We start from the raw sequence: 130,398 nt of genomic DNA, 5'->3' as shown, positions 1-130,398 counted from the left end.
TCTGGGGCCCCAGAAAATGTCTTGAGATCTGAAAAACATGTATTGGCTCTGAACTGTGAGCTCCAATTACAAATTCAAAATCAAGAAATGTCAGATGGTTAAGCTTTCCTTCCAATAGTGCATACACACAAACACACAACTTACACATGTGCTGCTCTCTGAATCTTTGCAAACTGAACACCCCATGCAACCAACACCCAGATCAAGAACGAAACGTTACCAGCACCCAGAAGTCCCCCTCAGGGCCCCACTTGCCGAGGTTCACCACTATCTGGACTTGTAACACCGTAGAGTCATTTTGCCTGTTTGGCGCTCTGTATGAATGGAGTCAGGCTGTCGCTTGCTGTGTCCGGCTTCCCTAGCTCATGGGCATCGGGTTCATCCATTACTATCGTATGTCACCTTCACGGCTGTGAACTTGGGAGTCCAACGCAGGACAACGCTGCAACGCAAAATACGGTCTGACAGCACCATCATGGTTATATCTAGGATTTCTGAGCGTCTGGAAATAATGTATGGATTAGCCATCTCCCTTCCCCCAAAGTTCCCACATGGGGCGTGATCACTGGTAAATTAAAACTAACAGCAAAGAAGTTTCACTTGATGTGGGTGTGGGTGCATCTAATGTGTTGGCATGACAAAGGGCTCCAACGGTCCTGCATTGGCCATCCCTGGCCAAGAGAGTGACAGGCCCCTTTCTGGCCCCTCAGGCTACTAACCTATGAACAAGGGAGGGCCCTGGGGGCCAGGAGCAGAGGGAAGGACAAAACTGGAGGGCCACCGGGAGCAACTGGAAGCTTAGATGGTGCCAAGGGAAGGGTCCCAGGGTCCTCGAGAAAGACTCTCCCAGACCCCCATGGGCAGGCTACGGACAGCTCTCTGTCCCTGAGCCTTGAAGTCATTTCCTCCTGTCCCTTTGCAGATGGCCTGGCCTACGGCCCGGATCCCCCTGGTAGTCCCAGCTACTCTAGAGACAAAGCAGTCTTTGTGCTTCACTTCTCAAAACGCAGGTCATTCTGTGGCCCAACAGGCTCAGAGAAAGGACGAACAGAAGTTGTTAATAACAATAGTCTTTTTACTTAAGGGGCCAAAAAATCACCCCATTAACCTTTCAAAGATTTAAGGTATTCATTTTCTGTTTTGAGCTTTGCCTCATTCTAGTGAGACAAGCAGAGCTCTGAGTATTACATTCTAATGTGTAGATTAAGAGAGAAATTGTCTTACCCAGACTCACGTTGTTAAGTGCGTGGCAGAACCACAAGCATCCTCTGTCCCAGCCCAGGCATGTACTCTGATCGACTCCCGGGAGCCTTCCCAGCTGTTGGGGGCTTAGGACGGGATAAGACCCCGATACAAAGGTAGGACTGTGCACATTTCAGCCCAGTGGTCCAGAAGCTCACGCCACCTTGAGGCACGCTAAGACTGCTTGTCATATGAGCGTGGGTTGCTATGCAGACGTGCTGATGAGTAGAAATTTCTGGTTTGTGGCATATCAGGTACCAGAAACCACGGTGACGATCATCTAGCCTGGGGCCACTGGTTTGGTGGGTCAGCATATGGGGCCAATGAACCCCAAAATGCCCCCCGTGATCCCAGCAGGCCTGCGCTACCCTAACTGGTCATCCTTCAGACACCCGTCTCTGTGTCAGCAGAGTACAAATGTCACCAAGTAGTATGTCTGCCCTCGCCTCAAAGGCGATGAACCCCACAGACGGCAGATCAGCAGACACATTCCATATAAGAAACGGCTGCCTGCTCCCAATGTTCCAGGCCCATCAGTCAACCATTAAGAAGTTTCATGACTGGTAGATTAAAAAACATTTCCATATTAATCAAGGTTCAAATCTCTGGGCTGTAATCCTACCCCCTCTACACAAAGCCGTTAAAATCCTGCTCTCTACGCCTCACTCAGAAAGGAGGCTTCCACCAGCTCCCCAAGGCCGAATGCGGCCCTGGTGGGTCATTCTGGATCCTCCCAAGCTCACATTCCTGCATTCTAGGGCCCAGAGTTTTCCTGGAGGACAGCTGGGCTATGGGGCACAGGTGTAGACCTAGAGAGGAGTAACCTCGTATTAATTATGTCATTACGTTTCGTCTTCATAGCGATGCCACAAAGCAGGTTTGACCATTCCCATTTCACAGATAATGAAACTTGGGTTCAGGAAGGCCTAGTTATTTATTCAGGGTCACACAGCTAGTAAGTGATGGACTCAGAATTTGAACCAAGTCTGAGGCTGTGACCGCTATTCTCCCGCGTTCGCTAACTGTATTTAGACAGCAGCGGCCAGCAGTTAGGCTGACTTCTTGGTTGCCCTCTCAGGACCGTCCTTTGACTGTAGTGCCTGCTCTGAGCCTCCGTAACCTGGGTCAGAGACTAGAGCAAGCACCTGTGCCCTGGACACACACTGCTCATTTTTTCTTTTTTTAATTCGAGAAACACCTGGGTAAAAAAATTCTTGTCCTCCAAAAAGGCTCTTGAGACAAAACTACGAGTCAAACCCCACCCCCGCCCCCTGCGAGCTCACTGGCTCCTCCAAGCTGGTAAAAAGCCATTTTGCAGGGGCGCCTGGGTGGCTCAGTGGGTTAAGCCGCTGCCTTCGGCTCAGGTCATGATCTCAGGGTCCTGGGATCGAGTCCCGCATCGGGCTCTTTGCTCAGCAGGGAGCCTGCTTCCCTCTCTCTCTCTCTGCCTGCCTCTCTGCCTACTTGTGATCTCTCTCTGTCAAATAAATAAATAAAATCTTAAAAAAAAAAAAAAAAAAAGCCATTTTGCAGACAAGTGGCCAGTTCTGACTCTGAAAGAAGATCTTCTTGTCTAAAGTCGCCATCTGTTTTTCCTTTGCCAGCCCAGAGCCGGCCCTCCTGGGACCCCAGGCCTGCCTGAGTTTGGGGCCCCCTTGGGGTAGAGCCTTTACTCTTGGTCTCAACAAACCAGAGCTCCTGGATGGCTGGACAGTTCAGTAGAAGGGGAGATGTAGCCCCCCGAGCCAGGGACTGGAAGGCGGGCTGGCAGGGAGCGGGACTCAGGGGACACCCCAGCGTCACTATCCGGCAGCCGGGACCCACCCTTTGGAACTGGCCCTTATCAGAGTCTCAGACTGTCAGAGTTGGGAGGGACCTCAGGATTCCCCTTGTTGGGTGATTTTTGCACAGTTTTCAGCCACAGAACTCTTTTGGTGAATTACATCCGACATGGAAGCCTGAAACCCCCAACAGGTAAGATCAAAGCAGCCTTTTTGAAGGCGCTCCAACTGCCCACTTCCGTTTCCCAGGAGGGGGATCCTCAGAACCCCAGGCTCCAAGGAGCTGTTGGAAAATCTCTGGTCTAGTCCAGCCCCCTGGTTTTGCAGGTGAGGAAATGGAGACCTAGGCAGGGTCACACAGAAGTTCTGGTAGCAGAGCCAGGTCTAGAGCTCGGGCCTTTCTCCTACACTGCCCTCGCCTCCCCCACTGGACCACACGTACCTTCTGGTGCTCCCCCCGACCCCTCAGTGCTCTGCTGGAACATAGCCTGACACCCACCCTGGGTAACTATAGCAGCCCATCGTCTCCTCCTGCACTAGACTGTGAGCTCCTCGAGGGCAGTGATCCCCAGCACAGAGAAGAGGCTAGACAGAGCACACACACACACACACACACACACACACACACACACACAGCCACGTGCTGATCGGAGCATCTGTGACAGCACCTGGCACCACGTGGGCACAGAGCAGAGTCTTCAGTGTTTTTGCCACTATACGACTAAGGAGGAACTTTCTTCTAGTTGCAGCATTGGTGAACAGGACACAGCAGGGGACAAATTGGTGCCAAGTGTCCCACATATTAAAGAGGGTCTAGAATAATTGGAGCCAGACACCAGACATCTTTGAGGAAAGATGTGAGAGCTTTTAAACCATAAGACAAGGGGCACCTAGGTGGCTCTGTTGATTAAACATCTGCCTTTGGCTCAGGTTATGGTCCCAGAGTCTTGGTGTCTTTTTTCTCTCATCACTTTAAAGATGCTGTTCCAAGGCACCTGGGTGGCTTAGTCCATTAAGTGGCTGCCTTCGGCTCAGGGCATGATCCCAGGGTCCTGGGATGGAGCCCCACATCGGGCTCCCTGCTCAGCAGAGAGCCTGCTTCTCCCTCTCCCTCTGCCTGCCATTCTGCCTACTTATGCTCTATCTCTCTGTGTCAAATAAATAAATAAAATCTTTTAAAAATAAAAAAATAAAGATGCTGTTCCACTATCTTCCAGCCTCCATTATGTCTGCTGAGAATCCAGCAGTCACACATATTACTGTTCCTTGTATATATCAGATCATTTTCCTCGGTCTTGCTTTCCAGAGTTTCTCTTATCTTTGTGGCTTTTGGTGATTTGACAATAATGTGCCTAAGGATGATTTTCTTTGCATATATCCTGCTTGGGGTGTGCTAAGCCTACTGAATCTATACATTACCTCTTTCACCTTCTTTAGGGAAATTGGGGCCATTATTTCTTCAGTTATTTTTATGTTTCCGTTTTCTCTGTCCCCTCAGAGAGGACAATTACCTGCATATTAGTAGGCCTTTATATATTTTCCCACAGATCATTGTCTGTTTATTTCTATTCTCTGTTCTTCAGATTAGTTCATTTTTAGTGACATGTCTTCAAGTCCACTGACAATGTTTTCCATCATTGTAAATGTGCTGTTGAGTTCATCCAGTGAGTTTTTATTTTACATACTACATTTTTCAGTCTTAGAATTTCTATTTGGTGCTATTTCATACTCTATATTTCTTTGATAATATTTTCTACTAATTTTCTATTTATTCATTATTTACAAGTATTTTTCCTTTATATCTTTGAGCAAAGTTATAATCTTTACTTTAAAATCTTTGATAGAAAAAGATTAAATAAATTAATTCCACAATAAAAAGATAATGCAGTATCAGAGTGGGGTAACAAATAAAAAACAAAATAAAATAAAATCGCTGTCTGCTGGGGTACCCAGGTGTCTCAGTCAGTTGAGCATCCAACCTTGATTTTGGCTCAGGTTGTGATCTTGGGATCATGGGACTGGGCCCCATATCAGGCTCCACATTCAGTGAGGAATCTGCTTGGCATTCTTTCTCTCTCTCTCCCTCCCCCCAAAATAAAAAAACAAATAAATCTTTTTTAAAAATTAAAAAATTAAATCTTTATCCACTTTCATGATCAGTCTACATTTGTTATCTTCTCTTTCAAGTACTGGTTACAGTTTCTCATTTCTTATTCTGTTAGTAAATTTGGGTTGCATCCTGGACTTTATGAATGATTGTATACCTTCTAGATTATGTTATATTCCTTTGAAGAGTATTAATTTTTTTTAACAGGAAATTAACTGAGTGGACTCAAATTCCCTTTGTGGTGAGCAGCAGCTAAAATCTCTGTTCAGTTCATTTAGTTTTGTTGGGCTGTTTGGATTCTTTTCCACACATACATAATTCAAAGGTCACCTAGAGGTTTGAGCAGAGTTTACATCCAGAATTTGTGGAACTCTCTCTGTGACTCTCCTTTCAATTTTTCCCACCTCTGCTTTCCAACTGCCTCAAACTCTTGGCCCTCATTCTTCAATCCAGTAAGACCATGAGTTTCTACTCAAGCTTCTGACAGCCTGAATGGAGCCAATTGCAGCTGACCATTGGGAGGAAAACTATAAAAATAGAAAACTTACTCAATGCATTGTTATTCTTCTCAGTGTCAACTCCCCTGCATTTTCTGACTGCTTTTTGGCCATGCTTTAATACCCTCATGTAGTTGTTACTTTTCATATTTTGTGCGGTTTTAAGCCATTACCTGCAAGAAAGATGATTTGATAGGCTCTACTCTACCATCACTGCAAATGGAACCTTCTGATCATCAAATTTAGTGATATGAAAGCCACTGGTGCCTTGATAAGAGCAATTTTGGTTACATGGTAAGAGCAGAAACTTGACTAGAGTGGATGCATGAGAAAATGGGGGAAATGAAATTACAGATAGTAAATATTTACAGTTTCATGAGTAGTTTTGTTGTAAAGGGAGAGAGAAACGAAGTCATTTCTGGAGGTGGATGTGGTGTCAAGAGAGGCCATTTTGTGAAATAAAAGCCTGTCTTCTATGTTGATGAGAATAATCCAGCAGAGAAGGAAAATTTGATGATACAGAAAAAGAGGGAAGAATTGCCGGCACGATGTTCTTGAACTGATGAGAGAAGATAGGACCCTTACAATGGCCTTGGATAGATTATGGACAGTTTGTCTACACTTGCAGGGGCAGGTGGATGGGTAGATGTGGTGGAGCAGCGCTGTTGGAGTTCCCTTTGTTTCATTTCCATGTTCTCAGTGAGCTAGGAAGCCCAATTATTATCTGAGAGTGAGGATAGAGGAGGATGTATTAGATACTTGGGAGATGGGGAGGAGGCATGAAATAGTTTTCTAGGAAAGTAGAAGAGCTAAGGAACTAACAAAATATAGTAGGAATGCCGGGTAGTGCTAAGAACCCTCTTGAGGTCAATGTCATAAATTTAAAAAGAGTCAACATAGGCCTGGATTTTCTACACCCACATTTTGCTACCACACAGGTGCTAGTGTAGAACAGGTGAAGAGTATTTAACCAGAGATTTTTCCAAGAAAGTATAATGAGGCAAAAGAGGAGTAAGAGAGTTAAGGCTGCATGCAAAGGAGTGACTAGAGATGGCCCGAGAACTTTAACCTGGGCAAGTAAGGAGAGAACATGAGGGCTTTGAAAGCTGATTAAAATTAAGGCAGTAGAATGAATGGATTATAGGGTCTGAAGAATTATGGGAGTCAGAGGACTTGAGGAGTGAGCTGAAAGGTAGGAAGTGCCACTCACAGAACGTATTACTTGAAGTGGAAAAGATGCTAAGTGTCATCATTGGTAACAATAAGACGAAATGACCGTGGGAGTGCATAGCTAAGACAGGACAGAGGAAGAGTCACCGGTGGACAGGAGATCAAGAAACCAAGAGGCCAGGATATTGGAAAGATCATACTCCTGGACATTGAAATCACCAAGAATTTAAACAGAACTCATATTGAGAAAGTAATGGTGGACTGGAACTAAAGTCCTCAGGGGAGTGAGGGGAATGGCCTGGGGGTCTCTAGGTGACTGCACCAGTGGGTAGTAGCTGCACAGGTTGGAAGTGTTTAACGAAACTGAAGTCAAGGTCCAAGGCAGCCCCAGACTTTCTTTTCTCCTGGATTCCACCTATAGTAGTTTCTAGTCAATGCACAAGTATCTTCTGGTGATAAAGATGAGCTCTTCCCCAATTTCTCTAAGAGAACAACTTAGAGCCACTAAGAACAAACCACTGTTTGAGATTACAGTGAGAAGGGATCCACACTTCACTGCTGGTGGTTCTGAGCCCTGTGGGTCTAAGTGCCCGACTGGTGGGCACGCTAACTCCCAGCAAGGCCACGGGCAGGGGCCGGTGCAGGGAGCCCAGCAAACACACTTCATTGTCAGCCTACCTGTTTATCTTGAGAAGAGAGCTGCGGAGTTTGGCAGAGGGGTGTGGGGTGCATCAGGCGAGAGAGAGGGAGGCAGAGGAGAGGGTCTGGGGCTTTGCTAGAAAGCCAGGACATTGCATCTGCCTCTGCTGCACATTCAGAGGAAATGAGGCACCAAGAGGGGAGAGCCCAGATAGCAAACCTCAGGCCTCTCATGGCTACCCTGAGAGCTTCTTCCCAACTTCCCGGCACCTCCCTAGGCCTTAGCTCCACCAAGCTTAAAACCAGCCTGAGCCACACATATTTTGGGGTGTTTGCTTTTGAGAAACAAGACAAAGGCTAATGAAATCACCACCTACCCACTTGTCTGAGCAAGAAACGCTAGCCTCATCTTTAATACTTCCTTTCCCATCTGGGCACCACGTGATGGCGCTGAGATGTCACCTCCTCTCCATACCCACCACTGCTGTCCTAAACTGGGCCCCCTACAAGCCTGGTCTTGACCATTTCAAGACACCCGCACCTCCAATCAGCCCCTCCATTTCTTGCTCCCTTCGCCGACCTCCCAGCCACCAGAGTGTGCCGCCACGAGCCCAATCACTAAAAGCAATGCTGACGAAATCCTTCCTCTGCGTAAAAACATCTGCCCGCTCCCAATTTTCTGCAACTAGAATTCTTAGCCTGTTACCCCAGGCTTTCCCTGGCTGGCCCCCATCCACCCTGTCTGTCTCTGGCTCCTTCCCATCCACTTACTCTCTCCACTCCACCCGTGCAAGGCATCTCCCCAAACATGACATGCCTGTTTAATCCCACTGTCTTTGTGTGTGTCTCCTGCCCAGTGCGCCCTCCGCCTAGCTCTGCCCGTCAAAACCCTGTTTATCCTTTGAGGCCCAACTCACATGTCCTTCCCTCTGTGGGGCCTGCGTGTTTGCACCTGCGCGGAGGCCCCGATCAGGTCTTGACTTGCACACGGTTCTATTTTCGCCCTCTGTGGAACGCGGAGTTCCTTTGTGGGCAGCAACAGTGACTTACTCATTTTTATGTCCTTACTCAATACCCAGCCCGGTGTCCAGCAGACAGCATGGGCTCTGGCCTGCATGGACGCGGAATCGAAGCGGATTCTGGGTTCATCTCGTGTTGCACGGATCTTAAAAGCCTCCCAGGCCTTCCTCCCCACTATCTGATTTCAAAGGTCCACACTGACAGCCTCCCAGTTGGCCGAGCACACTCTGAGCCCCTCCAGGGAAAGTCCCCTCAAAGCTGTCCTGGCTGTTAGAGGTGTCCCTCCCATGGCTTCCCCTCGCTGGCCCTTGGCTTCCCTCCCTGGGGCCTCCAGACAGTTCCCTCAATATCTGAGCACTGCCATCCTGTGCCTCTGCGTGGTCTCATACCCAAGCTACGCCTTCTCAGGCTCTTCAGATTTTGCTTATCAGGCACGGGTTAGCTTCCCTTCACTGTCTCGGTTGCCCTCCTGAATACATCTCATGTTGGCATCCTCCCTGTTAAGTACTGGGGCTATGAATGGGGTCTGGGACACTGGATGTGGCCTGAGTGGTACCAGGACCGGTGGAATGGGACCTCTCTAATTTGAGGCTCACATGTCTAGCTACCCAGTCATCCAGCCCTGAAATCCCTGGGTTCCTGGCCTCTCTGAGCAACCGTCCCTTGGAAACTCCCGCAGAGGTCTTTCTTGACTGCAGCAGGCCCAAGCCTGTGGTGGATCCTGTTCTGGGTTTCCTCAGGGAGCTGGGACTCGTAAGGAGCCAGGAAACTGGGCATGTGTTTGCTGGTATTTAGAAATGGGCTTCTCCAGTGTGGACGGATCTAGCTTTGGAATAAATTTATTCTCAGGTAATTTAGTTCCAGCTGGGGAAGCGATCAGAAGCCACAAAATGTAGTGTCTCAGTATAATCGTCAGGAAATCCCAGCTCTGCCACAGAGCCACTGGATGGCCTTGGGAAAGCCTCCTCGCCCATTTCCTCTCCACTAAAATGGGGTGTCTAGGGTCCCATACACTCCTGCCTCTCTGAGCTGATACCTGATGATTCTCAAAGCATCAGGGCTCTCCAAGACTCCTTTCTCCAGGCTCTCTGATTCCCCCAAGGTCTCCACGAACTCCAGACTGTAGCCCCAGCCTGCACCAGCTCCATAGCAGGGGCTGGGGAACCCACACTCCGGCATTGCTGTACAGATCCCCACACCGGCCCCGCCTCGGCCTCCTCAGCCGCACTGTGCCGGTGGCAAGAGGCCGGAGGCCGAAGAAGCTGGTGAGTCAGGCTGTCAGAACCGGCCCTGCCAGTTCCACGTTCCATCTAACCACGGTGTCAGCAGAAGCCCAGGCCAGGTTTGGGCTAGAATCCTCTTCCAGCCGCTGCCACACATTCTCCAGGTGGGCAAGGCATAGAGCTTTCCTGCAGAAGCCCAGGCCAGCTGCTGGATTTGCGAAAGCTCTTCCCTCCCTCCCTCTCCCTCAGGAGGGAGTCACACCTTCTTTTATAATGGCCATCAGGCCCATGGGAACAGCATTTTCCCTGCTGACGGGGACAGCATGCCAACTCCAGACGAGGCTGGTGGATTGGGGGGACACCAGCATTTGAGACTCGGAACAAAAGCTGCTGAGAACAACGGGCCCCATAGACTCTGGGCTAAGTGACACTGCCTACACCCACTCGGCCCGGCTGGACCCCCCTCCAAGACCCTCCCCTCAGCCACCAGACTCAGTTTCTCACCTCAGAAAATGGAGGCAAGGGACCCCTTAGCACCAGAGAGCCTCACATCAAGATTTCAGTGTTTGTGTATCTGTGTGCGTGTGTGTGTGTGTATGTGTGTGTGTGTGCAAGTGTGCGTGTAGAAGGGAATTAGGCTAGCATTTCCCAAAGTTATTACCACAGGACATTCATAGATGTCAAGTGACAGAAGAAGTCTACGTTTTAGACTCTGGGCTAAATGAAGTTAAACAGTTTTGTTTTACTCATATTTCCCAGAAGCTTTAAGGTGCTGATGTGTGTCCTGGCAGAGAGAGGACAGGAGAAAGAGAGAGGAAGTGGGGGTGACCAGAAGTCCTTTCTGAACTTGTTTCATGGAGGAACACTTCTTGGCAGAATAGCTGTGTTCCAGAGAGCCGGTCTGGGGCACACTCAGACTGGCTAAGCTTACTCTCCAAGGGAGATTCTGGAATCCCGGGCAGAGATCCTTCTGGAACAGTAAATGGCCAACCAGATGAGACCTTTCCTCCAGCTGACCAAGGGTCGGGGGTGATTCTGGTGTGTCTGGCCTTCAGCCAGCTGGGGGTGGGGGTTGCTGGTGGGAAGGCCATTCGAAAAACAGGTGCAGGGATGGAAGGGCAGAGCAGGGACCATATCGTCATTTACAGGATGAAATTCTCTCTTCTGTCTCCAGCTGGCCTGATACCAGCTAACCCAGAGTCCCAGAGTCTCCATCTTCTCAGGGGTTGGAAGAACAAGGGTAACCTAACTCCGTAACTCTCCAACTGTACTGCACCTGCGGATCGCTGGGGGCCTTGTTACAACGCAGATTCTGAGATGAGGCGTTTCTGGGAGCCCCCAGGGGGACGCTGTTGCTACCAGGCGTCCGTCCACGGACCACATGTTGAGTAGATAGATAGATAGTAGTAGATAGATAGATAGTAGATAGATAGATAGTAGATAGATAGATCGCAGCCAGAGTAGGAAGGCTTTCTGGAAGGGAAGACCTACAAAAGAGGGGAGACTTGAGGGAAGAGTTACCAGAAAGCTGGGCTGGGGCTGCAGAATACTGAGAAAATGGGGAGAGACAGAAGCTGAGACAGGATGGTGGGGGAAAGGAAGCCCAGGTAGTCTGGGGCTCAGATTTTAAAGTTAGGTATGGGCCAAGAGGCATAGACGAGGGCTAGAAGATGGACAGCAAAGGTTGAGCAGCTAGCAAATTCCACCCAAACCCACCCCTGCAGCCACACAAGTGAGGTTGACAATAATTCTGGGGCAGGGCCTAGGGACCTGAGTGATAATCCCTCAGAAGGAGACTGTGGCCACGTGAGCTCCATGTGTCCCCACTCTATGGAAGAGATCTCTGATGTTCTGGCAGGAGATGGGAATGTCATCAGCATCTTCCCCAGGCTTCCCGTCACTGGTGGCTGCGGGCGAGGCGAGATGGGCTGACTCACCAGCCAGGCCTATCTTCCCATGACCAGCGTGGCCCAGGCTCCGCTCAGGGAAGAAGAGGGCGGGAAGGAGGGGCTGGCCAAGGCCTGCCCAAAGGCTCCGAGCATGGAAGGGACAGGGGACCTAAACTGGGGGAATCAGAGAGGACGGAGAAGGGGGAGTAGACACCGCAGGGAGGGAAAAGGACAAAGGAGACACACTGGGGGGAGGGAAGCCTTTCGATCTCCACGACATCCCAGAGATAACAGCAAACACCCATAGGCTTGTGCCACGTGCTAGGCACCGTTCTGAGCAACTTATATTTATAGAAGCTCGTTTCATCCTCCAAAACCCAACAAGGCAGTTGCTCATATCATCCCCACCTTACAGATTAAACAAAACCGAGACCGTGGCTTGGCCAAGGTCATGCAGTGAATACACGGTAGAATGGGGATGGAATCCAGGCAGTTTGGTGACCTTAAGCACTTTCTAGAAGACAACAGATTCTGGGGCACATAAGACTTCTCTTCCACTCTGCACCACAGTCCGCCCCACCGTCTGGCCAACTGGGAGGCAGAATGGCTTGTTGGTGACGGGACACCAGTGCCAGTCCATCAGGTGTGGCAAGGCCTCCTGATCTCTTGGGAACAAACTCCTTTCCAACTGGTGTTTCCCCTGCAGCCCCCCCCCCAACCCCGGTCATTCATTCAGAGCATTGCAGCCCTGGCCTCTTCATCTCCACGAGCTGAAATTTCTGCGAATGTTCAGAATGTCCATTTCTTTAGTGTCAAATATCTGTGTCAGAGAGACACTGCCCCAGAGCCCCCAAATCACTCTGTTCACCTTTCCAAGCAGAAAGATTATCTCTGTCCGTTTTAGAACACCGCATATACGTGACCTGTCCAGTGTCAAGCCTTGACTCCTTGGGGATACACGACCATTCCTTCCTTCATTCAGCAGCTACAGAGCGCCCCAGATTCCAGGCACCTTCCCGGTGCTGGGGATTCAGCAGTGAACAAAAAATTCCGGGTCTTCTGGAGCTCATAGTCAAGAGACCAAAAACAAGATTGGGGGAAGGGACCAGAGGAAGGGGATGGAAGGGAGCGCGCAGCAATGTTTGCCTTATGGCCAGGGGTGGACAGCACCTACAGCGGAGGCTGAGTAAAGACCTAGATGGGGGAGGCTTGATTACGAACTCTCATTGTTCTCTCCATAACTGCTACCACCTGGGCTCTGGTGGGTTCCAGTAAAGGTTCCAAACCTCGACAGCCACTTTTGATTCTTTGAACAGCCCCACTGTAGTTACTAAGGCTTCAACCTTATCGGCTTCAAATCCCAACTTCCCATTTGATTCACAGCTTCCCATCCCCCACTGGCTGGCAGGGACTAGAGTTGGGGGAGCGAGGCTGGGCTGAGTTCTCTCACACGCCCCTTTGCCACACGGACCCCTCTCAGGCTGGGAAGGCGCGAGGGAAAGTGAAGGCACCTGCTCCTCCTTGGTTCCCATGGGCGTCCCACTGTCGCCCTGTGTGGAGGCTCCCGCTCTTCTGTCTTGCGGTCTGTTAACTCAGAGGGGCCCAGACGGGGCTCAAAGGCCCCTCTGGGAGGTCTCTCCCAAGCCGCACCCATCAGGTTTGCCACTTCCCACATTCCAGAGTATGTGCTCCATAAATACGTGTTACTTTTTCGGAAGGACTGAACCAGTGAATGAACGAACCCTCAACAATGGACACGTTAGTCATCCAGTAGACTCCATGCTAACACTGATTCACATGAGTGAGGTAAACATCCGAAGTTTTTAAGATCAATTTTTCTTTTTCTGGGTTCCATTGTCTTGTTTTGACTTGCAGCGCTTTGACAACTATCAAAGACAATACAACCATAAGGCAACTGTTTCACCGTATTTTTCCTCTCCGTCAATATTTGACAATCAAATAACCAAATCCTATACAAGATCTGCTGAATGAGAATGATTTTCTCCTACATTCTTTCAGCTGGTATGGAGGGGCTCTGGGACCTCGGGATGAACAAGCCAGGAGCCCGGCTCCCGCCCTGTCTAGACCTGGAGAGCAATGAGGAAATCAACAATGCAGCTGCGCGGGGAGGGCGGGTGGGGAGTGGCAGGGGGGACATCACCCCGTGTTCATTAGCAAGTCATTTTATCTGAGCAAGAAACAGCCCTAAGATCAGTAAGATTGCACTCTCATCCCGGGCTGCCCCCGGGAGTGATCAAAAGTCTGCCATAGGCCGATTGGAGCATTCTCCCACACGAGTTTCCTTATAAGGATCAATGCACACATACTTCACATTACATTGTCACAAATTACTCAAATATTTGTTAGCTAAAATACAGAAGTAATTTAAACTATGCTTTTCCTTGTTTCTATCAGATACCCAGTTTTATTCGGTGGAAGGTATACCATGCAAATAAAAAAATCATAAGCAGAACAATCAGGATCCTGCCCTGTATGACCTTGGGTGAGTCACTTAACTGCTTTGAGCCCCAGCATCCTCACCTGTAACGTGGAGCTCTCGAGGTCCTTACTGTAACTGGAGAGTGCACGTAAACTGTGCTGCACCTTGCCTGGCACACAGTAGGTGCTGATAGGTAGAGGCTAATATCATTTATTAACATGATCATGAAGCCGGCTTATAAATTATGTCCAGTCTCTCCCAGTGAGGTCCACTGCTCACCACCACCCCTGGGCCCCAGAATGCTGAGAGATGTGGGGCCAGAGGGATCTCTGTGTCAAGTTCAGAAGGAAGACTCGGTGTGTCCATGACCCCCAAGCAGCGATGAAGCGACCTCCCCCTCCTTCATCCTCACGGACCTGCACTCCAGGAGGTTGGCTTCTTTGGGGAATTGGCAAAGTAGGGGTGGGTAGGGATGAGGGAGGGGTAAGGCAGCTCCATGCTAAACAAGTCTCCCTGACCCACCTTCCGCAAGCCCAGCACAATCTGAGCCCCGGAGCCAGCCTGGGAATCTCACCACCTCTCCCGGCCCGCCCTCCTCTTTCCTGAAGAGCAACCCCAGCCCCACCGCCTCCCGCAGATGTGCGTTGCCCAGGCCTGACTTTACCGGGGAAACTGCTTCGGGTATACTGAAGGTGTGGCTGGTGTGGCCCAGGGAGGGCCAGGGGGCAGGGCGACTCCCCCGGTGGGGGGCGGGGGAGAGGGGGCTTTGCACAAGGTGGAAACGTTTTTCTCCTGAGTCTTCAGCTGAGAGCTGTTGAAATTCCTGTAGCTGTCGGGGTGGGGGCTGAGAACCGGGATGAGCAGGTGGGTGGGGCTGAAGCGGCCTCCAGGCAGGGAGGGCGGGGCGGGGCAGCCCGACCTGGTTTCTGTGAATCACAAGCCCCGGGTGAATGGGCCTCAGTGTGGGGTTCTCAAGGCAGCAATGGGGGCATTGTCCGAGGAGGCCAGGGGGTTTCAGGAGGAGGCCCCCTGACTTCTTGCAGAAACTGCCCCTGGAGCCCTGCCCTGAGAGGTGGGGAAAGGTTGGGTAGGTGGAGAGGGAGCGAGGACATTCTAGTGTTAAGAGAGAGCATTGCGGAGGAAAGCATGGGCTATCTGGGAGGGTCACAAAACCACCAGCTCCATCTGGCTGAGCAGTAGGACTGCAGGTAGACTAAGGGGGGAGAGGATGTCCCTGGATCAGGCCCACCACGCCAACAGCAGCAGCCAGACCAGCCCACTGCTTTTGTTTATAGGCCAAACCTCTATCCACCCTGGGTTCCCTCTCTTTGCAGGATTGAGGGGTGACCCATTGGCAAAGTAATGACAGGTGCTTCCATGATCCACTCGTCCCCCTAAGTGCCCATGGACAGAGGCATGGGCTGTCATCAACCCCCAGAAGGAGGAGGCTCGCTGACTGTGCTCTTCCAACTCTGGACCAAGTCCCCTCTCATGCTGGACGTGCCCCTCTCCTCCCATCAGGCCCCGGGGCTTCCTGTGGGGCAGAACAGCTAGCCTTGCCAGCTGAAGGGCACAGGGCAGACAGGCTGCGGGGAGGGGCTGCTGTCTCCCTGGGCTGAGGGCTGATGGCAGGGGTGGGGGTGGTGCAGGGGCAGAGAATGCTGAGCCTGGGCCCACCTCCGGCGGCCCACAGGTGGCTCTGGGAGATCTGAGGTCTTCCTCAATCCACAAGATTCATGTCCTGGCCCTGAAGCCATAAGGCTGGGTTCAAATCCCAGCTTCACCACTTACTAACTGAATGGCCCTTGACATGTTGCTCAAACCGTCAAACCTCAGTGTCCTCCTAAGACCATGGGGTCAAGACCTGAGGGCCATGGCAGTGGCGGGGGTGGGGAGGGGAGGGGAGGGAGTTGGCCAAAGTGAATATGTGTCCAGTAGCCAACAGTAGCGCAGGAGCCAGGGTGAGAAACACAGGAGGGGATGTTCCGTAGGAGAAAGGGTGGGTTACCACCCCAGCCAGCAGCATCGTCACCCAATTCCCACTCAGTCTTTCTCCTGGTAGGGCCGACGGGCAGGCAGGACTTTCCGAGGAGAAGCCAAGTCCAGAATGGCGATGACCCACAGCCGTCCTGTGGGGACACGGACACCAGCATGGTCTGCCCTGCACTTCTGGCCAACCCCTGCCCCCCAGCCTGCGCTGACCCGAGAGCCTGGCCCTGAGGCTTGAGCCCAGCACAGAGGAGGGCCAGGCCCCCACGCCAGGGTGGGTGCTGCCCCACCCTTTCCAGAAACCCAGAAACCGGGCTGCAGTGTCAGGGGTGGAGCTCCAGCTGGGAGTGAGTTCTGCACACCTCTGTCCAGCCAGTGGCACAGACCTGGGACAGCCACGTGTCACGGCCACTGGGAGGGACCGTCAGCAGCAGCAGGCTCCTGCCACCTGCCACCCCGGGCTCCCAGTGGTCTGGTCAGGGAGAAGGCCTGACCCTGAAACACAGAAGGAAGAGAGGTTTCCAGGGGTCCAGGAAACCCCACAGACAAGGAGTAGCCAGCTTGGACCCAGCATGCCTGACTCGGCTTCCCCAAACCTTGAGCCCTTGAAAGGGGCTGGTGACAAGTTAACACTAAAATGGGTGTATCAATGGCTAAGGTGCGCTCCCCACTTACCATGCACCAAGCACCCCTCCAGTTACCAGACACACTGTCTCATCAGCCTTCCTGACAATCCTTGTTTTTCACGTAAGGGAACTCGGGCACAGAGAAGGGAGGTAACTCACCCCAGGTTGCAGAGCTGGGAAGGGGTGGGGCGGGAATTTGACAAAAGAAAGTGAGACTCTAGCTTCAGAGCCTGGAGTCTCCCGCTGGAAGAGCTGGATGCCAAGGCAGGCAGCCCCTGGAGAATCCATCACCCTCTCCCGGCTTTTCCTCCTCAAAAGTGGGCTTATCGGGGCGCCTGGGTGGCTCAGTGGGTTAAGCTTCTGCCTTCGGCTCAGGTCATGATCTCAGGGCCGTGGGATCGAGCCCTGCATTGGGCTCTCTGCTCAGCAGGGAGCCTGCTTCCCCCTCTCTCTCTGCCTGCCTCTCTGCCTGTCAAATAAATAAATAAAATCTTAAAAAAAAAAAAAAAAAAAGTGGGCTTATCATGGGAATGCATTCATGACCCGAGCTTGTTTGGAGAGAAAATCTGATGATGGGAGGATGGCGGGGGCCATGGGGACCTTCATCTCTCTGACCCAGGGCCGAGCAGAAGTTGGAGGTCATTTCCCTGAGCGTATACCTGGGGTGCCCAGAGACCTGCCCGGTGAGAGGTACACCTAGAGCAGAGGGAGGCGGGAACCTTGTGGAGACGATGGTGCCTGGGCGATCACAGGGAATGATGTAGGGGGGACTCAGGCTGTCTGGTGGCACAGTTGCCCCGATGCAGCCTCAGCCAGCTCCTGGTCAGGAGGCCCAGGACTACTCACTCCCTGAGTGTTTGGTTCGGGTCCCACTGCATGGTGAGCACCGGAGTGACAGAGTTGTGACTGAACCAGCAGGGATACGTGCACGCCTCTCGGCACCTTGCCACTCGCTCCTGAACCCATCACAGTGTGCTTCTGTGCACGTATCCGTGGTGCCTCCGTTCCCTAGGAACGTCATGGGGAAAGCACAGCCCAATGAGGCCCAGAGCCCATGCCCTTGCCTGTTGGATTTGGAAGGGCCCCTGCCTTGGGCTGATGACCCAGGTGTGCCCCTATACCCTGACCCTCACCTGCTCTCTCCTCGGCGAGTAGGACAGGACAGGACCACCTGCCCAATCTCTTCACTTAGGGACAAATGCCCCAGGCCCCGTGCAGACCAGGGATCTGCGGGACTCCCATCTGGATACAACACCCAGGTCACCCTGCTGTGCTCTTGTTCAGGGGATAGGGACCTCACCTGGGTGCCACTGAGTCAGAGCGGAAAAAGCCCTGTGTGGGGACACGGTCCAGGGCACTCATAGGGTCTTCCCTAAACACCAGGCGACTCCAGGAGAAAAGATACATGGGACCTGGCCTCAAGGAGTCTCAGAGTAAGACAGTAAGGCTGCCTTCATGTCTCCCTCAGAACACAGCAATGGAAGAAGAGACCACACCTACCAGGGCAGAGGGATGACCACGAGGAGACCCTGGTGGGAAAGGAGGCGCGGGAAGTGGGACCCAGGACTGCACCCTCAGTCCCTGCTGCGGCTCTGAGGAGAGGCTTCAACAGGAGGTGGAGCCCCCCTGGGGATTTGGCGGTTGGAAATTGTGGAGTTTCAGTTCTGGATTCCATGCCCCTGTCTCTGGGAGCGGGGAGGATGGGGCTGCGGAGACAAGGAGCTCCACCTCCCACCTCCTGCCTCGTGGTCACTTCCAGAGGCCCTCCTGGTTCCCCAGCCGAAGCCCTTGGATTCTGTGGTAACCGGGGCTCCGCAAACACACCAGGCCACCCCTTACTTCTAGGGCTTTCTATGTGCTATTCCCTCTTCCCATCCCTGACCCCTGTCTTTGGCTTTCTTCTTCTCAGACTCTGAAACTTGATGTAGAAACCCTTTCCTCCAGAAAGCCCTCCTGTTTTGTCTGCCTCTTGTCTGTGCCTCCCCAGCACCTTTTGCCCTGCCAACTGTGACATGGGGCTAGAATTTTCTGTTGGCTGCCTCTCTCCCATGAGCTGTGATCTCCACAAGGGCGGGGATGTGCTTATTAAATCACAGCATCCCCTCCGCCTGACACAGTGCCTAGCACTACTTGGTGCCCAGGAGACATTTACTGGATGTATGGATGGATGGACAGATGGACTGATGGACAGACGGACGGATGGATGGAGGGATGGATGGAGGGATGGGTGGATGGATGGATGGACGGATAAGAAATGAGGCCAAGACCCCAGGCTAAGCCTGTCCTCATCGCCCAGGGACCATACCCCTTTCATCTCTGTATCCTGGCCTTTTGTCACAGTGTCTGGCACGTGGCACAGGATAAGTGGGTCTCTATTGTCTCTTGAGAGTCAGAGGGGCGATGCCTGCAGGTCCGGACAGAGGGAACACAGTGTCGTATTAGATGCCGAACTGTGGTCACAGTTAAAGTGGGTGCAGGGTGCCCAGAGCAAGGAGAAATGAGTCACTCTGCATGGAAGAGTACGGGAAGCTTCCCAGGGACAGTGGGGCTCCCGTGGGCGGGTGACGAGTGGGGAACTGAGGGAAGCCTTCCAGGCAGAGGGGGCAGCTGGAGCAGAAGCATGGGGGCGCCCATCCGGGGGGTTCCTCCAGGGGGCTGTTGAGTTAGGAGCTTTCCCCTCCCACATCGTTTCCCTTCTGCCGACTGGGCTCAGGGTCGCCATGCTGTCTTCTTCCGCTCAGGACCCTGAGGTCCCTCGCCTGCACTCAAGCCCTAGAGGACATGCAAATGGCGGGACCAGCCCAGGCCTCTCGGCAGCTCATCTCTGCCGGAAAAGCTACCTGATGAAACTGGCCCTCTCTCCTTCCTCAAGGGCTCCCTGCCCCTCAGACGCGTGTTTCCTAGGCCCTGGCCAGGAAGAGAAAGAAAACAAGCCCATCCAAAAAGGCCTCCATTGTTCCCAAGGAGTGACTCACACAGAAACAGGAACGCTTGTCCCCACACTCAGCGCTTCCCCCCAGTGGGCCTCGCAGTGACTCACAGCAGCTCCTTCTCCTCTTGTGAGGCCTGAGCCCTGACGAAGCCTGTGCTTCCTCCAGGGCCAGCCGCCCTCTCCCCTCTGGAAGCAGGTGGGAGGGGGCTCCTTCGGGTCCAGCAGTTACCAGGGACCTGTGACCCTGAGGGTCGGCTCTTGGCCCTGACTCCCTGTGAGACGGGCTCTCACCTCAGTTTCCCTCCCTCTGAGGGGAGCTGACAGACAAGGCCTGCGATGTGCGTTGGCTTTTATTATTGGCGTGCGTGGGCATGTGGGGGCACAGGCACCAAGAGCGGCAGCTCCCAGCCGGGCCAGCTCCTGGCTTCCAGACCCCAGTCTGCCTCCAGTGCCCAGGAGGGCCCCAGAAGCTGGGGACGAGCAGGGCGGGGACATAGCAAGGATCTCTGGTGAAGGGGACTGCTGCCCCTACTTCCAGCGCCCAGTGACTTTGGCCTTCCCCCGGGTCTTGGAGCTGCAAAAGAAGCAGGGCCCAGTCAGAAGCGGGACCAGGGCAGTGGGTCTCCACAGGGAGGAGGCAGAGGGGGGAAGGCTGAGGGTTCAGAGGGGCAGCCTGGAGCTGCCTACACATGCAGAGTGGGGCAGCAGCCTCAGGCTGGAGGGAGTCCCTGGGGCCCTGCACTCCATTCCCCACTGAACAGTGGCCACAGGGGAGCCCAAGGAGGAAGCAGCCTGTGCCCTGAAAGGGAGGGGAAGGAGTGGGAGCCAGAGCCCTCAGAAGCGGAGTGGGATGCCTGGGAAGACAGGGAAAGAGGAAAGGGCTCGGGGATGGAAGGACCTAGAAACTTACACTTTCTGGTTATCATTGATCCTGTTTCGGAGAACATTGATCTGTAAGCGGGAAAGATAGAGTAACTTCGGAGCTCATTGACTCAGGTCTCAGGTGGCTGGGGCTGATGGGGAAGCCGGCTTAGCACAGTTGTGGAGGAGGAAGGAGGAGGGGGAGAAGGAGGGAGGAGGAGGAGGAAGGAGGGAAAGAGGAGATGGGGAGGGGGGAGAGGAGAGGACGCAGAGGAGGCCGAGCAGCAATGCTGTGAGGGTCAGAATGGTTAGAGACCTGGAGGGGCCCTGGTCCCACACGCGGGAGCCGAGGAGAGGTTTCCTGACCACCCCACTGGCCGGTCACTGTGGGGTCCCAGAGCCTCGGAGGGCTCCGGACAAGGGTGGCATGAAGAAGTCTTCTGAGAATCTGGTGCAAGGCTGGGCCTCGGGAAGTCCTCCGAACAAGCCCCAGCCTAGCCTGAGACAGCGCCCCCTGCCCCAGGCACTCCTGCCCAGGGGCTCAAGAGGGGCAGCACCCCCATGTGCCCACCCACAGTTCACAGCCCTGTACTTCGGCCAGATCGAAGCCCGGCAGGCCAGCTGCAGTTAAATGGGGAACCAGAGGGAGAGAGGAAGGCCCGGGCCTGGAGAGGCTACAATGGCAGCTAATACCTACTGAGCACTTAGTGGGGCTGCCGGCCGACCCTTTCTGTTCCGTTATGAGCACTCTCCCAAACGGTGTAACTTCATACATGGAAAATGCTCGAACAGTGCTTGGAACATGTTATTACTGCTACTATTACTATTATTACTTCTGGAACTCTCGCAACAGCTCTGTGAAACAGGGCCTGCTGGCATCCTTGTCGTTTAGATGGGAAACGGAAACAAGAGAAAGTAAGTGACACAGGGTCACAAAGCCGGTAAGGGGCAGAGCTAGCTACAGAACCCAGGCAGCGTGGCTCCAAAGTCCACGCTTGCTGTCAGCGCACAAAATGGCCTCTCTGTAGGCACGGGGGCCTGAGCGGTGCTCCGAGGAGGGGCCCGTTGCACAGGGGATGCAGGAAAGCAGGCCCCATGAGGGAAGCTCGAGGCAGAAGGCCCCTGCGGGGAAGTGTGTGGGACCTGGGCTGGCTGAGCCGATCTGTGCCTGCTGTCTGGGCACCTGAGACCCCTCGAGACTGGGAGTCTGAGGCTCAGCCGGCTGTGCCCACACCAGAGCCTCTGGGTACATAGGGAGAGAAGGGGCCACATCTCTGGTGAGGCCTCCTCTCCCCCGGGAGGCCTCGCTCTGCCCATCCTGCTCCTCCCATCTGGCTCTGTGCACCTGAGCTGCTGCCTCAAGGCCTTCAGGGACAGAAGGGAGGGAGAACCCTCCCAGAGCTGGAACCCCAGAAATAAGTCTTTGCCAGTGAACCAACCATTAAACCTCTCCAGCAAGCTATGGGCACAGAGCACTGTCGGGAACAAGACACCTTGGCAGGGGTGTGTGTTGGGCTAGGTGATGGGTGACTGGGACAGAGGAAAGGGGCCTGACTGGCAGCAGTAGCGTGGGACCCCGATCAAACCAGGAGGAGCATGGGATGGGGGAGGGGAGCAGGGAGCATGAGATGGGGGGAGGGGAGCAGTAAGTAGGCTCACTTCATATTTCTGCTGCTTGAACTTCTCCTGCAGGTCGAACTTCTCTGCCTCCAGGTTGTAGATGCTCTGCCACAGCTCCTTGGCCTTCTCCCTGCAGGGGCCAGAGGGGAAGATGGGGGAGAGAAGGGAGAGGGATCAATAAGGAAGGGCTGTCATCTACCTTTATCCAAAATCTGACCCAGCCCCCAGAGGCCCCAGCCCTCCTTCCCACCTCCAGGCCTGCTAAGGAGACCCCAGCCCACCTGGCTCAGCATGGGACCCAGATAGCAGTGCCCAGTGCTTAGGAACAGATACAGGGGCTGCTAGGGCAGAGTTGGGGGGGTGGGGAAGGAGAGGGAAAAGCCCTTCTAACACTGTAAAGCACAGTCCAATCCCCCTTCCCACCACTTGGGTGCGGGTGGGTAAGGAGAAGCTCAGAGGGGTGAGGTGCCAGCTCAGTTCTCTTTCCCTAGTCCCTGGAGGCAAAGCACAGAGATGGCACGACCAGCTCCCGCCCAGTTCTACTGGCACGGGAAAGTCGGGGCGGACCGGTGGGGGGGGGGGGGGTGGAAATGTGGTGTGGCAGCGCCCTCTGGTGGTGGATGGTGAGACTGTGCCCTCTGCTCCACCGGCCCTCCCCGCGCAGGTGTATGCAGTGCCCAGAGCTCCCCAGCCCCCACCTCAGCTGATCTTCATTCAGGTGGTCGATGGCCAGCACCTTCCTCCTCTCGGCCAGAATCTTCTTCTTCTTCTCCCGCTCCGTCTGTCTCTTCCCACTTTTCCGCTCCGTCTGGAGAGGGTGACAAGCGGGGGGAGGGGGTGTTGGCTGGAGAACACCCACCCCCTCTTCTCCCCTAACCCTCCGGAAACCCAACAGGGAGTAAGACAAGGACTGCAGAAGGACCAGGTCCTTATCCTCTTCTTCCTGAGACACCCACGCCATCAACGGCCTGGATTTCCAGGCAGGACCCAGGAGGACCATTTCAGTCCTTTATTCCTTTGGTCTCCAAATTCTTCCATCTCTCTGCCCACCCCCTCCTCCCACTACCCCATCCTCCACACTCCTCCCCTCCAGCCAGGCACCCTGCTCTCCCCGGGAGCCCCCAAAACCATGAGGAGGAGGAGGGTTCGAGGTTTTACCCACCTGGGCCTGCAGAGCCAGGACACCATGAGAGAAAGACCCAGAGAGAAAGAACGAGACCCGGGACAGAGACACAGACAGAGAGCAGAGCACGGGGCCGGAGGCAAAGGCAGAGAGACAGGAGAAGGAGAAGGTGATTGAGACGCTCATTGTAGGCAACTTTGTTTATTAGGACAGGAGTCTGGGGGTGAGGCACGGACTGTTTTGAGAGCAGGCCCATGCCAAAAGTCTGGCTGGTATGGTCACTGTGGGGCAGAGGCAGGCAGCCTGGTCTGGTTCTGAGTGGGGGGCTTTGGAAATCTATGAAAATGTTCTGATCTCTCCACTGCACAGAGAAAATCAATTGTGTATTTCCTCTCCTCCCCTGAGAATGGAGAACCTTGCAGGATCGGGGCCCAAAAATTAGGAGCTGAGGGAGTCCGCAGGAGTAAACCATCTCCCAGCTGCCTACCATGTGAGCAGGCAGAGCAGACAACAGAAAACCCACTTCACAGATGCGCTGAGGCTCTGAGGTTGCCCGAAGCCACACAGCTCTAAGTGGCAGATCGGGGTCTCCCACCAGAGCTCTGAGGCTCAAGGCCCATCCATCTTGGGGGTCCCTGGGCACCGCTGACAAGGGGTGGGGGGCTCTGTCCGCAGGCCCCTCCTGGAGAAAGCCACAGTGAGGCAGAGAGCTGGCTCAGGGGGCGGGCAGGAGGAGGCCTCGGTCTCTCACACACAGTTGGGAATTTCTCCTCCCCATACCCCAGGACCCCCTGAAGCCGGCCACTGCTCCCTGACCTACCTTCTGGATGTAGCCCCCAAAGTGCATCATGTTGGACAAAGCCTTCTTCTTCCGGGCCTCATCCTCGGCCTTCCTCCTGTTCTCCTCCTCCTCTCGCCGGGCTCTCTCTTCCTGTTTCCAGGGGGCAGGAAGACAGCACATCAGAGGTGGGAGCACAAACCCCTGACATTGGGGTGAAGTCTGGGGTCTTTCTGGGTCACTGGAGCGGAGCTTTCTCTCCACCAGGCAAGAAGGCCCCTGAGGGGACCCCTCAGGGCAGGGCCTGGCCCACTGTGAAGACTTTAATCGATGAACAAGGGAAGAATGATTCCCACGCGGATCCTGTCACCCCCTCAGGCAGGGAGCCCCTTGAGGAGGCCTGCTGCCCTGGAAGGCCCTCGAGCAGCAGCACGAGAAGAGGGCCATGGGACCCTCTGTTCCCAGAGAGGGGAGAGTGGAGGGCCTACTTGTCTTATCATGAAAATTGTAACTTTCGACCCCTTCCACCCATTTTGCTCACCCCTAAGCCCTACCTCTGGCAACCACCAGTCTGTTCTCTGCATCTATGAGCTTGGTGTTTTGTTTTTGGTTGTGCTTCATTTTAGATTCCACATATAAGTGAAATCATACGGTATTTGTCCTTCACTGTCTGACTTATTTCACTTAGCATAATACCCTCCAGGTCCAGCCATGTTCTCACAAGTGGCAAGATTTCCTCCTCTTTTTTAATGGCGTGAATAATAATATTTCACTGTGTGTGCAGGTGTGTGTGTGTCTGTGTGTGTGTGTACATTTTCTTTATCCATTCCTCCATCAATGGACACCCGGCTTGCGGCCATGTCTTTGCTACTGTAAATAAGGCTACACTGAATGGGGCCCAGATACCCTTCTGAATTTGTGGTTTCATCTTCGGGTAAGTACCCAGACGTGGGACTGCTGGATGGAGGGTCTTACTATATAAAATAGGAAGTTCAGGAGGACCCAGACATCTGTTTTGTTTGCTGTGTATCATCAGAATCCCAACAGTGCGCAGCGCTCGCCAGGGGCTCGTGGACTGAATCAGTGTGTATAGAGAGAGAAGGGCCTGGGGGCCTGGAAGGAGCTGGAAGCACGGGGGTTCTGTGGGCCTCGGACTAGGGGTCACTCACAGCCAAGCGAGTCTGACGCTCCTTCTCCCGCTCATTCCGGATGCGCTGCTGCTCGGCCCGCTCAGCCCGCCGCTTCTCCTGTGGGGAGAGAGGCCAAGCCTGCCCAGTGCGTGCACAGGGAGGGGGGGGTGCTCCTAGGCACCGGGACCAACCAGGGAGAGCGGTGACAAGGGAACCCACAGGGGCTGTTCCCCTCCGAGTCTCAGCTGCCCCCAAAAGCTGCCGCTCTTAACCAGCTCCGTGCACGAGGACAGAGACAGCCCCTGGACAGGTGGCCCGGCTCAGAAGGCGGCCCTGGCTAAATAAAGACAGGCCACGGCGGGCCTGTGCAGAGGACCGACACTGAACGTCACTCATCACGGGGTTGTCCTCAAAGATTTGACAAATGTCAGGCGGGCTTCTCCCATCTCCCCTGAGTGCTAGGTCCCTGGCCCCTTGCCGGCCCTGGCCCCGGCAGCTGCTCGGTGCTCACCGACAGATGGCCAAATCCCCGGCGGCCAGCCAGAGCCATGCAGCCATGTGCCAACACGGCGGCAAGTGTGGTGGAGAGAGAAGCAAAGGAATCACAACAACCTCCCCTCTCCCCAGCAGAGGCCCCGTCATCCTCCCCGCATCAGCAGGGAGAGCTGAGTCCCCTGGGAGGGACGCAGGGGCAGAAGTAGGACAACAGCCCTCTGACTGGTCATCCCACAACCAGAGCCCCGAGGCCCAGAGACAATCAGCAGCTCCAGCCGCCAAGACCCATCCAGTCTGGTGGGGAGGGAGGGCAGGGACCTGAGACACCCCGGTGCAGGGCCTCCGGAGTGGCTCCTGGCCACAGGGGTCCTGAGGGAGAGCCAGGGTCAGGCGCCCCCGGGAAGGCTGCCTGGAGGAGGTGGGGCCTCACACAGAGGGTGGAGGATGGAGTGCGTGGCCTCCAGGGGCCTTCCCACAGGAGACTGGACACCCACGATCCTGTCTTTGAGTGAGATGAGCTCCTCCTCCTCCTTCTTCCTGTTCTCAAAGTGAGCCTCGATCAGCGTCTGCAGCTCGTTCAGGTCCTTCTCCATGCGCTTCCGGTGGATGTCCTGCAAACGCACGATGGGCTCAGGTGCTGCGGCACCCACGGGTCCAGGGGGATGTGGCCGGGCAGGTGGTACCCTCCGCAAAGCAGAAGGGACGGGCAGGCTGGGGGCCTGAACCCAGGATAGCGCCCAGCCAGGCCTGTGCCAAACACCGCCCCACCTGCCATGTCACCCCACCCTGCTCCCCCAAGTCTCCTCAGGGCCCCTGCAACCCCTGCCAGCCCGGGCCCACTCTCCCCGCAGGCACACTCACATCAAAGTCTACTCTCTCCCCATCGGGGATCTTGGGCGGCACCAAGTTGGGCATAAAAGGCCTGTTGGAAAGAAGAGGAGGGACTCCGTGACTGTCATCCGGGGGGACCACAGGTGCCCCGGGCAGGCAGGACCCCGTCCATCCTGCGGAAGCACGGCCGCAACAGTGAAAGCACACACCCCCCCCAACCACCGGAGGACAGCAGCCTCTTTCACACGCGCCCTCTCTCTTCATGCTCCCCATACACCTGCGACATAGGGACCACCCATTTCATTTAAGACACCTGCAGCTCAGAGAGGTAATGACGTGCTCCAAATCACACAGCACGTGCAGCTGACCCCACAGAATCTCCCACGAGCCCTCGAGTCCTGTGGTTTCGTTCCCACCCCCATGCATGCTTGTGGTGTGACACCAGAGCCAGTGGGCTCTGTCCTCAGTTTCCCCATTTGCCCTCAGGTCTGGGTGGGTCTGAAATGAGATACTGCCGTGTTCATTCAGGTGCCTGGAAAGGGAAAGGTGCTGGACAAATGAGCAGAGCTGGGATTGTCTCCAGGGCTGGTTTCTGGAGGCCCCGAGGAAACGGGGAGAAGCCCGACAGTGTGGGCGGAGACGCCATCTACCAACAGGTTGAGCATCGCGGAAAGGGAAACCCTCGCTGGCCCCCCCACCTGGCGCCCCGCAATCTCCCCCCGCCCCGCCCTGCCCTACCCAACACCCACAGCTTGCAGGTGCTTTCACTTGTGTGGCACCAAGCTGCCCTGCCCCACCCCTCTGCGACACCGTGAAGCCACCTAGGCTGACACAGTGTCCTTGCTTGACTCCCCCAGATTTTCTTCCCTCTTCCCTCCAGTCCCAATTCAGCTACAGAGGAAGGTGTTCCACCTGGGACATGGAATAGGAGAGGACATCTGTCCAGGGCCACAACTGGTCCACCTTTTCCCCCTAGATGAACACAGTGGTGTCCATGACGGTGTATGCAATTGGTAATGAAGTCTGAGGCCTCCGCTCTCCCTCAGGCCAACACTCATGCAGTACAAAACCTATACAACCATACATGGTGGCCTATGCCTGCCGCAGGCCCCGACCCATGCCCACTGTGCCGTACGGCACTCCTGTCCTGCCCTAATCATCCACCAGGGCTTCACCACAGGTGTGTCCTACTCACCTGGGCTTTGGTTTGGACTCCTCCACTGGGCCATCTGGAGAGGAGAGAAGCACATAGCCATAGGTCAGGAGGCCCCAGATGTGGCCCCACCTCTGCCCCTGATGAGCTGGGCACCCATGGGCCTCCATCTCCCTATCTGCACAGTACATTCCTTCCAACCCCGGAGGAGCACAAAGAATTAAAGCGGCAGGGCCACAGACCCCACACTTCCTCTCCCAGAGGAGCTCCCAGGGGCAACATCTCAGGGCACAGCTGGGCCTAATGGGAAGCACACACTCCCAGAGTGAAACTTCCAAGCCTTTTCTCATTTACAGGTTCTAGGCAAGGCAGATTTTCTTCCTAGTGAGGCGGGGTCCCATGGCACTGTCCCATGGGATCCTGGCTGCACCGTCCCCTCCCAGGTCTCTGCCTCATTGGTTGCTCCCTGGATTCCCTGGCCTCCAGGGGGATGCTGATGGGCATGATGCCAAGACCCAGCTGGTTGCCCCTCCCCCCCGAGATGTGACTAGGACCACTGCACCCTTGCCAAAGCCTGCCATGTGACAATGACCCCTGCAACGACCCAGCACATGGACCATCTATGTCTTGCTATTTCATCCTATACACACCACACCTTACAAGTGATTTGTCTGAGTTCCAGGCACCTTGTATGTGTCAGTGACTTCTGAGGGCCCTGCCCAGATTGAGGACTGGACATTGGTCCCCTCTCCCACAGGGCACCACCCCGGCAACTTCTCTGGAATGAGGGGGCCGAGGTTTGGAGCCCTACACCAAAACCCGCACGGCCACCAACTTCTGTCCTCTCCTCCCCTGAGTTCCTCTTCACCCACCTCCCTGGAAGGAGCCCTGTGGGCAGTCTTCAGCGGTCTGCTTGTAGGGGTTCCCTTGATGCCCCAATACCTGTCTCCTGATGTCCAACAGTCCTTACCCTCGGCTTCTTTAGCCTCCTCTTCTTGTCCATCTCCTAAACAGAACACGAGACATCAGTAAGATCCCTGTTCCAGGCTCAGGGCCCCCTGCCAAGAGTCTTCCCCTCACATAGGTCCTAACCAGAGCACACCCTGCCAGATCGTGCGGTCGCACACATGCCCCTGGGCCCAAGGCTCTGCCTGACACGAAAGGAGCACACAGTCAAGGTCATTGACCAGACCATTGGCGGCTGAATCCCAGCCCAGGCAGGACATTCTCCTGCACAGGCTGGAACGTGGGTTCCAGGTGGATTTCCTAGAGCCATAGAACTGCTTCTGGGGGCTCCTGCCATGCCCCAAAGCAGCAGGACAAAGCCCCTTGCACCCTCATCCCAGACAGACTCTTACCTTCCGCATTGGTCTCCTCCGTCTCAGCCTCACCTTCAGCCCCTTCTGCTTCCCCCTCTTCCACTGCCACCTCTTCCTGCTCTGCAGAAGCGAGTCAGACACAGTGAACACCCGGCCCCTACTTCTGCTAGCAGGCAGACCAGATCAGAGAAGTCTGGGGATGGAGGTCAGCAACATCCAGGATTCAGATGAATAGGGGGGTCACCGATATGAATAACAAGGGGCTGCTGAGTTCTGGGTTTAAACCGGAAGTTGGCAAACTATGGCCAAAGGGCCAAATCTGGCCCCCAGACTATTTCTGTAAATAAAGTTTTATTGGAACACAGCCACATCCATTCATGTGTGTACTGTCTATGCCTGCCTTTGCCTTACTACAGCAGAGTTCAGTAGTGGCAACAGATAGATACTATGTGGCCCACAAAGCCTAGAGTATTTACTATCTGCTCCTTTGCAGAAAATGTTTGCTGACCCTGGTCAACCATGACAGAAGGGCATGACTGGGCTTATGAAGAGTCCTTTTGTTCTACTCTTGCCTCTCCTGGAGTCTGAGAATTGGAAGTGGGTATTTCTGAGCATGGAGACCTGTTCTCTACCTGAAAGCCGGCGGGAGGGCTAGAAATCTGGGGTAGCTGCATGTTAGGGTGCAGAGGAGCTGCGGGTAGCAGAGAAGGGCTTGCAGGCCTGGCGAGGCTCATTGCTGGGGTGGGAAGGTCTGGCGGCTGTTTCTGCCTGACTTAGGCCTTTCCCCAGCAGCCCCCCTGGCAATGTGACTCCACTCCACTCCCCAGCCTCCCGCCTCGCCAGAATGTTCCACCCAGGGATCTGACACCCCAGGATGTACCCTGCTTAAGGTGTGGTGCTGGGAAAGCTCCTGTCCTGGACTCAGGAATTCTAGGGACGCTTCATCTGTTTCTAAAAGAAACCGAAACAGCAAGACGATGGGTGGGAGGACTGTGGGTGTAGGTACCCTCTGTGTAGACAGCTGAGCTGTCCAGAGAGTCGGTAGGATTTTTCTATTTTCATCCCTTTGCTTGGCAGGATATGGACCCCACCCAAGTCAGGCACTTGGAGTGGACAGATAAGACAGGATGACGCCCGGCAGGCGGCTCTGCCTGTAGGAGGTGCTTGGGAACGCTCCCTGACCGATGGCGGACATGGGGTGACCTCCTGGCAGAGGGAGGAGAAAAAGCCTCAGGGCGGGAGAGAGAGAGGCCTCCAGGAAAGAAACACCAGCCACCACTCACTCCGCCTGATGCTCTCTCTGTCCTCTTTTTCCTAGGTCTGGGCCTGGGGATGCCTCTTCTTTGATCCCCACAGGCTCCTTACCTCAAAGAAGATCGTTCCAGAAGGGGTGAGAGTAGAAGGCTGACCAGCAAGTGCATGGCCAGTTTTGGGGTCCTCTTCAGGACATCTTGTTAGCCCCTGCCCCACCCCCATCTAATGTTTCAGTTCTCTGGAGAATGCCCCTCGCCCTCAGTCAGCGGTCAGGCAACATGCTCGCCGAGGCGCTCCCAGCCTCCCTGGACCACCCAGCGCATCTTGAGACATCACTGTGAGAAAGCACTTACCGAACTTCAGCCCAAGTCTGTCTCCCTTGCCCTAGCCCTCTCCCCGTTGGCCAGGAACAAGTCCAGCCCCACCCCCCAACACCCCACAGCAGTGCACATTTGAAGGCTGACGTCATGTCCTTTCTGCTCTAGCTATTTCCAGTTCCCCCAGCTGCTCTCGGATAACTTTGTCCCCAGGCCCCTCACGCCAGGGCCACCCCGCCTGGGTGCTGTCCAGCTCAGAGGGAGAGCCCAGTATATGCAGGGGGAGCAGAGAAAGGCCACTCATTCCGGACATTAGTCCCCCTCTGTGGCCACATTCAGAGCAGGCTGGGGGACAAGCCAGCCTGGGTCCTTCCCACCATCCAGCCCAGGAGAAAGGTCAGGAACAAGGGAAAGAAGCCGTGGTCTGGCCCCTCTGAGGCTGGGAGGAAGTGACTGACCCACTCCACACCTGTCCCTCCCCACACCCCCCACCCCCGCCTACTCTGCCGCAGAGCAGGGGCTGGCTCAGGACAGCAGGGAGCAGAAAGCACAGGAAAGTAAAAGCTGTACTACCGTCTTCGTCCTCTCTCCAGTCCTCTTCTTCTGGGGGTCAGGGAGTGGCCGCAGCAAAGGGGAGAAGCAAGACAGGTTAGTGTGGGAGCAGGACGGGGACAGGACAGTGCACGGTTTTGAGTGTGGGCTTGGGAATTAAGCTCCTGTTCCAATTCCTGATTCACCACCTCCAGCAACCTGGGCAATTCATTCCTCGGCAGCTTCCCAGGCATCTTGTCAGTGAAATGGAAATAACCATCCTCACCTCTCCGTCAATGTTAGGATACAATGACCCGCCGTGCACGCTGCCCCTGGCAGCTACCTGGCCCGTGGGGGTCATTCAGTAAGTGGTAACTGGCCATTTCCTGCTCTGCCTCTAGCCACGAAGACAGAGGCCCCGAAGAGTAGAGTGGGATAACTCCCAGCCATCAAGCTTCTCCCACAGTTCCTACCCTGAGTGAGGCTCTCAGGTACCTCCCAGAACATCTCCAGTGTCCAGGGGTCACAGTTCTGAAAGCCCCACCGGAGAGCCTGGCACAGCGCAGACTCGCCTGGTCTGGGTGAAGGAAGGAGCCCGGCTGAGGAAGGCACGGCACCTACCACCAAGGGAACAGACCGGCACGAGGTCTGCAAATCCCTGCCCGAAGGAAGAACTCAGAGCCGTTGGTACTCTGCGTCTCAACTTAGTGGCCGCGCATTTTGACCTTGCTCCTTCTTGGTCATTTTCAGCCAGGGACTTAGCTATGTGGGAGGCAGGTGGGGTCCAATCAGTGCAAGCAAGGCGGGTGCTACATGGAGCTCAGGCCACCATCACAGCAGAGAACTATTTTGTTAATTCACAGCCAAAGCCTACTGTGTGTAGCAGGCAGATTAGTCCCAGATCCCGAGGTCTGTATCTCAAACACCACCCTTGACAATTCACGAGCTGGCAAGTCCTCAAAAACAGAGGAAAAGCCACCGTACCGAGAGCGTATACAGGGAACACAGCAAAAAGTGGATTTTTGGTTCAAAAAGCATTGCGGATAGATTCTGACGTATCTGGTGTCCCTTGAAAACCAAGTGACTCCCGTGTCCCCTCTCAGTTTCCCCCACGAGTTTCTCTGGGGTCTACTCTTTGGCCAGGCACCCTGGAACAGCCTTAAATGTGCAAGAGGGTCCTCGTTGTCCCTAAAAGGCACAGGGAAGGAGGAAGACAAGCTACCGAGGCTCCTGGCTCTCTCCCTAAACCTTCGGGAAGCCCCGTATCCTGATGTCCACACATCGCCTGCTGAGTGATACTGGTGAGAATTTGCTGAGCCTGTTACGGGACAAGATGCAACCCGCCTGGGGCGCTGAAGCCTGAGGGGACCGAGGGCTATTCTGGGCCACTTGGGGGGCTGGGTGGGGACTGGAGTGAGGTCTCTTAGTCACTTCCATGTGTCACGCGCTCAGGAAGAGAGAGCGGTTAGGGTGTTCCTCCACAGGGATATGAGGCGGAAAGCTGAGGCAAGAACTGTGAGAACAAATCAGAGTAGGGTCTAGGGTCAAAACAGACTTTTGACAGATAATGATGTCGTCGTGTTTATCTAAATTGTTACAGAGGGGCTCCTGGGTGGCACAGTCGGTTAAGCGTCCAACTCTAGGTTTTGGCTCGGGTCATGGTCTCAGGGTCGTGATCGCAGGGATCAAGCCCAGCATCGGGTTCTGCGCTCAGTGGGATTTGGGGAATCCACTTGTCCTTCCTCTTCTACCTCTCCCCCTCCCCACTTGTGCGCTCTCTCTCTCTCAAATAAATAAAGAAAATCTTTTTAAAAATGTTTTGGATAACTGAACGCTTCTATAATCTCATTTGGAAAACTATTAAGTTGAATGTTTTTAGGGGTGATAATGGTGTCACAGTTATGTTTTTCTTAAAATAGCACTTATCCTTTAGAGATACCTAGTGAACTACTTAAGCATGAAATGATATGACATCTGAGGACGATTTGGGATGTCAGCTGTAAAACAACTGAGGGGAGAGGAAACCTAGATGCAAAGAGATTGGCTGTAGTTGATTGTTGAAGCCAGATGCTGGGGGCTTGGGGAAGGGGGTGTGTGTGTGCATAATTCTGTTTTTGCTACTTGTACATGCATTTTAAACTTTCCATGGGAAAAAATTAGAGAAAAAAAATCAAAAATAATTCATTGGAAAAAGGGTGATTCTGTGTGAACAAAAGAATGGACAGTCGAGACAGGTGTATACCTTTTGCTTAAGACCTGAGCAACCGAGGCTAGGACTGATTCCCAGTTAGGAGCCATGGACCTTGGCTCAGCTGGGAGTGAGGGGCAGTGACAGGATACTGGATTCCCCGGGACCTCTCTTTTCGGGCCCTCCCTCTGCCCGAGCTCCGTACCTTCCACAGCTGCTTCTGCTCAGGAGAGGAGACCACGGCGGCAAGAGAGGAGACAAGAGGGGGGTCAGTTTCCAGCCAGTCTGCCCTTCATCCAAATGAGTTCATAGGCATGTGCTTACCTTCCTGCTCCCTGCCGTGCAGAAGGAGACTGTCAGTAGCACACTACACGCATACACACACACACACACACACACACACACACACACACACACTGGTCTTTCCCTAAAGACCATTCTTTACTTCCCTCATTGCCTCATGGAGCTCAGCCCACCTACAAAGGCACCCCCCAATGGTGCTCACTCCCCAGTGAGCGTCACCCTCCAGACATCACTGTTAGCTTGGCTGCCAGTGTCCCACCCCCAGGGTGTCCCCAGGCAGGGCGGTGGACAGGGCAGTTCAGGAGGAGAATGGTTCCAAGACGAAATGCTAACCGTGGGCTCAGATTTGGGTTTTATGGGGCATGATCAACTCTGTGGCTTCGGGACAGTCACTGAACATCTCTGGCTCCGTTTTCAGGAGACACAGCTTCTAAGCTCCTCTGCCTCCAAGTCTCCTAGCCAGCTAGAACCCCAGCTGACCCTGGGAGCTGAGCCTCTTCATTTGCAAAAGTCTCCCAGCCTGTGGCCAACCCAGGATCCGCAGCCCAGAGGCACAGGTCAGAGCCCCAGAGCGGGCACAGCGGCTCCCCTCTCCATCCCAGCGGGCTCCTGGGCCAGGTGTGAGGGGCGGGGCTGGGAGGGGCCAGCGCCCCAGGCAGGAAACTCCAGATACTCACTGCTCGTACTCTTCCGCCACCTCTTCCGTGTCAGACATGGTCTCTGCTCTCCCTCCAGAAAGAGAAAAATGTCAATATGGGCAGAAGGGGAAGCCTGTCCTCCTCAGCCCCAGGCTGCCACCCCAAGAGGTCTTCGGGGTGGGGGGTGGTGCGAAACTAGCCCGCCCCTCATCAGCCCTGTGACCTGCAGTGAGGAAGTGAGGAGCCTGCTTCCTCCTCTCTCTGCGAGGTGGGGGGCGGGTCATAACCTCAAGGGCAACCAGCCCATGTCCATTTCACTCCTTGCCCCTCAACAGGCAAACCACTTGGAATGTCCCTGTTCTGGTGCAAATTGTAACTCTCAAAACAATGTTTCTAAAGTGTCTCAACCTTTCTAGCCCGCAACCTTTCCATGCGTTCAGGACAGCAAAGTTGGGTAACCCCACTCATGGGGTCTGCTCATCAGGGCACAAAGTTCCTCCAGGAGGCTGGTTAAACGGACTGTGGCACATTTCTAGTGTGGACCACGTCTCGGCCATGAAAAGAAATAACCCAGTGACATGCAGGACGCCTCGGGAGAATCTCCAGGGAATTACTCTCCTGGAGGAGGAAAAGGCCAAATCACACGATTTCATTTATGTAACATTCTTGCAAGGGCAAAATTATAGAAATGGAGAATAGACTGGTGCTTGTCAGAGGGTTGCATGTGGGGTAGAAGGGGAGGGGAGGTGGGCATGGTGATAAAAGGCACACAGGAGGGATGCCTGGCTGGCTTAGTCAATGGAGTGGGAAACTCTTGATCTTGGGATGGTGAGTTGAAGCCCCACCTTGGGTGTAGAGAATACTTAAAAACTTTTAAAAAGGCACACGGGATTTTTGCGGTTTTAGAACAGTCTGGGGTCTTGAGTGTGCTGATAAACACATGAACCTACACAAGTTATGCCATATAGAATTTCACACATGGGGGCACCTGGGGGGCTCAGTGTGTTAAAGCCTCTGCCTTCGGCTCAGGTCATGATCCCAGGATCTTGGGATAGAGCCCCGCATCGGGCTCTCTGCTCAGCGGGTCGCCTGTTTCCTCCTCTCTCTCTGCCTGCCTCTCTGCCTGCTTGTGATCTCTGTATGTCAAAAAAATAAATAAAATCTCAAAAAAAAAAAAAAAGAAATAATTTCACACATGCCTGGTGCAAGCAGAGCTGGGGAAGTCTGTGTAAGGTTATGGTGTGGCCATGTCCATATCCTCATCGTGATCTGTACCACAGATGTGTATGTGTACCACTGTGGGGGACTGGGCAAAGTGTACAACGGACCTGTAGCATTTCTTAGGATTGCCCATTAAATTATTGCTAATCAGTACAAATTCCAATTAAAGAATGTTTGCCCAGGAAACTCATTTTGAGATGCTCTCTTAGCTGGGATAGGAAAGGACAATTCAAACCCTCTTCCATCAGCTTGCTGAGTGTGTTTAAGCAAGTCTTTAACCCCTCTGAACCATGGAGAGAGGGCACACACACCCTGGCTACGGATCCTTATGAGGAGTGAGTGGGCACTGGGAAAATTGGAAGGCACTAGGCGATGTCAGGTTTTACTATATTTCCTTGCAATTACAGGGAGAGGCCGCAGGGAGAGGTGAGAAAACCTGCTTGTGAATCCTGGCTCCATCTCACAGTTGTCGGTGACCTTGGAAAGGTCACTTCACCTCCCTCCCCCTCGGTTCCCTCTTCTGTGAAATGTCTCTTCCTGGGGCGGCCGTGAGGCTCAGAGCTAACGCAGTACCTGGCCCAGAGAAGACCTCCGAGTAACACCTGTTCTAACCCAACCCTCCTGGGCCCATAGCAGCGCACAACCCGTGGAAAGGTGACCGGCGCCGCCCCCCTCCAGCGGGGCAGTACGAAAGCCATTGATCTGCCTGAGTGAGGAAAGGGAGAAGGTGATGTGACGGCAGGATCACGGCGAGGCCGGAGGAGCATCAGAACCACAGATGGCGGCCACTTCCGTGAGGCTTCTCGTGCGCCCCTGCCTGCTGTCCCACCAGCATCCAGCACGGCAGCCACCAACTTCTGACTCAAGCCACAGGGGACAGGGGCACAGAGAGAGCACGACTCGACACCCTCTCCACCTCTCCCTGCCCATCCTCCTGGAGAGGTGCCCCAGGCACCCACCTGAGGACATCTAGTGACAGTCCCTGCTCTGGTTGGGTGGGGCAGCCGCTTTCAGGCTGAGGGACTCTGAAGGAGCCTCTGCTCACGGCTGCCCCCTGGGGTGGAGAACTCCCCCGACCCGGGGCCCACGGCAGCCTTGTGCCGGGTGCTCATCTGAACCCGCTCCAGAGATGTCGGGTCCTGCTGGGTTCAGGGTGAGCCCGGCTATGGCCAGGCAGGCCCCTCCCCTGTTCCCTTTGCTGGAGTAGGGTGGGGGCCGTAAAGGAGAGTCTACATAGAACTTTGGACAGAAACTCTGAGCCAGGGTTTGGCTCCCCTGGGATGGGGGGGTGGGTGAGAAGAAATGGCAGGCGCATATGGGGTCTTGCTGGGGGATAGAGCCTCCCTGTGCTGAAGAAAGCCCCAAACCCCAGAGCATTTCCAAATGGGTCTTCAGATGAGAGTGGCCAAAGAGAAGAGCCCCCTGAAACCCCAGATAGGCACTGCCCCAAGCCCCAGGGCGGTAGCCAGGACTAGCCGCCTGGGAGGACTCTGTCACCTCAGGGAGGACAGAGAAGTCTCTCAGGGGAGCTGTGCATGCCCGCGTGGGGCACGTGGCTTCTAGCTTTCTCTCCTCTCCTGCCCTGCCCTCCCACCAGCTCAGAGCCACCGGCTCAGGGGCTCAGAGGAAGAAAGAGCAGCTTAGAGCCCTCTCCCCGCTCCCAGGAACGCCATCCAACTCCTAAAAATAGTGAGGATGGAGAGCCGGGAAGGGCTTGAATTCACCCAAGAGGACACAGCCAAGTCAACTGCCCAAAGGCAAGACAGATGAAGGGGCAGGGGACCGGCTGAGAGGCTGCGGCTCTGGAATGAGACCCAGTCAGGACCTGGCAGGGCGAGGAATGAGAATGCCCAAGGCCGCTGTGTCCTCACACCCAGCCCCTCACCTGCTGCCACAGATGGCTTTCTAGCCAAATTCCCTCACAGCCCAGAGATCAGGGTCACCTTCCTTGGGGAGTAAGTAAAAAACAATACAAGGCAGAAGGAACCCTGGCCATAGGGTCAAAAGATCTGGATGTGGGGGTGCCTGCCGGGCTCAGTCCGTAGACCAGGAAACGCTTGATCTCAGGGTCATGAATTCAAGTCCCGCATTAGGCTTAGAGATTACTTAAAAAAAAAAAAAAAAAGATCTGGGTTTAAAACCGGTTTTGGGGGGCACCTGGGTGGCTCAGTGGGTTGGGCCGCTGCCTTCGGCTCGGGTCGTGATCTCAGGATCCTGGGATGGAGTCCCGCATTGGGCTCTCTGCTCAGCGGGGAGCCTGCTTCCCTCTCTCCCTCTCTCTCTGCCTGCCTCTCTGTCTACTGTGATCTCTCTCTGTCAAATAAATAAATAAAATCTTTAAAAAAAAAAATAAATAAATAAATAAATAAATAAAACCAGTTTTTGCTGTGTGACCTTAGCTAAGTCATTTAATCTCTTTAGGCTTCGAAGAGCTTATCTATAAAGTAGATGAGCTTCAAGTTTTCGTCTTGCAGAAACAGTCTCTGAGTCTCTGAGGAATGTAGGCCCTATCCCTCAGCCCTTGTCCCCAACATCCAGCTGGACTCCTCCCAAGCCTGCAGCTGTCAGCCCACCAGGAGAGCTAGGGGACAGGGTTGAGGGGGGCCAGTGGGTAACCCGAGCCTCTCAGATTCCTCTTCAGCACAGAGAGGAGGACCTGCCCTGTGAGACTCGGGTCAGAGGAAGAATTCTGGAGGTCAGGTGCCTTCCCAAATGCACGGGGCCTGGAATGTGCTTTGAAATTCCTTACACTCCAGGCAATTGCTCCCCCAGATACTTGCTAGGCCTGCCCAGGAGAAGCCGAAAACCAAGGGAATAAGACCTCCTCTTGCCACTCCCAGACACAGAGCAAGGTCTGTCCCTCCAGGGCATGTCGGGATGGGGTGGGGCAAGGGGTCACACTCCAGAGACCTTGGGGACAGGGGGGCAGCTGGACTCTAGCACCTGGAGCTGGGCTATACAGCCCGTGAAAGGACCTTGTGGTGGGGTCTCTCCACCATCAGCCCCCCAGATGCTGCTTGGCCGTGCTTTCTCTCTGGGGAGGCTGTGGTGCCGACACAGGAAGCCAGATGAACGTCTCCTGTCTGCTTACAGTGCTGCTCCAGCGGTCCCTACCTGCCTATCTGCACCTGTGCTCTTTCTCAGTGCCTCCAGGATTGTCGCTGACTTGCTGGAGATGAGAATTTGGCCACCAGGACCCTTGTGACTGATAGGACCGCAGTCTTGCTCTGCTCTGAGTCCAGAAGGACCTGCCTGGAAAGGTTCAGGGGGCCCTGGGCCTGGAGGTGAGGGGTGGGGCCGAGCGATCTGGGGGAGACCCCGTTGGTTAGAGCTTCATTGTCTTTAGAGCAGGCAGTGGCCTGGTGATTATCTTGTCCATTCTACGGATGAGGAAACTGAGGCCCAGGGAGGAAAAGTTACTCCCCAAGACTCCCCAGCTACAATATCTTTAGTGGCAGAGCTGGGATTCAGATCCAAGGCTCTAACTTCTAACTGAGGGTTGCTGCTGTCCTACTGTGCTAGTCTTGGAGTCCGATCCCTGCAACACCTCCTCTAAAGTGTGGCCTCTTCTCGAAGGGAACGTGGACCAGTAGCAACTCTGACATCCACGCAGTGCGGACGCGGGCAGACTCTGCACAAAGGTGCCAAGCAAGACACTGCCCCTCTCCTCTCTGCACCCCCATCTCCAGCCGTGCCCGAGTCTTACCTCACACCAGCAGCTGCCCACCGATCCCAAGGTGTCTGCTCAGCCTCAGCAGGGACTGGGTGAGGACAGGGGATGGAGAGGGCTTTAAGCAGGCCTGTGGGCTGGAGCCTCGGAAGCCAAGCCCCGAGGTGGGAGGGATGTGTGGCAGGAGACGAGGCGGGGGCGCGGGGGGTGTTGGCTGCTATTTTAGCAGGTGCCAGGGACAGGGCTAAGGGAACAGGCACCCCACGCCATATAAGCCCATGTGGTTGTCCAGCTGCTCAGATAAGCTATTTAAAACCAGCACAGATACGCAGGGAACAGAGGAGGGAGCAGCCATGTAACATAAACCAGCTGTCCCTCTTAAGAATCCTGATAGAGCAGATGCCAGAGGCCCAGGCCTGGGATGACAGGCTGGGAGTGGGGTTGGGGGGCAGATGGCAACGTCCAAGACGCTGCGTGAGTCTCTGGGCCAGGGGTATCAGGGGCAGAGGGAAGGGCTTATCTGCAGCTACACTGAAAAGGATGCTGTGGGGGAAGCCAGTTCCCAGGCTACTGGCTGCTTCTACAGGGCTGAGTGGCCTTGCAGGCAGGCTCGGCAGGCCTCAGTGAGGCCATCTGCAAAGTGGGTCTTCTCCCTGCCCCCTAAAGCTGTGTGACAAGCCCGCTTCCCTGGGAAGGGACTAAAACTGCTCTGGGGGGTCAGATACAAGGTAGAACTTCTAGTCTGGAATGATGGTTCTCCTCGGGCAGGGAGCTGGGTTGTTTGAAGGGACCACGAGGACCGCCAAAGTTCATCCCCCTAGAGCTTGAAGATGAAGGAATACGGGAGCATGATCTGCTAAACCTACTAGATTGCAAGATCCGTAGGCCAGGACCCAGGAGTTTTGTGGCTGGCTTGCATGTCTGTGTCCACAGCCCCTAGCACAGTGCCCAGGACATCCTGGGGTCGATACAGGATGGAAATGGAGGGGGAAAGCAGTCCGAGCTGACTCTCCCCCTCAATGCCTGAGTCTTCAAGGCCCCTCCCCTACCTCTGGAGAAGCAACACCCCTCCTTGGGGCCAGGCCCCCACTTCCCATGTGCCCCTGAGCTCCAAACCCCACCAGCCCTTTTAGATCTTGCCCATCAGTGATGCCCACGCTTGTCTGTTTCTCCGTGGGTGAGGAAAGCCAGTCTCCCCCTCTCCTAGCCTCCTCCCCTCCGCCTGATCATAGGCCTCCCAGTTCTGGACTCTCTCCTCGGTCCTGCTGCCTTGGGAGCTATTCCGTTGCCCCCGCCGCCACCATTCTCTAGAGAATGTGGGATTTCCGCTTGCGGCTCCCTGGCTCGGCTGTCACGCTCTTGCCCCATCAACTCCGCTGAAACTGTCCCCTCCGTGGTCCCCAACGGCCTCAGAGCCCAATGGCCTGATTCCCCACCTCCAGGATTATTCCTGCCACGTGGCCCTCCAGGCTGCCAACAGCTCTACGACAGGGTGAGCTGAGGCCGTGTGCCCGCTCGTCAGCATCCTGGGGGAGCGGGACTGCAGGCCAGCAGAGAGGAGCCAGAGAAGGGCAGGTGGAGGCAGCAGATTGACAAGAGGAACAGGGAACAACCAGGCTGCCCCAGAGAAAAAGGAAGAAAAGCACGATGGTCCCGCTCTCCTCTCTAGCCCACCAGGATCCCAGCCTTGCTTTGTGTCCTGGTCTGGAATCTCCTGGAATTCAGGACTTGCTTATCTTGGACCTTCCTGTCCCTTGAGCCACTATCAGTGGGTTACTGTTCCTCGTAAACCCAACAATCTTTTCAAGAGGACATGATTTGTTTGTACAGATGCCTGGGAGAGGTACCTGGGCACCTGAATCACCAAAGGCCCCCGGAAAAAAATCCAGTAGGTTCTTGGCACTCGTGGACCATGTGAGGCTTTTACTAAGTGTTCTAAAGCAGGGATTTAATTCAGAGAAGCTGGGGGCAGGAAGACGGGGAGAAAGGCCACTTTCCAGCAGCTACACCTTGACACAGCAGGGCTGCTCCCAGGCTGTCGTGGGTGCCCGGTCCTTGCAAACAGATAGAGAGCTCTCTTCTCGAGCTAGTGGTAGAAGGGAAGAGGAAACAGAGAGATGGTGCTTACCTGGAATTATACTGGAAGGAGCATAAACTGAACACTGCTTGCAGCTTCAAGGACCCACAAGAGAGTACATCCTGTGTGGGCCCCAAGGACACTAGGGCAGGAGAGCAGACCAGGCAGAACCATGGGTATATGGGTAGGGGGACCTGCTGTGTCTCCAGAGGACGCTCAGTGTCACCCCCCACCAAAAGTCCTCCCCTGCTCACTTAGCCACCCTGAAATCAGCGTGCTGCACTTCTGTCCTCACACCTGTCACCCACTGAAATCATCTTGGGCACATAGTTGTCTCCTTGTTGGGTGTCTGTCCCCCTGCCAGGAATGAGGTCAAGGCCTCTTTGGTGGGGCGGGGCGGGGGGTGGGGCATGAATGCAAAGGACAGGGAGTCATGGGGTTATGTCTCCCAACACTCTGCCCTGCAGCCTGTCCTTAATGGTCATCCCAGGGATGCTGTACATGCATGAAGGATTTCAACACCCCAAGAAAGCAGAAAGCAGCCACCAGGACCCCTCAGACTCCCAGGCCCAAGCCAGCCCCCCTCAGTCCCCCCCGGGTTTCTGGGAGCCTCTCCCAAGAAAGGTCTATGTGAGGACAGTTCTACCAGCAGAACAAATTCACCTGCCAGGTAACTTGCCAAAGTTTAGAACATGCACATCCCAAAATCCCAGGTCCTTGTTTGAATCCTGAGCTCCCAGCAGGTCCTTTGAGTTTCTGGGTAATGCTCATCACACCCCTCCCCCTGCCCCTGGTTTTGTCCTCAAATTCTGGAGGTAGAACTCTTGCAAGAGCTCTAGCCTTTGGGGGAATTAGTGGGGTACAGGGCGGGGCCTCCAAGTCCTACTCTCCCTAGCTCAGTGCAGGCACAGGACCAGCCACAGGAGACCCACCAGCTGTAGACGGGCCAGCCTGGGGTTCCCGGGAGGTCTGTAGGGATGGGGCCCTGAGGGCCTTCTGTCCCCTGGACCAAAGGACCCAAGACTGGAGCCCTCACTCACACAGAGGCTGGGACAAGGCTGGTAATCCCTGGCTGGCTATGTCAGTGCCCACAAGCTTGGGGAACTAAAGCCCGGTGATGCCCTGAAGGGTGGTGTTCTGAGAAACCCTGGGGTTTTCCAGGTATGGCCTGGGGACAGCAGACAAAGTGGAAGAGGGCAGGGTTCTGCACCTCTTCCCTGCTCCCCGGCTGGTTCTGCGTAAAACCCGAGCAGTTAGGAAGAGTTCTAATCAAGTTCAAATGGGGAAAATCTACAGATTTAGATATATAGATATGTGTGTGTGTAGTATGGAGTACATATGTGTAGATATCTGTAGAGACTACATAAATATCTGTAATATATATACACATGTGTATATATACATGTGTACACACACATACATACATACATTTTTTTAAATTACAGCCTTAAGGGGGTTGATGGGGAACCACACTGACTGAGCTTGGTCTGTCCTAGATTCTCAGAAAGCTCAGCATTTCCCAAGCTCACAGGGGCCACGACATCGGGGGAGGGGCGGACGGGCTGTTGGGAGACCCTGCTGGGAAAGCGTGGCGGCAAGCGTGGCACTGTACGTGGCAGTTCCGCCCCCCAGCCCCCCACCAAGTCACTATGCTGGATAGGGTGTCAGCCCACATCAGTGTGAGGACAAGAGGGGGCTGCAGGGAGAATGACAAGTGACCCCACACACACACATACAATCTAGTCACAACAGTCCCCCTCACATCCTGTAGACGAACCCACTCAAAAGTAAATCCTCCAGGCAGGAATCCATTTTTAAGGTCTTATTGGTCACACCTGAGTGAAGGCGTTTATCAGCTCTTTCCTGAGAACAGCTTTTCCAGAGAGGGGTAAAGGGGTGCACAAAAGGGCACCGAGTTCCTGGCCGGAGCAGCAGGCCAAGGAAGTGAGAGGCAGACAAGGCGGGGAGACGGGGCACACGGGAGACACAGGGCAGCTCCCGGACAGTCTCAGCAAGCTGGAGGCAGGCCCCGGGGACTGAGGTGCTCAGCTCCAGGCCTCAGTGAGGGAGAGACATCATAGGCATGTGGAGGCACCTGCTAGAAGCAGATCGCAGAGTTCCCGGGAGACAGCACCGCCCTGCCCCTGCAAGGGAGCAGGGCCTGGAAGCCACCTCCGGACAGGACATGGAGGCCACAGGGTGCCGACACTGGGTCCCAGGACCCGCTGTGCCTGCCATGGGACGAGAAGGGGGGAGGGCACACCCACCCCCAGAAGCTAGACTAGGAAGGAGTTGGCTTGAGTCTCCCCAACACTCCTGGCCCCAGGTCCAGAGGCAGAGAGGGAGCAGGGGCAATGAGAGACAGGGGTGCTGCTGGCGGCAGGGCCTGGCCTGAGGGAGGGCCCCCGAGATGCAGACTTGTAGGTGTGTCCTGGCCCGGCTCATCACACCTGTGGGGCAGAAGTCTGTCAGAAAAGGCGAGGAGGCTCCTAGGGCTGGGGGGAAAAGGGGGTCTCTGGACAGGAAGGCATCCCTTGGCCCAAGGCCCACACCCATACTGGTCAGAAGTCCCAAACCTGCTTGTTGAAGGGGGTGGGGCTTTGCAGAGCTGCGGGAAAGAGACCCCAGCTCAGGGGTTCAACCCGTAATCTCGAAGCTGGGTCAAACCAGCCTGACAGCAGAACTTGGACATTCTGGGTACCAGGACTATGCAGCTGGAGGGGTGGCAGTGGGGGACAGAGTCTCCCCAGGGCCAGGCCCTCTCTGCCCCTCACCTCGACATCCAGGGAGGAGTCTCCTTTCTTTCCCCACTGGGTCCTCTTGGTGGCCACCGACTCTTTCTGTGGATCCTGGTTGGGGACATCATGGGGGGAGGGGGGTGGAATAAGGCTGAATACAGAGGGGGTTAGGATCCCCGGGCCCCTCCCCTTCCTGACCCGGAAGACCCCAGACCCACCCCTCCTCTCTCCCGCCTCCTGGTGACAGGCTTAGCTCTCCCCACTCCACATGGTCTCCCTTCCTGGAACATCTCCATTTCCCTCAGGGCTGCCCCTTCTCTGACCCAGGTAATTCGAACACAAAAGGCCCACAGCCCAAGATCTCAGGGAGGGACAATGTACCTGCGGGTCCTGATCTCCAGACTCTTGGGTCCTGCTGATCCACAGGTTGAGCCTGGATGTCACAACCCCTGAGAGCCTCAAGTTTTCCTGAAAAGAAAGGCCTGCATCTCAGGGCCTGCGGCCGCCAGCAACAACAGAGCATTTTCCGACACCCCGGCACAAGGACACCGTTCTGCCTCACTCCCACATCCACTCAGGAGGGCCGCATATACCCGGGAAGGCCCCCACCCGCCGCCACCACCACAGGGACTGCTGTGCGCCGCTAAGGAGACGGGCTCCTGAATGACAACTCGAGTCAACAGCGGGTTCTGCCAAAACACACATGGATACATGGAGCTTTCTAGTATGGCCAGGGTCTGGTTCTGCATCCGGAGACCTCAGGCCTAATCAGCCTAAAGACACCTGGCTGGGCCCGAGCCCCTCACCTTCCGGCTGGAGGCTGGTTCTGCTCGGCTCTGGCCTACCAGCTCCTTCTCAAAGAGATGGCGCTTGCTGGCTACACCCATGGGAGCCACAAAGAACTCAGTGCGGGACGAGCCGGGACACTTGACTGATTCCGATCTCTGGAAACAGAGAACACAGACGGCTGACCCACGAAGGGGAAGCGTCCAGACCCCCACCCAGCAGGCTGGTCAGGTCCGGAGGCCCCTCCCCAAGAGCCCTGCCCACCTGGATCGCTGTGTGGTATCGCTCCAGCTTCTCCCCTAACTTGACTGTGCCAGCCGGGAGCCTCATGCTGGCGCTGCAGGACGGGAGGGCAGGACAGATCAGACGAGTGACACTTCTGCCCTCAGCCTGCCCGCAGCCCGAGCAGTGCCCACCCACCCTCTGGACAAAGGGAAGACGGCCTCCCTCACTGAATGAGACTCCAGTGACTTGGCTGAGGCGGAAATCTACTACAAAAGTCCAGGGACTTTCCTCACCTCCCTAGAAACAGCCCACTCAGCAGGATGCCCCCAGGATCAGGAGTTATCGGCCATTCCTCCCCTATCCTGTCACGTCCACCTCACACATGTCTCCTGGATCTACCTCCCCACCTTCCCCACCACTGCGATCACCTTCCCCCCACTCCCTCCGTCTGCCACCCCAAGCTCTCCCCCTCCTGCCACCAGACAATCCCCCCCACCCCTCCCCCTCCTGCCACCAGACCATCCCCCCATCCCTCCCCCTCCTGCCACCAGACCATCCCCCCCCAAACAAAGCCCACCCTGTCCCTCCAGCTCCAACCTCTTGGGCCACAGGGCAGGGACCAAACTCCCTGGCACAGCATACATGGCTCCCATGGTCTGGTCCCTGCCTCCCCTTCTGACACCAGCGTTCCCCCACCCCCGCCCCGCTCTAACCCCTTTCTCCACGGGCATCTGTGCCAGGTGACCAGATACCTCAGGCTTTTCCCCTCTGGGCCTTTACTTGTGCCAGGCCCTCTGTTTCGAGTCCCACTCGAAAGTCAACTGCTCTGGGACGTGTCCTCTGCCTCCCGCAGGCTGGGCTGCTGCAGCCACTCCGGGACCACGTTCCTGTCCCTGCACTACCCTGCTGGGGGCTCTTGCATGTTTACTGGTCCGATGTGAGCTGCTGTGTCTCATTTGTCTGTGGACCCCCTTGCCGCCACCGTCACCCCAGGCCTCACCCGGGACAGCCAGCCTCCGCAAATGTGTACAGGCAGGACACAGCACAAGTGCGTGTAATTCCTAATACATAAGGACAACTGCTTCTCAGACCCTGTTTCCATTTCTTTTCTTCCAAACACAGTCCTTAAACGACTTGCATCAAAATAATGGGGCATAGGGAAGCTCAGGGAACATGTGGATTCCCAGCTACCCCCTCCCCCAACATAAGGCCTGCTAAAGCAGGGGCTTCTCCTTCCCTGCACTCTTCATAGTCCCCCTCCTCCAAGGCCCTCCTCCCCCTCACCACCCCAACTTCCTCTACCTTCAGAGCCCCACCCAAGCCTGCCTCCTCCAAGAAGCTCTCCCTGATCCCTTCCCTCCCCGTTCCATCTCTTTGGGCCTCCGTCACTTGTGTCAGTCTAAGGTCCTTGCAGGATCTGGAGCCCTGGCCGAGGACGGCACCTTCCCCTCAGATACCCCGTGGCCCCTGCCTGGGAAGACAGGCAGCAGGCGCTCAGCACACACAGGCTGAATGTGACCAGATCAGACAAATCCAGAGCCACCAGGCCCCTGACCTGCGGGTTAAGGTTGTTTCTGAGTTGTCTTTCCTGGGGCTCATCTGAAAGAAAAAGGAAAGGCTCTGATGAGTGAGAATCCCAAGGAGGCCAGGGCCCTCCAGAAGGGAAGGGCTCAGCTCTCCAAATACTTCCTCCTCCTCCTCCTCCAACCCCCAACTAAACCTCCATTAAAGGCCTTCCTCTTGTCTGGGAGACACCTGCCCCCACCCACCAGACTGGGTCAGAAGCCCCTCCTGTGCCCCACCCCACCACCACCTCAACCATCTGTTTTCCCACCTGCCTCCCCACTGCCCATGAGCCCTGCCAGGCGGGGACCAGCCCTGATCAACACCAGGCCTCCAGCTTCCTCCCCAGGGCCTGGCACACATTGGGGCACCCGGTGAACCAAGGAACCGAGAGTAAATACCAGAAGGTGAGATGAGAGTCCCCAGTTTGTACGACTTGTAGTACGGGAGCACAGGCAGAGCAGGGAGCTCTAGGAGAGCCGGACTGTTCTCAGCCCCTACCCTACGCCAGCCTCCTGGGTGAGACCAGGAGCTGATGAAGGTGGGCTTGGGGGCCCCTGCCACTGAACCCACCTGGTGCCCTCTTACTGCAGCTCTGGCCTTGCCCACTAGGTGGGGCTGCTCAGTCTCATCCACACCTGACCCCTGGGTCATGAACCTGCTCTCCTTCAGTTAATCCAAGTCATCGGCTCTTGGCCACCCATGAGAATCCAAAACCCCCTCTATCCAAAGGATCCACTCGGTATCTAACCTAAGCCCTGGATAATAAATGCTGATTTCCCTGGCTTGCCCTCCAGTGGACTGGAAACAAAGGCGCCCTGGGCTCTCACCCGAAAGGAGATGGTCCTGGGGCTGGAGCGTTTGAGGGAGCTGCTGTAGGTGGCCTGGGTGGGTGAGAGTGTGTCCGACTCTTCCTCATTGCTGGGGATTTTCACCTGGATGGAGTGGGGGGAGTGTCACACAGGAGGTCTGGGTAGCCCAAAGCCCAAGCCGCCACGGGAACCCTGTGTGGCCCGGCCCGGCCCAGGAGCTGCTGGAGGAAGCTGCCTCCCGCCCCCTCCGCCTCTGCCGTGGGGCTGGTGAATACAGTTCTGTGGGGCCAGGCCGCCAGACAGAGCTTTCCAGCAGAACTTCTGGAAGGACCTGAGGCTTCCCAAAAGGCTGCGGGGGTCCTGAAATCCAGGCCCTGGATGAGGACGGGGTGCAGGGTGGCAGGTGGTCCCTGTCACACAGCTGATGCCCTTTTCAGCTGCCAGCCGCCTGCCCTGCGTTAGTGTCTACTCTGACAGTGACCAGAAGCAGGCAGGGAGAAAGAAAATGGCCCAAGCCGGCCTCATGGTGAGAGGACAGGAAACAGCAAGGGAGCCAGAGACCACCTGGGGCAGGACGAGAGGGGCACGTGCAGGGCTGGGAGGGGCAGGGGCACTGCCAACCTGCAACGTGATGGGCGGGAGGCGGGAAGTCGCAGCCGGAGGGTCCGGCGCCCCCTGCTCCCTCAGTTTGGCCGAGGATGGGGAGGTCTTCTCGGGGAGGGCCTTTCCACTCTGCCCCGCGGTGGAGGTGTGCTGGCTTTCCCCAGAGGCCAGCTGCTCCCCTGCCTGAGGCTTCCTTGGGGCGGCCGCCCTCTTTGGGGCCAGCTTTGTCTCGGTGGCCAGGGTCTTCTCTGACACCAGAGACTTCTCGAAGAGCGATGCTTTCTCAGAAACTGTTCTCCTTTCCGAGTCTGATGTCTTCCCTGGGGCTGGCGGCTTCTCCGACACACTTGTTTTTTCTAGAATTGACTTCTTCTCTGAGAAGGCTCTTTTCTCTGACACAGATGTTTTCTCAGGGCCCAAGGCCTTCCCTGAGATGGAGCCTTCCTCCGAGACCAGTCTCTTTCCAAGTACTAATGTCTTCCCTGGAGCGGGGGGCTTCTCTGAGACCGCGGGCTTCTCTGAGGCCTCCTTCTTCCCACCTTCGGACTCTTGGGCCGCCGAGCTCTCTTCCTCCCTGGCCCAGGGGCCGCGCCGCTCCCGGCTCAGTCTCCGCGGAGGCGGCTCCACCTCCTTCTTCGGCACGAGAGGCTGTTGCTTGGCCTGCCCTGGGCCAGAGCCGTCCCTTCCCTCCTCTGTCTCCGGTGGGCTGGGGGCCCGCGCAGCCTCCACCGCCTGCCGCCTCTGCCTCCGCTCCTGCCGGGTCCTGAGGAGGGCCTGGACGTCCTCATCCTCATCTTTGGAGACCGAGGTTCGTGGCTTGGGCGCCTCTGCTTCCTCCACACTCGGCAGTCTAGGCCAGAAGATGGGAGACGCGGTAGGAGGTAAGAATCAGAGGATATCAGAGGTGGGAGAGACCCTGGGGTGACCTGACCCAATGGAGAAGCTTCCAGGGCTGCCAGAGAGGGGGTGAGGAAAGAGAGCCCTGGCCTCCCCTGCCCCCCAACTATCCCTTAAGTAAGGATGACTTTCACCTGCTTTACATATGGAGTTTCCAGGAAGTCCTCTGAACAAAGCACACCATGCTTTCAAAAACAGTTGATAAACCTCTATGAGGTCCAACTATTCTGTATTCAGACCCAATCAACAAACACTGAACAACTACTTTATAGGTGTGAGGCCCCATGCTGGGCCTTGGAGCTCAAAGGGAATACAAGCGGTCTTCGCCCCTTAGGGCTCAGATCAAGACCAGAGACTGGTCAAAGGTCACCCAGATAATGAGCGGTGGAACTGGGGAGTAGAACCCGGAGCTTCCGACAGGCCATCCTGCACTCCTGGTAGTCATGCGGCAGGCATGGCTCTGGCGCAGCCCGGGGCGCCACCCGGTTGTCCCTTCCCTCGGGGACCCAAGGAAACAAGAGCAACATGAGGAGACCGTCCAAAAGGTATCCAGCCCTTGGCCTCCAGCCAACAGAGATCCTTTTCCTCCCTCACCTTCCTGCCCTCCATGTAGTTTGGGGCAAAGTTAATTCACTGGGCCTCAGCTTCCCAATCTGTAAGCCAGGCTTGTTGGGCGGAATGAGACTCCTTCCCTGTGAGTGCCCACCACCGCCCCGGCACACAGCCCTACAATCCAGACGGTGAGAGTTGCCCCCATGTCCCTCCCCTCAGGAGTGAATCATGGAGGGTCAGGGGGACAAGGAGGCAGCGTGGGTGGTGGAAAGGATTAAGCCACAGAGCCTGAGAGAGCCAGAGGAAAAGCTGACCCCGCCACTCCCTGGGTAAGCCATCTCAGCAAGTGGCCTATGTATCTAACATGTCTTTGTGGCATTTCTGTGGCTGTACAGTCGTTAATGAGGCCTCTGGCTCAGAGACACTGGAAGAACTGATTCTGTCCAGCAAAGCGTCAGGGACGGTATGAACCCACAGAAGGGGTTCTGCTTCCGAGGAGGCCGGAGGCTGGGCTGGTGCACGGAGCACAGTCCGGGGAGGGAGAGGACCTGGGAGCTTATCTTCAGACCCTAGGTCACACCCGCCAGGCAGGCCAAACCTGCCATACGTGGTCTGTCGGGGGCAGCTACGTCCATCCTGGCCCCCTGGGACAGGGAATTGGCACCTCGCGACCCCCCTGACCCGAGCACCTCTGGGCAGATGGCGGGTCTCCATTCTGGGCGGGCTTGGGAGCATCGTCGTCTGTGGTAGAGCTCAGGTTCCGGTGTCGCCGCCGGCGCTCGCGCTCCTGCTCCTCCTCATCCTCGAGGGTCCACTGCCTGGCCAGGCTGCGGGGCAGGGAGGGGGGGACAATCAGTGCAGCCCAGGCCAGACCCCTGGACCCCTGGACCCCCAGATCCCCAGTTCCGTGCCAGACCCCTGCGGCGCTGGGGGAAGACAGCAAACACCCACTCGGCCTGGGCTGTGTGTGGGGGCTCTGGGGCACTGGAACCGCCGGCACGTGCTCTAAGAGACACAAGCATCCCCAAGACCTGATACGAAGAACAGACTCTGAAATACCTCATTTATAATCCTGCATATTGATCACACGTTAAAATGATAATGTTTGGGATATACTGGGGAAACGAGATATGTTATTAAAACTGATCACCTGTTTCTTTTTACTTTCTTAGTATGTCGTCTATAGAAAAATTGACAATTTTAGATGCGCCTGGGTGGCTCGGTCTGGTTAAGTGTCTGCTTTCGGCTCAGGTCACGATCCCACAGTCCTGGGATGGGTGCTCCACATCAGGCTCCCTGCTTAGTAGGGACCCTGCTTCTCCTTCTGCCTCTGCAGCTCCCATTTGTGCTATCCTTCTTGCAAATAAATAAAATCTTTTTTTTAAAAATGGACTATTTTAAATGTGGTTCACATCTGTGGTTCACATTACATGTGTATTAAATTTCAGCTAACGGTACTGAAAGGATTTGGATTGGACCAGGGTTTCTCATCCCGAGCATCACTAACATCTCAGCCAACTCCGTGTGTGGGGGCTGTGCTGGATTATGGGGGTTGAACAGCACCCCGACCTCTATCCACTCAATGTCTCAGCACCAGCCCCCCAAGTTGTGACAACCAAAAATGTCCTTTCATTTTGCCATGTCCCTCAGGTGGGGAGCGGGGGCGGCGGGCATCAAAACCACTGCTGATGACAACCACTGGGTTAGACCTGACTCTAGAATCCAGAGTGGGAACGCAGGGCCTCCCTCTCGGGGGGTGGCTACCAACATGAGATGATAGGCATAGTTCTGTCTGAAGGAGACGGACACGCTTGACAAGTTCCTTTTTCTCTTTGGATCCTTAGATAACATCCATCAATGGACAATCACAGGAAAACCTGAGTTTCCCAGCAACCCATGGTTTCTCAGCTGTTCAGAGGGGAAGCCCCACAAACAAGACCAGTTACGCCTAGAAAAGATTCCAGTATCAGCCTCCCTTCTCAGGAGCTCTTTGAGTCTCTCTCACGTCCTAGAACCAGCTTTCACTTGTCAGGGAGCAGGGGGGTACTCTGTACACTCTACTTTGGGTTCCTGTCCCCCCCTCAACTGTCACTCTGCATTCACAGGACCAGTCAGGCACTCTCACAACCAGTCACCCGCTTGCCTATCTCCTTCCTCGCTTGCTACCTATCCACCCAGCCACCTGTCTATCCAAACACCCGTCAACTCAGTCACCCCTCATTTCCCTGTCTAATCATCTTTTTTTTTTTTTTTTAAGATTTACTTATTTGAGAGAGACTACTTATTTGAGGAGGGGGAAGGACAAAGAGGGAGGGAGAGGGCCAAGCGGACTCTATACTGAGCAGGGAGCCCAACTCGGGGCTCAATCCCAGGACCCTGAGATCGTGACCTGAGCTGAAACCAAGAGTCAGACGTTCAACCGACTGAGCCACCCAGGCGCTCCCCACCAATCATCTTTAGCTACCTGCCCTACCATCCTCCCACCCGCCTTGCTGCCAGCCCACCCCATCCTTCCATCCCAACCAAAGACCAAATACATCATTGCTGAGCAACAGCAATGAACCAGCAAGTCAGGAAGGGGGCAGGGGGGGCAGTTCACAGAACAAGGCTGAGTCCCTGCCCTAAAGATACCTCCATCTACCAAGAAACAAAAGCATGTCCCCCAATAAGTCCCCCAACCAAAGCACAGACATTGCTCTGCAGGAGAGGGAATGATTACTATAAACCAAAATTATCCAGAAAAGTCTCACAGACGAGACTGACCCTGGGCTGGATCCTGGTGGGTGAGCAGGATTTCAATGGAGGTGACAGGAGGCTGGGGAGGAACTGGCAGGCCCGGTGGGAGGGAGGGCCTGGCCAAGCCGGAGGACAGAGGCGGGAGATCTGTTGGGCAGGAGGACGTGCTTCACGCAGCACCCCAGGACATAGTCTGGGCTGGGAGTAGCACAACGGGAGTCAGCAGAGCAAGCCGAGCAAGCCCTCTCCGGAGCTTTCCTGGGACTCTCCCAGGACTACCTCGGGCCCTAGAGAAAGGCAGTGTCTGGAAAAGGCCCCTTCCCTCCCAGAGTTGCTGTTTAAGGCCTTCCCTCTGCCACTGTCAGGTGTCAAACCTGCTCTCCCAGCCTGTCCTGTGGCCCAACCCCAGTCCTCCTGTGCCTCTCCCCCTCCTGCGGGGTATCGCCTGCAACCAAGCCTCAAGTTAAGGAACAGACATGTTTCTGAAAAAAAATCATCATGCAAACCCATGGATTCCACAAACAGGAGCGCATATGAAATGCATCTCTGGAGCCTCCAAGGAAAGGTTCTCCAGGCAGCCTCTCATAAGGCAGCCTACTCCCCCTGCCCTTGTGGACATCCCTGGCTTTCCTCTTCGAAGTTTTCCTTCTGTAAATGTAGAGGATACACCACACAATGGCTCCAATCTGTTTTTCTAAGCCCAACATCACATTGATCCAACATTCACCGAACAAGTATTTTTTTGAGCACTGACTACGTGCCAGACATAGTCCCAGGGATGGGGGCGCAGCAGAGGAGGCCGGCAGGCTCTTCCCCCAACCTCCCTCCCCAGGAGCCCTGAGTGCAGCAGTGGGAGGGGTGTGGTCAGTGAGCCAGGAAATGAGCGCATGAACCAAACAATGTCAGGAAGTGACACGAGGACAACAGAACCAGGTAAGGGGTAACGTGAGAGAAGGTGACGGGGAGGGGAGGCCTCTCAGAGCTCTGAGGAGCTGGATCTGGTGGCAGGGTGTCCCGGGAGGAGGGCACAGCACGTATAAAGCACTGGATGTGACAGCTGGGTGTTCAGGGCAAGGAGAAGCTGGAGCCCCAGTGACGCCCACAGGGAGCTTAGACAGTGAGGAGAGGCCAGAGGAAAAGGGCCTCATGGACCAGGGAAAGGATCTGGGTTTTATTCAAGTGTGCCAGAGAGCCACTGGATAGCTTTACATGGAGAAGTGACATGATAGAATTTGTTACTATTAGGGGCGCCTGGGTGGCTCAGTGGGTTGGAGCCTCTGCCTTCCGCTCAGGTCATGATCCCAGGGTCCTGGGATCTAGCCCCCCATCGGGCTCTCTGCTCAGCGGGGAGCCTGCTTCCCTTCCTCTCTCTCTGCCTGCCTCTCTGCCTACCTGTGATCTCTGTCTGTCAAATAAATAAATAAAATCTTTAAAAAAAAAAAAAGAATTTGTTACTATTATTATTTAATCTCTCTGGCCACTGATGGAAGAAGAATTGAGGGTGGCAGGGGGAGAGAGGATACAGGGGTCCCTGTCAGGAGGCTCCTGTCATGGCCCAGGTGAGAGCTTTGCTGGCCTGAACTATGGTCATGACACAGAGAAGGAAATAGGGATGGACTGGGGACACAGCTTGAAGATAGAGCCAAGGGGACTTGCAGATGGGCTGGATGTGGATGAAGGCAGAGACTAAGAGAAGGAAGAAGGAAAACTCCTAGATTTTTGGCCTGAGCAATTCCTGGTGCTGTTAGTGAAATGGGAAAGATGGTGGGGAGGGGGAGGCAGTTTGGGGAGATGTCAGCTGTCAGTGGGGGTGGGGGGAGGAAAAGTTCCCTTTCTGGCTGTTCAGGGGGAGAGAGGACATAGGTGTAAAGGAGACCAAGGCCCTGAGCCAGGGAGACCGGAGGAAAGCCAGGGCAGAGTGTGACCCTGGAGGGAGGAACGAGGTCCCGTCCAAGACCACTTGGGTGAGGGGGGTGGGGGAGAGACCAGCACTGAGTGGTGAGCACAGAGGTGCTGGCCCCCAGAGAGCAGCTCGAGGGCTGGGGCCACAGCCAGTCTGGACTAGCAAAGGGAGAATGGTGGAAGGAGGAACTGGTGAGGACCAACAGGTCTTTGGAGGAAGAAAAGCAAATGAAACAGGACAGTAGCTACAGTGCAATGTGGACTCAAGGAATGGTTTTTTTAATTGAGGTATAACTTATATACAATAGACACACATCAAGTTTTGTTTTCTTTTTAAAGACGGGCAAATGGGGGCGCCTGGGTGGCTCAGTGGGTTAAGCCATTGCCTTCGGCTCAGGTCATGATCTTAGGGTCCTGGGATGGCATCCCAAATCGGGCTCTCTGCTCAGCAAGGGAGCCTGCTTCCTCCTCTCTCTCTGCCTGCCTCTCTGCCTACCTGTGATCTCTATCCATCAAATAAATAAATAAAATCTTTAAAAAATAAAGAAATAAAAAATGAAGACGGGCAGATCAAGGAGAGTGGAGAGGGTATGAGACATCTGAAAACGAAGTGTGAAGATGTGGTCCTGCAGGGAGAGAGACCACAGGAGAGGGCGTCTCTCATCTCCAGCACCCACCATGGCATCTCGAACGCAAGTGCCAGCGACTGTGGAAGGAACCAGTGTGACTGTCAACTTTCAGACGTGAGGGCTCTCCTCCTCCCGGGGGAATCGCGAAACCTCTGTCTTGACGAGGACAAGCATGAAGGGGGGACAAATCCTGAGCTCCCCCAGAGACAATGTGCCCATCTGTTCCAAGCCAGGCTCTGACATGTGCCCCCTCCTCGGCTACGCTGGCTCATGAGAGATCATCAGTTCGTGTGGGTGAATGAGGGAGTGAATCAATGACCCATCTTCAAATACACAGAGCTCACAGGGCTCATGTGAAGGCCCATGAGAATCATGTTTAAACTCTGTGGCCAGGGTCGCCTGGGTGACTCAGTCCGTTAAGCCTCTGCCTTTGGCTCAGGTCGTGATCTCAGGTTCCCGGGAATGAGTCCCGCATTGGGCTCCTTGCTTAGTGGGGAGTCTGCTTCTCCCTCTGCCTCTGCCGCTCCCCCTGCTTGTGCTCTCTCTCTCTAATAAATAAATGAAATCTTTAAATTAATTAATTACTTCTGTGGTCAAGGCTAATGGGGCTCTGACCGGAGCCCTTCTCCATCACACTTGGAAATAAACACCAGCTTCAGCTGGCTTCCATCTGAGGCCGCGTTTTCAGCTCTCCTTCTCTGGACTTACTCTCACCCTCTATGTCCAGTTTGGGACCAGCTCTTGCCCTCTTGAGTTGAGGGATCCATCCACTGCGGAAAGGGCCCCCACAAAGCCAGAAGCTCCTCTCTCCCGACCACACCCAGTTGGGCTGGGCTGGAGCCTCCAGGATTCCTCGGTCCTGAGCAACCCCATTCCCACACACACTCCTCTCAGCCCCAGGGGGAAGCAGCTTATTTGTTTATCTCCAGGGCAGCCATATATGGAGAGTGATCTGCCAGAGCCTGGTCTCCTCGGAAATGACTCACTACCCCCCCACTCACTCCCCAGGCCAGCCTAGCCCTAAGAGGTCTTCAGGGCTGGAACTGCAGGAGGTGGGACCCAGGTGTCCCTGCAGGCCCACCAGCTTTATGCCAGGACCGCACAGTTCACTCCCCAGCTCTTCCAGAATCATGGGGCTGCCTTCAACCCCTAGCAGAACATGAATCACTCACCTCCACCACCTTGACCACCACCACACCCGGGGGGAGAGGGGGGGCGGGAGAAAGGTTACTGCCAATAACTCTTGCTTATAAGATGAGGAAATGGACAGAACTGGGATCGGGGGGCAAGGGTCAGTCTCCAGGAGGGACCTCAGCAGGTGCAGCTGTTGCAACCCCAATAATAAATATATGATAGGGGCGCCTGGGTGGCTCAGTGGGTTAAAGCCTCTGCCTTCAGCTCAGGTCATGATCCCAGGGTCCTGGGACCGAGCCCCGCATCAGGCTCTCTGCTCGGCAGGGAGTCTGCTTCCTTCTCTCTCTCTGCCTGCCTCTCTGCCTACTTGTGATCTCTGTCTGTCAAATAAATAGATAAAATCTTAAAAATAAATAAATAAATAAATAAATAAATATATGATAAGTAAGGGCGTTAGAACAGTGCTTAACATTCAGTAGCACACAAGTATTTGTTGAATATGGTAAATAATATTAAGTCAATAAATAAAGGAATCAAGAAGTGACAGTACTAACACCTAAGTGCTTACTATAATGCTAGGCCCCGTTCTAAGTACTTTATAAATAACACGGACATTAAACCTCACAACGACCCCGTGAGGTAAGGTGGTGTTACCCCCATTTCACTAATGAGGAAATGGAAGGTCATTGGGGTGAACAACTTTCCCAAGATAGCACAACTAATCAAAAGCAAAAAGTGAGATTCCATCCCAGGTCAGCTTCTCAAAAGCCTGTACCCTTAACCACAATACCAGATGCCAGCAAAGAGGTCCAAGGAGGGCTGCCCCTAAGCCAGAGTGAGGCCCCACCTTTGCCACAGCCCATCAGTGTATGTTCAGAGGAAGGCGCAGAGGAGCCTGGGGGGGCCTCTGACCGCGTGGGATTCGCCAGCCCAGGGCAAGCCAGAGCTCACGGTGCAGCCTGAGAGAGCAGAGGTTTGGGGAAGCCTGTGGCCAACACACTGACCAGAACCAGGCCCAGAATGGAACCTGGGTCCCACCACCTGGGAGTCCCAGCTGAGGCCATAGCCCTAGGCAGCCACCCCACCACTCCCTCCTTCTTGACAATCCCTTCCTCCACCTCCTGGCCTTCATCTGGGGACAACATCCCTCTCTTTGCCTCCACGTTAGGCCACTATCCTCCCCAGTACTGCACTCACACCGCTGCCATCAGCGGCTGAACAGAGAGAAGTGAGATCTAAGGGAGAACCTCCCTGCGGGAGACCTCAAACCAAGCTCTGAAAAACAGATCAAGGCTCAGCTGCTCTGGTTAAAGTAGGGGAAGGGTGGGAAGGTGGCCCCAGAAACATCAGTGGAACCCTGGGCCTCAAGGAGCAGGACTGGCAACTCTTTGAAGTAAAGAGCAGACAGGAGCTTGACAGGCTGTATGACCCTGGGCCAGTCTTCAACTCCTCCAGAAAACAGGTCTCATGCTGCCTTCTGCACAAGGAAGGGTCACCATGCAGAGTCACTAAAGTCCCTTTCAGCCCTAATGGGCTAGGGAGAGGTGTCCGGGGAGGACGGAGAGCCAAGCTGGGAGGTGGGAGGGCTGCTCCAGGCCCAGGCCGGGAAATGATTAACCACTGGCTGCTCAGTCCCCGGCACCCTCAGACCCACCCCTCACCCCCTGCAGACAGGCCCAGCCCAGCCTCACCCGTCACCGGGCCAGCCCAGCGAGGAAAGGACAAGGCCACTGAGCAAGGCACCCTGCCAGCCAGCTCACCACCGCCCCCATCCCAGGGCTGGAGCCTCTGTATGTCTACAATATGCCAAGGATGGGTGGCAGGCTGGCCCTCCGCTCCCACCTGGACCCTGCCTGGAGCCACACCGGTCACACCCTCATCACAGTCCTCCCCAGCCTGGGAGACTCGGTTGACAGTGACTCACAGCCCTTTCCCTCCTGCCCGCCGAGGCTTGTTGTTCAGCCGGGGAACCGAGCGGGAGCGGCCCCCTGCTCCAGGTGCCTCCTCAGAAGGACTGTTGGCAGCAGCTGTGTCTGCCCACGGGGCTCTGCGAGGGCTGGGGCCGGCAGGGAGGGCAGGCCAGGGGCTCCAGTGGAAGGACTGGTTCCCCAGGGTGTGCCTGGCACTTACCCTGGACATCCCGTGGGAACGCAGCCCCACCCCAGCAGCCCCATGTCCATCTGAGCAGTGGACAAGCTAAGACCAGACCCTGCTCCCATTTTTAAAGCTCCTGTGCTCCAGCCGCCCACCCACCACACACACACCCTCTACGTATCCAGGCACGCTCTCAGACACAAAACCACACACATCCCACCAGCCGGGGAGCTCCTGCCGAAGGAGTGTGTGGTTTGCATTTTTCACCCAATACACTATACCGAGGTCTTCAATAAACATTCACACCAAACATACTCAGACTTCTACGGCCCAAATTCAGCAACATAAGCATCTACCCACACAGACGTCTCCACACCACATGGGCCATAAACATGCTCGCCCACACGTACACCTGCACGCACCCATGCAGGCACACGTCCGCAGGCACAGATATACCCACAGCTAGGAGCAAAGACACTCCCACATTAACCCCCATGCACACTGACCCACGTGCAGAGTCCAAGGTCTGGACCCCCAAACCCCACCCTCAGCACAGACCTTCCCTGGGGTGTGTCCAACCTCTGGGGCAGCCTAGGTTCCTTCTCCCAGGGCACTGAGTTCTTTCCATTCTCGGGGCTCATCTTATCCCCTTTCTAGAGCCCCTGCCCCCGCACATGGGGGGTTACTAGGCAACTGTGCTTCAGAGCAATGGGAGGTCCTGAGAGTCTGAGGAGGTGGACCCCCCAGCCCTGGGAAGGACGAGCCTGAGACACTAGAAAAGCTCTAGAGCCCCTCTGGAGGGAGGGGAAGAAGATCCCAGAACACTGGAGAATGCCTGATAGCCACAATCATGGGGAAGGCCTGGGGAAGATGCTGGTCTGCCCCTGCAGAGAGAATCCAGCTCAGAGCTACTACACAGGCCTCAGTTTCTTCAAGGGCAAGATGGGTATAGATGGCAGGGACAGTGGGGGATGAGATGAAGACGCTGGTGTGAACACTTCCAAGGGGAGGTGCAGGGTATCTCCAAGAGGAGTCACCAGGGGTCACGGGCCACAGTGAGGGGTGCTGTCTCCAGGACAACCCCCCAACATCCCAATCTTCTCTAACCCTGACAGGATGTCCAGTGGACAGGGATAAGATACCCAGTGTCCTGACCCTCTGACAGACCAGCCAACAAAAACCAAAAAAAAAAAAAAAAAAAAAAAAAAAGGACTGAAGGACAGAGGGGGGGACAGCAATTATCTTGAGGTCACCGAGTCCAGACACCACCCCAAAATGCCACACTCAAAATCTGAGCCTCATGAGTGGGAAAAGGATCTGTTGCCCAGTGGTCTCCATTCACTGATCCCCTTTCTTCTGATCCTCCAAAGAGAGTGCTGTCCCCACCCCTCCCCACCCCTCGGCCCCAAGAGGGGCTGCGGGACACCTCCCCAGAGGCTGGCTCTCCTAGTCCCTACCAGAGAAAGTGGCAGCGGGTGGGGGTGGGGGGAAGGCTTGACGGTAACTCTTGAACACCTTCCTAGTCCCCTCAAATGTCCCCGCCACCCTACAGGGGGTCAGGTGGGGGGGGTCTCCAGGCGGGGGCCCAGCCTCCCCCAAGCACCCTGTGTGTGGCCTCAGTTCCGGAGGGGAGGAAAGGAAACCGTGGGGGAGCGAGAACGCCCCCCTCCCTGGGCCCTGCCACCTAAGAGTTCCCCAGTTTGGCCCTAGTGGCTGCCCCCCAACCCCGCACGCACCCCCGCCCCGGCGTCCGGACTTGAGGAGCCGCAGGAGCAGCAGGACCCAGGCTCGGAGCCCGGCTCCGGGAGCGGAAGGGGGCCGACGCCGCGGCGGCAGAGAGGAGCCGGGAGCGGCTGCCGGGCGGGCCGCGGCGCTCACCTGGACAGCGCGGACCAGTCCTTCCTGCCGCCAGCCATGCCGCCGCCGCCGAGCCCGCGGCCGCCGTGTGCGCGTGCAGGGCCGGGCGGCCGCCGCCTCACCTGCGAGCCCCTCCCCCGCCGCCCGGCCCAGGTAAGGTCACATGGCCGCTTATCTCAGCCCGCCCGGCCCGCCGCGCTCGCACCCGCCGCCCCGAGCGGCCTCCGGGCTGTGGGCGGCCCGCGCCCAGCCGCATTGATCTCCGCCCCGGCCGGCCCCACCGCGAGCCCGCGAGCGCCGGCTAGCTGTCGGGCAGGCCCCCGGACGGACCGACGGACTCCCGGGCCCGCGCGGGGTCGATCGGCCGCCGGCGGCGAGGGCGGGGGACTTCCTGCTCAGAACCAGTTGGACCAGCTCGGCGCTGGGCCGCCTCCTCTTGCCGGGGGCCGGCCGGAGTGCCGGGAGGGGGGCGGCGGGCGGGGACCCGACGATCGGGGTCGGGCCGAGCTCGCCGCGGGTAAAGCGACTTAGCAAGGAGCAATCCAAGAGCGGAATCCGAGTGGGAGAGTGGGAGCAGGTACCGTCATCTGGGGTCCCGGGCGTCGAGCGCCTCCCGGCCTGCAGCCCCCAGCCCGGCCCCCCGCCCCTAAGAGGCCCCAGGAGAGGAGCCGGGCAGTGCTTTCTCTGTGCCGCAGACAAAACTACAAAACGCGCCGCCGTGCAAAGCCAGCCTCTCCCCAGATGAGAGCCTTAGATGAAGGTCAGCAAACACTTGAATGCCCATAGTTCTGAAAACGCAGCGATGTGGAAGGCACTGTCCTGGCTCTGCTGACACTGGTCTTTGGGCAGGCGCCGCGGGCTGTGTAACCAGGCAGAGGAAGCTCAGCTTTTTCCCCTGGGAGGAATGAGCACGGATAACCGGGACTGAATTCCTAAGGCCTCTCAGGCAACACCAGCACCACCTGGCTCCCTTCACGCGTGCAGCTGGGCTGGTGGGGGCCAGGGGCTTTCTACCCAGGAACCAGTCTCAGATGGGCTGAGAGACGGCCAGTCACTGAGTGCAGAGAATCTTATCTCCCCTGATGGACCAGAACTGCGAGGTCAGCAGCAGCAGGTCCTGCTCTGACAGGGATGAGATGCGGCCCCAGGCACCAGGAGGAGGAGAAGGAGGGAGACAGAACCGCCCGCACTCTGGCCTTGCTCCCCAACCTGGCCTCCCTTTGGCACTGATGCAGGACTTGTGGTCTCCAGGGTGCCCTCCAGCTCCCAGAGCTCACGGGGATGAGCAAGCGCCCTGCTGAGCCGAAGCCTGGAAACACAGACACACAGCGAAGGGCTCTCCTTCCCCAAAAGGCCCCCTCCTCCAGGGAGCCTTTCTTCTTGGCCTAGGCGGTGAGAAGTGAGGTTTAAGGAATGAGGGCTGGACTGGGAGCCTGAAGATGTGGCTTTGAGTTCGGATTCTGCCAGTTAGGTGCCATATGACTTGGGACAAATCACTTTTGTTTCCTCATCTGTGTAGTGGAAATAATGATACTTTGCTTCCTTCCAGACTGTGGGAATCAAATGAGTCAATCATTGAGTGTTAGCGGCACTGGGGTGAGCAGTGTTAAGGTTGACAAGGGCCCCAGAAAGTTTTTTGTTTTGTTTCATTTTGTTTTAAGATTTTATTTATTCATTTGACAGAGAGAGAGAGAGAGAGAGCACAACACAGGGGAAAAGTAGGCAGAGGGAGAGGGAGCCTGCTGTCTCCCTGGGGACCTAGGGAATGCTCTTTCCAAGGTTTGTCGGTAGAGGCACCTCAACTTAGGAAGAAAAATACTCCTACTAGTCATGTGATGCCTGGTCCTTCTAGGGACACTTCCTGAAGCCAGGGGACAGTCAGGTAGCTCTAAGTCCAATATCCGGCAGCCTCTCTATGGATATAAAAACCCAAAGACATGGAAGGTTGGTATGTGAATGATTCTAGAAGTAAGGAAAAGTAAATTAAGTGCATATTAAAGCCCCCAAAGTTCTTTGAGGACAGGCATTACAGATTTACTAGACTTTTTCCATGTGCCAGGTGCTGTGCTTGGTGCTGTCGATGCAGCAATTTCCTGGGGCTTTGTAGCAAAGTGCCACAAATTAGTGGTTTAAAACAACAGAAATGTATTTTTTTTTCACAGTTCTGGAAGCTAGAAGTTCAAGTTCAAGCTATGGGCAGAGACACGCTGCCTCCACAGGCTCTAGGGGAGAACGGAATCGTTCCTTGCTTCTTCCTAGCTTCTGGTGGTTACTGGCAATTCCGAGTTCCCTGGCTTACAGTTGTGCTATTCCAATCTCCGCCTCTGCTGTCACAATGACTTCTCCCTGTGTCTCCATGTCTGCATCCAAATTCCCCTCTTTTGAGAAAAACATCAGTCATTACATGTGGCCCACCGAATGCAGTCAGATAGACATACCTCATTTTAACCTGATTACATCTGCAAAGACCCTAGTTGCCGGTAAGGTCAGACTCTTCGGTACCAGGGGTTAGGATTAAACGTATCTTTGGGGGAACCAGAGTTCTACCCACGACAATCAGCCAAGTGGCTTTGACTTCAGGGACACAAAAATGGTAAGGCCTCGGCTCCTGACCTCCAGACCTTCCCACTCTAGCAATGGAGACACACACCCAAGCCTCATTCCAGACAGACTGATAAAAATTGAAATTATGTCACCAGGAGGGATTAACCCTAATGGAGGGATTGGGAAGTCTTAAAGAGGTAGGAACCTCGGGGTTGGGCTTTGGAGGTTAAGTGGAATTCAGCCACCAGAAACGGCAGCCAAGCACCCGGCTTCTGGACAGGGCATCAACCAAGACAGAGGGGCAACAGTGGGAGGTGTTTGTGGAGGAAGAGAAGACTCGTGTGCCTGAGGCGTGGAGCGCCTTCCGAGGCTGAAGGGAAAGCCCGAGGCTGAAGGGAAAGACGGAGGACAGATAGAAAGGACCCTGTGTTTGGCTCAGGTATTACCTTTTCGCTGTAGCATATGCGGAACTTGAACAAAAAGGGAGGGTTAATGGCCTTTGAATGGGAAACGTCATAGACTGGACAGACAGCTCTGGAGGCGGCATGACTAGAGGGCAGATTGGAAGTGGGAGGCCATGCTGTGTGTGGGGGCAGGGGGGCGGTAATTTTGTATGGTCCACAAAAGAAACGAAGGGGGCTTGAGCAAGGGCAGCCAGGAAAGGGGAGAAGAGAGGTGTTGGCAAGAGCTTTGGGAAGTTGAATTGTCAGGACTGATTCAACAGATTGTGGGCAGCGAAGGAAGACAGAGCCCTGCGACTCCCATCTCCCTAGGCTGAGGGGCTGGGTGAAGGCAAGTGCCCTTCCTTGATGAGACAGGGCAGCAGGAGGAGGAGGCGATTTGGGGAGGAAGGTGACTTTAAAGCACTAGGGATTCTTCAGCCTCAGCGTGACTGACATTTTGGACATGATCATTCCTTGTTGTGAGGACTGTCTGTGCATGGTGAGATGGTCAGCTGCGTCCCTGACCTCTACTCGTTAGAATGTAAGGTCCATGAAGAAAGCCAGGAGGAGCTGTCCAACAGACGGTGGGATGTGGGGGTATGGGTGCTCAGAAGACAGCTTTGCCTGTTTTCCAGAGCACCCAGTGGGGAAATGCAGAGTGGGTAGGAGGAGGGAGGGATTCCCGAGGACAGGCGGGGGGTCGTGTTAATGTTCCAGATATCTGTGCCCCTGGGCTGACTCCCTGTGTGTCTTGTGAGTGTCTTGAGAGCAAATGCCTTACTCTACGCCTAGTAGAGTAGGTGCTCAATAAAGGTTTGGAGAATCGCACTAACTTGCTTTGGGAAGAACAGGAAAACCCAGATCGGCCAAAGACCCTGCTGAGTATAACACTGGGAGCAGAGCCGGGGAGAAGCTGAGATGGGGAAGGGGGTTCTAAGCATCCCTTGGCCTCCTAGATATGGCAAAAACAGGATATGGATCAACAGCAACTACCACCGTTGTTGGAAGGGGTGCACGAGGAACAATCTGGCAAAGGGGAAGATATGGTCCCTGATGTCCTAGCAATTGTGCTCCTGGGGAAAGAAGCTCTTGACCAGAGCAGAAAAGAGGCTCATGAATGTTCCAAGCAGCACTCTTTACGGTGGCAAAATTCTGGAAACCACCTCCATGTCTGTTAATCGGAAAATGGGTGAATAAGCGATGGTATTTTTGTCACGACACAGCAACAGGGGTGACTTTCACCACCTTCACCTGGAAGGGGAAAAAGCAGGAAGCATGCTTTTATGTCAGGCTTACCCCCAAAATGCAAAAGTAGACAATGTCTTGTTTAGGAGTTCATAAATGCAGAGCAGCGCTAGAAAGAGAACCGAGAGCATAGTAAACGCAGACCTGAGGACTCCTGACCTCTGCGGAGAGGAAGGGCCTGCGAAAGCATTTACAACACCCTCATTCTTAACATGAGTGCTCGGCATAAGGATGTTCATTTTATTGCTCTTCAACTGTACACGCATTAAAAACCACAAGCGTGTGCTGGTTGCTTCCTCCAAGGACAATCCGTGGAGATAGGGGCTGATCACATGGGGAATTCCCTGGTCAAGGGCAAGGGTTGTCACGACTTCCCAGCCAGCAGTGGGGGAAGGGGGCGTGTCTCTCCTCCCAGAACTGACCTCGGGCTCTGGAATCCACCCCTCACCCCTATCTACACAGCTCATAGGTCAGCTTCTCCTTCTCCAAAGAGGTCAGAGTGGGGACCCTGGCCCCAGAGTAGCAGGTTTGTAAATCACACCCTGACATTTCCGTTTTATTCCCATTCCTGTATACCCACCGAGCAACTGAGCCATCCCGGATGGCTCTTGGCGAAGGCAGAAAACAAATAAATGAAGTAATCCCACTCATATCCTAAAATACCCAGGGCAGTGGTTCCCAGGCTTTGGTTTTCACCAACTAATATTTTTTAAATACGAATACCCAAATGGTGTTGATACCATTTAATTTTTGCAAAGTAAGAACTTTAAAAAACAATGACTCCCTCCCCTGGAGCCAGATGTGTGCTGAGTCCGGCCAGCGGTGGGCCACATGCTCAGGTCACCAGAACTCTGCCTCTGGCTGAGATATCAAAGCTCAGCCCACATCCAGTTTTATCAGGCGACTGGGGGTCCAGGGACCTATGTTTTCCTCCCAGTTATGTCTGTGACCTTGAACAAGTCACTTGCCCTCCCTGGGCCTGCAGACATTGACCATAGTTTTCCTGTGCCAGGGCCCTGGGATTATAGAGACTCACGCTGCTCTGCCTCAGGGAACCCACAGACCAGCTTAGGAGTTTGTCTTGGGAATCCAAGGAGCCCCTTGTTCCTCAGCTCCAGCAAAGGAGCCTCAGCTGGCAAGCTTTGGGGATTTCTGAGGAGAGAGCCCCATGCGGTCAGGAGAGGAGACTGCACGGGTCCCAGCAACCTGTCCCAGTTTTCAGTAGCTTGATCACCCAGCTGGAACGAAACTGCCCCCCCACCCTGGCTGCCCTGCCCAGATCCCTGCGGGGAGTCTGACTCACTTCGTGGGGGGCCTCTGGGGCTAATGTTTAACTCTGCTCCCTCCCTTCGCAGGCCCTTTAGCCCTGGCAGCCCTGGACACTGGGCCTGTCCTGATCGCCCTGCTGGGGGTGGGCTCCAGACAGACAGGGGCCCAGCCTCCTACCTCCCCCCTCATGGAGACAAGGACCTCGTGGGAAGGGAGAGGCAGCAGCGGGCGTCCTGAGGGCTCTGGAACAGGCAGGGGGTAGCAGGTGGCATTCAGCCCTGGGCATTCCTACCAAGGAGGGAGGAAGTCCATCTCCTGCCCACCACAGGCATCCCAGGAAACCCGCCATCCCTCCACCACCCCTACTTCTGGCCCTGGTGTTGGAGGAAGACCTCGCCTTTGCTCAGCAGGGTGCCATTTGCATCTCCTTTGAATGTTTTCCCTTTCGGTGGGGATATTGGAATTCCTCAGCTGCATGAGCAGGGCTCCTGACCCCCAGCTGTGTCCCTTCAGGAAAGGGGCTGGTTGGGCTCTCTGTGGCAGGTCTGGCTCCAGGAAAGGACAACCCCAGAGGCAGGCTGACCTAGGCTCCCGCTGCTAGCGAGCAGCTATCAAACCCTACAACTCGGGGTGAACTAATTCATGTCTCCCAGCCTCCAGGTGCTCTTTCGGCAATCCAAGATAAGAGTATCTCCTTCTTGGAGTACGTGGGGGGCTCAGTCGGTTGAATGGCTGACTCTTGTTTTCAGCTCAGGTCATGCATGATCTCAGGGTCGTGGGATCGAGCCGCCCCCCCCACCCCCCAACTGGGCTCTGCCGTGATCTGGGAAGTCGGCCTGGGGATTCTCTCTCTTTCTCCCTCTCCCTCTGCCCCTACCCTGCGTGTGCTCTCTCTCTCTCTCTCTCAAATAAATAAATCTTTTTTTAAAAAAGAGTATCTACTTCTGGGGCGCCTGGGTGGCTCAGTGGGTTAAAGCCTCTGCCTTCGGCTCGGGTCATGGTCTCGGGATCCTGGGATCGAGCCCCGCATCGGGCTCTCTGCTCGGCGGGGAGCCTGCTTCCTCCTCTGTCTCTGCCTGCCTCTGCCTACTTGTGATCTCTCTGTGTGTCAAGTAAATAAATAAAAAAATCTTTAAAAAAAAAAAAAAGAGTATCTACTTCTTAACATTTTGTGAGAATATAATGCTGTAATTCTGATAAAGCATTGAGCATCATTTTTATTATTACTAAAATAGTGACTAAGCGTATGGACTCTGACTGCCTGGGTTGAATCCTGGCCCCTCTGTCCACTGGCTGTGTGACCACAGGAGGGAAGGCGGTGACCTCCCTGTGCTTCTCTCTCTGAGGGGCGTTGTGCGGGTGAAATGTGAGGGTGTGAAGGGTGGCACCCGGCGTATACTCGGCGGGCTGCCAGTGGGAGCTGTTTTCGGTGGGAGGCCCAGCTCCAGGCTCAGCTGCCCCTGTATCCGGTCCGGTCTTGGGCCTCCACATGAAAAGAAGTAGAATCATGGCTCTCCAGATTCCGTGCCTCCCACCCAGGCCCTGTTCACAGCTATGACTCCACGAGCAGCCCCCTCCCAAACGTCGCTCTCCCCCACGAAGCAGCCCTGTGACGGAGCCCGCCTCCTCCCTCACCCAGGCCGCTCCCGGGGTCTTCGCTCTCAGGAGGCATTTGGCCCCTTTGCCCTTGCTCTGCAGGGGATGGATTAGGTCTAGCCCTGCCGGGAGACAGGAAGGATGAGATGACGACCTCCAGGAAGCCTCCATGTAGGTCCGTGGCCCTTTCCCAGAGGGCCCTTGCCTTGGGTGTGTTGAGTTGGCCCCACGGGCCCTGTGCACCCAGATGTTTGCTTTGAGTCAGGCCTGGGGCTGGTCTCCGGCCTTTGTAGGCAGGGTGGAGATCCCAGCCTGCCAGGGCCCCAGGTTAATAGTCGACTGGCAGAACTGAGGTTTAACTGAGATTTGGCTTTGGATATTGGGGCCAGGCTCTCTCAAAGGGCTGAGCAGAGGCAGAGCAAGGAGACCATGCTTTGGACACAGGCCAGCAAGGAGGAGCTCTGGGAGGCAGGGAAGGGTGGGTTTCCGTGGCTGCCTGTGGGCATGGAGCCCAACCCCATCCTCTGGGGCTCGGACTGGCCCCATCAGGTTTTCCAGCTTCACGCGCGCCTGTGTGTGTATGAGAGAGATTGGGTGTGTTTGTGCTGAAGGGTTTCTGTGTATGGTTGGAGTCGTGCTCTTTGCACACATCTGCCTTTCTGCCTACTGAGCTGTTTGTAGAAAAAGCCTGGGCAGAGTGCTGCCTCCGCTCATCCACCCCAAGCTGCTGGTCCCTCAAGGGGCTGGCAGGCTGGGGCAGCCCCGGGATCTAGACCCTGCCCCAGGGGGTAGTTGGCACTGCACTTTGTACTCAGCTTCTGGTATTTATGGCGAATAATACACTGGGAGCAGAGGACAGAACAGGGAGTTACAGGGCTGGAGGAAGGGGGACTCCTCAGACAGCTCAGCCTCTCCTGGGACCAGTGCTGGGGTGGTTAAAAAGTCCAAGGGCCCCGGTTTTATAGGCTTAGTTCAGGAGTCGCCAGGACACTGCCCTGAAAAACCAGGCTCGGCTTTTCCCGGAACTTTGGTCTCTGCTCCATAGGAGCTGCTCTCCTCGGTGTGTGGGACGGCAGGGAGAGAGGCTGCCGCTTCCCCCCATCCCACCCCAGCAGGCTCGCACCCCTCGCCCTCTGGGTCCAGACATCAATGGAATGGAGGAAGAACATGACCTAGAGGACAGATCACTGGCCAGCCCACCTCGAGGGCAGTGGATCTAGAGGATATGACCTGGAGGATATGACCAGTCCAGGAGCCTGAAGAGAAAATGAGTGGGAGGAGGGGGCGTGAGGGTGGATAGAGCAGGGGTCCCAAGGACTAGAGAGCCCCCCGGGGCTGCGATGGGGAAAGGAGCCACCTAGTGGCCAGACGTGGAACTGCAAAGGTGTCCCTGCGGGTGAGCCCCGGGGTGCGGAGCAACCCCTGCCCCGGTGCCTGTAGGACCCGAGGAGGGGTTCAAAGCACCCTGACCTCTCAGTCCAGAATAGTCAGGAACACCCAGCAGCTACCAGGGAGAGGTGACCCAGGTTTGCAGAGAAAGGGAACTGTGAAATCAAGCAAGACGAGGGGTTCTGAATGGAGAGGCCCATCTTGACGGCTGACGTCATTAGGAGGGGCTGGGGCTGGGGCTGCGGCCGAGGATAGGGTTTGGGTAATCTGAGCAACCTGGATGGTTGAGGGGGTGCTGTGTGATGTCACTGGGGCTGAGCAGAATGGGTCCCAGAGGGACCTTAGCAGACAGCTGCCAATTCCTTAGACCTCCGTTCAGGACCCCTCCGTTCAGGACCCCGAGCTCCTGCCTGGAACCGCCCTCATCCATCCCTCCAGACTCCCTGTCATCTCTTTCTTCTGAGCACTCACAGCCAGAGCTACAGAAATGACCAGGACCCTGCTTTTTAATGGAGAAGCTGTGATGCCTGGGGGCACTCTACAGGTCAGGGAAGCAGTGCAGGGCTGCGGTAGGGGGACAGAGGGGAAGGTGCTGCCACACCTCTTCCTCCCCAGTTCAGCTAGCTGGGGTCTCTACCCTGCGAGGGGGAGGTCTTCAGACACGGCTGTGTGTCCTTTCGGGTGTCTGTTTAATCCCAGTTCCAGAGGAGGGCACTCAGGCTGGAGGGGAGAGGTGGCAGCAGGATGGGAGGCTCCAGAAATGCAGGGTGGGAGGCAGAGGGGAGCCAGGCTGGAGGGAGGAGCAGGAAGCGGAAGCCCAGAGCACAGAGCAGCAAGCCGGCCTGTAGGGAAAAAGAGGCAGAAGCCATCTTACAGATTCCCCCGTGCGACGTGCAGTTCTGGGACTTCTCACCCCTAGCACCCTCCCCCCACCCCCGCCCAGGCTGGACCATCATCCAGAAGGGCTCATATAAAGCCTCAGCTTCTCAGCCCAGGCCCCAGGCTAAGCTCCCCATCCCTTTTGGAAGCTCCCCTCTCCCTCAGCTGGTTAATTCCCACTTCTGTGCTCTCCTGGCACCTTGGCCTTGAAACAGGCCCTTCTCCTGTACCTGCTAACCTTGCCCATCTCCTCCTCAGAGAGCTCAGGGCTCTGGAAGGCCTCCTGTGCCAGGGCAAGGCAGCAGGCCTCAGCTCTCCGTGGGGCTTTTATGCAGCCTAACATTGCTGCTTTCTCTAGCAAGTTCCTCAGGGGTGGCAGGGGGTGGTCTTGTCTCCTCTGAATGGAACCCTCCAAAACCAGGGACTCTGAGGTTGCGGTACTTTGCCAGGAGGTATTTTTAAAAGCTTAGACTCTGAGAAAGTCAGAGCTGGAAGGCCCTCAGGGATCATCCAACCCAGTGGCTCTCAAGGTCTTGGGGAGAATCACCCACAGGGCTGGCCCCACCCCCAGAGTTGCTGATTCAGCGGCTCAGGGGTGGAGCCGGAACCTTGCTGGTGGTACCAGTACGCCCGGACTGAGAACTTCATTCAGAGAACACTGATCTGATAAAACCTCCAGCTTTAGAGATGAGGGGAGCAAAAACAACCCCAAAGAAGAAATGATCTGCTCAAGGTCTCGGGGGGCTGGAGCCAGGACTGAGTCAACCCAAGCTGACCCCCATCAACGCACCACACTGGGCCCAACCCAACGGCCATTGTCCTGGACCCCTATTGTCTCTTAGAGACTGGTGGGCCCCAGAAAAAGGGAACTGGTCTCTAGGTACCTCTACTGTGAGGTTGGAGATTTGGCGGCATCAAACATCTTCTTCCGGCCTTCCATCCCGGACATGGCCTCCACGTTCTTCCTCCAGTCGCCCACCTCCACAGGCCGCTCCTATGGGGGGCCACACACACATGTCAGAGACCAAGCAGGCCAGAGGGCAGCTGGCAGCAGCACCAGAGAAACTAGGTGAGGGAAAGTCAGCCTCTTTGACAAGAGGAAATCCCAACACCCCTGCCCCACAGGTGAGACCCAAGGACACATTTGGGGTAGATACGGGACAAGCTGAGGCTTCACTGGAAGAAGGAAGCTGTGTCAACTGAGAGTTCTGGATGGTCGCAATGGGATGCCGGGGTCAGTTCCCACCCGGTAAACCACACCTCAGCCTTGCCTCCAGACCCACGCCAACCTCCTGGTCTGGTGCTCAAGGCAAGCTCAAGGCCACTTCTTCTAAGAAACCTACCTCCTCCTAAACTGGCTCATTTTCCATTTTACCAGCATACAACCTGCCATCTCCTCTCTCTATGAAGCTCCTTGGGCCAGAGACCATGTCTTTCATCCATGTTCCTTCTAGAGCCCATCCGTTCTGAGTACATATAGCGAGTTCAATCAGCTCTGAGTGATTTGTTGCTGAATGAGTGATTGAACTCAGTTCTCCAATGTCTGTGCTCATGTGTTCTATGACCACAATGACCTAATGACCTGCTGTCTTTTTTCCCCAGTAGTGACAGAGGGCACTATCTCCCTGGTCACCCTAATTGCACATTCTCTTCACACTGGGTGCTGTTTCTACTTTCTTACTCGGTCTGGCTTCCTCTGGGTCCCAGTTTCCTCCTCAGATTGAGAGCAGCCTGAGGGAAGGGAGCAAGTCTTCTTTCTCCCAAAGAGAATCACAAGACTTCATCGCTCCAAGAGGGTTCTAGAATATTCTATCTGGCTGCCTGGCCTCCAACAGAAGCTCCTGCCTGAGCCTATGTGACAGAGTGACAGGTGATAGGACGTGGGCGAAAGGTTCTTAGAAGAAGGGTCCTCACCTTCTCTGTGTCTTCCTTCTTCACTGACTTCAGGTTGGCCCGTAGATCCATAGACACCTTGTGCTTGGAGCCCAGTAGGGCCCGGAGCATGGCGTCAGCAGAGACCCGGACCCGACGCAGTGGTGGACGCTTGAATTTTCCACGGAGATCCAGCACCTTCAGCTTTAGATCCTTAATCTGCAGGTGAGAAGGAGCAAGGGTCCAATAGCGAGGGAGCAGCCCCAGAGCACCCTTCCAGAGGGTCTCAGACTTCTAGGGCTCCAGCCAAAGCTACACCCCACATTCTCCAGCTTCCAGGCCAGACCCTCCGGGACGCTCAGACCCACCCATCCCTTTTGGAATAGCCACAGGTGTTTGTTGATAAATGAATGAGTAAATGGACAGATAAAGCCCATTAGCCATCTCTGTCATGGTAACAGGAATAGGGAATAGATGAGGCAGCCCCACCAAACTCGGTACAAGTCTGGCTTGGAATGCTCTTCGCAGTGTGGGGCTGCTTCCTCCTATCCCTGTGGCCCCATTCCTGCTTCTAACTAGTCCCTCCCCGTGAGCCTTCAAAGCAGCTCATTGAGAGCACAGCCTTGACCCAGTCAGGTGGATAAACCCCCAAGTCCTAGACCCCTAGGGGGAGTTCCCAGGGTGCTATCTCTGGAGGGAATTCTGGGGAGATTAGTGATGCCACAAATCATCATTCCTGCTGGGGAGAAAAGGGAAGAGAGTGGTCTCTGATCCCCCCCCATCCCCTCCCCCCTGCTTGAACAAGCACCCAGGAGCAGCCCACTAGAGCAGCAGGAGCTCTGCCCTCCCATGTTCTGCCCCACCACGTGGGAGGAGAGTCTGCACGGAGCTCCTGCTCCCACACCCCACGCCGAGGGAGCGCTGAGCACCGCAGTGGTGGGGGGGGGGGGCAGCGACCAGCCCTGGTCCCACAACGACCACTGTGTGACCCAGACCAAAGTTCTCAGCCTCTCTGAACCTCAGCATCCTCCTTTGTAAGGTGCAGATAATAGCACCTGCTTCATCCAGAAGTGCATAGGGAGGATCAAAGGATGCAGTGCACATGAGAGCCATCCACAAAGGGAAGAGGTTATTAACCAGCATGTGATTGTTGGCGTGGGTGAGCAAAGAGGGTAGCTCCTTTTAGACCAAAGAGCCTGTGTGGCAGGTGGGGAGGAAGTCTGTGCTTTTCATCTGTGTCATTATCCTCTCCCTGCCCATCTCCAGCCCAATGGGTCTGGACTGGAGGGACCAGAGCTTCCCAAGTGGTGACTTGCCAAACCTTGCAGAAGGAGGGGGACCTAGTCCGCAGCTCCAGCATCAGTGCCCATGCCCTGCCCCCACCACACAGCCAGCCTGGGCTAGCCATGCCCCTCCCCTCCTGCAAGCTCACCTCCCTGGTGTTGTGGAGACATTTAGCCTCAATGTCGTATCTCTCCTCATCCACCACCTCCACCTTGGCGTGCAGGTCCCGGCACAGGTCCTGGGGGAAGCAAGGTTCATCGCACCGGAACAGAAAAAAGGGGAGAGGAGTCATTTGGACCCCAGCCTCCCTTTCTGCCTCCTTGCCCGGTGCCTTTGCAGTACCCGCATTCTGGAAAGGAGCTGATACACCCCTTCCCTCTGAGCTTCATGGCTGCTAAGAGCTCCCTGTGTAAACCCTTTGTTTTCCTTTCTGAATGTCATTGTTTTCTCTAAAAAGTTTTCTTACGACAAAAACAATATAAGTAGGGGCACCTGGGTGGCTCAGAGGGTTAAAGCCTCTGCCTTCGGCTCAGATCATGATCTCAGGGTCTTGGGATCGAGCCCTCTCTGCTCAGCTGGGAGCCTGCTTCCTCCTCTCTGCCTGCCTCTCCGCCTACTTGTGATCTCTGTCTGTCGAATAAATAAATAAAATCTTAAAAAAAATAAGCAAATTGTAGAAAATGTGAAAACTAGGTATTAAATAAAAAGAATAAACTATAAATAACAAGTGATGCCACCGGGGGGAGGTGACCCTTGGTGACATTTTGGTGTATTTCCTTCCAGTCTCCTTTCTCTGCAGTCGCTGGCATTTAAACAGTTATCTGTGTTTTTCAAACATTAAAAACCTATTTGTAGGGGAAGGACGGCCATGTCCCGAGGCTCCCTCCCTGCACTTGTGAAATGGAATCTAACTAAAGAAAGGAAGGAAGGAAGAAGGAAGGATGAAGGAAGGAGGGAAGGAAGGAAAGAAAGAAAGAAAGAAAGAAAGAAAGAAAGAAAGAAAGAAAGAAAGAAAGAAAAAAAGAAAAGGGATCAGCACCACCCCCCAGAGGTCTGTGCGAGGACAGACCATGAAAGGGAAGAGCCCCTTGGGAAGGAACAGAGACTGGAGCCCCAGTGTTAGTGCAGGCTCCGGCCACCCGGGCCCAGAACTCAGCCCCGAGGACTCACCTGCAGGGCACTGAGGGACAGGCCGCGGGTCTGCAGCGTGGGGATGCGCTCAGCCAGGTAGCGGGCCTTCTCCGCCTCCCGCTCCTCGTGCTCCTGCTCCCAGCACTCCTTGGCCTTGGCCAGCATCAGGCTCTGCACAGGACAGAGCCTGCTGAACCACGGGCCCAGGGCCCTCGTGCTCCCACCCAGCATCAGGACTCGAGGGGAAGGAGGACCCCAGGCTGGTACCGGCTTGGCCCCTGGCACTACAAGCACCGTGTCCTCTCGTACTGGTCAGGGCCCAGAGCAGGCAGCTCCAGGAGCATGTGGATGAGATGGTCCCGAGGCCTGCAGGTGTGTGTGTGCGGCCCACAGGTGGGCCAGGTGAGAAGGAGCCCTGGGCCACCACACACAGTGTCTCTAGGCCTCTGGCACTGTTTTCCTCAGTCTTCCCCGTACCCACTTCTGGGCTGTTTCGGCCCACAGAGCTCCAAAGAGAAAAACTCTGGCCAAAATAAAGCAGGCCCTCTGGTCGCCACCAGTGGATGAACGCCCGCAAACTGGTCACTGCCTTCCCTCAGGAACCCCGGGCAGAAGCCAGGTCTCCCTAGTTTCAAGTGTCCACTCTGCGACCACCTGGCTCCAGGCAATGGCCGGCCTCCCTCCTCAGCCTTCTCCCTTTGGCCTCCTTCCTCTTCCCCGTCCCCTGACCCTCCACATCCCCGAAGAGTCTCCACCACACCCCCTCTGCCTCCCACTGGCTCTCCCCCCAGAGCCAGCACAAAGCCTCACCTTCAGCAAGAGCTTGCGTGAGGCCGTGATCTTGGACTTTCTCTGATGGTGAGAAGGAGAGAGACAGGTGGTGAGGTAGAGGCTGCAGACGGGAAATCTGGTCTAGGCCAGCGTGCGTGTCCTCCAGATTCACCACCATTATACCCAGAATCCTCGCCCCTAAAACGTGCCCCATCTTCATGATTTAACCCCTCAAATTCGAGGAATGCTGTCGTCAATGACCGCGACCTTGACCTTGACCTAGAGGCTGAAGCCCTCACTTTCAATCCTGGTTCTAGTGCTGGTGGGAATCCTGTGTGGGTCACGTGACCTCTGTGGCCACCTCCTTCCTCATCTGTAAATAAGGACGCCGAGACTCACCTTCCTCAGTCCACAGAATTATTACAGACAGAATGACATCATGGGTGCGCGAGTCCTTTGAAAGGCATGAAACAGACGCACCCGCTTAGCGCTCTGCACGGTAATATCCCAGTACCTCGATGATCTGTCATGTCCGGAAACAAGCTGTGGATTTCACACATCAGGAAGTGTGTCTTGTTAGACACCACAGCTTTTTTTTTTTAATGTCAACACCATCCGTCTTCATCTTTCTCAGGTATAAAAACATTGTTTTCTCTTCTCACTAAAAATACTTGATATATTCTTGCCCACTGTGTATGCTCTAACAAGTGTTATCTTGTGGCCTCGTCCCCGAGCCCCCCCAGGGGAGGGGCTGGTAAGGAGCGCTGCTCAACTCCTAACTAATGAGGCTGTGAGGCCTCCTGAGCGCTTGTAGCTCCTCCCGACAATGGGCTGTCAATTCTGGCCGCTGCCAGAGAGCAGCGGTCTACTGGAACCGTGCTGTGCGCCAGGAGGGTATAGGGAGCAGGCTCTAAGGGAGAACATGGGGGAAGATGAATGGGCTTCATAGTTCATGCATGGGATGTGGGACTTCCACTCCCACTGTTCAGAAGGGTTTGTTTGTCCTTTCCTCTCCTAAAGCGGGGTTTGGGCTACGTTTCAGGTTAGGGCGCTTGTGGGAGAAGTGGCCTGTTGCCGTGGTCATTACCACACACAGTTTCCACCCTGTTGTGCACCCACGGCAAATGTCCATTGCAGTGTTGTTTCCCCACCTCTTGGTGAGCTGATAGGCCACCTCGTTAGACCATCGATCAATGGCGACTCACTTTAATAGGAGCCTCAGCAAAACTGAGAAATTCATATGGCTATTGAGAAACGGTGAAATGGATTCTCTCTGAGAATCTCTGTGCCAAACGTCCCTTCTGTCAGGGCTGCTGATTCCTACCCTTGTCAGATCAGAGTCCACAGCCCGATCCCTCCAGTTCCTGACCTTGCACGGGACACAGGCTGTGTTCTCAGCAGCCTGGATAAATCAGGACTGTTTCAGGGTCAGAGTTATCTGAGACCTAAGGGACGTGTAAGGACACCTCTTTGCTCCTCTCTCGATGTTTGGTCATTGGGCAGGGGTAGAATAACCCAGTGTTGATCCCTTGTTACTGGACTGACTATGCCAAAAGCAGGATGGTCCCTGGGGCTAAACAAGCGGGCGAGAATGGTGAGATACCCCAGATCTCACTTACCTCGCTTCAGGCATCCATCACAGGAAGGACAGGAGGAAAGAGCAAAAGACAGAGTGTGAATAATGCATAAGACATAAGCAACAGCAGAACGACGTGGACGAGCATGGGCAGCGGCGGTGTGGTGACAAGCACACACCAGGAGGACAGCGGGCATCAGGCAGGGAGACCGGCTCAAGGGTTCCAGCAGAACAAAATACAACTCCGGTGGCCCTCTGGACTACTAGGTTCTTGCTGGGAGGTGTTAGCCATTGTAAGTTGGGGTGGAGTGATGGAGGTTCAGGGAAGCCTCAACACAGGGTTCCAGCATGGGAAAGCTTCTGTCCCTGGCCTTGTGGGCAAATTCCCAAAGCTCTGTTCATCTGTTGGGCCAAAACATGACCTGGCACTTGCATTTTATCAGGCCTGTGCAGAGACAAACTCTGTAAGAGGCCACAGAGGTCTTCCCCAGGCAACCTGGAGCACAGGTTCTGCTCAAAGGCTACGAGGACACGTGGTGACACAGGGGACCTAGTACTCAGGACTGTTCCTATGTGAGAACCTGATCTCCTGGGGAGCGGCTTTGGGGTTTGAACAGATGGCGCCTCCCCTATGGGGCTGAAATCTGCAGCACAGGGGGTGCAGAGGGGGTGGGGCTACTTACACTTCAGGCATGGTGGTGGTCGGGGGGCAGCACCTGGGGGCACAAAGCAAGCAAGTTGTAACTCCTGCCTCCCAACCCAGCTGGGCCCTGGCACCGTGTCAGGTGCCCAGCCCAGGAGAGCCAGACAACAGGAAGAAGAAATCAGACAGAATGGATTCCAACAGGTCCAGAATGAGAAAAATATTTGTCCATTGATTCTTCTTTTCATTCATTCACTCATTCATCCATTCACTTATTCATTCCCTCATTCGCTTACAAGACAGAGAGAAATCTTAGAAATGCAAAGAAGCACTCTAAGAACCGTAAGTGGCTCTGTTGGACAGGTAGGTAGGGCGGGCGTCTGCGAACTACAGACCCCAGGCCAAACCTGGCCCCTGGCCTTGTGTTGCGTAAAGAGTGTAAAATAAGGAATATGCAATAGAACATACAAAACCTAAAATATTTACTATCAAGCCCTTTCCTGCTTGCCAGTTGGAAAAGTCTGCCAGCCCTCGTAGGGAACAGAATAGAATCCATAGAAGTCTGTTTGAAATGTGAGGTCTGGGGCCCTTCACAACATGCTGAGTTTAGAGTCTGTCCAGTGGACGAGGGCAGTCCCTGAAGTTCTGTGAGCGGGGAGAATCCGAAAGAGGGAGAGCACAGAGCAAAGAGGGAACATAGGTAACTGCCACTTGGGCCAGCTCCAGGGGGCGCTCTTCCCGCGCTGGGCCTTGTCCTTGCGCCGGGGCGGGCGCAGCTCGCGGGCACAGTGTGATTGACAGCCCAGGGGTGGGGCGGAGAGGGGGTCCTGCGCTGCACCGAGGGGCTTAAACCAGCAGGCAGGGCAAATCCTGCGGTCTACTCTCATCTTTATCCGACTCTCTCCAGGCCAGTTTTCCTCTCTGCAAAAATCGGGGTGAGATAAATTGTCGTCCACTGAAAAAAGCTCTTAAACCCTTTGTTCAAACCAAATTCTACTTGGAAGCAAAACAAATTCGAGCAATGCGAGCCAATGCCACAGGCTGAAAGGGGTACCTAGGAGCCCCGCGGCCTTCGTGAGGACCCCGGTCGGCGGAGCACAGTTCGAAGCCCCCTGACTGGGTTGTCCTGGGGCTCCCTTCACTCCTGATAGTTGGGGGACCCAGGCCAAGAAGGGGGTCCTTGAGGTGGCGCAGGGGGACACTCCAAAGCCAGACCCGACCCACCATCTTGCCTGGGCCTGGACAAAGAGCATTCCAGTAGAGGGTGGGGTTGTGCGAAAGATCAGGGGAAAGAGGAGGACAACTCTGGCGGGAGCAGGTGTACGAGGCAGGACGGGCATCCCCAGCTGGGTTGCGAGGTGAAGGATGGGGGAGACCGGTGTGCATGCGTGGGGAGGCGGGGGCAGGGCGTGCAGGATCAGGAGTTAGAATTTGGCCCAGGAACCTGGTTTGGTATGGGAGGTGGGGGGCGGGAGGGCAGAATTTCAAGGATGTTTGTAAAGTGGCTATCAGTCATTTCATTGCAGAACCACCTCTCTCCTCTCCCTGTGTGCCTGTGAAGCCTCCTCCCCCAGCCCATGAATGGGGTTCAGCCACCTGTCCTGAGTCTCCCACAACTGTCAGAAAGCCGTCTGGGTCTCCCACCTCTGCCTCTGCCGCCTGGGGAGGGTGAGGCCTGGGGTGGAGAAGGGGGAAAGGGAGTGTGACCCCAGAGTCTCAGCTGTCACCCGGGGGCACAGAAGGAGAGGTAGGATCCAACCCATAAATTCCCCAGATATTTGGCTGAAATTAGATTTTATCACCAGCTGTTTATTCTGAGGGCTCCACTCCTCTGAAGACAAGCAAGTAAGTCCAAAAAGAAACATGAGCTGGTGAAGAAACACCTCCAGGTCCGTCTGTCCATCATCACCGCCCTGCCGTAATGCCAGTCCCCACGGGGCAGCAGGTTTCAGCTGAGTGGGGATGTGCCTCCCCCTTGGTGGGCATTTGGCCATGATCACACCTCCCTCAGAGAGCCCACTGTCAGCAGCATGGGGCCCTCCTGGCCCGGGCCAGCCTCGGTCTCCTGCCAAGCTCCATGGCCTGCCCCCCAGCTTGCCCCCTGACAAATGCCAGGCCCTGGGGTCCCCAGCCTGTGCTTTGATACCCACCAGATGGGACCCCTTGACAGGTCCTGTGGAAGACAAGCAGAAACCTGATAAGAAGTCAGGATGCAGATAACAGCGAATGTGAGGTTGGAGGGCTAGCATTCCATCTCCCCCACAAGTAGCAAGCGAGGAGATAATTAGAAAATCCACCGCTGGAGGGAGGGAGTGAAGGATGGCCAGGGATTGACTCAGAGCTGGGCTTTCCCTTCCCTGAGGCCCCGTGGGGTGGACTGGGAATATCAACTAGCCTAGCGGATTGAGGCTGAGCGTATGAACGTCTGTGTGCATAAGGATAAGTGTGTAAGTGAGTGTGTGTGTGTGTGTGTGTGTATGTGTGTAGGGATAGGAGCCAATCTTTTTCACACCTGATAATCGGGGACACAAATTTCTGGTTAGGCTCATGTTCTTCCCTTTGCTCCCCACCCCCTGACCTTGGACCCCAGTTCAAGGGCATCCCAGTCCTCTGATCATTAGCAGGCATTATATTCCCACACCCACCACACCCTCCATCTTGAGCTCTTAGCAGGAAAGCCTAACCTCAGAGCCACTGTGGGGTCGACAGTCCCCCAAATCCAGTGGCTGTTACTGTCTGTCGCCCCATCCCACCCCCAGCCTTGGCTCCCAGTGTAGAAGGTGCCCTCTGTTTTGCCTTCACAAACTCTCGTGCCCCAACCCCAAGTGCTGTCACCTTTGGCCTTCCCTCTAGAGGGCCCCACCAACTACTTTCTACTCCTCGGAGCCAGGAGCAGTGGACAGTGGGGTTGGCAGTCTGCCCGCAGCGGCTCTTGCCCTGCTATATAGGTGGGTGGGCAAGGGGAGCCAAACACGTCCCTCAGACACAAAGAACAAAGAGGCAAGATGGTTTCCTCAGTCTGCAGGGGCTGGAGGCTGGTCTTCGAGGCTCCCCCGAGTCCCACACATCAGAGCCCCTTCTTTGCCTTCTGCTGTAGGCATTGCCCACCTTCATTGCTCATCAGGCTCTTCCTAAACTTCCAAATGCAGCCCTGCTGCCCCTCCCCGCCGATTCCCAATGCCACCCCCTTCCTCTGGGCACCCTCTCCCTCCAGGACCTGCTGGGAAGCCTGGGGTATAACACAATCCACCAGGCTCTACCCGGGGGGCCCCTTGAGCAACCTTGTGGGCAATTCTGCACCTGGCTCTTAGCCTGAAAATGGGCAGTGGAGATTTTTACCTCCAGTTACAGTTTTGCAGGAGAGAGGTCATTCCACAGGATAAAGGACTGTGGGAGCATCTCAGGACCAGTCCACCAGCAAACCCAAATGTATAGGCCATGGCATAGGTCTTCCTTCTCCAAGCCCTGTGTCTTCTCTAACTCAAGCCCCAGTTTCTCTCTCTGGGCTCGATCTAGATCCGCAGTTCTGGGCTGCAACCGCTTACCTTGTTCAGGCTCTGGGAGCTGGGCTGACCTGTGTCTCGCCGTGGACCGCAGACTGTGAGGGGCAGACAGAGAGGAGGCTATGAAAACTATGGGCCACAGCAACTGGCCAGTAAAAATAGAACAGAGCCGCTGCCCCTCCTCCCACCCCCTCCCACCACACCGCCCCCCCTCACAGAGCAGACACACGCTGCAGCACACACCACAGACCCGCCCTGATGACACGTGTGTCCAAGATCAGGGTATACACAGATCCTGTGCACACAGAGGCCACGACTGAGTCCAACCAGCACCCACCTAGGGGGACGCCAACTGAAGAGGGGAGAGAATGAGCAGCCAGACCAGAGGAGGCGCTGAGCAGCGACGGCGGGACCAGGGCATAGCCCGGGGCTCTGGTGGGGGGCACCAGGAGGCTTGGGGGGCCCAACAGGGGCTGGGGAAGGATTAACTGTCTCACTGACCTACATCTCTCACATGAAATGTGGAAATCAGATCCCTGAGCCCATACTGCAAAAGCCTACAAGAGCTAAAGACTAGATCTGGGGGTTCTCGTGTGGCTCTGGTCCATGGGTCCTAAGAGTTTGCTTGGGCTTGGGAGTGACATCAACAGCACGGCAGGCGGACTCCAGCGAAGGTTCCTGGGGCTGAGCCGAGGGGGCGGTCGCAGCAGCACCCACCTTTATGTACATGGAGTTCTGAGAATCTGTGGACGCTCTGCACCCCCCTCCAAGTGAGCTTCCGGTTATCTAGGTTTCCCGGGTTCCAAACGGCACCCCACATCCCATGCCTGGGACCCAGTAAGACTAACTCACCTTCTCCCCTGCCCTGCCCTCGGTCTCCAGCCAGAATCCAGGGGGCTGGTGCCATGGAGGCCGCACCTGTTTACTGGGTATTTTTAGGACAGTTGATGAACACATAATACCCACCCTATAGTCAGAGAAAGACAATGCCTGCTATGTTAATCCTGTGACTATTATCGTCGGTCATCTCCTGGGCCAGGCTCCCAGGCTGGGACAGGACAAGCAGGATACTGACCCCCTCTTGGAGGCCAGCCAGAGGGCTCCCAGTCAGCAGGAGGTTAGGGAGCTGGTTGGAAAGAGAGCTGGTGGACAGGGGTGTCCTAAGGAGACACACCCACAGTGGCTACGGAGGGGCAAAAGGCCCCGTCCTCCAGCTACTGCCATTCTGGTGCCCAACAGAGGCCGCTCCAATTCAGTTCTGCTCAGGTCAACTTGGGAACGCCCCCATGCTGGAAGGCTACCAGGGAGAAGGGACAGGGTCTGGGAAGTTGTAGGGCTTAGAGGCATTAGGATTCTGGGTGCAGGGCCTGGGATGGACAGTAAGGACAAACAACCACCAAGGAGCAGTGGGAGGTCAGAGAAGGGTGTGAAGGCTGGGGTGAGTCTGCTGGAGTTTAGCCCATTGGCTTAACATGTTAATAATTTATACAAGAACTTTCTTAGAAGAAGTTAAGATGCACCAAAAGAATGAATTATCTGGATAATTCTGAGTTTTGGAAGGGAAGCACAAAGAAAACATTGACAAATGGAAGAACAAATGAGGGTCAGCAGGGACCACAATGAATCACGGCCTCTGAGGGCCTTGGGGTGTCAGCCATGCTCAGTCCCTAATGGGACAGAGTGGGGCCGGGATGCCTCATCCCAGGCCCCATCGACACCATCCCTCCACACGGTGTGGTCCAGCGCTCCACTCTCACTTCCACTCCGACCTATCAGCTTCTTACCTGCTGCCTGTTCACAAGTGGTCTTCAAAAGTGGGACTGTCACCCCCTGTGGTCCTTGAACCTGCCCCAGTCTTCCTTCACCTGTGGACCACTCTGGAGGCAGAGGCCTCTGGGGTCTGCCTCAAGGCTGACAATCTCTGGTGGGAAGATGCCCAGGACCCAGCTGAGGGGGCCACCGCTGGATGGCATTGGCCCTGGGCCCCACTCTCTGCCCTGGCCAAGTGTGCTTCTGCAGACTTTCTCCTGCCTTCCTCGCTCACTGTCACCCTCCTTAAAAGCCACCCCCAGCTCAGTGCTTATCTGCCCAGTTCCCATTCTCCCTGTGGAACAGGAGCAGCGGTCCTGGGAACTCTGAGGCTGTGTCTCACACAGACACCCACCTGGCCAGGGGAGACCCTCCCCAGACACAGAGCCAGAAATAGTCCTCAGGCCCCGTAAGACCCCCAGGCAGTACTCCCTCTGGTGGGCTGAATGAAGGCAGCCCAATGTGGCCCATGTCCTAATGAACAAAATGTGAACATGTTACCTTCTAGGGCAAAAAGTAATTTGCAGATCTGATGAAATGAAAGAGCTTGAGTTGGAGAATTATCCTGGGTTATCCATGTGGGCCCAGTCTAATCACATGGGTCCTTATCAGACTGAGGCGTTAGGATCAGGGTCGGTAGTAAGACACCTGATGAAGGAAGAAAGATCAAAAAAGAGAGAAGATGCTGTTATATTGCTGGCTTGGAAGACAGAGGATGTGACCTTGAGCCAAGGAATGTGGGCAGCCTCTAAAACCTGGAAAAGTCAAGGAAATAGATTCTCCCATCAGAGCCTCAGGACGGAAGCAGGCCTGCCGACACCTTGGCTATTAGACCAGGGAGATTGATTTTGGACTTCTGCCCTCCAGACCTACAAGATAGCAAACTTGCATTCTTTCAAATCACTAGGGTTGTGAAATTTTGTTTTACCCACAGTGAGACCTTAACATACTCTGTAATGCCTTGGACATTCACAACTCCAGGACTTTAGGGTGCGGGCTGTGCTCAGGAGGCCAGGCAAAAAAATGGCAGGCCTGGGGGCACTCAGATCCAGTGTCCCCTGGGCCCAACAGCCCAGAGCAGACCCTCACGCATCCCTGGACAGAATCCAGCCCACCAGGGCCTGGCCATCCTGGAAGTCAGCTCTGAACTTGTCCAGAGGATCCCAGGATGTCAGAGCAGGAAGACTGCCCAGGGCAGTCACTATCCCCTGGAGGAAAGAGTGGCCCAGAGAGAAGGGGCCACACAGTGAGTGGGCCAGGTCTCCTAAAGGCCAGCCCGGCGTTCTGTCCCCTTGGCTACACCCCAGTTGTCTCCCTATCATCCCTCCTTGAACTCTCCTATAATCCTGGCCCTGCCTTTCACCCTCACAGGTGCCCTCCAGGCCCCACCGCCAATGGGCTTCTGCGGCCGGGCCTGCTCTGAGATCCACATGAGCTAAATAACCCCCACAGCTGCACCTGGCCGCCCCAGCCCTAACCTACTAGAACCTTCGTCCTCCGGCTCTCTATTCTCTCATGCGAGGTTGCGCTCACTCTCTTGTGATCCCTTCTGTGAACAATTTTGTGTGAAATGCTCAGACTGATCTCGTTCACACACCTCAACAGCCTTCATCTCCAACCCTGCCCTGTACGGAGCCGGTGAATGGAGCTTTGGCCCTCCCACCCACCCCCCCCCCCCTTAGCCTGATCCTGCTGCAGGCCTTCTGGACCCTAACACAATGTAGGGTCACCATGACCGACCCAGCAGCGGTGTCCTCTCTGAAACTCGGCTTCCTCATTCGGACAATGGCTTCAGGCTGCACAGTGGCCCAAGGGCGAGCCTGGCTTCCTTGGGGATGCCCCCCTCCCTGGGGCAAAGCTGATGGCCTTCCCTTAGCTTCTTTTGAAGTTCAGGGAGAGTCTGAGGCAGCCATGACCTGGGCCCAGGTGGTCTGTGCCCTCTCAGCTCTCCCAAGACTTCCCCGCTCGTTGGAAAACAGATGCAACAATTGCTGGAGAAGGAATGAGAACCAGGACTCGCCGGATCTAGGGAGAAAAGGGCCAACCCAGGAAGAGGGAGCAATTTGGGGTAGATGAGGGGAGGGGAGAAAACCCGGAGGGGTTCCCAGCCTCTGGTCCCACAGCTCCCAATGTCCCAGAGCTGGGGAGGCCACAGGGCAAGGAAGGAAGTGTCTGGCCAGAGGAGCTAAGCCTTGTAAGGCTGTAAACTATAGGCCCCATCCCCTTAGTGGTGACACCTGTCAGCCTGACTGCCCGCGACTGCCCGGGCATTGTCTGGGAAGCCAAGGAGCCCAGATTAGCAAGTGACAAGGCTCAGCCTGCCTTCCAGGCAGCCCTGCCCCCACACACTCCAGCCATCACCTCAGCGGCCCCCAGTCCCCTCCCGCCTTCTCCATCCACCCCGTCTTAAGCCCATCAGTTGATCCAGGGCCAGGTTTCCCCGCAGCTGTGTTTTGAGAGGAGGCAGGGCTGTGGGCCGAGGAGACCAGGGCAGAAGGAACAAGGAACTAAAAGCTTTCCGATTCACCCTTCAATTTTCTGCCACAACCTAGACTCGCCATTAAAGCCCATGGCATTGGAGACATGGCCCGAGCCAGGGAATGGGCACACAACTCACTAGTAATACTCCCTAGTGTAACCTCAGCAATTTAATCCTTCCCAGCCTCTACTTCACCTTCTGTAAAATGGGTCGATAACGGTGCTTACCTCAGACGGTTGCCGTGAGGCCCACGTGAGGTGATGTGTCTGGCGGGCTTTGCAAGTGTCTGGCACAAAGAGAATGCCTGACGAACGATAGCTCTGAGGAGATTCTCACTGAAGCCTCAAGGTAACACGCCGAGACAGGTACTATCATCAACCCATTCTACCAACGAGCAAACTGGGGGCTTGGAATGATGAAGCCGTTCACCCAAGATCCCACGGCAAGGAAGGGTCCGTGGTGAGACCAGCACCCAGATCTCTGTGCTCTTTGACCAGCCCTGCCCCTGCCATCCAGGCACAGAGATACGGGTCACGTGTGTCTTCAGCCAGCAGGAGGCTTTCTGCCAGGAGTCTGGAACAGATCAACCTTGGGCCCCCAAAGCCCCAACCTTAGAAACTGTAAGTGATGCTTTGATGAGCTGTTCTCTATCCACCTAATTGTAAGAGGTCTGGCTGTGCAGCGACAGATGGTGTTAGCCAGTTTCGTCTGCGCTGAGACACCATCAGGACGAGGCCTCTCCCTCCCCTCCAGGGAGGCCTGGCTGGGGCCTGGGATGGGCGCAGCACCATCAGGCAGGCTGGAAGCTGGGGAGGGCATGGCAGGGAGAGCCCCAGCAAGGCCCCGGCCCTGGGCAGAGAGCGGGCTGACACCCAGCTTGACAGCAGGCATCCATCACATTCCCTCCTTCTAAGCTCTGCATGGTCCCCACCACCTTCCCATACCCTTGACTTCCTCCCACACCCTGCCCAAGCCTCTCGTGTCCACCCTTGAGCACCCTTCTCCTCCAGCTCAGCATTGCCCGACCTGAGTCCTTCTCAGCCCATCTGCCCAGTTCCCCTATCAGCCCAGGGCTATAATGGAGGAGGGGGACCAAAGGCCACCCCCAGTCCCAGCCCAAACCTCCTATGTGCTGCCAGCTAAGCCCTCACACCCAAGAGCCTGGGGCCGGCCCTGGCCTGGACAGGTCCCTGAAAAACAGGCTGCTTCTCCGGAAATCCCATAATAAGCAGGTGGGGTTTGGGGCCCGACTCTGTGGGGTTGGGAGGGGATGTGGGGGGACAGAGGTAAGAGTGAGCTGGCAAACCAGGGGTGGACCCCACGCTAGAAACAAAATCTTTACAAAGTGGCACGTGACCAGTCAGCAAGGCTGGAACCAGAAGCCAGCTCACTGTGTCTCTCTCCCAATTCCACCTCCCCCTGCTCCTGCCAACCCCCCCCCCAACAGTGTATCCCCAGCCAGGCCTCTCCTGCCCAGGTCCCAGCTTGTCTGCCCCTCTGTCCTAGCCACATGAGTCCATTCCTGCCTCCCGCCCGAATTCCCTGGCTTTCCCCTTCTGTATCTTGGAGCTTGCGGTCTTCTGAGGCAGAAATGTTTCCCTCTTCTGCTTTCAGTCAGTCGGTGGAGTCCCTGCTGGAAGCCACCTCCTCCTGGAGGCCTTCCCGGACTCCACACCCCTCTACTTCACAGGACTTCTGTCCATGCAGCTCAGCTGGTTCGAGGCATTGCACCACCTCTCTCCAGGGACAGTTTTCTCTCTCCGCTGAGAAAGTTGTTGGCTGGAGATGGGGCTCAGGCACGGCAGGGTGTCAGAAGAGCCTGCCTCTGCTAGCACCGTGGTTGTCAACCTTTATTGCATCCCCTGCAGGACTTGGCAAAACATAGATTCCCAGCCCCAGCCCCAGAGTTTCCGATTCGCTGAGCAGGTTGTGGGTACAGCCGGGAAATTTGCGTTTCTGACAAGTTCTCAGCTGGTGCTGACACTGCTGGGCTGGGGAACAGATACCTTAAGAACTACCTACCGTAATTAGGCCAATTAGAAAAGGCACCCATTGTGGACAGACACAACCCTTTGGATCAATGGCTTGACTTCAACCTGCGCCACTCCTCAGCAGAGCCGGAGACACACGGCCCAGATGGCCCTGACCCACCTCCTGCCTGTTGCCCTTCACCCCTCCACCCCACCTCCCCCTCCAGTGCTCTAGACCCAGGGGACTCTGGAAGTCCCCACACAGCTGCCATCCCTTCATTCATGTATTCATGATGGAGGCATCCTGGGTCCTAGGTACTGACCCAGGCCCTTGGGGACACCACAGAAAGCCTCAGATCCGCCCCCCTGCCAGGGCCTGGAAGCCAGGCTTGGGCACCTGGACACAGGTTTCCTGGGTCCTGGTCCTATCTCACTGTTTTCCCTCTATTCCTTCTTCCCAGGATGCAGAAGACATTGTTTTCTTCTTTGTCAGAAGGCTGAACTTAGTCCCAGGGCTAAGAGGGGACGGTGAGTCAGTGGGGACAGAATCCCAGCCTACTGTCCTTCCCTGGTGCCAAATCTGTGTCTCCTGCCGGGGACACCCCCCACCTCAGACCGGGGCGCATGGCTGCCCGTTTGCCATGCTCACTCAGCCATCGGCAAGCCCCTCCTCACACCTGGGTCCCAACCCAAACCCCACATCTGTCTCTCCTTTTGTTCTTCACATCACAGAAAATGGCACAGCCACACCCCGAGCCAACCCCCTAATCCCAGGGTCACCCACAACTCCTCTCCTCCCCCACTCCCCAGGACCAGTGGAGCACCGAGTTCCATCCTGCTCCCTGCTCAGGGTCCCCTACCTGCCCCTGTCATCTTGGGTCACCATGGGCGGCCCGCTTGGTTGCAGCCTCTCCAGGATCCCCCTGCTGCCTGAACCATCTTCCTAAAATGAGGATACAGTCATGTCACTTCCCCATTTCCCCCATCATTGGCCTCAGGGTGAAATGCAAACCCCATAATCAAGTTACATGCCCTTTGGGATCTCACTCTTGAAGCTTCCCTGACTTCCACACTCCCTTAGCTCCGGCCATACAGAGCTGCTCAAAGCTGCTGGAGCAGCAGAGGCTTCTCAGAAGGCCTTTGACTCCCACTCCACCCCCAGCCCACTGCACCTACCCTCCTCCAAATCTTAGCATTACACTGCCTCCTCCAGGAAGCCTTCCCAGACCACCCCAGACCGCATTAGGAGCCCTTGTCCGGGTTCCACAGCCCCCATGTGTCCCTCTTTCCCTGCACTTAACCCACAATGTTGAAGCCACAACAAACTTGAATGTTGACACCATGTCTTATTCATTTGTTTCCTCAGTACCCAGCACAGTGTCTGGCACATAGTAGGTGCTCAATAAGTGTTTGAATAAATGAATGGACAAATGGACAACACAGAGAGAACACTTCTGACCAAAGACAGCACAGGAAATTGGCCCTTGGGGCTCAGGAGAATCCTTGCAACTGAAATAAGGTTGGAGTGCTCATGGTTAAGGGTGCAGAGAAAGGGCTATCTGGGAAGCCATCTTGTTCAAGTTCTTGGCAACCAGAGGTCTGGGCACTCTCCCCCTGGGAGAAGCAGCCATAGCCAGTTCCTGACCTTGACTTAGGTGATGAACCACTCTCCCCTCCAACAATGTGCTGGGACATACATAGAAACAACAGCTGGACAGCTGGGCCTTTGTTGATGGTAAACTTAGCCTCTCCGAGGTCATCCTGGACTATGACCACCTCCTCACCCCATGTCCAGGCTGGGGCCAGGAACGTCAGGGGAAGAGGCACCAACACAGACAAAGGGCTCTGCCTTGATGCCGGGTGAACACCTAGAGCCCAGCCAGCTTCCTCCTCCCCTCACCGTTCCGCTCCAACCACCCCCTGCAGACTCCAGCCCTCACTGCTCACCCTCTCTCACACCTGCCCCCACGCCATGACTGTGGCTCAGGAATCTTGGGGAGGAACTGACCAGGAAGCGGCTTCCCAATCCGAGGTTCCGGTGAAGTTCCTTTAAGACATGCCAAAGGGCTCCTGGGTGGCTCAGTTGGTTAAGCATCTATCTGCCTTCGGCTCAGGTCACGATCCCAGGACACTGGGATCGAGCCCCACATCGGGCTCCATGCTAAGCAGAGAATCTGCTTCTCCTTCTCCCTCTGCCCCTCCCCCCACTCATGCTGACTCTCTCTCCTCCCAAATAAATAAAATCTTAAAAAAAAAAAAAAAAAAAAAAGACCTGAGCCAAGATGAAAAATAAACTCACCAAAACCCCAAGGCTGGGTGAACCTCCTTCTGAGGGCAGAAGCTCCCTACCCCTTTTCACACTGGGGCAGAGAAACAGGAAAGCTGCTACACGCCTCTTGTGTGAGGGAAAGGATCGCCTCCTCTGTGTCCTTCCCAGCGCAGACTCCCAGCCACAGGTCAGGTCCCACCCTCCCCTCTTTCCTTGGCATGGTCACCTACAGGAGGCTTTCTGACGCAGAGCCCTGCCCTCGGGTTGCTTGCTGCCGGTCCAGCAGGGGAAACGGCACTGTACGTCTAGAGGGAAACCACCAGAGCAGAGGTAGGCAACCCAACTGGCGGGGGTGGGTAGGGGTATGGGTGAAACTCATTCTCCCAGCCAGAGCAGGAGGTGGACGTTATGGCGAGCCTCACAGGACAGACCATCCCTTCCCCAGCGCGGGCTACCCTGTGCTTGTCCAGGCCAGTGCTTCTCGGAGTACGGTCTGCTGACCCTTGACTGGCCGTCACTTCTCCTAACGGTGCAAAGGCAATGGTGGGGAAAGCTGCTGAGGCCAGAGCAGCAATCAGCCAGGAGCACCAAACCCCGGCCGCTGGCGATCACAGTGTGCTTCCCCACCCTATGTTCCCTGGGGGGAACGCCAGCTTGACTCAAGATGAAACAGGAGGAAGTGCACATTGTCTTCAATTAAATATGGTCCGCATACACCGGGCGCATCAGCTATCTACCAATGTGGGGGGGAGTGCGGCACTGCTCACTGCTTTTTTCGTGGCATGTCATTTTGACTTGATGGAACAACTAACTGAAAAACTCTGGATAGTTGGACCTGAATATTTGGTAGATATTTTCTCAAAAGTGAAACACACGGGTCTCTCGCTTCAAAGACAACAGCTGAGTGTATTGGTGGTCAGTTATAAAATCCAGGCTTTTCAGGGCAAGTTCAAGTCTTGAAAAGTGTGTATCTGCCTTTGTGAACGCAAGAGCTTCCCCAATACGGAGACTTTTCTGATGAGATCAGTGGTGATGTGAACAAATGTGACTTTAAAAAACTCACTGTATAACGTATAAAGTGTGTTAACATTTGGAAGATAGGCAGAAATCAGAGTTCCAATATTTTCCAAATGCCCAATGCATACTGCTACAAAATCACACATGGGCCAAAGATCCATTCAAAGTGTTACATAGGGGCTCCTGGTTGGCTCAGTCGGTTGGGCATCAAACTCTTGGTTTCAGCTCAGGTCATGATCTCAGGGTCCTGGGATTGAGCCCCACATTGGGCTCCATGCTCAACAGGGAGTCTGCCTGAAGATTTTCTCCCTCTGCCCTTCCCCCACTTGTGCTCCCTCTCTCGTGCTCCCTCAAATAAATAAATCTTTTTTTTTAAGATTTTATTTATTTATTTGAGAGAGAGAGAATGAGAGAGAGAGCAAGCATGAGAAGGGGGAGGGTCAGAGGGAGAAGCAGACTCCCTGCCAAGCAGGGAGCCCGATGCGGTACTCGATCCTGGGACTCCAGGATCATGACCTGAGCCCAAGGCAGTCGCTTAACCAACTGAGCCACCCAGGAGCCACAATAAATATATATTTTTTTAAGTGCTACATAAAACATGGAATTTTAACGTAACGGACTCTGAACTTCATTATATGGTTTCAGATTCCACATGGTAGCTAACCTTTAAAAAAAAAAAAAAAACTCCCTCTCAGTGAGATTCATTTGACAGGACTCAATCAGTAAGTTTCATAACATCCAAGATATGTTAAAGGCAGGATTGGCCACTGCGAGTAAGCTCTGGGGATTTGTGGTTTAATAAAATGTCCCTAAAATTACAAGCTAGGGACATTTTATAAGAAAGTGCATGAAACAGTTTGTGCAACTGTGATTTTTATTTCCGTCCTCTGTGTGTTTCTGTATGAGGAAACTGGCATTAATCTCTGTATGCCCAGGAGATGAAATTCCAATTCTTAGGAGCTGGAGATGAAGTTCTCCTCCTTGCCACCAGAGGGAACGCGTGCGCGCTCTCTCTCCCCCTTCCTCCCACTCTCTCTCTCTCTCTCTTTCAGAAAGAATGTGTGTGTGACTTTCTTGTGGTACCTACCAAATATATATATGAGACTGGTCGTGAAAACTTAAGAGAATGTGAATCCCTTTCCATTTTATCTCTTCCCCCACCCCTTACCCCAGATGATGAACAATCAAAAGTGTGTCTAGTCCTGGGCCCCTATCCATCACCGGCAGAACTTTCCCTGAGTTCATTCCTTGTTCACCCTTGGCAATCTGGGTCAACTACAGTAGGAAAGCTTGGAAAGTGACAAATACAGCATCTCTGACAGAAGTGGTTTTTTCAGTGCAATTACTGTAACAATATAGGTGCTTTGACAATGGTTATCTTTTTTTTTTTTTTTGAAGATTTTATTTATTTATTTGACAGAGCGAGCACAAGCAGGGGGAGCGGCAGGCAGAAGGAGAGGGAGAAGCTGACTCCCTGCTGAGCAGGGAGCCCAACACGGGGTTTCGCTCCCAGGACCCCAGGATCATGACCTGAGCTGAAGGCAGACGGCTTAACTGGCTGAGCCACCCAGGCGCCCCAATGCTTATCTTTCTCAAGGTGAGGTCTCCCTGCAATCTAGAAGTTCCTTGGAGGATCTAAGCGGTTACGTGGTTCTTTACTTTTGGGAGAGGTTAGAACTTTTTTGAAAACTTTTGAAATCCATAGCATTCATAAACATTTTGAGAGCTATAAGCTTTCACACACACCAATTCCAGGGAACCCAGAAACCCTCCAAAAACCCGTTCAAAGAGCCACAGGGGAGGGGGGAATGCCTGAGGCAGTCGTGTGTGCACAGCTGACTCCAAGGCTTTACAGAGCCTCCTTCCAGGGAGTGGCACCTCCAGCCCCTGCCCCTCTCTGGACACCAGCGGGGTTGGAGAGGACGGAACGGGGATGCAGGACAAGGAAGCTGACACTAGAGGGCAGTGTGAAACAGGGAGTAAACGGACCATTTCTTGACTCCGTAGGCAAAGAATAAAGGTATGGAAGGATGAAGAATATTCCTACTACTGTTTCTGCTATTTAAGGATATTGAGGTTCTCAGGATACCTTGTGGAGGCCAGGGAGCCAAGATAGTTCACAGCCTGTGACAAAACGGTATTTATACTCACCAACACCTCTATCTTCATGCACACTCAGCTCAAAATATTTTCAGCCTGGGGTAAAATCCACACTTGCTAGACCCTCCCTGGTATCCTCCCTCTACCTTGATCAGTGTGAATTCTTCATGATTCAGACTGAAATGCACACAGAAGATTGCCTTCATCTCCTGCTTTGTTGTCCACATGAATATATTTAAAAACTCCCAAGCTTTTGTTATACACACAACTATGTGTTTTATTACAGTACTGACAAGGTGTGATGAATTCTCTCAGAAGGACTCAAGGGGCGCCTGGGTGGCTCAGTCGGTCAAGCGTCTGGCTCTTGATCTCAGCTCAGGTCTTGATCTCAGGGTCATGAGTTCGAACTGGGCTGGGCAGGGAGCCTACTTAAATTTTAAAAAGGTGTGGGGGGGGGTACACAAAAGAAGCTTCAGCAAGGAAGCAACCCCTGAGCTAGGTTTTTTAAGAAGTACAGGAGCTCATCAGGAAACCAAGGAGAAAGGGCATCACGTCCCAAGGAATGGCACAGTAGCATGAGGTGTGGGGGCTGCAGAACTATGGGCAGTTTGCTCTTGCTAGGGTGTAAAGGACTAGACTGGGGACAGCAGGAGGAGACGAAGCTGGGAGTACATGTGGGATGAGGACAAGTCACAAAACCTGATCTTCATGTTAGGGGCCAGGGAGTCCAGACTTGGTGTGTTTAATTAAGCTCTATTAAAGGGTTGTAAACCAGAGTAACACAGTCAGGTGTGAATTGTAGAAAGCTCACGAGAGACTGCACTATAAAAGCTGGATTAGAGCATGGAAGAATTGGAGGCCCAGGGACCCCGTTCAGAGGTAATAATAATAATAAACAAATACAATAAACATTAATACTATAATATAAATAATATACAAATGTAACCAAATAATGATAATAATAAGGGGTGACTGCTGAGGAGGACCTGAATGAAGGCAGCAGCAGTCGCATAGAGCGGAGGAGGTTCAAGAGGCAATTAGAAGGACAATCTTTGGAAGGAAAAAGGAGGAGAGGGAACGATGGGAACAGAAAGCCGAGGACGAAGCCCCATGGACAATGGATGTGGGATGGGGAGGCAGAGGAAGGAATCCAGAGTGGAAAAGAAATGTGGGTAGAACAAGTTCAGCATAGAAGTCAAGAGAAGACAGAGTCCCAGGAGGGAGGGGTAATCAACTGAGTCAACATCCCTGAAGCTCATTCCACCAACCGTGTTCAGCAAGTGGGACGTCTTTGGTTACCTTGGTGGGCGTGGTTTCAGGGCAAACACTGAAATGCTAGGGTCCAGGCCTTAGTGGAAAAAGAGAGGTGTTGTCTCCAGATACCCTGGACCAGAGAGCCTTGGGATTTGGGGACAGCAGGCACAGCTGAGAACAGGGGCATCATCCTAAAAACAAGGGGATGAAGGGAAGTTGGCAAATGGAAGTGTAAGACACACGCACTCCCTCCTACCTCTGTCCCAGGAGTGGAGACACCGGTAGCCTTGTGCCTACTACCTGATAGGAGACGTGAAGACTCTGATCCAGGGAAACTGACCATCCCAAGAGAAGGCATTCACGTCTGAGGGTCCTGCAGGAAGGCCACAAGTTTGTGGCTTGATCACCCAGAAGTCAGGGCCATGAGAGGCCAGCCCCACTCCACACAGACCTTCCAATTGGCTTTTGAGTCCACTTATATATATAAATGGGCATTTAAGGATCACCAGATTTTGTTTAAAGATTTAGTTATTTAGGGGCACCTGAGTGGCTCAGTGGGTTAAAGCCTCTGCCTTCAGCTCAGATCATGATCTCAGGGTCCTGTGATCGAGCCCCGCATCGGACTCTCTGCTCAGCGGGGAACCTGCTTCCCCCTCTCTCTCTGCCTGCCTCTCTGCCTACTTGTGATCTCTGTCTGTCAAATAAATAAATAAAATCTTTAAAAAAAAAAAAAAGATTTAGTTATTTATTTCAGAGAGAGAGGGAGAGCTAGAATCCTCAAGCAGACTCCCCACTGAGCTTAGAGCCATACATGGGTCTCAATCCCAGGACCCTGAGATCAGGATCTGAGCTGAAATCAAGAGTTGGATGCTTAACCCACCGAGCCAGCCAGGCGCCATAGGATCACCAGATATTTAAGGAAGACATCTAAGTTGAAAGAGAACTAAAACAAACAGATAAAAAGCCACAGAAAAAGCACACAATGCAAGGAACAGAACAAAACTTCAAAAAACTATGATTAATATAGAGAGAGAGAGAAGTTGTTCTGTCCATGAACTGGGAACACAGGGCTGTGTCAAAAGGACAAGAAACACTCAGAAAATGTTTTTAAAACTCTTGGATTAGAAATACGATAGCAACAATCAAATATTCAATAGAAGGGCTGGATGAGAAAGTTGAAGAAATCGTCCCAAAAGTACAAAAAGAGATGGGAAAGAGATCAGGAAGGATAAGAAAATTAAAGGATCATCCAGGAGGTCGAATATTTTACTATTTGAAGTTCCAGAAAGAGACATCAGAGAATTCAGAAGGAGATGGTTATCAAAGCAATTAAACCCACACCTCCCAGAGCGGAAGGGGTCGGGTCACCAGGCACCGGGCTCTGTTACAACAAAGACCCAAGAGAGAGGAGACAAAAGATATTTCAAGCTTCCAGGGAGAAAAGTGGGTCACATGCAAAAGACTGAAAAGTTGAATGGCTGTAGGTCTCTCAACAGCGATACTGGGAGCTAGAATACAAAAGAAAAAACTGCCTTCAAAATACTAAGGGAAAATGATTTCCAACCAGAATGCTAGAGATACCCAGCCAAGCTATCAGTTAACTCTAAGGCAGGGGACAGATGTTTTCAAATACGCAAAGCCTCGAAACTCTCTTGCTCTTTTCCCAGGAAGCTGCTGGAGATGGTATTTCCCCAAAATGAAGGAGCAAACTACAGAAGGGGAAGGCATGGGGCGTAGGAGATTGAGAATGGGTAGGTAAGAGGCAAAGGGAGTTCCCAGGGTGACGGGGAGGAAAGCACCTGAGATCAGGCCCGGCTCTGGGGGAGGCGCAGTGAGTGCCCCCCACGGATTAGAGCAGGAGGTGAGGGTGGCTGCTGAGAAGTTCTAAAAGGAAAAAGAAAGAAAGGCGAGGAACTGGGAGGGAAAGAACATTCCTAGATGCACCTGTGGGTCTGGATGTCCTGAACTTATTCTGCCATCAGCAAAATGGAGGCTGATATGGGCCCAGACACACACACCACTGAGCAAATAGAAACAGGGCACAACTTAACTTCAGAGAACGAAGTCGTATGACAGGGGGATGTGAATCATCATAGACGACATGGCTTGGATAGGCAAAATATTTACATAGCCCCAAAATATGCAAATACTTTTAATTTAACCGAAACTTGAGATAGAACTAAACTGATTGAGAGCATGTGGGAGGGATGGGCAGGTGGGTGAGATGGGGGAGGGAGGCTTAGGTGTAGCTGTGATGTACTGAGTGTGTAGGATGGTAACCATGGTGACAGTGGGGCGGGTGACTCAGAGCCCGCAGGGGCTGCAGGCAAAAGGAAGGTAGGAGAAGTGGGGTGACTGGGGTTGCCTGCAGAGGCGTCGCTCAGATAGTCATCTCCCACTTGCTCTCAGCCAGTTTCTTTGGGGACCTCAGTGCACTCATTCACACTAAAGTGTCAATAACAAGGGATGCCTGAGTGGTGTAGTCGGTTAAGCATCTGCCTTTGGCTCAGGTCATGATCCTCGGGTCCTGGGATCAAGTCCTGCATGGGGCACCTTGCTCAGCGGGCAGCCTGCATCTCCCTCTGCCTTCCCCTCCCCCTGCTCGTGCTCTCTCTCTCTGACAAATAAATAAATAAAATCTTTAAAAAAAAATTTTTTTTAATGTCAATAACAAGGTCTGGCTCTTGGGGCGCCTGGGTGGCTCAGTGGGTTAAAGCCTCTGCCTTCAGCTCAGGTCATGATCCCAGGGTCCTGGGATCGAGCCCCGCATCGGGCTCTCTGCTCAGCAGGGAGCCTGCTTCCCTTCCTCTCTCTCTCTCTGCCTACTTGTGATCTCTGTCAAATAAATAAATAAAATATTAAAAAAAAAAAAAAAAAAGGTCTGGCTCTTACCTTCCCTGGAACGTCATGTTTTAATAGGGACAAGCCTGGAGGTGAAGAGCCAGTGGAATGAGCAGCTTTCTGGCTCCAGCTAAATAACCCGGTAACCTTGAGCTTGGATGTAGCCTCTCTGAACCTCAGGCTCACCTATGAAAGGGGAACAATGACGCTGCCACCCCAGTATTGTTATGAGAAGCAAATGAGGTCACGTCTGTGGAAAGTCTTTCAGGGTCATCAAGAACAGTGTGGACCTTTCAATGAAACCAAATGAATGAAGAGTCATTGGAAGTTCCGGGTCTGAGCAGCAAAGCCTGGCTGGCGAGGCTTCTGTGTGTGCCCGTGGAGGGATCCCAGCTCGCGGCGGCTGAGGGGCTTCAGGAGATGGACACACGGACTCACACATCACAGAACAAGGAGTGTAAGAACTGCAGGGCCGCCCGGGACATAGTCCAGGCTCAGAGCAGAGCCGTGAGGTAAGTCCGGTGGATTCTTGTTACTCCAGGTTCTTGGGTTCCATCAAGCCGCCCAAACACTGAATGAGCAAATACGGAACCACTGCTCCTGGGGAAATACGGGTTAGGTTCCCGTGAGCCTCTGGTCACCACGTTTTCCCCAACCCATCAGCACAGAACCTGACTGTCTGTGTGTTTCTGTTTAAAGACACCTTATTAATACATACTGTTGATTCATTAACATCAAACTCTTGGCCAGCAGCACCGTAACTCACCCCCACACAAAGGTTTTCTAAGACATGGATTTTCTCTGTGAGACACATCACAGGCTCCCAGAGCTTAGGAACACCAGCCCGCATTCCAACACGGTGCTAGGCGGCCTTTGTAAACAGGGAAATCACCAACAAAAAGTACAAAAATGCAAAAAACGTGGCACTAAATAGACTGCAGAAGGAGTGCTCGTCTCCACTACGGAGCCAACAGGAGAAGGCAGCTGGGAACGCGGGCTCTGCACAAGGCCAATTGTTCCCGGGTCCACACATGTCTGCAAACAACGGCTAAACCGCCTGGGTATCGATTGGGGGTTACTAATAAATGTTAGCAAGCAGTCTGATTTGCAAATACAGAACCCATCCATCATGAAGATTGACTCTATCATTGCCACCAGATTACAAAGCAAGGACCAGGGGTGCCTGGGTGGCTCAGTGGGTTAAAACCTCTGTCTTTGGCTCAGATCATGATACCAGGGTTCTGGGATCAAGCCCCGCATTGGGCTCTCTGCTCTGCGGGGAGCCTGCTTTCTCCTCTCTCTGCCTGCCTCTCTGTCTGCTTGTGATCTCTGTCTGTCAAGTAAATAAATAAAATCTTTTTAAAAAAATTAAAAACAAACAAACAAACAAACAAAGCAAGGACCAGACACTCATCAGGGTAAACAGTTGGCCCACAGCCAGCGAGGGGCAGAGCCTGGATTCAGACCCGGTATGGTAGGCGTCTACACTCAGGATTTTAGCGCCATTGCACACTGTTCTCCCTGCCAGGCTTCTCATTTCATAGAGGCCCTGAACCCCAAAGCTGAATCACCTAAGGCCACGCAGGTGTGGGGGAAGTTCGGGGGCGGAAGCCTGGCCCTGGACCCAGAGACTATCCCTTTTTCTCACAAGAGCTCCCCTCCTCTTATGAAGTGCCTGATCCGCATGTGTTGTGTCTTCTTGCCTCCCAGAATCTCTCTCCTGCTCCAGCCGGGGACCCTGGGGACTGGGAGGGGTGAGCTGGGGTGGCTACCCGGGAAGGTTTGCTGAGGCTGCCGCCCCTGACAAGCCCGGCTGGAGCACCAGCATGTGTGCGTGCAGACTGGACCGCCAGGGGGCGCCCCTGCCTCCCCGCGCCGCGCACTCCCCCGCCCCCAAAGCGCTCACGGAGCTCCTCCGCAGCCCTAGTGGTCCTGGAAAGGGGAGAGGAACAATGGGGTAATTGATGCAAATGCGCCATGAAAGACAAATTGTTCAGATGAAGCGCATTCCGGGCTCCTGCCAAATGCTCAGGGTGTGTGGAATTTCAAGGAGAAGCTGAGTAGATTTGGGCTGTGCGGCCGGGACCCTGTGCGGCCGGGACCCTGAGCCTCCCTTCCTGGAATGCTGCAGGCTTGGCCTGCGGGCTGGGGGGAGGGCAATGGAAGGGGACGCAAAAGGTGGACTGGGGGAGAACTGGCTAACAGGAGCCTGCCTCCGTCTTCTCAGATGGCCTCTGGTCTCCTGAATCTGCCTCTTCAGCCCCCACCTCCTCCCGGCACTCCCCATGCGGGCAGGAATCCAGGGGCTCCCTCTTCTGTCTTTTCTCCCTGGGTGGCCTCCAGGAAAGCTTCCACCTCTTCGAACTTCTATTTTCTCATCTGTAAAATGGGACAAATCATCCCTTCCATTCACGCCCCACAGGGGTGTCTTGTGGATCAAATAGAAAGGTCTGGAAGCCTCAGCCTGTCTGTTCCACTCCTCAGAAGCCAGAGCTCGCTCCCCAGCCCCACCCAGGCTCCCTGGAGACCTCCAGGTGACCCCAGCCCCAGCGCGGGCCCTTACTGTGAGCTCCAGGCCTCCTCCCACCCCAGGATCTAAACTTCCGACCACCCCCCAGGGCCAGCGAGGGTGGAGCAGGATCTGGACCGGAGGCCTGCACAAGGCCTCCTTGTCCTGCTGGGCAGGCTGGCACCCGCCTGTCCTGTCCCCTGAGGAGGTGGCTCTCTGGGACTATTGTCTTTCTGTTGAGACTTGGGGGCGGGGCCCATCCGAGCCCAGGGGGCGGGGCCAGAGTGTCCAAGCTCACACCCCAGCCCACTTCTGGAGTACTAGGTTTTCATGCCTCTCTCCCAGCCCAAAGTGGCCTACGCATCTGCCCGGATTTGTTCCCAGCCGGCGAGCATGCTGTTAATCATGACGCCTCTGCCCCAGGCCCCTTTCTCCTCCTGAAAAACCTCAATTCCCATCCTCTATCTTCACATTTTCCAACCCATCCTTGTTCCTTTGCTGTCTTTACTACATGAATCATTCATAATTCACACAATGCACCTAGCAGAGTCCTGGCCCACGTTTAGCATTCAATAAAATACTATTATCGCCTGACCACCACCCTCAGTCACCCAGGGTAGGGATCTAAAACTGCCCAACTTTTTTTTTTTCAAAGACTTTATTTATTTACTTGACAGACAGAGATCACAAGCAGGCAGACAGCCAGGCAGAGAGAGAGAGAGAGAGGAGGAAGCAGGCTCCCAGCCAAGCAGAGAGCCCGACCCGGGGCCCGATCCCAGGACCCTGAGACCACGACCCAAGCCGAAGCCAGAGGCCTTAACCCACTGAGCCACCCAAGCGCCCCTAAAACTGCCCAACTTTTATCCTGGGCCTCATATTCCTGTTTTTGTTGACTGTCCCTTGTGCTGGCTCTGCTTTTCCCCACCCCAGCGCCTACAGCAACTCCTTGCTCTGCCCTGGCCGGTTCTGAGCCCACAGACCTGGGTTCTGATCCCAGCCCTGACATCACAGAATCACTGGCGATTTTGAACAAATTACTAAACGTCTCTGCATTCTCATTTCTTTATCCAAGAGTGAGAAGGATCATCTCTGCTCCAGGCAGTGTGAAGGATGAAATAAGATAGGTGTTATGAGAGCCCCATGAAATTTTATTACCAGCACACACCAGTAGAGAAATTATTACCATCGTGAACCTGCTAATGGACAGCCTCCCCACCCTCCCGCCGATAAGGGTGTCCACTTCAGCCTCTCTGAGACTCTAATAATAATCATCCCTGAGGTGTGTGATTTCCTAACTTTGTGAAACATTTTCACACCCTTCGAACCACGGCAACTTTCCCAAATGAATTCAGTGTCAGAAGACGCAGAGAGGGAGAATAATTTTGGACAGCTGGAAACTTTCAGCATTATTCAGGCCATTTATAAGAATTTATTATCAAGCAAAGATAAACAAAGTCCCTACTCCCTAGACACATACAGTCTGGTGAGGAGAAAGCTAAGTAAACAGATTCCAGCAGCCTCGCCCTGGGGCCAATATGGGTATTTCCAGCTGGTCCCGGTTCATCCCAGAGCCCTGGAGAGTTCAATGCCCAACAAAGGCCTTTTGGATGCTAGGGATGACCAAAGAGGAGGCTCATGTGCCCCAGGCAAGCCCTTTCCTGCTGTGGTCATCACCAGCCACCCCAGGGTATAAGCAGACCCTGCCCCTTCCTGGCTCCTGGCAGGACCGGCAGTTTTAAGTATCCCGATAAACAATACTGGGGCCATTTGCCAGCTTTACACACAGCAGAAGCTCAGGCCCAGGGAGTGGTCAGCAGGCCTGGAAAGGGTTAAGTCCACAGGATGTGCCTGGGACCCAGCTGTTTCCCGTGGGTGGGTGGGGGATTTACAACCTCTCCCACTGTGGGGCTACCAAGCTGGAGCTGGGGAAAGATGCTGCTCTCAGGGGAGAAAAGGAAGAGTCCCCGCTCTGAGGCCAGACTCCTCTGTCACGCAGCCAGGGCCTCCCACGCAGGCGCCAGCCGAGGGGAGGGCCAGGAAAGAGGAACCAAGGGATCCAGAAGAAGGCAGGGCTGGACTCCCGCGATACCAGGAGAGGCAAAGGCAGAGCTGGCCCCCTGTCTGTCCTGGGGCTCCCCTTCTTAATTTTCCGACAAGACTAGGATGTTGGGCTGCTCTATGCCTCAGTTTCTCTCCTGGGCACACCCTCCAGGGTAGGCTTGGTAATGGCCCCCCAAAATGCACATACTCTAATCTGTGCAACCTGTGAGTATCGTCTCCCATGGCAAAGACCTTGCAAATGTGGTTACATTACAGTGATTATTCAGGACTATCCCGGCGGGCTATAAATGGTATGACAAGTATCTTTTTAAGAGGGAGGCACAGAGCAATTGCAGACAGAAGAGAAGAATGTGACTCTAGAAGTGGAGAGAGGAGCGATGCTGCCACAAGCCAAGGAACGCCTGGAGCCAACAGAAGCTGGGAGGGGTCAGGGCCAGGAGCCACTTTTCCCCTGACCTTCCAGAGCAAGCACGGCCTGCCAATGGCCTGCTTTCAGCCTGGTATCAGCCAGTACTGACTCTGGACTCCAGAACTGTGAAAGAATAAATGTCTGTGGTTTTAAGCCACCAAGATCATGGTAGATTGTTACAGCAGGAAGCTCTTGGCTGTGCTCTCCTGGCCTGGCGGAAGGAGGAGAGCAGGGGCCTGGGCTGGCTCCTTGCAAAGTAGCTCTTTTTTAGGTTGCATTGGGGAATTTCTTTTTCTAGGAGTTCATTTTCCCTGTCATTGGGGGTAACACTTTTTTTTTTTTTTTTAAGATTTTATTATTTATTTGACGGACAGAGATCACAAGTAGGCAGAGAGGCAGGAAGAAGAGAGGGGGAAGCAGGCTCCCCGCAGAGCAGAGAGCCTGATGTGGGGCTCAATTCCAGGACCTTGGGATCATGACCTGAGCCAAAGGCAGAGGCTTTAACCCACTGAGCCACCCAGGCACCCCTGGGATAGCACTTTTAATTGGCCAAAGGACATCCTTCCAGTCTGGAAACATTCTAGAATGTCCTGAGGTAGGAAGGCAGGATGTCCTGTCCTCCATAAGCCAGCTAGAGATGGTGCATTGCCCAAGTAGATCCCCACTCTTCCTCACTCCCCGATCTCAACTTTTTGATGGTTTGCGTGGCCTCCAAAACCCCAGGACTGAGCCCTGAGCCTCGCCTCTCCTGTGTGCTCACCTGGCACCCTCCTACAGCCCGGAGCACTCCAATGTTATCTATGGCTCAGTAATCTTGGGGCGACCTCACCCCTTTCCTGAAAAAGCAAAGCATCAAATTTGGGGAGTGGTGGGGAGGTAAGATAGAGGGATAGAGATTCTAGAATCTCTGTCACTCAGCAAACATGTATTGAACTCACACTGTGTGCCAGGCACAGGGCCAGGCCCCAGAGATAAAAGGTAAAGAGCAGGTGGTGCCTACCTAGAGAGGGAGACAAGTAAACCAATGTTATGCCAGTAAGAGTGTGTGCAGGGTGCTGGTGAGTGTGAGCAGAGGAGGGGCACCTGGCCCTGCCTGGGGTACGAGGAGAATCATGGGAAATCTTCCTCAAGAATTTCTGTATTATTTACACATTACTATGCAACAAATTAGCACAAACTAAGTGGCATAGAACAACACACGTTTCTCATCTCCTAATTTCTACAGGTCAGGAATCGGAAAAGCCTGGCGGGACCCCCTGGTACAGGGCCTCTTACAAGGCAGAAATCAGGATGTCAGCCAGGAGCCAGGTCCCATTGGAAGGTTGCTGGGGAAGGACCTGCTTCCAAACTCACATGGTTGTTGGTGGGATTCAATTTCTTTGGGGTTATTGGCCAAAAGCCACCCTCAGTTCCAAGCACGTGAGCCTCTCCCACACGGCAGTTTGCTTCAGCAAACGAGCAAAGGAGAGGGTCAGAATGAACGAGATGGAGATTACAGTCCTAGGTCGCCTCATCACAGAAGGGACGCCCTGTCTAATCCTATTCACTAGGTGACAAATCACCAGGCCAACCTGCTCTCAAGGGGAGAGGTTTATACAAATACATCCGGGAAGGGGAGACCACAGGAGGCCCTTTTAGGGTCCGCCTGCCACCAGGGCTCCCACACTGGGTCTCAAAGGTACACCAGGAACCAGATCGGTCAAGGCAGGAACAAAGGCTCTAGAAGAGCACGGAGCTTTCTTGGAAAGACCAGAGCAGGGCTGCCACGTGGCGAGCACGCCTAAGGGAATCCACAAGAACTACCTGTCCAGGTGCTTGCGTGTCACTGCGCACTCACTGACCTTGTCTTCTTGACCTTGACCAGTTCTTGGGGATATTATTCCTGGATGGACGGAAGAGGATTGTTTCCATTCAACATTTACGAACACTGGGAACCAGACAGGAAGAGTGTGGCCAGAGGCCAGCTGCCCCATGTGGGGTCCCTTCTCCAGGGACTGTTCTGATAACAGTGGGATTGGGGAAAATAAAATCAAAGACAAGCTACAGTTTGAAGAAGACACAAGAAAAGGAAAAACAAGAGGGCCCTTGGCGGCCAGATGGCACTCCCAGGACTGTGGCAGCTGAGGCCTTGTGGATATATATGAGCTTGCAGGATGTGTGTGTGTGTGTGTAACACCATTCAGCAGGCTCTGCTCAGTAAACCTCCACCAGGCTCCCGGACATCAAACCCCAGGAGCCAGAATGGCAGCCCTGAGTTGTACCCTGAGCTCTTTTTCTCTTTTTTAAAGATTTTATTTATGTATTTGTCAGAGAGGGAGAGAGAGAGAGCACAAGCAGGGGGAGTGGCAGAGGGAGAGGGAGAAGCAGGCTTCTTGCTGAGCAAGGAAGCCCGCGAGGGACTCGATCCCAGGACCCTGGGATCATGACCTGAGCCGAAGGCAGACCCTTTGAGCCACCCAGGCGCCCCTGCCCTGAGCTCTTGGTGACTGTCAGAGGTCATTGAGCTTCATTTCCTTGGCCTGGCAACGTCGGAATCGCTGTGGGTGGGGTGAGGGGCTGACTGAAAAGACTGCGTCCTGGGCTCTAGGTCTAGGGGGTCAGCTTCAGTGAGCTGCAGGTCGGGCCAGGCACCCAGAAGATTCCAGCCATCTGCTGGATTTAGAACCTACTGACTTACTTCGACTCCTTCATTCTACAAGTGAGGAAAACAAGGCCCATCGCTTGCCCAAGATCCCAGGGCCAGGTATCGGCCCAGTCGGAATGGGAACCCAGAGCGCTGTCTCCTAGGCCCAGACTATCCGCTTTCCTGCCGAAAGTCGCCTAGAGGCCCCCTCAGTGCATTCCTCCTGACTACACACCCACCTAATGTCTTCCAGATTCTATTTATTGGAAGTGTGCCAGGAGATAGCCCCGAGAGGCAGTGAGCCCCCAACACAGCACACACAGACACACACACAGGCACACATGCATAACCACTCACACACGACTTCCCGTTTTTGCTCTTTCCACGCTCTTTACCCAGCATCTGCCATAGGCCGGCCACTGGCCTGAGGATCCGGTAGGGAGCCCAGTAAGGAAATATAGGGCCTTGCCCTCCTGCACCTTCCTATCTAGGTCAGTGAATCCAAGGACCTCTCACCAGACCATGCAGTGGACCTTGTGGTTGTGGATCTGGGAAATCAGAAGGCACTGGGAAAAGCAAGGTGGACCCAGGTCCCCCTACATGCTCCTGGGCATCCCTGGCCTTAGCATTATCTTTCACATTGGCAGTATCTCAGCCCAGCAGTGGATGCTGACAGCAAAGTAGACTTGTGGACTAGCTGAGAGGAGCCCCCAGGTACCCAGTAGAGCCCAAGGAGAATGAGCTGAGAGACTGTCCCCTCCCTAAAATGCTAAGCACCCCAGATGCCTGCATGCCACAACCTACAACAGAAGGACCACCTAGAACATTCGTCTCTCTAATTCCAGACTGGGTGTTCGCTCAGGGACCGTGGCATAACCTTGTGGAGGATGCTTTCCTTCCCCGGGCCTTAGAGTCACCGTCTTATCTATCAGGAAATATTCCAAGCTTTTCCTGTTGTGATAATACAAGATCACACTTGAAGGTTCCTGGAGAGCCAGAGCACTGGAGAGAAACGCAGAGGGTGATGATGAACATTCCAGGATTAAAGGTGAAGATGGTGGGGAGTGGGGCTTCCAGAGACCTTGTCCCGGGAGCGTTATGTTTTGTCCTGCTGGAGAAATCAACTATTTTGGGCTGGACCCCCAGGATGGACCACCCAGATGGTGAGAAATGGCCATTGGGCGTATGTGTTTTGGAAGTGGGGTTAGTCCAGAGTCTAACATCTCTCTTGGCACAAAGAGCCAAAAGCTTCAAACTGAAGCCCCGACCACCTCAGTCAAGTATAATTAATAGATGCTGTCGGCATTTTGGAGCTGCTTTCTGAGCGCCGTCTGTTTAGCTCTGCTGTCTTGGTAAGCACGGAGGCTCAAATCCCTGGCCACAGGGAGTCAGCCAAGGGCTCCCCGGGGCTGGCTTGGGCCAGATGCCTGTGTTCTCTGTGCAGCGTGGTCTGTGACATGCTCTGTGAACTCAGACAAATTGTGCAACTCGCCCTCTCCTTCCTGGCAGGGCGAGGGGCGTTTCTGTGTGCGAAGGGCTCTGAGTCCTGGAGCGGAGCCTAGTGAGCGGAGCTGAGGAAGGAAGATCACGACAGCGCAGCACCGCTGGGTGACAAAGAATCTTGCTGGACCGTCGCCTGCTCCCTCCATCCTCACTTCTAACCAGGAAGTCCCAACACCAGGAGGCTCCGGGATGTCGAAAGAACTTCGTTGTCCAGGAATTGGGAGGCCTGAGTCTACTCGGTGCCCGCGGACTTCTCACGTCTCTGAATGTCAGTTTCATGGGCTGGGATGGGCCCTGAAGGGATGTAAGTCTAGCCCAGTTGAGGCCGGGACTCTGTGAAGGTTAGGGGTTGGTACCAGGGAGAAGCACCAGCAAGCATTGCCAGTAGAAGTGGTTAATTACAGGCAGCTTTCTAAATGGGGATTAGGCAGAGCAAGAGTGCTGGGAGGATTATCACCCTGCTGTAATCACACTCCTGTAGCTACAAACGCTTACTGTGCATTATCTATGTGCCTTATCTACTTTACAGGCATTCCCTCAATTAATTCTCACCATGATCCTAGGAAGTAGGCTATTATCCTTCCCATGTTAACGGGGTGCCAAATAACCCTGCTAATGAGAGACCCAGCAGGGCTTCACACTCATGTCTGTGATTAGAGCGGAAGTGTTTCATTGCTACCTGAATGCCTCCATGGGGATGACATGATTTTCGGCCCCATGGTGGGCATTTACTAACCACTGACTGTCTCCTCATTGGCTCCCACCTTTCCCTTCCATTCCCACCGTAGCTCTTTGGCCTCATTACCTCCTCACTGATTTCCCTGCTCCCAGGGTCTCCCTTCCCCAAGATCATCACCAATACCCGTTCTCAAACCCAGGGCTCACTACATCTCCCCTGCACTCCAGGGCGGACCCACTCATTTCACTTTAAGAAAGCTAATTTAACTTCAAAATAATAAAAGAGGAAAGAAAGACAGAGAGAAAGAAGAGAAAGGGAGGGAGGGAGGGAGGGGAAAAAAGGAAGGAAGGAAGGGAGGGAGGGAGGGAGGAAGATAGAGGAAGGGAAAAGAAACAACCAGAGGCACAGAGGCTTAGATGTGCAAAGTTTATCACCACCTTGTATACAGCAGAAAAATAATACAAAGAACATGGATGTTCAAGAATAAGAGATTCATTTGTCAAATAAATAATACTAAATATAACAGAATAACATACAGGCATGAAAATGCTTCTTTAATATTATGGCCTCATAACACAACATACTCCACATAAAAAAATCAGGATATTGGGGCACTTGGGTGGCTCAGTGGGTTAAAACCTCTGCCTTCGGCTCAGGTCATGGTCTCAGGGTCCTGGGATCGAGCCCTGCATCAGGCTCTCTGCTCAGTGGGAAGCCTGCTTCCTCCTCTCTCTCTACCTGCCTCTCTGCCTACTTGTGATCTCTGTCTGTCAAATAAATAAATAAAATCTTAAAAAAAAAAAATCAGGATATAATGGAGCACACATAGTATGACCTCATGTGTGAAAAATAATCACATAGCATATCATATGTAATAATTATATATCATATATCTATTTGCATAGAAATAAATGTAGAGGGAAATACACCTAAATGTTAACAAAGATTATCTCTGCCAGATGGAAACATGAAAACATGTTTTCTTCTTCATAATGAGCTGTCCTTTCACATTTTTCTTCACTGAACACATTTTTGAAATAAAAATAAAGGGGTGTGTATGTGTTAAGAACAGAAGCCTTGTGGCACCTGGGTGGCTCAGAGAGTTAAGCGTTTGCCTTCAGCTCAGGTCATGATCCCAGGGTCCTGGTGGAGCCCCGTGATGTTGGGTTCCCTGATCAGCGAGGAGCCTGCCTCTCCCTCTGTGGTGCACCCCTCCACCCCTGCTTGTGCTCACTCTCTCTCTCTCTCAAATAAATTTTTAAAAATCTTTAAAAAAAAGAAAAGAAAAAAGAACAGAAGCCTTGTGACGGGCTCCCGCTGCCAATGAAAGAAGAAGCTTGGAGGCCCCCACCCCCGCCAGTCAGGAGACTCCCAGTCGGCCCACCTCGCCTGTGCTTGACTCTCAGATCTCCAGGTTCTGTGCAAACCTACTGTGTTTCCTGTGCCACCCTGCATTCTCCAGCCTGGCACCTGTGCACAGGTCATTTCTACCCCTGGAAGGCCTTGCCTCCCCTTATCTCTCTGATAGAATTCTATCCTCCATCCCAAGGACCACCTGCATCCCCTGCCCACCTCTCATGGCTCTGTCCTCACCAACAGTCCCCTCCCCTCCCTTGCTGCCCTTTCTGTCTTGATGATCGTGGGAGACTGGACAGGCATCTGTACCTGTGCAGCAGAAACCAGGTGCTTAACGAAGGGCCAGGTTGAGTTCAATTGAATGAAGTTGCAGTTGAGGGTCTGGTAGAAGCAGATCTGATGAAAGAGCCCCAGAGGACACCTGGCTCTCCTTCTTCCTTGCAGCTAGGGGCCCGGTGTCCCCTCCAAGGATGGCAGAGACCTCTGCTGCTGCCTGAGTCCAGGCTGCTGATGCCCCCAGGGCATCACACAGCTGCTCTGGGCTCAGACTCTTCCACGGCCCCACTGGAGAACAGAGCTGTGGGCAGAGCTGACAGAGCTAAAAGGGTGGGAGCAGACGTGCTTCCCGTCCCTGGGGCAGGGTGTTGGGTGACCCACTGTCCCAGGTTGCCCAGGACTGAGGGGTTTCTTGGGGCACGTAGCTTTCCATGCTTAAACTCAGAGAGTCCCAGGAAACTGGGATGGTTGGTCGCCCTGACTGGGTTTGAGCCCTACCTATGGGCCTCTGGGATGGGGCCTGCTGCCACACAGGGTCACATCTCCTGAGTCAGCTGCCCTGGTCTCTGCAGCATGGTATGCAGGATGGGGCAGCCCTGTACCAGGTCATGAGACAAACAGCACTTTGGGCCAATGAAGAACCAGCCTCAGCTTGGGAAACTATTTATTCCCTCAGAGTTCTCTCTGTACCTTCTCACTCTGGATCTCTCCATTCTTCCAGACTAGTCCAGTCCCAGGACACCTCCTCCCAACCCACAGGACACCTCCCTGTGTCCTTTCCTGCAGTGAGACCCACCACTGTTTCAAGGACCGGCTGCGGTCAGCCCCTCCACAAGGCCTCCTCCACCCCCCAGCCCACAGATGTGTTCCCCACTCCTCTGGGCTGAACTCTCCTTTGTCCCAGCCTGAGCAACGTTCTCCCCATGAAACTGTGGGTTCATCCCTTCGTTCCTTCCCTCACTTGTCCGGTGAGAATTAATCCTCTGGTGTTGGGTTAAGAGCCAGTGCTAGAGCCCCACTGACCCGGCTGAATCCTGGCTCCACCACTTAACAGCGGCTGTGTGATTCTGAAGAAATCACTTCATCTCTCTGGACCTCAGTTTCCTAACAGAAAACATGGGAGTTATAAGAATTAACAGGGACTTGGGGCACTTGGGTGGCTCAGTGGGTTAAGCCTCTGCCTTCAGCTCAGGTAATTATCTCAGGGTCCTGGGATCGAGCCCCGCATCTGGCTCTTTGCTCAGCAGGGAGCTTGCTTTCTCCTCTCCTCTGCCTGCCTCTCTGCCTACTTGTGATCGCTATCAAATAAATAAATAAAATCTTTAAAAAAAAAAAAAAGAATTAACAGGGACCTCACAGAGTTGCTGGAGCATTACTCAATTCAATAACTGAACAGTTCTTGGACCAATACTTGGCACAGAGTAAGCACGCTCTGCCCTTTGCCGTTCTTTTTTTTTTTTTTTTAAGATTTTATTTATTTATTTGACAGAGATCACAAGTAGGCAGAGAGGTAGGCAGCGAGAGAAAGGGAAGCAGGCTCCCCGCTGAGCAGAGAGCCCGATGCGGGGCTCGATCCCAGGACCCCAAGATCATGACCTAAGCTGAAGGCAGAGGCCTAACCCACTGAGCCACCCAGGCGCCCCATGCCCTTTGCCATTCTTAAGAGCCTGCTGTGTACCACATACTTTGAGGGAGCAGGAATATACAGATGACAGGTGCTGACGGTCTAGCCGACAGGCAGACAAGAAAGCCAACTGCCACGCAGGGTGACTAATGGAAGAGCCCAAGCCACGTGGAGGAGAGAGCAGTTACTCAGCCCGGACTGGAGGCAGAGCTGGGAGCCTCCTCCGAGGTGGTGAGCCAGCAATACAAAAAGTTTAGGAGGAGGGGATGCAAAGGCCTGGCACTGCAGGAATGGGGCCCTGGGTGTGCGGACTGTGCGGGCGGGTGCGAGAAAGAGCCCTGATTGTGGAGAGGGCACGTCCAAGGAGCCTGGACTTCTCCATGGCCGTGGAGAAGCCCCCGAAGGTTTTAAGCAGGAGCATGGATTGCATCCTGGACAGAACACGCTGGGGGACTGTGACCCGCAGACTGGAGCAGAGACTGGAGGAGGCCAAGACGGGGTTCTCCGTGCAGCCTCGCAGCAGCTTGGCGCACAGCAGAACGCAGCCTTACCAGGGCCCTCAGGCTCTGGGCCTGGTAGGACACCTGCCCACGGCACCTATGCATCCCCAGCTTCTGGGAAAGGCCAGATCTCAGAGTTGCACGCCACAGGGCCCTGTAGATCTACCCCCACTCCCTCCTGCAGCACTGCCTGCCTGTGGATTCCAAGTCTGGCTCCTCGTGCTGGCCTTCCTTCTTGTCCTTGCAACAGGCTCACTCTTGCCAAAGCCTCAGCGCCAGCCTCGGCTCACCCTGACCTGAGCAAGCCCATCCCTTCTCCCCTGTCTCCCTGCCCCTGGCCTCAGAAGCCGCCTGGTTGCTGGGCTGGAACTTGCTCTTTCTCATTTTCCCATCCATGACTCACGCATCAGGCGGGGGTGAGGCTGGGGCTGCCAGGGCAGGGGGAGAGAAGGCAGCAGCCCCTCCCTGGCCTTACGGAGTCCTCAGGCCCAACTGGGCAGTTTTTCCATTTCGTGCATGTCTGCTGGCACCGTCAGGGCCTGTTTGTGCCCCCAAAGAGGCCTTGACCCTACTCTGTGGTCCAGCCAAGCATTCCTAGGGTGAAGGCCTATGCTCCATTTTTAGAATTCAGAGTTGCCAGAGCAGTGCAGACACCCCTGAATTCAGGAAGCAGAGTGTCTCCCTCCCCAGCAGAGAGATGACTCCCCAGAGGTCACAGATCTTAAAAAAAAAAAAACAAAAAAAACTGAATTCATCACGTGAGCCCCCCATCTCTGTGCTGTGAGTTCTTGGAGGCTTCACGAAGCTATGGGACTCTTACAAATAGGAGGCAGAGCTTCTCTCCATGGCAACAACCACCATCTCTATTAATGTATACTGAGGTCCTGCTACATTCTAGGGTCTGCGTGAAGGGTTCTAACTGTAGCACACCCTGCAGAGGGGCTGGGACTCTCCTAGCAAGGGGAGAAACCGAAACTGGGTTTGGGCAGGAACCAAAGCATCGTGGGAACCGACAAGGCTGTGTTCCAGAAAAGCAGGGAGCGCCAGAACAGAAAGTCAGCCTCCTCCTCCACCCCGTGTGCCCCCTGCCCTTGACAGCTCATGCTGGCCACACCCCCACTGCCCTTTGCAGCCAAGCCAATGATCCTAGAAACTCCACTGAGGCCGCCACAGTACAGGGCACAGGAGGCAGAGCCCGGCGTTCCCCTGCTGCTCCCGCCAGCCCTCCAGGCACCAGCTGGCATTTTATCTCCGCACTAGACTCTGGGCTCTTCGGGGCAAGGGTCAGATTGTGGGTTCCTCATCCTGGCCTCACCAGCACCAAGCACAGTGCCTGGCCTGTAAGAGGCATTTAGCACAGCTTTGAGTTGCCTTGCATCCCTCTCCCATCTGCTTCCACTCTCCCGCTTCTGGGGGCCTGGATACCTCTTTTCTTCCTTCATGTCGGAATCCCCACCATCGGCCACCTTTGAGCTTGATTGCAAGAGCAAGGATTGTATTTTAGAGGTCATCTTATTCGATGGAGAAACTAACCCTTTCCCATTCCCATCCCATTCCCATCCCATTCCCATAACCTTTTCCCATTCCCTGGCTCCATCAAGGAAGGGTGGCAGAAACCATCTTCTTACCACCACCCCCCATATAAGCCTAGGCATGCTCCCCAGCCCAGGGCAGACATCACCAAACGATCACAGCATGCTAGGGGAGCCCCGATCAGGGTTGGCATGGAAGATGATGCTTCCTTGCCACGCTGGTAATAGCTGCTAAGCTATTCATGACACGGGTATAAAGCCTAATGAAGTAATAACAGAGATACCTGTTAAAAACTCCTTTGTAATTTGTAAATTCTCTTTCGATTGTGAGATGTCATTCATGTAGCAGATGAGAAAGATGCTCGTGGGGACTCTGAGGTCCTGAGACACAGGACGAGGAGGTTTTGGTGGGAAACAGGAGAAATTTGATTGTGGAACAAGGAAGCACAGAGGTTATTAAAGAGATTTCATATTGCTGAAGGCGGCCGTGCGGCCTCTTTGTTCCTTCTGCAGACTCTGGAGTAGGCCAATGCTTCCCCCCAGGGAAGGCCAGATGCGGCGGACCACAGAGGAAGGGAGCGCAGCCTAAACTGCCAGCCACAACATGGAAAGATCTCGAGGGTTCCCGAATTAATAGTTTCTGTATAGCCCAGGCAGCTATATCTCTGCACTTCAAGTTCTCCAGTGCTGGAATTATTCCTCCTAAACCACGCCACGAGGAGGACTTACTGCACAAATGTACAAATGTATAAAAGCCTGAGTACATCCAGGACAGGGAGACAAGCTCTGCCCAGAACACTGAGCCAGCTCTCAGGATGGCGGGGGCGGGGGCATGGCCTTCCGAAGAAGCATCAACAGAGACCGAGTTGGCCAGTAGAACATCCCTCAGTCCTTACGGTCCCTCCTTTCTGGGACCACTGAGGTCATGCCTCCTGGGGCTGCCATGTCTCCCCCTTCCCAGGCTGGAGATTTCAGAATGGGTTGTGGAATGGAAAAGTAGGGGTGGGAGAGGGAGCTTCCAAGCACCGCATCTTTGTGGGTAAAGAATTCCACTCGGCAAACAGTGTGGTCACTGCCCTCTGTGGGGCATCTTCATTTTGGGATAGGCATGAAATGATAATGGTCAAACCCCCACCCCACCCCCACCACCTCCAGGCCGAGCACCACAGTGGGGGGAAGATGGGCAGGAGGTGGGGGAAGAAGTGTGCAAAGAGAAGGCCTGGATGGGTGGGGGTCCCAGAAGGACCTAAGCAGCAGGAGACCCCCACATGTGGGCCTCAGGGCCCATCAGCTCCCCCCCCACCAAGGTGAGTCCAGAGGTGATGCCGGGGGGATCCCCCTCTGGGTACCAGGCTGGCCTCCCGAGTCCTGAGGCACTGGCTGGGCACCCCATGGGGAAACATCCTCTTCCAGGCATGGCACCAAGCTGGGGACCAACAGCAGTCTGCAGAACGGATGACAGGGCCGCTGGGGAGAGGACGCTTTGATGCCAGCTCTCCATCATGAGACACAAGTCAGGCCTGTGGCTACAAGGCCCTGAGCTGGGACTGTCCCGAAAGTCTGCAACCGTCCAGGGGCTGAATCTTCATCCTCAGCCCCACGTGGCCTTCTGCCCTCCTCCCCAGGCCCCGTCCACTCCTTCAGGTCCAACGCCTCCTCCGCACGACCACGGCTTCTGCCTCGACACAGGGAGCATAGTCATGCCCCATGAGACAAAAGGAGCAGGAAAGCTGGCGAGAGAGAACAGCAGTTAGGGCAGAGGCAGACCCTGGGATAATAAGTATCCACCATGAGCTGTTTTACATCAGAGCTTCCCAACCTTCTGCACAGCAGGGGAAAGGCAGAGGAAATAGCATGTGCGCCACACACTGTGATCCACGGAGGAACCAGCTTCCTCCCAGCCCCCCTGAGGCCAGAGGGATCCACAGGGCTCAGTTCTTAATACAGCGCGTCTGCCTTCAGCCCAACCTCTCAGCTAACCCTCACTACAGTCAACAGGAGGGCCAAAGGGCTCGATGGCACCAGCTGGGGCTCCCAGGCGCCCTGGGACTCTATTTGTTAAGGTGGAGAAGCTGGAGGGCTGGAAGGTGAGGTAGTTTGGGAGGTGGTAGGGAGGGTCGAGGGGGCGGGTATGGGTTTCCACCGGGAAAATATGAAAACCTGAGCGGTATAAACCCTCCCCGGCCCTGCTCCTAGTTCCCACGGGGAGGGAGTGGCATCTGGGGAAGAGGGCACAGGGCTGGGAGCCAGAGCTTCTAGGTTCTATTCCTGGTCCCTCCCCTGGGCCTTCCTGACCACAGATCTGCCCCTCACGCCCTGCCCCACTGCTCAAGAAGGATTAAGACATCACAAATAACAAATCATGACCCCATCCTGTACCCATCCACCCACCCTGCCCCAGCTGCCCACCCCCTTCTCCAGCTTCTCCTCCTCTGGCCCAGCTGGGCATTGGCTGGCATTCAGGGGCAGGTGGACAGGCCCACTCCCCCTTGGCATCGGTGGCCTGGCCTCTGGCCTGGCCTGCCCACTCTCCAACATCTCTGGTCTGCCAGCAGCTCAGCCCCAGGACCCAAGAGCCACTGTCAAGAATAGGTAGTGGAGACCCGGCCCAGCCTTGTCAGACCCTCCCCCTGAGGCCCCACCTCAGGAGCTGGGGTCTGTGCCCAACCCGTAATGACTCTGCTAACTGAAGGAGGTCATCGTTCTGCCCCAATTCCATGCTCAAACTCTCCTATGTAGACTGTTGATCCTAGCATAAGGAGGGGGCAAACTTCAGTTCATCCCACCCCTGCCTCTACCCAGCTCCTGGAAAGCCATGGCCTGGGCCCCTGCTGGAAAGCCTCAAGGGAATATTGAGTCCAGCCTTCCTCCACCTGAGCGGGGGCGGAAGCAACCTGTAGGGAGGCCCATCTCTCCTACCTTCCGCTCTGCCACCTGGGTCACATAGGACCTCCCTCCCTGGGGCCCAAGGGGAATGGCCAGCTCTTGGTCCCCCTTGCTCAGACTCCAAAGCTCCTACTCCTTGTTGGCCCTAGGGTGGTTCAGCTTTGAAGTGGAATGCTGCTGGGGGTCCCTCATCTTCTGTGTAGGGGAAAGGGAAGGGAGACTGGAGAGAAAGAGGGTTCAGTCCCCAAAGGGCTTACCTGACTTGACCTCTGGGCACCACGTGGTGGGGAGGGTGCGCAGTGTAAAGGTGAGATGGTAAGCTGGGGGGGTTTAGGACACAAGGGTCCCGGCCCCGAGGCTCTGCCTGGCCCGCACTGTCTGGATGGCCTGCTGGTTCTTGAACTTGACCAGGCCCAGGGTGATCTGGGCGTTCCAGCCAGGATCCTCGAGGGGGCAGCGGAAGTCGATCTCGCCGCCGCCCTCGGTCACCAGCGTGAAGTAGATGTGGCGCCCGGTGCTCTCCACGCATTCCACGGCCTTGATGCGGGCGAAGCTGAGCTCCTTGGGCCGGCCGCCGGTGCCCTTGGCCTCGAAGAGCTGCAGCCCGCGCTCGGTGAGCACACAGCGCTTCCGCTTCCACAGCTGCAGCAGCCCGCCGCTGCGCTTCTCCAGTACTCCCTCCTTGAGCACCGTCGCCGCCGCCGTCATGGGCGCCCCGAGGTCCCGGGCAGGCTGTAGGCTGCGGTGGGCGCGGCGCCCTTCTCGGCTGGGCCGCGCCGGATTCTGGCGCCCGGGGCCGACCGGCCGCTCTCCCTGCCACCTGCGCCCCTAACTGCGCCGTGCGCCTGCCGCGCAGTCCTCCGGCCACCGCCGCCCGCTCGGCGTCCGCAGCCCCCGCTCCGGCCCTCCGCCGCTCTTCCACGCCGCTCGAGCTGCCCCGGCTCGCCACTGCCAGGTGCCGCCCGCCGCTTTCCGGCCCGAAAGCCCCGCTGCGCACTGGCTCCGCGCTCGCCCGCTCGCTCCGCTGGGCTCTGCCTGCGCGCTGGGCGGCTGCTCGAGGGATGTGCCCTTACATGTTCCGCCGTTCGCCTCCTGCGTCCTCCGCCCGCCCGCCGCGCATTCCTGCCCCGGCCGGCCCTCCCCTCCGCGCGGCGCACCCGCCGGGGCCGGGCTCCGGGGAGGGGGGGGCCGGGGGGAAGGGGGGGGCAGGGCTCCGGGGGGCGGGGCCACGGCGGGGGCTCGGTCACGCTCTGCAGGCGCTGGGCGCCGGGCTGGGAAGGCTGGTACGGACAGGGGGTTTGCTTACCCAACAGCCCGAGCCTCGTGGCCTGCCGCTTATTGAAACCACATCTCCTTCAGGCCTTGGACGCAGAGGACGATCGTGGTCTCGAGAGGCAGGAGACGAGACAGGGAGAGTCTCCTACATGAGAGGGTCGCCGCTTGGAGGAGGGGTGGCCTTGCTCTGTGGTCGCGCGGTGCACCGCCCGGGACTTGCACAGTGGGCGCAGACATCTACTGGCTGCTTCCCAGGCCGGGGAAGTGCTGCCTCCGCATCCCGTGCCCCCTCTCCTCGCTTGGCCAGCCCCCCCTTGGCATTGTGCAAATCAGAAAAAAACGAGGACGATCCTGGGGTGGGGGATGGGGGTAGGGATCGAGCCAGTGTTGGGTTCCTTCCCCTTCTGGGGAGGAAAAAGAGAGGCTGCCTAGTTGTCCCTGCTGGGGCGACCCACCCCCTCCTACTCCCTACCTGCATCCCCAGGGAGAGGAGTAGAGAAAAGCCAATGTGAGGAGTCCCTGGGTGGCTCAGTCGGTTAAGCGTCTGCCTTCAGTTAAGCGTCTGCCTTCCGCTCAGGTCATTTCTGGGGCTCCCTGCTCAGGGGGGGTACCTGTTTCTCCTTCTGCCATTCCCCCTCCCCTACCCCTCTTGTGCCCTCTGGCTTTCTCTATCTCCCTGTCAAATAAATAAATAACATCTTAGGGGGACAAAAAAAGGCGGCAGAGGGAACCCCACTGTGGTCTGGAGAGGTCACTTCCTGCAGTCTTGTTCCTAGCACACACTTGGAGGGACCGGTGGCTCAGCCCACCGCGAACCGGCCATGTCTGGAGTTAGAGGCAGGAGCACGAGCCTACCCCTGTTTGTCGCAGCCACTCTGGAGGATTCTATCCGCCTCCCTCCACGCCACCTGAGACAACGGACTTCCCAGTTCGGAGCTGAAGGGGGATGGGGAGGGAGAAGGCTTCCATCCCTAGTCTGGCCTAAAAGGCTTTGTATTAACCACCTCAGCCCTTCCTCCTGGTCCGTAGTGTCCCCGCCCACCTTGTGCTGCTCCATTATCCTTCCATTTCCTCATGTGTCAAATGGAAAGATTAATTCATTCTTCGTTCAGGGAGCTCTGATGAATAAGTTAGATAACATTTGTGAGAGACCTGGTAACTCTCAATAAATGTCATTCCTCCCCTGTTCCCTCTCGGCTGGCCTTCAGAAGAGGATGGGGACCCTAGGATTTGGCCAGGCACTGGAAGATGGCTGTTCTAGGTCCTGATTCTCCCCCATCTGGGTCAGCTTCTCCAGCTCCCGGTTTCCTGAGGGCCTCTTCACTGCCTTGTTAATAACAGATCATTATGGGAACAATAATAGGTAGTAATGACAATAATAAGACCTCTTTGTCCCTACACCCTGTTTCCATCCTCCTGCCCATTGACGTAGAGCCTAACGGGCACAAGGAGGGTCCAAGAGGGGAGAGGTGCCCCAAATCAGGAGGTGGGGGAAGCCAGCTGTCAGTTTCTCACCACAGCTCTTCAGCCTGTGGGCTGGCGGAGCACCCCACACACACATACACCCCCAGGAAGCGAACTCCCTAACCCCCAGAATACCCCTCCCGGAGAGGAAGTGGCCAGCACCACGAAGGAAGAGAAGCAGCCAAGACAAGTATCTCTTGTCTTGGCTGCTTCTCTTCCTTGAGGCCCAGAGGGCAGCATATGAGAAAGCTCAAGGTACCCAGAGCCCTGTCTTACCGACCCCCAATGTCTCAGCCTATCCTCCAGCTGTGCCCTCCCATGGCTTCTCTCTCTGCACAAACCCCCACCCCCCACCCCCGACCTCCTCCATAGGAATCTCCTGAGTGCACCGATCTGGCACAGTCCTGCCATGATCCAAAGCTCTGTCCTTGAGGAGACAGGACCCTGGACCATGCTGCTAGCTCTGCCCCTAACTCTGTTTTTATCTCTACCACTTCAACCTCTCCCCCATGCACTGAGTCCGGGACTCACTGACTCTCTCTCCAGTTTCAGGTTAATTCACAAGGTATTTGAAGGTTATAGAGCTCTCTCCGGGGGTTTTATTCTCACAACAGATTGGTATTGTTATTATCATTGTGCTCATTTTCCTCAGGAGAAAAGTGAGCTCAGAGAGGTCAAGCAACCTAGATGAGATCACACAGCTCTGTAAATGACAAAGCTGGGAAGAGGATGTGTGGTAGCTAAGAAGGCCCAGGATCTTGTGTTGATATGTTGATACCCAAGGCTCTTTTTTTTTTTTTTAAAGATTTTATTTTTTTATAAATAAATAAGGAGGGAGGGGGAGCAGGAGCAGGGCAGGGGAGGGAGGGGGGATGAGGGGCAGAGCTGAGCCAAGCAGGGAGCTCAACTTGGGGCTCAATCTCAGGACCCTGGGATCATGACCTGAGCCAAAGGCAGATGCTTAACCTACTGAGCTACACAGGGGCCCCTCACAGTGTTCTTTTTACCCAAGATCCGGACACCCACACCTTCCTGATCAGCTTACTGGGAAGAGTGGTACCAAGTTTTTGGACACAGGAGAAAGGACAAAAAAGACAGAAACATTGGATAACAAGATTGAGTGTGTAATGAGGAGGCCATAGGAAGAAATTCAGCAGGCTGTACTCTCTCGCTGGAAAGATCTTTACCAACTAAACATCTAGTTCCCAACACCACATCTCCCCAGTGTAGGTCCTGCTGGGAGTCCTATCCTCCAGTCTTATAACCTCCTGGAATAAGGGGAAGTGACTCAACTCTAAATTTTCCCCCAGAGCTGACATCCTGCCTGGTAGCCCTAACTGAGAGAGTCTTGGCCCCAAGTAATCCAACTTGGTCCAGCAGAAGGCAATAAGCATTATAGATCCAGGGGAGCAGGGTAGGGGCTGGTGAGGGCTGGTGGGGGGTCTAGTGACCTGCCAGCATCCCTTTGATATGGAATCTTTTACTCCCTTCCTGCCAAGGTATCCCTATATTACCCCTGGGAAGGGGAACTCTAACTTAGCCTTCCGGGGGCACTCAGCGGGGGGCAATGCTGGGCCCTGGAGATACTCAATTCTTACCGACTTGTTGACTACATGGGACTGCTGGACAGAATGTCCCTGGTTGCTGCCCAAAGCTGGCTCCACCCTCTGCCCAGCCCAAAGGAAAGCTGATCTGCACAGTCAGTCAATCTGAGTCCAGCTGGAACAGACTAGACTACAAAATGGCCCCGGGGAATAGTGTGATAGAAACGCTCTAGCATGGTCTCAGCCATCAATAGTGGGGGGGAGGAAGCCCTGGTCCACCCTGGAGGCTACCCAGGACAGGGTGGAAAGGAAGATGGGAATAAGGAGAGATAGAGGCCAGAATGGGACCCAGAGGGGCATAAAAAGAAACCTAGCTTCTTTTTTCTACAATATTTACTTAATCTTCTATATTTGGTTTAATGGTCATTAATCGTTGGACTCAATCTATATAAAATGCATCAAAGATCATTTTATTTACAAAATAGAATGTCTATTAATGCTATAAAAATTGTACAATGGAAGTAAGATCATGTCACTCCTTTTCTTGCAATCCATCAGAACCTTCTCATCTTTGAATAAAGCACAAGTCAGCGAGGAGCCCACAGCACCCTACAAGACCTGCCCGCTACTTTCTGCCCTCAGTGCCTGTGCTGTCTGCCCTCCTACCCCAGGCTCCAGCCACATCCTTGCCACCCTCCACTTGGCCTTCCTCAGGGCCTTTGCTCATGCTGTTCTCTGCCAGGACTGTTCTCCCCCAGATCCTCACATGGTACATTTCCTCACCTCCTTCAGCTCTTTGTTCAGATATCACCTTCTCAGTGACATCTTCCCAGACCCCCCCTGTGTAAGACTGCAACCCTCTCCCTGCAGACACACCAGCACATAGACACACACTCAGTCATGCTCATACACACAACACCCACTTTCCTGCTTGATTTCTCTCTCCGGCAAATGCCACCATCTAAATTTCTTAATATTTTTCTTATTTATTATTTATCTCCTCTACTAGAATGTAAGCTCTGTGCCTGGAGGGAATTTTATCCTGTTTTTTTCATCCCTGTAGCTCCAACACTGAGAACGTTGCCTGGTGCACGGTAGGGCCTTGGTAAATTGTTGAATGAGGGAACAGAATGGAACTGATGAACAGTGGGAGCCGAAAAAAATCATCATAAATGTACCACACTAATGCAAGATGTTAATAACGGGAGAAATGTATGGGGGGGTGGGGAGAGGTACATGGGAACTCTGTACTATGTGATCAATTTTTCTGGAAATGCAAACCTGGTCTAAAAATCAAGACTGTGGAGGGAAAAAATAAAATTAAAAATTAAAAAATAATAAAAATCAAAATCAAAATAAAATCTGTGGGGGCGCCTGGGTGGCTCAGTTGTTAAGAGTCTGCCTTCAGCTCAGGTCGTAATCTCAGGGTTCTGGGATCGAGCCCCATATCAGGCTCCCTGCTCTGTGGGGAATCTGCTTCTCCCGCTCTGCCTGCCTCTTTGCCTACTTGTGATCTCTCTCTCTCTGTGTCAAATAAATAAATAAAATCTTAAAAAAAAAAAAATCAAGTCTGTGGGCACCTGGGTGGCTCAGTCGGTTAAATGTCTGCCTTCAGCTCAGGTCATGATCCCAGGGTCGTGGGATCGAGTTCCACATCCAGCTTTCTGCTCATCGGGAAGTCTGCTCTTTCCTCTCCCTCCATCCCCTCCCCCAGCTTGTGCTCTCTCTTGCTCCCTCTCTCTCTCAAATAAATAAAATCTTTAAATAAACAAATAAATGAATAGAAAAAATCGAGTCAGTGACTTAAAAACAAAACAAAAATAGTTAGCAGTAGTTCCTCTGGGAAGGACGAGGGGAGAAGATGAAGACTTTCACTTTTTCATAGTTCATCATTCTGTCCTGCTTGATTTTTATTATTTTCTTGATTTTATTATTTTGCATGTTTTGCTTCCCTTAAAAATCCAGTTAAATGCACAATACATAAATGCTCATAAACGATGGAGCAGTTAACAATAACGAAACAGACCTATGGGTCTTAATAGAGAGCGATGTCTAAAATACATTGTTTTGTGGGGAAGACATTTCAGTACAGTGAGTATCATAAGATGCAGAATGTGATCCCAGATGAGCAAAAGTGTGTGCCTCTCTGCTGTACAGGTTATATCTGGAAGGATCCACACCGATGTGTTAGCTGTGGAACCTCCAGGATGTGGCTTGACAGCATGAACATGCCTGTTACTGTATGAGCGTGTTTCTACAGGCATTCCTCCTTTTATTAAACCTCACAGATATTGTGCTTTTTACAAATGGGAGGTTTGTAGCGGCCCTGCGTCGGCCAAATCTATCTGCCCCATTTTTCCAACCGCGTTTCCTCAACTCTGTGTCTCTCTGTCACGTTTTGGTAATTCTCACAACATTTCAAACTTTTTCATTATTATTATATTTGTTATGCTGACCTGATCAGGGATTGCAACTCAAGTGAAATCTCAGGTAATTGGGGGTGCCTGGGTGGCTCAGTTAGTTCAGCCTCTGCCTTCAGCTCAGGTCATGATCTCAGGGTCCTGGGATCAAGTCCCACAGTGGGCTCCCTGCTCAGTGGGGAGCCTGCTTCTCCCTCTCCCTCTCCCTCTCCCATTCCCCCTGCTTATGCTCGCTCTCTCTCTCTCTTTCAATGAATAAAATATTTTAAGTGGTAGAGCATTTGACTGCAATGAGTAAAATATTTTAAAAAAAGAAAAGAAAGCTCAGCCAGGGGCGCCTGGGTGGCTCAGTTGATTAAGCAGCTGCCTTTAGCTCAGGTCATGATCCTAGGGTCCTGGGATCAAGACCCACATCAGGCTCCCTGCTTGACAGAGAGTCTGCTTCTCCCTCTCCCTCTGCCTGCTGCTCTGCCTACTTGTACTCTCTATCTCTCTGTTAAATAAATAAAACCTTAAAAAAAAAAAAAAGAAAGAAAGAAAGCTCAGCCAATGGGTAGTATTTTTTTAGCAACAAATATTTTTTTGATTAAGGTGTATGTATAGTGTCTTTTAGACATAATGTTATTGCACACTCACTAGACTACAGTATGGTGTAAATATAAGTTTATATGCACTGGGAAACAAAAAAATTCACTTGAGTCACTTTATTGCAATATTTGCTTTATTGCAGTGGTTTGCAACTGAGCCCACAGTATCTCCAAGGTATGCTTCTATATGGTTTGGATGTCACGCACATGTATTACACCTATTTTAAAAATAAAATAAGCACATATGTGTTACATATGATTAAACAAATTATATAATTAAACAAAAACCTGGGGCTGGCTTGGAAGCAAGGGCCAACTTGGAGACTTAAATGGCAGTCCAGTGGCCACAGGATTTCCCTAGGGTGGGCTGCGCAGGACCTTCTAGAGGGTGGTGTGCATACACCAAGGCAGAGCAGCCTCTGGGACTGAATGTGCAGCCTCTCCTTTCTCTGCAGTTCCCTCACCCTTTCCCCACCCTGGAAAAACCCAGAAACAGGCATCTTTTCCCATTGGCCCCTGGGCACCTGTCCCATTGTCCCCTGGCAACTGGAAGTGGAAGGCTCATCTAGGTTCCTTACTGGTTGACCCCAGTAAGGAAGAGGTGGTGTGGTGCAGACCGGTGCTTCTCAGATTCAAATGGGCAAACAGATCATCTGGGGATCTTATAAATGCAGATTCTGATGCAGCAGGTCTGGGACGGAATCTGAGAGTGTGCGTTTCTAGAAACTTCCATGTCACACTGGTGCTGCTAGTCCTTAGAACACACTTGAATATCAAGGGTGTAGAGCAGCGGTTCTCTAACAGTGTGGTAGCAACGTCAGCATCACCTGGGAACTTGTTAGAAATCCAAATTCTTGGCTGTATTCCAGACCTACTAGAGATTCTGGGTTTGGGACCCAGCAATCTGTGTTTTTTTAATGCACCTTCTCCATGATTCTGATGCATGTGCAAGTGTGGGAATGCTGTGTGTCAAGGAAGGAGCCCTCAGTCAGGAGACGGGGCACCTGTGTTATAGGCCCAGCTCGGGGACACCTTGAACAGGTCACTTGTCTCTCATCTTGTCTATCTTATCTACCTTGTATTAGACCTGCAGGAAAGCCTGGCTGCGGGGTGGGGTGGGGGGAGGGGTGGAGATGGAGGAGTGGGGGCGGGGTAAGGAACTCTACTGGTTGTCCTCTCTTTAGGTAAGACCAGAACATTGCTAGTTCCTCCTCAATCTCCACAGTCCCAGATGCATGGGGTCAGAGAGCTCCTGCTCACTTGGGTTTGTCCAAAGCTCTGCTCCTCCCTCCCCTCCTCCCTTCTGGCTTCAGCACACGCCCTCCTGTCCACAGGTCCCTCCCTGCCCTCCTCTCCCTGGGAGACCCACCCCCCAATCTGACCTGTCCCCCAGACTTCTCCTGACCTGCCCGCACCCCTTTGATGTAGAGTCCTTTGTTCTAGAGCTTTGGGGTTTCCTCGGATCTCTGTTTCTCTAAAAGGAAACAGAAGAAAAAAACCAATCAAGGCTTCAAGCCTAACGATTTGGGTTTTACAGGCACCATTGCAACAGACCTCAGTGGGCCACAACCCTGCACCCAACCCGCCCAGGCTTGCTCCTGGGCCTGGCTCCCTCGGTGGAAATCCCCTCCCACGCTCAGCCCTTTAACCACTTTCTAGCCCAATAACTTTCCTGATTCACCAGGGATCCCTTTCGTCTTGAGAGCGCCCACTGCCCCCTCTCTGATGGGGCTCAGTCTGGGCTTGAAGGCATTTGATCCCAGCTTGGGTCTGGCAGAGATTGGACTTGTGGGCCTGGGGATCAGGTTGGGGCCTGCAGAATTTTCCCTTTTCCCACGTCATTTCGGCATCTGGGTGCCCACGTTGGAAGAGCAAAGGGGCTGCCCTGGCATGACCCTCGTCCCCAGGAACAACGGGCTGAAGGACAGCAGAAAATAGGGATCTAGTGGCTTTAACCAACCCACCAGTAACAGCTGGGAGAACCTGCACATGTCCATTGCTTTCTATTCCATAGCTTTCTTTTTCTGTTCTTTTAGCACAAATCATGTGTTTCAAGTGTAATTAACACTTGAATGCATTTTTGTTGCAAAACAATTCAAAACACAGAAAATATCTTTTCACCGCCCTTCCAATGTCCCCCTGCCCCCACCAACCGTCCCCCGGTAAGTGTTGTGCCAGACATTTGTCTTAACTTCACACACATTTGCACCCAGAATATTTTTTTTAAAGATTTTATTTATTCATTTGACAGAGAGAGATCACAAGTAGGCAGAGAGGCAGGCAGAGAGAGAGGGGGAAGCAGGCTCCCCGCGGAGCAGAGAGCCCGATGTGGGGCTCGATGTGGGGCTCGATCCCAGGACTCTGGGATCATGACCTGAGCCAAAGGCGGAGGCTTTAACCCACTGAGCCACCCAGGCGCCCCCAGAATATTTTAAAGCAGCGTTCTCATCCATCATGGGAGGGGTTGGCTGGACAATTTATAGGTCCCCTTCCAGCTCTGACAATTTCTGCATTTGTGAGTGGATCTTCCCTCTCCTTCTAAAGAGCAACCATTCATGGGATCTCACTACAATTATGCTGTGGAAGGAGGGGTGAGTGGGGGGGGAATGAATAGAAGAAGAAAGGATGGAGGGAAAGATAACAGTGTTACTAATAGTTCCTTCAGAGACAGGGGATTATAGATAATTATTTTACCTGCTCGCCTTTGATTTTCAAATGTTTCATAGTAAGTGTTTATGAATTGTCATGAGTATCACTTTCATAATTGAAAAATTCCTATATAGTGCCATTGTCAAGATCAGGCAGGAAAGGCAGTGAATTGTCCCATCTGGGACTGGGTTCAGGAAGAAATTAACCAATGGCTCAAGGCAGAGGTGTGGAGGGTTTGAGGGAGAGGAGGGAAGCTCGCGGTGTATTCTTGAGTGTGATCTACAGGAGATTCAGGGAAAGGAACACCAGAGTAAATCGTATCAGGTGTTCTACGAGCCACCCCCCGGGCTAGGCACCAGGGATACAATGGTGAATTGGCGGGTCCCAGTTCTCTTCTTACTGGGGACTGGCAAAACAGGGGGAGGTGGAGTTCACCTCCTTAGGGAACCCCTTCCTACCTTCGGCAAGAGGATGTTCCCTCCTAGTGAAGAGGATCTCAGAGGTAAGCATCAGTTTGGTGACAGGCCCAAATCATGACTTTGTAGAAACACGGTCCCCCAGTAGGGGACACAGCCTACCTAAGGTGCTATCCCCATATCACAGCTGATGGGTTTAGTCAGGATGGGCTAGGTTATCCTGCACTAACAAATTCCCCCAAATCCCAAAGGCTTAACACAGCAAAGCTTATCCATTCATACGGTGCATCTTACCAAGCTGGCGGTGTGGGGGGGAGGGGGTTCTCCTCACAGCGGTACTAACAGGTCCAGATAGACGGAAGCTCTATCTTGATACATTTGACCATCTGCCAATGGGTTTGATGATAACACCTACCTCTAGGGGTTATTATGAGGATTAAATGAATGAACACATTTAAGGTCTTCCAATAAACTATGGCATACAGTAAATACAAGAGATGGGAAAATGATACTTTCTGTCACAGGGAAAAGGCATATGAGAACATGCAGTGTTCTGCCCACAAGTGACACAAATTCCTTCTCATCTTAATTTAGAAGCCAGAGCAAGCCACGTGGCCACATCTAACTTTAAGAGGAGAGAAATGTAACCCTCCTGTGTGCCCAGAAGATGGGGACAATCTGTAAGATCAATGTGGCCACCATGGGACCAGTTGGTATCGCCAGGAGGCAGGGTCATGAGGCTGGGTGTCCAGGAACATCCTTCACTCCTTGATTAGAGAGAATCAACCCCTTGGGCCAGGACCAAGCCCATGAACCCTCTGGAGAAGTCAAGTTGAGGTCAACAGAGTGGAAATGTAAAAGGCTCGGGGCAGATGCTTCAGAAAAGCCACCAAGGGCTAGTCTGGGCATGAAAAATGCCCACTAAGGGCTTTATTTACCATAATCTACTTCCTGAATTTTCATGGCCTTTCGGGCGAGGCCTCCTAGGCCCATAAACTCAGAACATCAGAGTTGGGTGGGTCCCCTAGAACCTGGCTGCTCAAGTGTGGTCCCAGGATCAGCAGCATCAGCACCACCTTCCCCTGGGAGCTTGTGAGAGATGCTGGATCTCAGGCCCCACCCCAAACTACTGAATTATAATCTGCATTTTAACAAGATCCCCAGGAGATTCCTATGCACATTAAAGTCTGAGAAGTACTTCTCTAGAGTTAATTTAGGCCAACATCTTCATTTCACGGAATGAGAGGTTGACGCCCAGAGGGGAGGAGGCTTGGCTCAAAGTGACACAGCTGGTTCCAAGGTTGGCTCCACCGCTCGCCAATGATTTTGTGTAAGTCACTTAAAAATTCACTGAGTCTCAGTTTCCTCCTCTATGATAAAGGGATTATATAAGCACTTCATAGTGCTGATGTAGGGATCAAGTAAGACAACATCTAGACCAGTGCTGGGACATAGCCCATAGTACGTGCTCAGTAAATGTGAGCTACTGCTATGGTCCTAACTCACTGTTCTAACATCATATTGCATACCTCCTGGCACACGCAATGTCTTGTAAAGGAAGAAGGAGCAGGAAGTGGGGCATGGACCCAGCTGCCTGTGTTTATATCCTGTTCTGCCATTTGACCTTGAGCCCAGGTCCTAAATTGCTCTTTGGTTCTTGGCTTCAGTTAGATCATTCAAAAATGGATATAATGAAGGCCCTCACTTGAAGGGTTATTTTAAGGCTTAAATGAATTAATACATTTAAGGTCTTCAAATAAGCGATGGTACATAGTAGATGCACAAGATGGATGAGTGATCCTCCAAAATGTCCAAAAGAGAAAGTAGATTGGATGGAGCCAGGCCCCAGGGAGAGTAACAATCCTTCTCAGAAGGAACTGCTTCTGCTTTGGCCCCTTGACCTGCTGCAAGTTCCCGGTTTGCTTCTCCAGCTCCTGGAGGACAGTCCCCAACCCCTGGCTGGGTCTTTCTTTCTCAGCTGATGAGATGGCCTCACTGGGCTCCTGGTGCCTCCATCAGGAATGACGGAAAGGCCAGAGAATTTCTGTCCTGGAGACCCACAGACTCCGGCAGGTGGGGCAACTTTTCAAATCTCCGAAGCACTATCACAGGAGAGGAGTTAGACTTGCTCTGGATGACTCCGGGGGACAGAAACAGGAAGCTTCAGGAAGTCCTCTCCGGTCATTACAACTGTTCAGAGGCAGCTGCAGCTGCCAGATGGGGCACGGGGCTCACCTGAGAGGTTATTCAAATACCGATTCCAAATACAGATTCTCAGACCCCACCCAGGCCAGCGGAATCATTATCTCTGGGGGTCGGGCCAGGAGCCTATCTTAAAAGCCTTCCGTAATGTCCCTAATGATTCTCGTCATTTTGGTAAGCCCCGCCCCCGGGGGGGGCGGGGTTAGGGGAGGGGAGAGACACGGAAGGAATGAGAATCAACCAGTAGATGACCTGAGTGTTCTCTCTTGATCTTGACCATCTTCTTCCCTTGATCTAGGTCTGGAGAACGTGACCTCACTGAGTTTCCGCCCCCTCTAAAGCATTTCTGTACACTTGATTCAGAGATTACTCCCAAGCCTACCGGCAGCTCTAACTCCCTCATCCCTGCACCTCTACCCTTAACCCGCCTGGCTCCTTCTGGCCCTTCTCCACCCTCAGCTGCTCAGGTGGCCCGAACAGGTTGCAAGGACTGGCGGAGGAGGCAAGCCCCAGGGGGCTGGGCTGGGCTGGGCTGGGCTGGCCCACCATCCAGAGAACCGGCTCTTGCCCACATCAGAGCCACTTCCACAGCCAAGGCATTGCTTCCACAGAAGTTGTCTCCTGGGGGCGCTCTGGACGCCTAGCTCAGCCATCACAGAAATTAGGAAAGAAATAACCAAGTGAACACAAATATCCTTGCTCCCCCTCTTCCCTTGGGTCAGTTCTACGGTCGGATATACCGCAGGGCCCTATAGAGTGCAAATCCCCCAGTGGGAATTTATTATCTCGGGTTTTCAGGCCAGCGCTCTCTCGCTGCACAAACGGAGGTACCCCGGGCCAAGGGGGAAAGGAGCTGGGTGTGGGATCCGCGGAAAGGCAACGCCCGCCTCGTGACCCGGCCTCACAGCGCCACCTGGTGTCTCCGGGTACTGCGCCGGCGCTGCGCGCGCGGATGGAGGCCCCTTCCCCGCTGGAGGCCTCTCGGTTTCCCAGGGCGCGGTGGCCTCCGGGGGGCCCCCCTCCCTTCCCTCAGAGCCCTCCCGCTCCACCCTGTCCTACACCGTCCAGAGGGTGCTTCTGGACCAGTCACCTCCGCTTACAGCCCTCTGCCTTTATTTAGGTTTCACTCCCGGGAAGTGCGTCCGTCCAATCTCCGCCACCACGGGGCTGCTCTGGAAGACCCACCGTCGCAGAGCTTGACAGGGAGCCAGTGTCAGAGAGGCTAGCTCGGAGGATGGCCTTTTGCCAAGCACCCACCTCCAGCAGCCAGCAGGGGGCAGCCTACCTCCAGATTTGGGTCCTAATTGCTCCCATCCTGTCCATTCCTATAGGACCCCTTCCAGAGGCTACTGGGACCCCACTGTTTGTTGAGCCTTCCATCATCCATCCATCCATCCATCCATCCATCCTTGTACACAAACCCTTCTCGGACAACTTCCCGTTGGCAACATCCTGCTTTGGACCTAGAGAATTTATCAGGACAAGGTGACCTGGTCCCCACCTGGAGAACTCACAACCCACAGCTGCACTCTCCTCCTGCTCTTTTACCTGTCACCTTGCACTTACCTAGTGTTCTGCACCATTAATTGGTCTTGTACATGTTTAGGTCCCACTTTCAGAGTCACAAAGAGGGGTCCGTCAAGGCCAGTGTTGGATCTGGTCATCTGGACATTATGCATACAGGACCTGTTGTTAAAGTCTCTGCTTCTTGGTGTTTCGTTGGCATCCCTAGGATGAAGGACACTGCAACCCCTCAGATGAACTCTATTTAAGAGTTCAAATAAGGTCAGCCTTCCATGGGGTAGACTGTGGGGGCCAGCCCCAGACTAAATGTTTGTGTCCCCCTCGCAATTGCCATGTTGAAATCCTAAACCCCAAGGTGAGGTATTAGGAGGTGGGGCCTGTGGCAGGTGGTTAGTGCATGAGGGCAGAGCCTTCCAGAATGGGATTAGTGCCCTTGTCAGAGAAGCCTGAGCTCTCCCTCCTTTCCACCATGTGAAGACAGGGCAGAAAGATGGCCAGGAACCGGGAAGTGGCTCTCACCAGACACTGACTCCGCCTGCACCTTGATCTTGGACTTCCCAGCCTCCAGAACTACAAGAAATAAATTTCTGTTGTTTATAAGCCACCTGATTTGTGATATTTCGCTGACAAAACAGAAACTGGAACCAGGAAGTGGAGTGTTTCCCTAACACGTACTTAAATATATGGAAGTGGCTTCGAAACTGGGTCATGGATAGAGGCGATAAGTGTTCTGAAATGTCTGCTAGGAAAACACCTGCCTTGCTGTGAAGGGACCTGAAAGGACATTCTCGTGAGAGCTCGAAAAAAGGAGAGCTGGAAAAAGCCCCAGTCACCTCAGAGAATAATGACTAATAATTACAAACAGAATGTTGGTAAAAATAGGGATGGTAAAGGCCATCGTGATAACAAATAAGAAACATGTTAGTGGAACCTGGGCAAAAGATAATCCACGTTATAAAGTGGCAGTGAACTTGGCTCCGTGTGTTCATATTCTAATGTTTTGTGGAAGGTAGAACTCATGAACGACGAAGCTGGGTATCTAGCTGAGGTGATGTCTAAGCAAAGTGGTGAAGGTGTGCTTGGCTCCTTCTGAGGGCTTACAGTGGAATGCAAGAAGAGAGAAATGACCTAAAGCTTAGAATTGCTAAGCAAAAAGGAAGCATAACTTAAAGGTTTGGGAAATTCTCAGCCTATCCATACTGCAAAAAATGAAAACATCAAGGGTGTGGCCGAGTGACTTTGTGATAAGGTTAGTACGGGTCAGCCATGTCAGCAGAAGCCAAGTGCTATTCGAGACAATGGTAGAATGCCCCAGAAGGTGATCCAGGGATGATTAAGGCTGCCATTTCCATCACAGACCCCAGAGTACAGGGGCTTGGGGGCCATGGCTTCTTCCACCTAGGTTTTAAACAATGGGGCCACCAGGAGTCAGCATAGGGTAGGGCCCTGGCAGAGTTGGGCGTAGGCAGCACCCTTTTGGGCCATGGAAGTGATGTTGCTGTCCCAGTGGGTCCAGAAGACGGGGGATTCTTCTCAAGCTTTAAGGTCTAATAGAATTTGCCTCATTAGGTTTTGCTTGGGGCCCATCACTCCTTTCTTCTCTCCTATTTCTCCCTTTTAGACTGGAAATATCTGAGGGCACCTGGGTGGCTCAGTTGGTTGAACAACTGCCTTCGGCTCAGGTCATGATCCTGGAGTCTCGGGATTGAGTCCCGAATCACGCTCCCTGCTCAGCAGGAGTCCATTTTTCCCTCTGACCCTCTCCCCTCTCATGCTCTCTCTCTCACTCTGTCTCAAGTAAATAAATAAAATCTTTAAAAAAAATTTTTTTTAGGATTTTATTTATTTATTTGATAGAAATCACAAGTAGGCAGACAGGCAGGCGGGTGCGGGGGGGAGAAGCAGGCTCCCTGAGAGCCCAATGCGGGGCTCGGTCCCAGGACCCTGAGATCATGACCTGAGCCAAAGGCAGAGGCTTAACCCACTGAGCCACCCAGGCGCCCCTTTAAAAAAAAATTTTTTTTTTTAAATGCCTATCTGAGGTGCCTGGCTGGCTTATTCCATTGAACATGCAACTCTTGGGTTGTAAATTCAAGCCCCACGTTGGGTGTAGAGATTACTTAAAAAAAAAAAAAGGAACTGTTTATCCTGTGTGTGTCCCACTGTTTAGTGTGTCCCACTAATGGAGGATAGGCAGGGACAAGGGGCTCCTGCCCTAAAAGGAAACCACCCTTAAAAGGATTTTACACCGCCGATGGAAGGAGCTCTCCACCCTTTCCCACATGATAGGTAGAGGATACAAACCTGATTGGGTGACAGGCGCAAGAATGAGTAATCAGATTAACAGTCTGCCCACAATCTGTAAAAACCCCTAGACCCAGGGGCACCTGGGTGGCTCAGTGGGTTAAAGCCTCTGCTGTCGGCTCAGGTTGTGTTCCCGGGGTCCTGGGATCAAGCCCCACAATTGGGCTCTCTGCTCAGCAGGGAGCCTGCTTCCCTTCCTCTCTCTCTGCCTGCCTCTCTGCCTACTTGTGATCTCTGTCAAATAAATAAATGAAATCTTTAAAAAAAAAAAAAAAACACCCCTAGACCTAAAGGCCAAATTGGCAACGCTCTCAAGGTCCTCTCCCTCTTTGGGAGCTCTGTACTATCACTCAATAAACCTTGCCTTGCTGCCCACCACTCTTCCTCTGGTCTACCTCTTCATGTTTCAAAGAGGTGTGACCAAGACCTGTAGGCAATAAAGAAAAAAAAATCCTCTAACACCACCATTGTATTTGAGAAGCACAGAACGTGTTTTTTCCCAAGTTCATGGCTGGGGAGGAAATTTGCCTGTAATGACTCGTACTTGGAGTCTTCCCCTATATCTGCTGTAGATGACGC

The 130,398-nt window shown here is 54.3% G+C and overlaps 4 protein-coding genes and 1 long non-coding RNA gene across 23 annotated transcripts; 1 reads left to right on the top strand and 4 right to left on the bottom strand.

Annotated features, from left to right (window-relative positions):
* Window positions 1-19,555: 19,555 nt before the first annotated feature.
* Window positions 19,556-34,168, bottom strand: TNNT2 (troponin T2, cardiac type). The gene is made up of 13 exons (XM_080823946.1): window positions 34,109-34,168; window positions 31,010-31,039; window positions 28,905-28,985; window positions 28,517-28,552; window positions 27,589-27,622; window positions 26,424-26,484; window positions 26,057-26,173; window positions 25,107-25,184; window positions 23,980-24,090; window positions 22,735-22,844; window positions 22,076-22,166; window positions 20,466-20,506; window positions 19,556-20,129 (listed from the first exon to the last, which is right to left on the bottom strand). The coding sequence occupies exons 6-13, from the start codon at window positions 26,475-26,477 to the stop codon at window positions 20,084-20,086; spliced, it is 648 nt and encodes a 215-aa protein (XP_080680072.1). The 5' UTR covers window positions 26,478-26,484; window positions 27,589-27,622; window positions 28,517-28,552; window positions 28,905-28,985; window positions 31,010-31,039; window positions 34,109-34,168; the 3' UTR covers window positions 19,556-20,083.
* Window positions 34,169-42,418: 8,250 nt separating this feature from the next.
* LAD1 (ladinin 1) lies at window positions 42,419-59,805 on the bottom strand. Its single transcript, XM_080823945.1, has 10 exons — window positions 59,614-59,805; window positions 49,930-50,067; window positions 47,810-48,641; window positions 47,207-47,311; window positions 46,369-46,412; window positions 44,853-44,925; window positions 44,609-44,746; window positions 44,184-44,270; window positions 43,839-43,913; window positions 42,419-43,514 (listed from the first exon to the last, which is right to left on the bottom strand). The coding sequence occupies exons 1-10, from the start codon at window positions 59,649-59,651 to the stop codon at window positions 43,509-43,511; spliced, it is 1,536 nt and encodes a 511-aa protein (XP_080680071.1). The 5' UTR covers window positions 59,652-59,805; the 3' UTR covers window positions 42,419-43,508.
* Window positions 59,806-61,250: 1,445 nt separating this feature from the next.
* Window positions 61,251-88,442, bottom strand: TNNI1 (troponin I1, slow skeletal type). 19 transcript variants are annotated; one of them, XM_080823850.1, is made up of 11 exons: window positions 88,295-88,442; window positions 86,856-86,938; window positions 82,048-82,194; window positions 79,780-79,832; window positions 76,271-76,307; window positions 74,055-74,096; window positions 73,284-73,415; window positions 72,262-72,351; window positions 70,872-71,048; window positions 69,842-69,951; window positions 66,289-68,920 (listed from the first exon to the last, which is right to left on the bottom strand). In XM_080823850.1, exons 7-10 carry the CDS (start codon window positions 73,407-73,409, stop codon window positions 69,844-69,846), a joined length of 501 nt encoding a protein of 166 aa, XP_080679976.1. In that variant the 5' UTR covers window positions 73,410-73,415; window positions 74,055-74,096; window positions 76,271-76,307; window positions 79,780-79,832; window positions 82,048-82,194; window positions 86,856-86,938; window positions 88,295-88,442; the 3' UTR covers window positions 66,289-68,920; window positions 69,842-69,843. The 19 variants fall into 19 exon arrangements, with proteins under 19 accessions (XP_080679972.1, XP_080679969.1, XP_080679973.1 ...); XM_080823839.1 differs by lacking the exon at window positions 86,856-86,938 and adding an exon at window positions 81,522-81,658; XM_080823851.1 differs by lacking the exon at window positions 86,856-86,938 and adding an exon at window positions 80,590-80,662 and having other exon boundaries at window positions 88,295-88,441.
* On the top strand, window positions 88,353-105,530 carry LOC308355542. Its single transcript, XR_013967975.1, has 3 exons — window positions 88,353-88,594; window positions 95,555-95,988; window positions 104,588-105,530. It is a non-coding gene; the product is annotated as an uncharacterized lncRNA (long non-coding RNA).
* A 5,300-nt stretch (window positions 105,531-110,830) lies between these two features.
* PHLDA3 (pleckstrin homology like domain family A member 3) lies at window positions 110,831-114,528 on the bottom strand. The gene is made up of 2 exons (XM_080824212.1): window positions 113,692-114,528; window positions 110,831-112,278 (listed from the first exon to the last, which is right to left on the bottom strand). The coding sequence occupies exon 1, from the start codon at window positions 114,140-114,142 to the stop codon at window positions 113,765-113,767; it is 378 nt and encodes a 125-aa protein (XP_080680338.1). The 5' UTR covers window positions 114,143-114,528; the 3' UTR covers window positions 110,831-112,278; window positions 113,692-113,764.
* Between the last annotated feature and the right edge of the window lie 15,870 nt (window positions 114,529-130,398).

Source organism: Martes martes (genome assembly GCF_963455335.1).
Source record: "Martes martes genome assembly, chromosome: 15".
NCBI classification, from domain to species: Eukaryota; Metazoa; Chordata; class Mammalia; order Carnivora; family Mustelidae; genus Martes; species Martes martes.
Note: the sequence above shows the minus strand (reverse complement) of the source record. Positions and strands in the feature narration are given on the sequence as shown.

Coding starts and splice junctions, on each gene's coding strand:
- PHLDA3 (XM_080824212.1), bottom strand. CDS start 114,142: ATGACGGCGGCGGCGACGGTGCTCAAGGAGGGAGTACTGGAGAAGCGC.
- TNNI1 (XM_080823843.1), bottom strand. CDS start 73,409: ATGCTGGCCAAGGCCAAGGAGTGCTGGGAGCAGGAGCACGAGGAGCGG. Junction 71,049..72,261: donor GTCTCCACAACACCAGGGAG/GTGAGCTTGCAG, acceptor TCTCACCTGCAG/ATTAAGGATCTAAAGCTGAA. Junction 69,952..70,871: donor AGAAGGAAGACACAGAGAAG/GTGAGGACCCTT, acceptor GGCCCCCCATAG/GAGCGGCCTGTGGAGGTGGG.
- TNNT2 (XM_080823946.1), bottom strand. CDS start 26,477: ATGCCCAACTTGGTGCCGCCCAAGATCCCCGATGGGGAGAGAGTAGAC. Junction 20,507..22,075: donor TCAAGCAGCAGAAATATGAA/GTGAGCCTACTT, acceptor TCCCGCTTACAG/ATCAATGTTCTCCGAAACAG. Junction 20,130..20,465: donor ATCAATGATAACCAGAAAGT/GTAAGTTTCTAG, acceptor CTTCTTTTGCAG/CTCCAAGACCCGGGGGAAGG.
- LAD1 (XM_080823945.1), bottom strand. CDS start 59,651: ATGGCTGGCGGCAGGAAGGACTGGTCCGCGCTGTCCAG. Junction 48,642..49,929: donor GACCCGCCATCTGCCCAGAG/GTGCTCGGGTCA, acceptor CTTCTGGCCTAG/ACTGCCGAGTGTGGAGGAAG. Junction 47,312..47,809: donor TCCCGCCCATCACGTTGCAG/GTTGGCAGTGCC, acceptor CACTCCATCCAG/GTGAAAATCCCCAGCAATGA.